Below are 144,179 nucleotides of genomic sequence, written 5' to 3'. Positions count from 1 at the left end.
GAAGAACACCAAAGGAAGACCAAAAAAAAGATGGAAGAAGAAGCGGGGAAAGAAGAAGACATTAATAAAGGTATTGTCAAAAACCGTCTATTGTCTCTTTTTAACATTTTTGACAGTTTTTTGTGAAATGGTAGGCCAATTCACATGGGGGGGCGGGATCTGGGGGTCCCCTTGTTAAAGGGGGCTTCCAGATTCTGATAAGCCCCCCGCCCGCAGACCCCCACAACTACCGGGCAAGGATTGTGGGGATGAGGCCCTTCTCCCCATCAACATGGGGACAAGGTGCTTTGGGGGCTACCCCAAAGCACCCTCCCAATATTGAGGGCATGGCACCTGGTACAGTTCAGGAGAGGGGCGCTCTCTCGTCCCCCCTCTTTTCCTGCGGCCTGCCAGGTTGCGTGCTCAGATAAGGGTCTGGTATGGATTTTTGGGGGGACCCCACGCCATCTTTTTTAAATTTTGGCGCTGGGTTCCCCTTAAAATCCATACCAGACCTGAAGGGTCTGGTATGGATTTTGTGGGGGACCCCCACACCATTTTTTTTTTATTTTGGTGCAGGGTTTCTCTTAATATCCATACCAGAACTGAAGGACCTGGTATGGAATTTGGGGGGACCCCCACACATTTTTTTTTTAAATTTTGGTTCAGGGTTCCCCTGTGGGGGAATCCCATGAAGTTTTTATCAATGAATTTTTATGTGTATTGCCGGACCGACAATTCATTATAGCCGCGAGTTGTTTTAAATGACTTTTTTCCTTTAGAAATGTTATTTTGCTGTCAGACTGTTCTAAACACGGGAAACATGCGCCACTTTACAGGGATACTATAGACACGCCCCACGTACGAAATTTAAAGGAATATTACACTTTTATTGTTTCACTTTAAGCATTATTAAAATCACTGCTCCCGAAAAAACTGCCGTTTTTAAAACTTTTGCTTGCATTGATACATGTTCCCTGGGGCAGGACCCAGGTCCTCAAACACTTTTTAAGACAATACCATGCATATAAGCCTTTAAAATTAGCACTTAGCTATGAACCTGTACCTGGTGGGGTGGAAAGGTGACCTTTTTTAAGAGAGGATCTACAGGAATTTTTGAGTAAAATATCAATATGGTAAAGATTTGGATGGGCTCCCTGGATGAATTGTTGAGTTTTTTTTATACATAAACCAAAAACCATAGCAGAAAGTCAAAATGTAAGACTAATTGCACGTTACTCTGGACAGCATAATCAAGTTTGAAAAATTATGAGCATATTTTGGTACATTTTAAAAGCAGATGATACCATTTCCAAATACATAAAACATTACCCGGAAATTACTTTCAGGAGATCAGAATCCCTAAGGGGCAAGTTGGCCCACAGTCATCACTCAAATCCAAGTAAAAAGGAATGCTCCAAAAGTGTGGGTACTGCCCCATGTAGGAGATGCAATTGTTGTCAATACATTTGGAAAGCATGACAAATCATGCTGCCCAATGGTAAGATGTATAAGCCCCATTTTTTTGCCAACTGCCAATCGATAGGTATTGTGTACTATATGGAATGTCAGTGTGGCATGTTTTATATTAGTAAGACCAAGAGGCAATTCTTCTATAGAATTAGGGACCATGCTAAACTGGTTAATGGAAAGAAATTTGAGAGCCCTATAAGTTGCCACATGGGGTTATAGCATATTCCTACAAATGAAAGGGGAGGTGATGTTGACAAACTGCTCCTACAACTGGAGAACAAATGGATATTCAACTTATCTGCTACCAAATATCCAGGGTTGAATGATGCTCTTAGTTTTAAGCCATTTCTTTGAGTTTTTCTGTATCCTATACTATAGTGCTCAATCTGGTTGGCCAATTACTCTGTTGAATTTCTATCCTAATGAGGGTTGTTCTCTGTAGATAATACCTGTGTTCCAAAAATGTACAAAAAATATTGTGAAGGTCTTCTGATGATTGGTACCTTACTCTGAATTATGTTTCATGACTTTATGTGGGCTTTTATGGTCACGTGGGTAGTTATTAGCAGAGTGGGTAGTCATACGGATGCCCAGGGCATCATTCTGGGTATGCAGTTTGAGTAACCAATTGGGGATCACTGCATGTTAGGTGGCGCCAAATTGTTTCCACTCTAACATTTTTTTTACCTCTCTGTTTGAATATGCTTTTAAAAAAAATGGGTTATGGATGATTAATCAACAGTGCTGTGTTGCAGATATTGAATACGCTTGATGTTAGAGCAACATCTATGGAAATTGGTTTTGTTCTTTGTTGGAGGGGTTCCCCTTTAATATGGATATATCTCTCTCTCAACCTGCCAGCGTCGATGGATTAAGAGAGTAATGGTGGTTTATCTACCTGGTAATATGCAGAGTGTTGTCTTTTGCCATATAATGTATGTTTTTTCTTCATAGAGTGAATTATATTTATTTATTTTTGTTCTAAGAGCACTGAGGGGGATTGTTAAATAGGTGATAAGAGATCATGAATCTTCTTTCCATATCTCCCCCATTCTTTAAGCCCTTTATTTGTTAGCATTAGAATGGGGAGTTTGTGTTATGACAGTGGCTATCTCGCGCATGGGAGGGGAGCTGCTCTGTATCTTTCAATTGGAAGTAAGAGTTTCCAAGATGGCCACGGTGGTTTTGCGTATGCGCGGAACACCGCTTGGCATTAGGTGAGATCATGTTTATCGTGATAGCTTATCCTCATTTCAGCTGGAAATTTATGGGGATGAGAGGAGACAACTAATATCCACATCCCTGCAGTGATGTCAGATGCCACGGGGATGGGGGGGTATTGAAGGACCCTCAGGGTGGTGGTGATTTGCTACGGCCACTCACCCTGTTGGACACCTGCATGATATAGTAATTTAAGCTTCAGGTAAGCGAATCCTCCACGATAATGAGACACCAATTGAACCTAGATGTTTAGCTTATCAGACAATAATGCAATTGTATTGTTGGTTGTAGTGGACTATCCCTTCCTTAAGGCATTACTTACCTGTTTGGATCTGCTTCGCCCTATCTGGACTGTACTGATGTATGGGAAAAGGAGAAATCCTTGTCTTGTCATTGAGTGATTGTCTACATTGGGGTAAGATGGCTACAATATAAACCTATATGGATTTACTAATGCTTGATCAATTGAGATATATTCTCATAGCTGTTTTGTATGTTTCTTCAGATTAAACAGCTTTTTCCTTCTATCAAGCTGTACATTAGTTTTGAAGCATTCATCCCCCTATTAGTGATAATAATGTTTGTTAAATGTTCCTATTTCCATGGCCATATGCTGGAACATGATAGGTATAATGGACTAGATAGGCAACATGTGCCTAATTCGACTTAATTATTTGTGTCCAAGTATATTTGGTTTTATGTTCGTGCTGGTTCAAATAAGGGGTTTACCCTCTCTATGACACACTGAGCTATCTGCTATCTGCTGAGCTATCTGTTTGGGGGTTTTGCTAGTCCTTTGGAGTTGTGCTTACATTTGGGGTGAGAGTCCTTTCATCAGCTGACCTATATATATATATATATATATATATATATATATATGTGATTATATTTTTTGTTATGTATATATAGTATCTCGCAAAAGTGAGACCTGTCAGAGAACTCACTCAGCAAGCACCCGTGCAGCAGTTGCCAATCCTCGTTCCGCTAATGCCAATGTGCATGCACAGAACCGTAGCCAGAGACAAATGAGATCCAGAGTGGGCATGCGCAATGGCACCCCCATGCGAATGCGCACGCGCTAACGCGCACCCGCGAGTGCCAAGGTGCTAATGTGCTAATGTGCATGCGCCAATGCGGTACGGTGCTAATGTGCTAATGCGCATGCGCCAATGCGCTAAGGTGCTAATTCGCATGCGCGCACGCACGCACGTATACTGGCACGAATCCTGGCACACAGCATCCTATACAAACAGAGAGTCTGCCTAGCATCAGTGCTGGATTGTCTTCAGCTTGTACCTGTGTTCCTGTTGTTACTCTGCCTGATTGACCTTGTTCCTGAAAACCCGCCTATCTTCTAACCATTCTCTTGGATCTTCCCTGCCTGCTGAACCTGCCTCTACCTGCAATACTGACCTTGGGTTGGACTTATGATTACGGCTCTGCCTTCTGATTCTGTACCCCGCTGCCCATCTGTTGCCAACCTCTGCCTGTTTCTGACTACGGTTTTGCCTTCTGATTCGGTACCCCGCTGCCAGCCTGTTGCCGACTCCTGCCTGTTCCTGATTCTGCAATTGATCCTGATCTGGCAACAAGTCTGGTGATCAGTTTCCACATCTCCTCAGCAGAGGTTGCTGTATCTCCAAGTTCCAGCCTCCTGCCTGCAGGCACCTGCACCCTTTCGTTGCCCTCGCACTCCCTGTACCCACCACCAGGGGTGCTTGGACTGGAACCGTGCAAGAGGTCACCCTCATCATTTCAGGCTCCGCTGCAAGGTATGTGACAACACCCCTCAAAATTTGGAAATATTTTATTATAACTTTTCATGAGACAACACTGAAGAAATGACACTTTGCTACAATGTAAAGTAGTGAGTGTACAGCTTGTATAACAATGTAAATTTGCTGTCTTCTCAAAATAACTCAACACACAGCCATTAATGTCTAAACAACAAAAGTGAGTACACCCCTAAGTGAAAATGTCCAAATTGGGCCCAAAGTGTCAATATTTTGTGTGGCCACCATTATTTTCCAGCACTGCCTTAACCCCCTTGGACATGGAGTTCACCAGAGCTTCACAGGTTGCCACTGGAGTCCTCTTCCACTCCTCCTTGATGACACCACAGTGCTGGTGGATGTTAGAGACCTTGCGCTCCTCCACCTTCCATTTGAGGATGCCCCACAGATGCTCAATAGGGTTTATGTCTGGAGACATGCTTGGTCAGTCCATCACCTTTACCCTCAGCTTCTTTAGCAAGGCAGTGGTCATCTTGGATGTGTGTTTGGGGTTGTTATCATGTTGGAATAATGCCCTGTGGCCCAGTCTTTGAAGAGAGGGGATCATGCTCCGCTTCAGTATGTCACAGTACATGTTGGCATTCATGGCTCCTTCAATGAACTGTAGCTCACCAATGCCGGCAGCACTCATGCAGCCCCAGACCATGACACTCCCACCACCATGCTTGACTCTAGTCAAGACACACTTGTCTTTGTACTCCTCACCTGGTTGCTGCCACACACACTTGACACCATCTGAGCCAAATACGTTTATCTTGGTCTCAGCAGACCACAGGACATGGTTCCAGTAATCCATGTCCTTAGTCTGCTTTTCTTCAACAAACTGTCTGAGGGCTTTCTTGTGCATCATCTTTAGAAGATGCTCCCTTCTGGGATGACAGTCATGCAGACCAATTTGATGCAGTGTGCGGCGTATGGTCTGAGCAGTGACAGGCAGACCCCCCCACCCCTTCAACCTCTGCAGCAATGCTGGCAGCACTCTTATGTCTATTTCCCAAAGACAACCTCTGGATATGACGCTGAGCACATGCACTCAACCTCTTTGGTCGACCATGACGGGGTCTGTTCTGAGTGGAATCTGTCCTGGTAAACCTCTGTATGGTCTTGGCCACCGTGCTGCAGTTCAGTTTCAAGGTCTTGGCAATCTTTTCATAGCCTAGGCCATCTTTATGTAGAGTAACAATTCTTTTTTTCAGATCCTCAGAGAGTTCTTTGCCATGAGGTGCCATGTTGAACTTCCAGTGACCGGTATGAGAGAGTGAGAGCGATAACACCAAATTTAACACAACTGCTCCCCATTCACACTGAGACCTTGTAACACTAACGAGTCACATGACACCGGGGAGGGAAAATGGCTAATTGGTCCCAATTTGGACATTTTCACTTAGGGGTGTACTCACTTTTGTTGCCAACGGTTTAGACATTAATGGGTGTGTGTTGAGTTATTTTGAGGGGACAGCAAATTTACACTGTTATACAAGCTGTACACTCACTACTTTACATTGTAGCAAAGTGTCATTTCTTCAGTGTTGTCACATGAAAAGATATAATAAAATATTTACAAAAATGTGAAGGGTGTACTCACTTTTGTGAGATACTGTATGTAAATTAAAGTGTTTGGTAAGTGTAAAATATTATTCACTGCCAGCCCCTCTATTAGAGGCTGACATACCATACTATTTAAGTCCTTTGTAAAAACAAGCGTTATAAATAGCTATTTAGAGCTGTCTTCAGACCGCTCACATGACTCGCGCCGCTTTACAGCTCCGAGACATTGCTTCTGCAGGTGGGGCCGTGAGTTGCCTATGACCTCAGCCAGGGAGATCACAAAACCTCCCGCAGAAGCAATGTATCGGAGCTGTAAAGCAGCAGCGAGTCATGTGACCGGTATGAAGACAACTCTAGATAGCTATTTATAATGCTCATTTTTACAAAGAACTTACATATTGTGGTATGCCAGCCTCTAACAGAGGGCTGGCAGTGGCAATTGTAGGTTTTTTATTTTTAATAGTAGCAGTGGGGGGCAGGGGGGTGCAGACGGAGACAGGGAGCTGACAGACAGGAAGGAGGGTGAAGGGGGAGAAAGGAGAGCAGATAGGACAGCTACGTATGATGGAGGGACGTACTTTTACCACGGTGGTCAGGGGGTGAGCAGCCCTGATTATCATGGTCAGTATAGAGAGAGCATACAGGAAGTGGCAGGTTCAGGGTGTTTTTTTTACAATTTGGAGGGGGGAAGATTACACAGCACAAGCACTATGCTGTGTAATCTGCTTTAAGGGACCAGAATCTGAATTTTTTTTTTTTTGGGTTAACAAACACTTTAAATATTCTGAGATTTTTAGATCATAATTGGTCTCTATGTGTATTATGAATTTATAGTTTATATTTCTTTGTTTACATATAGTGATACTGTACATAAAGTCTTGCCAAGACTCTGAGGAAGCCATGATCTTGGCAAAATATGTAGTCGATAAACTTTTGTACAACAACCGTATGAACCGTATGAATGTTGGTTTTAATATTCAATTTTAATGATGTTTATTAAATAAAATGTAGTATTCTTATTTTGTCTTCTATCTGATCAATATGCACCTTAAAACTCCCAATTTCTAATTCTTCCATTGCAATTTTCCTATTATGGGGAGGTAGTGGATGTAAATAAGACCTCGTATCCTTGATTAAACCTATTATACCATATTTTTTAGGTCTGATCAGGTTTATCCCTAAACTTGGTGGCTGATTGATTCTGTCTGTTTCTGGAAGTATGTTCCAGAAGTAGGATGGGAGGATCAATCCTGGGTTATGAATAGTTATTTGACACTAGCCAATCCCTGGAAGGCTGGCCCAGAAGGTGTGGCTGGGGAAAAAGATAAATATTTGGGAAGATCTGATCAGAGCAATCTTCCCCTGGGACCTCTCCCCTGGGAGGGGAGCATGTGTGCTGTGTTCCAGAGGGTTACTGCTACTAGGCCTCAGCATGTGCCATGTGCTGGACAGACACCTGAATGATGCTACTTCTAGAAGCTGGGCTGAAGAAAGGAAACCTTCATGTACAGTGTTGCTGGGGAGCTGGTTAGGAGATGCCTAGTCATTATGAATAGGACCCTTGCATATATCTCCAGGTACAGAACTGTTCACTGAGTAAGAGATGCCAGAGGTTGCTGCTTAAGGACTGTGACTGCTCGCATAAAGTCTCAGGTTAACTGGCTGTTCCCTCTTACTCAACATTATATTAGTGGCTGCTGCTATAGGGACTAATACTGCTGGAACAGGATTTTTTAGGATGCGGTCCTCAAATGTTTTGTGCCTTGAGTATCCTGTACCCTCAACCCATACTCCTTGCATTTGTTCAAGATTTGCAATAAATCTTCAAAGAACACCCATAGACTAAGCCTGATTTGTCAGTGTGCTTCTGGGATTGAACACAGGGCAGGTAGCCTCTGAAGTTGTAAGAGAGACCTGTATATTTCCAACTGCCTCTCCCAGGGTTATTGCTACATTTACTGGAATTACTTCTGAAAAATAACAATTTGCTTCCTGGTATGTGATTGTGTCTATTTATTCCTGTACCTACAGCCTCCTATCCATACATCCCAATAGCTGCAGAATCTAAGGGACTGTCCTGAGCCTTTAACAAATTGCCAGTGTACCATTGCCAACCAGGTGCTGGAATGCTCATTCCTGGCCTCGGCCCCTTACTGCTCTGTCAGGCGAAATTATCTCTGCCCGACATGAGCTCCAACAAAGTTTCAGCAGAGGCTGTTAACGGCATGGGATGCAGAGCATGGGCAGGCTCTATTTTTTCACATTCTTATGGCTGCAAATGCCATGGAAATCAAAATAACTTCTTCTCCTCATAAAAAATATATAAATGCATGCTGTGTATTTGTGCCAGTCTTCACCCCTTTACTTTATACACGGTCAACTCCTGGCATTTTTGGGCACACGTGATGACAGGCTAAAATACACAGTGGCTGTATGCTGTACTGAGCAGTACTTGTATTTAGGGTCATGTGTTCAGGCCAAACCACTGACAAGCCAGACCATGTGCATGAGTCCTAACACTGGGTAGTGTTGGCAGCCAGTCAGTTCTTCCCCCTAGTTACAAAACCAATACAGTACACTTCCACCTCCCTTTAACTCCTTACAGTGCACTGCTTGTTGTTATAGGAAAACACTGTATGGCTAGGTCAGGGTGTAACTAGAGATTTCAGGGCCCATACATTTTAGATACTTCTTTCTGTGGCACCTGACATTCTGCATTGGTAGCCATAACCCTCAATCTTCCACAGCCAGGCTCAATAACATTTGCGTGGGCTACTAATTTTTAGTAACAACCCTGGCCTGGCCACAAAAGCTAACAAGATAACTCACAGTTAAGAATTCAGTAACCCACCACAGAGACAGTGCCGACCTTTTATTAAGGGGTCTGGTGGTAGGGGTTTTATATAATTTAATAGTAAAGCGGTGAGGTGGATTGGCAAATGAATCAACAAAAAAAGCCTAAGCTTCTAGGCAAAAACAAACAGATTAACCTATTCGCCAGAAAATTAGCCCTCAAGAAGGAGTATAAGGACAAACAAAAAGATCAGCCTTCTATGATGTCCTCAAAGGAACTTGAAACATTGCGACTTTTTAAGTCTTTACAAGAGTAGGAGGTGAGAGTAGGTCAGTAGAGTGCTTGGCATTAGGGAGCAGCTAAGCCTGGCAGATACTCACTGCACTGTTCAGATAAGAGTCAAAGTCCCATATCTAGATTATATAAGTGATTTCCCTGTTGTCTGTGTTTCATAAGCCACTGAATGGGACACTGAAATGGCAAGTGAAATATAGGGGTGGATTTACTAAAGCCAAATAGACTGTGTACTTTGCAAAGTGCAGTTGCACTCTGCAAGTGCAGTTGCTCCAGAGCTTAGTAAATGAGCAGAAGGTCTTCTGACTTCTGTCATCCAAAGCAAAAATGCTGTTTTTTAAATTTTCCTGGCACATGATTGGGTATTCTTTGCAAAGTGAAGGCTTACCTCATTTACTAAGCTCTGAAGCAACTGCTCTTGCAGAGTGCAACTGCACTTTGCAAAGTGCACAATCTATTTGCCTTTAGTAAATCAACCCCATAGTGACCATTTGTTAGAGCCACATGTTTTGGAAGGGTGTTATTACATTGTTGATTAATTTATGCTGTTGGAATATTCCAGTCTCTAATTATGAGTTCACACATTTCATACTGCATACTGTTGGGAATAGTCTCTTTTAAATGCAAATCTCAGTAAAACGTAGTTTTTAGGCTTTTTTGGTGCATGTGGAAACATACTTTTGGGATTTTGCAGGTTTGGCAAATGACATGGGCTAGGTTACCCTGGAAATATTTTCACCCCAAAATCATAATAAACTTATTATACACTAATGTTTGATTAAAAGTTGGAAGCAAAATTACTAAGGAATGTTATAATTTTAAAATGTATTTTCACTTTTGCAGCCAAATAGTTATAATGCCTACTTTATATTTGTTGCATGTCCCTGTTCGCATAACATAACCAAAAAACATAATACAAAAAAAATTGCTGCTTACCTTTTAAAATGTTCTTCTTTGAAAACTCTTGCCATGCTTCTCCTTTAACTCTGTCTGTACTGTGCTGGCAGATATCATTATCTTGTGTAAACTAGATTTGAGCACTGTCTGTCCTAAAAAGTGTTAAAGCTGAACTCCAGGAAAATATAACAGATACAAATGAAAGCAGCAGTGTGTGTATTTCTTAATGTGTCAAAAAAGTATAACTAAAGACAGTATTTTTTTTTTTTTTAGTTTTGGAAAGTGTGCGGATGGATTAGAATACCTGTCAGGTTTTTATTGCTGTATTTGTCCCCGCTAAGAAGTAAAAAAAAATCCCACATTTTGGGTTGTCCCCAGAAAAGTAATAGAGGGGAAATCTTCCAACGGGGACACTGGGGGTCCCAATTGGCTATAGGACAGGAAGTGAACGTAAATCTCCCCAATAGGACACAGATGGCAAAAAAACCCAACAAGGGTTATAAACCTCCTTTACTCTATCCAAAAGAAAAAAAAAGGTATGCCTATAGTTCTACTGTAGCGCACCCCCCAAGGAACCGCAAGTAGACATGGATTCCCCACCCTGCATAGCCAAGCACACCAAATTTTAACAATCTTCCAGAGTCAGAAAACAGTCAATTTTTTGTTATTTATTGGAGGGATTAGAATTTAGGTGGGGATTAGGAACTATGGGATGCCCAGTTGACTTCAGAACAATTCCAGAGACAACTTTTCCTATATACAGTCTATATAGTCTCATCTGTTTCCTCCATCATTCTCTTGCTTGCAGTACCCCACTGTCACATTGATCATGGATCTGACACAGCACTCAGTCAGATTTTGAGCAATATTCTGTTATAGGCAGGAACCTGAGACTCCTTTGGTGTGTAGAGCAAAAGTCAGTGTCCAGCTTACATCCCTGTAGCTACTGATCTCAGCACCACCTCTTCAGGCACTGCCAGCCTGCCTGACTGCAGCTGCCTCTTTCACCAGCCCTCCTGGCTAACTTCTTCACAGTCATCCCAGACTGATACTCTCTCCACAGTCTTCCCAGACTGAACACTCACCATCCCATCCGGCTGACTTCTCAGGGAGATCTCACAGATGTGCTGACCTGCTCCTGCTGTCCTCTCCTTGCTCTTGTGCCTCCAGAAAGGGGTTCCTCCATGTGTGTGTGGGGAATCCTTCCAGCACCCGGGCCCCAGGCCCAAAGTCACCCCCCCAGACCAGGGTACACCCTCAAAGGGCCGGGGCCCTCATAAATACGTCAAGCAGCTCCTCCTACAACTGAAAGCTTCTCCAAGGTTCCAGAAACAGGGGGAGGCACCAGAAATGCTGCTTGCTGAGTCATCCAGCCTCCCCGAGTCACTCAACCCTGACCCAGATTCAACCCAGGCCTGGCTCTCAGACAAACCAATTTACCTACTCTAACATCTAACTATATACACATAGCACACTAGATAGAGGGTGCTACACTACCTTAAATGTCTTTTTTTTAATGCAAGCCATGTAAGTAATTGGATTTGACTTGGCATTGATTTCTTGCAGTCTTCTGTACAGTCTGTAAAGTAGAGCTCATGTGGGACTTCAATTATTCTTGATGGAGAAATCCTTTGATAGGAACAACAGCCCCCATACATGTATTTTGTCTGTGTATTTAGCTGTTTGTCTGGTTTCCAGCTTTAAAAGAGAAGTTTGCTGTTTTTTTTTTTCTTAAATCCTACTTACCTTGGCAGATGCAGCATCTGTCCCCCGCTGGATCTAAGACTGAGAACTGAGCAATCAAACACTGCTGATCGCTCAGTTCTCAGAGCTCCGTGAGCAGAGAGCTGGTGACTGTCAGTCACCACTGTCTGCTCTGACCACTCCACCGCGCTCATTGGAGTGCTGAGCTGTGGAGGGGGTGGGAGCAGCTGGCTCAGGCTCTCAGTGGCTCACTGAGAGTCTGAGCCAGGTGCTGGTTCAGGGTTCTGGGTGGATCCCCGCCATATGGTCGTGATCCTTCCCCAGCCTGGACCGGCTATGTGACGTCATTCAACAGCAGGATTCAGCTTGCTGTCAGCTGAAAAGGGTTCACAGGGGTGCAGAATGAACTGCACTCATGTGATCCACAGTAGAAGTACAGCATTTTTTGAGATTTAAATTAATCAATGCTGAGAACTCATAGAGAATGCCAAATATGAAACCAAAAACATTGCAAAACTTTTTTTTTTTAATTGTTTATTTATTAAGTATTTTTCAAGTATACATAAACAGAGTATACATTCACATAGAAACGTCATCAAAAGCAGTATAATCTTAATGAAGGAATATTTTTGTAGCATATTATGCATTTAGGAAAGTAACATAACTTGTCAAATGATTGTCAGACATTACATACACATCATGGTAAAGAATAAGAGGATTCATTAGTGAAACAATTGCAAAGTTGTGGTCATTGGCATTATTTTACTCATACAGTAGAGTAATCTGTCATTTCACCCCCTTAACTCAAGATCACCTGGGTATTCTCTATGTTATATTCAGAGGAGTCCCAGTTCCCCCATATAGCATCAAATCTAGGGAGAGAACCATCAATTATGGCTGTGATATGTTCCATCCTGCGAATATCTGCGATGGCTGATGAACATTGTGCGTAGTAATGCCCATTTCTATTTCAGACCATCTATTAGGGGCGTATCTAGACGTCCAAGAGGTGATGGCTCTTAGATGTGAAGCGTAGTAATACTTAATTATGTCAGGTGTCCCCAAACCCCCATCAGCTTGGGTTGCAAAAAGTACTGTGCTAGCTATCCTATGGGATTTATGATTCCATATAAAATTTAAGAAATTTCGTTGAATTAGCTTTAATTGGGGCATTGGAATCTTAACTGGAAGGGTCTCAAAGAGATAAAGGAGCTTAGGGAGCACCAATATTTTGAGGACATTTATCCTTCCAAGAAGGGATAAGGGAAGCTTTGTCCATGTCTTCAATAATTTGTTAATCTCTATAAACATGGGGGGGCAAAACTTTTAAAATAACAGGATCATCAAAGGTAGAAAATTAATTTTGATGGCATAAGAAAACTTAAAATCTGATCTCCAGGTGGGCAGCTTAATAAACAATAAATTCCATACACATATGAGAGCTGTTTTAACTGCCAAAGGATTTGTATTTCTGCCCATTCAATTCTGAGATGTTCACAGCCCCAAGATTTACCCAGACAGAAGAATGACACCTTGACCCTGTTTACATGCACTGGATTGTTTTTTAGGGGGCAATTTGTTAGTATGTGGGTTAGCGCCCCATCATGGCTGGAGGCCATATTACTATGATTCAAACAAAATTACTATAAAATGGTGGAATCGTGTAATTTGCTTCTATGAGGGTGTGAGTGTGTCAGCAGCTGAAAGTATTATAGTAGCTCACATGTCTTTATTATTCCTGGCCATATTACTGTGCTGGGTCCCCACAAACAGAAAGATAGCATCTTTTTCACTTCTCTTGCCAGTCAGTGACACCTGTGCTGGAACTGACTACTGAAACAATTTGGGAGTAGTAGCTTAGAGCACTGTCTTGCTCCAGCAGCTCCTGCAACACATAATGCTCACCATTTTCAGCCAGTAAGCTAGAAGGGGAGTCACTGCACACATTGTGAAGCCTCACACATCATGGTTCTAAGTCGAGTCGCTAGAACTGGTTCCGTTCCACAGCAGCGCCCTAGAATAAAGGGAATTGCTTGGAGGGGCACATGCTAAATACCGGACCACCCCACTTATGGGACCTCTGTCTTGCAACCACCACCACTACCAAGCTGGCTGCTTCCCCTTCTCATACCTGCACTCACTTTGTTCCCCAAAGTGTAAACCTGAGATACTCACCTAGAGCCCACATTACTTGTTACAAAAGATCAGGCCATATGAAGCAACTTAACCATGAAATGCTTTACTGATGATTCAAATGACAGTTCCATTACAATTCTTCATCACATTTGCAGATGAAGTGATTTAACATCTTCAGAAATAACAGCATCAAAACATTTTTAATACTTCCTGACTAAATGCTGTGGTGTGTGTACCTTCCCTGGTAAGACAGCCCTCAAGACAGCCCGCAAGGGTCCCACTAAGTGGTAGCTCTGACGATAGTTCAGCGATCACATCTCTCAGTGTATGGTTGCCAACCCCCAAATCCAAAAAACCTTGAGACCTGTTCCTCTCCTGAAGTTAAGTGGTTAGCACTTCCACCTGGCAGCACTAGGGTTGTCGGTCTGAATCCAAACCACGGCACTACCTGCCTGAAGTTTGCATGTTCTCCCTCTGCCCGTGTGAGTTTCCTTTGGGTACTCTGGTTTCCTTCCACACTCCAAAGACATTCTGGTAGGTTGGTTGGCTCCAGTCTAAATTGGCCCTAGTAAGTGTATGTACCTGTATGAATGCGAGTTAGGGACTTTAGACTGTAAGCTCCTTGAGGGAAGGGACTGATGTAAAAGTACAATATAAATGTAAAGCGTTGCACAAGTTGACTGCGCTATATAAGTACCTGTAATAAATAAATAGATACAGGAGGTGGCACACCACAGTTTTTTCTTTTACTCTTTAGGCTCCTGCCTACAAGATGAGAGATGGTTTGGAGGCGACATGGCTGTTTCAACCATTGAAACTCTGTCCGCACTGCAACTGTCTAATGCACATAATTTCAATGCAAGCAGACACAGTCCCATTCATACCATTCATTCACCTGCCAAGCGCAACTGATGTTTTACTTAGCTAGCACTTTTTCCATCCACCATGTTGGGTTAATGCGGGCAGTCAGGAGAACAGTAAAATTGCAGATCAACCACCTATTTTTACAATCTTCAACTACCAATGTAATATAGGACTTCATTCACATGGCCAATTTTGGCCGTATACCACCAAAAATCAACCTCTCTGCAGCAGATGTTCACATGGGTTTGCAATCACTTTAGAGCAGAACATTTACAGCCAGGGCAGCTCATCTGTCATGTATCAAAAGAAGGGAGGGACCTCTGTGCCCCGTGATGTACTCCAAGAAAAGGATTTTACAGGTAAGCTGTTATAAAAATCCTTGTAGCGCTGGCAGATTTTTATCTACCGCTGATAGGTAAATCTAGTGGGTCACTTATTATAGGAAGTTATATTTGCCTCTTTTCCACTGTGCCGGTGGGTATCGTTGTCACCATGGGCCAGTGTTGGAAAAGCAATGTGTTGAAGCGCATGAGTGCTCCTCTGTCCTGGAGATAACTCGGTGGAGGTGGTCCTCCGAGTTGCATTCTGGGAGAGGGTATTTATGGGACAGACACCATCTTTAGGGGTTCGTTTTCAGCCACCTGCTGGCCCTCCTGGCCGACAGGTATGCGTTAAGAGTACCACCTCGTGGTCCTCCGTTCCGGAGGCTCACATTGCTGCGGCGTGTGGGTGGGCCCAGAAGCCTGTCTGGGGCCTACCACAGCAGCAGAGGAACAGTCCTGAGCTGTCTATCCTGAGTGAAGAAGCTGGACAACCGAGGAGATCCCAGGGGAGGACCCGTCATGGAAGGATCATGCAGAGTGCTGGTCTGGAGAGGAGCCTGGTGACTCGGTTGGAGGACGTATCCTAAAGTAGTTGTACCGCATAGTACTGCCGGGTTGGCTTAAAGGTTCAAGTACTGTGTCTGACATTCATCGCAAACCAATACATCCTGTGGCAGAGGATAGTACAGGTTTTATTCCAAACAAGTCCGTGGCAGAGACTTTTGTTCGTGCTACGTACTGGCTGCTAGACAAGTGAGAGAGGTCTATCCAGGCTGGCAAAGATTGAATCCCACAAGGGGAGCGCATTCAACTACAAGTGTTCAATTACTAAGAATGTTCTGGAGAATACTAAGGAAAGGTATTTGAGCTTCCCTGCAGCTTTCCTTCTGCCTCTTTCCTGCTACTTCCTTTATTTGTTCATTAAAGCATTGGAAAACCTACTCAAGTGTTTGGTGCTTATATCGTCCAGAGGTAACCTCAACGGAACCCTAGACCCGGTACCGGTGAAACAGAGGTATCGAGAGTGAAGGTAACAAGACCGCTTTAAACCAGCAGCTCCACCAAGAGTTATTGCTACATCCTATTTTCTTTATCGTATATCACGGGACATAGAGCCATAGTAGAGCCATAGTAGTTATGATGTGGGATGTCCCAGAGCAATGCTATCTGAGGGAAGGGAGACACAAACAAAAGTAGGGCACCATCAGACCTGAGGACCTATACTGCTGCCTGCAGCACACTGCGCCCAAAGACGATATCCTCATGCCTTTGTACATCCACCTGATAGAATCTGGTAAATGTATGAACTGAAGACCAAGTTGCGGCCTTGCAGATTTAAGCCATGGAGGCTTGGTGATGCACTGCCGATGAAGAACTAACAGGCGGAGTGTGCTTTGATTTGAAAAGGTGAAATCTTCCTTTTCAAACCATAAGTTTGAACAATGACTTGCCGAATCCACTTAGAAATAGTAGATTTTGATGCTGCCTCTCCTCTTTTAGGACCTTCAGACAACACAAACAAAACATCCGTTATTCGAATCTGAGCAGTCGCCTTCAAGTAGACTTTGACTGCTCTCACCACATCAAGAGAATGTAGCGACTTTTCTTCCGTAGAACAGGGTTCTGGAAAAAAAACAAAAAAAATCTTTATGATCTCTTTATACCAAGATCTTCTGGGCCACGCCAGCCCACAAGAATCACTGACTTCCCTTCCTGCTTGATCCTGCGAAGAAGTCGTGGAAGCAGAAGAATAGGAGGGAATGCATAAATCAAAAAACTGATCCCACGGGACCACCAAGGCATCTGTTCCGCATGCTAGCAGATCCCTTGTTCTTGACACAAAGTTGTCGATCTTTTTGCTGAACCTGGACGCAAACAGTTCTACGTCTGGGATCCCCCTTCTCCGGCATATTGCCAGGACGATATTGGGGTGAAGGGCCCATTCTCCCAGGAACAACTGCTGGCGACTCAAGTAGTCCACCTGCCAATTTTTTATTCCTGGAATGAAGACTGCCGATAGGCAAGGTACATGTTTTTATGCCCAAGTTAGGATATGATTCACCTATCTCTGGGCCGCACGACTTCTTGTGCCCCCTTGGTGATTGATATAGGCCACAGCTGTGGCTTTGATGGATTGGATCCTGACAGGACAATTCCACAACCTGAACGGGCCAACCGCGCTGCCCGAATCTCTAGAATATTGATGGGCAAGGTCCTTTCTGTTCTGGACCATTTTCCTTGGGCAGTTGCCTCTTCCAAGACTGCTCCCCAACCCAAAAGGCTGGCATCTGTTGTTACCACCTTCCAGGTAACTGGTAGGAAAGATTTTCTCTTCTGCAGATTTTTGGTTATTGACCCCCAACTGAGGCTCCGGCGCACCTTTGGAGACAGAGGCATCAGGAAATGTAGAGCTTGGACCTTCTTGTTCCAAACCGATAGGATATTGTTTTGCAGCAGTTTAGAATGAAATTGAGCGCAAGGAACGGCCTCGAATGAAGCCACCATATTTCCCAACAACCTCATGCAAAGCGGAATAGAAGGATTCTTCTTTGCTTTGATCACCTGAATCAGCTGCTTTATGGCGTTAATCTTTGCCTGGGGCAAAAATACCCTTTTCTGGGCTATATCTACCAAGTATTCTAACCTCCTTGATGGTTTTAAGGAAGATTTCTCTAGGTTCCAGGTAGTTGACTATGATGACCATACTTTGGTCTAAGCGGGCTACAGACTGGTCTATCAAGAGCAGATCATCTAGGTAAGCTATAATCGTTATACCTTGGGCCCTTAATCTGGCCAGAGGAGGGGGCAGGAGCTTTGTAAACACCCAAGGTGCAGTAGCTAGACTGAAAGGCAGAGCTACAAACTGAAAATGGAGATTTTCTACCTCAAAACGTAGATATTTCTGGTATGCGGGGAAAATAGGCACATGGAGGTATGCATCCTTGATGTTTATTGACGCCAGAAGCTCTCCTCCTTGTAGGATGGAGACAACTGATCGGATTAACTTCATGCGAAAAGAGCAGATATTCAGGAACTGGTTTAGATCCTTAAGATCTAGAATGGGTCTGACATCTCCATTTGGTTTTGGCACCGGGAAATTTTTTGAATAAAATCCCAACTCGTGCTCTTCCATGGGGACCACCATGATCACTTTTTGAGACAAAGGAGGTCCAATGCTTGAAAGAGAGGCTTCTTTTTCTCTGGATTCTTGGGAACATTTGATCTGAGAAAATGAGGAGACGGGAACTCTCGGAACTCTAGTTTGAAACCTAGAGCTATTGAGGAGATCACCCATTTGTCTCAAAACTCTTCCTGCCAGACCCTTGAGATCTGCAGAAGTCTTCCCCCCACTTGAGCAAGCGGGGGCGCCCCTTCATAAGGAGACTTTAGTATTTTGTTTTGTAGGTTTCCTTCCCCAGGACTTCTTTTGTCCCTGGGGTTGACCCTGAGGTTTACCTCTTGAACCTGATGGTGGAGGCTGTCATGACTGCCTGGAGGCCGATGCCCCTGGCACCGGAGAAGGAGCTTATTTTAATGAAAGACGTTTACTCCTTTTCTTAACTGGCAAATGGGTACTTTTTCCACTAGACATTTTTTGGATGTATTTATCCAAACTATCCCTAAACAGCCGTTCACTGAGGAAAGGAAAACTAGCAAGGAGTTTTTGCATGGCGCTTCGGCTGACCAATTTTTCAACCATAGGATTCTACGCATATGCACCAGCCCAAGCATAAGGCGTGAGGTCTGAAGGATAGAATCTCTCATAGCATCAATTGCAAAACATAAAGCCCCTGGTAGCTCGGCTAAATCCTGGGCCTGCTGATCAGGGATAACCTTGAACATCTGTTTTAACTAGTCTTTCAAGGACTGACATACACCAATTGCTGCCACCACAGGTTGAGTCACTGAACCTGCCAAAGAAAATGTGTTTTTTAACAGGAATTCCAATTTCTTATCAGTTGGATCCCTAAGCATTTCAGCATTGTCTACCACACAAGTCAAACTTTTATTCACAGAGGATATAGCAGCATGAATTGCTGGTATCTTCCACTTTTTAGTGATTTTTTTTCCTCCATGGGATAAAGTGGAGGAAAAAATGTTTATCTGGGTGATCCCACTCAGAATACATAAGCTGCTCCAGCAATGAATGGACAGGAAAGGCATGCAAAGCTTGAGGAGGCTTTAGCGAACCCAAACAAGAAGTGGGCTTACCAACCGACTCAGTTAAGGGTAACATAAATGTGGAGCGGACCATTTCAGTAAGAGATTGCACCAGCAATCTTTCAGATTGTGAAGCTGAAGGAGGTCCTACCACAATTGACCCCTCAGAAGAGGAGTCATCAGCCTCTTCACGGTCCCCTGAGGGGAATTCATCTTCTCTTGCCCCCAGTTCCTCTGTTTGAGGGTCCTGGGTAGTAGAAGGGGACCTGTTGTGTTTTTTTCCCACTCTGGGAAGATGCGATTAAAGCCGCTAACCTTTCTTCCAATCCCACCAAAGCTGAGGAAAAAAACCTCCTCAGTAATATAGACAGGGGCTGCGATGTTGGAAACAGTTGCAACACTTGACGGCCCCGATGGCTCACTCTGACCAGCCACCCCAGAACTCTCAGGGAAAGATGACATTGTAGAGATGAGACTAGGGTCCTTGGAGCCTGAGGGAGACACTTTTGGGCCTTTTTTTTAGGTGTTTCCACCTCCCTTCTGACCATAGTCCGATGCACAAATTCAGAGGTACTGCCAGAAGAAAAGAAACCCACTGCTTGAGCAAATAGTCCAGCAACTGCCGCTGCTATTAATGCTCAGCCTGATTCTCGGTAAATGTGACTACGGAATGCCTGTGTCACCACTTGCCCCCATCTGCTCTTGTGTCCCTCCGTCAGTCTGCAGTCTGCAAATGGAGCTTTTTATTATGCACCCGTGCTGTGGACGTTTGGCACTCCAAAGCCACGCTAAGCCACGCCCCCTCCATATTCCTACCACCCCCTCTCTTTTCAAAAAAGACTGTTTCCCCCATGTGAGTGGGGCTCCAATCTGACGGGATCGGCGTGTGTGGAGGGGGGTGGTGGAGAGGAGGAGAGGAGATGGAGAACCGCCATGTTGAGGTGGTGGAAGAGCGGAGCGGCATCCGCCAATCATTCTGTGCCCCCCTTGCCTATTCCGGGAGAGGGGAAGAGCTTCTGCCCAGGTGGAGGGTGTTTTTAGGGTGGAGGGTGGTGACTTTAGGCATGACAACATTTACTTTTAAAGGAGAAAATCCAGAAGAAAATGTAAAATTCCTTAGGAATCTCCACTTACCTTATCCCGCTGCAGGGATTCTGTGGTAAAACCAAACAGACCCAATCTTCACCCCTCACAGTAGGCTCCGTTAAAAAACTTTTAAGGACTGGGACCCATTTTTATCGGGGGTTCCACTCCCTTGGACCCATATAGCACCCTGCCAGGAAGCTTTATGGCTGAAAAAACCAAAGCACTGGATCCCGGGGTCCAGCTCTCAAAAAAGAGAAGCATTATGGGCTAAACCTTGTTTCTTCCACCACGAGGCCCGAAAAGACGCTTTGAATGGATCTGGCTGCATAGCTTGCCCCAGCAAAGAATTAGTCCAGTGGAGCTCAGCATAGCGCACCTTTACTCGTGACCAACACCTAAGACACTGGCGAAAATACTGAGGTACTCCCAGTAATGGGAGGGGTTATATAGGGAGTGAACTTCCTGTCTTAAGGTGCGCCAGTGTCCATCACCTAAAGGTGAACCTATATAACCCACATAGTAACTACTATGGCTCTGTGTCCCGTGATGTACGATAAAGAAACAGTTGTTTCATCTCCCCACACGTAGCTTTCTGACTGGGTAAATTTGTATCAGCACATCTGATTGGCTCCTAGTGCTGCCTCTCCCTCGTACTGTATGGAGCCTGCAAAAGGCTGAAAACAGGTCAAATCCAGGTAGTCCACTAGTTGCATTTAAATAATACAGAGCTGTATTCATTTTTGTCCTTTATATCTGCCTGGGCTTTATCTTTAATTAGTAAGTGCTGAATGAAAGAATTGAAAATCCACATTGAAAAAGAAATTGCAGACCTGAATAAATTTGTCCTTTGAAATTATCCACATCCATGTCAGATTTTAACATCATAAAATTCTGCGGCAAAACAGGTCAACACATACATCAAAAGATATAGACTTCTATTGTCCAAAAACAATAAATGATTGTACATAATGTTTGAAAATAACATTTGCCTAGTGCTTAGCCTAAATAACAGACCCATGGGCTCTGCTATTTGTTACCCCTGATGTTACATATGCATCAGTTTACAAACTGAAAGGCCTTTCTCAGCAGACATGACTGGATATCTCTACTTCCACGCTTCATAGAATCTCTGATTGCTACAACAAACCCAAATCAGCCAATATTTGCACATATCACGCAGTTCCACTCACCTGCACGGCCCTCTTTGGCTGCCTTTGTAAATCATTGCCTAGCAACAAGATGAAGCATCCACCCCCATGCACAAAAGCTTCACTTAGCTCATGATTTGGTCTGACAGCTGCATTGGTAACCCCTTCTGTGCAGCAGAAAGAGCGAACGGCTTGACTGTGCCTTTTAGATGGAGACAACATTGCCTAAGGTGAAACTCTGTTTTTTTTTATGAGAAATAAAATGCCTCCTAGGCCACCTGTGTGCATTGTAACAATTGTACTGTTCCTGATTGCATATGCATGAAATTGTTTTTTTAGATGCTGAAATAGCAGATCATGCTAAAAGTCATGCCATGAGACAGTACTTGCCAACATATTTATTTGAGTGCACAGGACACTGTCACCCCCACGTGGTCCTCACATATCATGTTCTCCTTCTGGGTAGTCCCACCCAGATCACATCCAATTTCTGGGTGGTTCTTCCCAGATCGTGCCTGCTTTCCAAGTGGTCTCACCCCTAATTATGGGGAAACTGACAACTCATCACTGTTAATGCCCTCAGCATTTAGCCTCAGCACTCTGAGTCAATCTATGTTTTAATGCTTTGAACAGTATTGTCAAAAATTGATTACATATTGGGAGTGCACAAAGATAACCCCTTCAGTTTTGTTCTTAATAGGGAGGAGATCAAGGTAAATTACAAACACAAGCTCAGACTGAGCTTTGGGCAGCCAAAGCTCAGACTGGGCTTTAGCTGTCCAGGTGTTTGTCTGAGCGATGACTTTTAGCCTGTTTTATGGGAGGTAAGCATCATATAATAACGATATTTCAAGCTAAACAATGCTATGCTGTGTTACAGCTTTTATGCCTGGGGGACAAGAGCCACACTAGGCAAGAAGTCCAGGCCCAGGCCAAGAGGTGGCTGAGTCCACACCATCTTCAGACAGGCAAAGTAATGTGTGACAATGGCCCCCTACACCCTTTTACCTGGGAAAAAAAATAACACATAATAACACATAATTTTATCACATGTACTCATACACCCATCTCTGGCAAATGTCCACCGTGGTGCAGAAATTCATTGTAAGGTACTCTGCATTCAGGAAGGTCCTTCAATCAGGTGAGAAGGGTTTGTTGCCACATTAGATGGTCATGCATGGCCATGACATGCCTGTAAGAAATGCAGTGCCAACATCTTCTGCCTCTTTTGTAAAACCCTCACATGAGGCACATAAATATCGGCCATGGTGAAGAGGCTGCGCCAGCAGAAGTGAGTTAATATTGAGTATTTGTGCAACTATATGATTAGAACAGGCTCTGGGGAGCTGGGATTCCTTTCACTACATTAATGGCCTACCATTCAAGATGCACACACCTTTTGAAGAGGTGACCAAAATAGTGATTGTCTTGGCACTGGAGGAACAGCAGTAGGGGGAAGAGGGGGGACTTGCTGCTGTCTCAGGGCCTCCAGAAAACGTTCCCTACTGTCTCGATCTCTGTGAGGCAAAGACAGCAGAAAGTACAGGAGAAATATGAAGAGAAAGAGGGCCTCATGTTTGGTTAATCAAAAACAAAGACCACCATTGGGTGTCTAGATTACCAAAACAAGGGAATACTGAGGGAGCCAAAAATGTGGCAATTTAAGGAGGTGCTGTGTAAGAACCACTTTTCTGATCCCCTAATGATACTGTTAATGTGCTTTTAATCTTCTTGGTCCCTGAGTTTGGAGTTTTGTCAAACCGTAGTGGCCAGGCCAGCAAACATTCTCATTTTTGCTGCAGGGTAAATCCTGTGTTATGCCTTAGATTTTTTGCCCTATCTCAGTACTCTGGCACTGTAAAGGTGTCATACAATGTTACAAAGCTTGTCCGCAACTACAGAATTTCTATGTTTTCCTGCATTACACCTCAGAGTTTGCACCCTATTATGTTGCTCTGGTACTATAAAGGGACCACACAATGTTTCTACAACTCAGTTAGAGCTGCTAAATTTCTAATATTTGCTGCAGGGTAATCTTGTGCTGCGCCTCAGATTTTGTGGGCTATTCCAGCACTGAAAACTATTTGTGGTTATTGTGTTTCAGATAATACACTCTAAAGTTAGCGTATTTCAAGATAAAACCTGTCTTGTCTCCATCTTAAAGTGCAGTTGTCACAGTCAGGGGTCAGGCTCAGAGATCAGTAGCTATAGCAGTAGAGGCTCCCACTGACCAGCAGGATAAGTACACAAATAGGTCACCCCGGGGGATGATTTGTGATCACTGGAGGTGCAGGGTCTAAGCACTAATTCACCAGAACTCCTGATGGTGGAGATGGGTTTTGCTGTGTGTTGATACCAGGTTACGATCCTCAGGATCACCCCACCAGGAGATGAGCAAGCCAGGGTCCAGGAGCAGATATAGCATGTAGAGATCAAGCAGAAGCATAGTCAGTAAACAAATCAAAGTTCGGTAACAAGTGGTTGCAGATTGAGATATAGCAGAACTGTAGCTGAAAAACAAGTAAAAGGTCGATAATGAATGGTTGCAAGTTGGGATCAAGCTGAAGCATAGTCAAGGAACAAGCCATAGGTTGGTATTAGGTGGTAGTAAAGATAAGGACAGCTGCAGGTACGCAAAGGAACAATATATCGGCAGCGCAGAGCACAATAATCTGGAAAACAGGAAGTACAGAGATATGGCTGAAATCAGGAAGTTTAGGCGAGAGTTCAAGTTTCACCAAAAAAAAAAAGAGACAAGGCAAGATTGCCCAAAGAGATCAGAGAGGGCACTGACCAGCATTTCAGGTGGCACAGCGAAAGGAGCTACAGGCAGACACCACTGAGGTTGCAGGTTCAGATCCAGACCCTGACAACAATTTAATCAAACTGCATACAAACTGCCCAACCACTGTACAATGTTTGTGGCTATTTTTTCTCAAATAATAGATTATAAAGGTTATTTCCAGGGCTTTTTTTCTCAGACAATAGGTGCAGGAACTCCCCTTTTCCGAGGCACCCCTTTTACCCGCCCCACCCACATTCGAGCAACATCCCTTGGTTCAATCCCCTACCCATATCCCAGTACCGCCCCTTTTAGACAATACAGAACCAAGTATTATTTTGTGGTGCTAAGTAATTTGTATGGAATTTGGTAATGATATCAAGAAAAGCAGTAAAATAGATCCCCTTCAGCCAGCAACAATAGATCTCCCTAAAAGCAATGTACCACCCTCAACAAAATCCCCCCCCAGCAACAATAGACTCCCGGCAGCATCAACAGATCTCCACACAGCCAGCATTAATAGACTCTCTGGCAGCCATCAACAATAGACCTCTCCCCCAGCAGTAGATATCCTTCAGCAAAAACTGACCCCCCAACAACATAAGACCCACCCCCAGCAACAATAAGTCTCCCACCAGCAACAATAGACCTCCTCAACAACAATAGACCCCCCTGCAGAATAGATCCCCCCGCAGTGAGCATCAATACCCTGCAGCACACCCCAGCACCCCTTGCCATTACATACAGTTAGTCCAGGAGGTGCCGGAACTGCGTTCCCCCACGTTCCCGCTGAAAAAAAGCCCTGGTTATTTCAAGATAAAATCCACCTCTCTCTATTTGCTGCCTGTTCAAGTGGTCAATGCAATGTACTGTCCTGATGCTTGCCAATTTCTACTAAACACATACAGTACCCGAAGTCTTTATATTTTGATTATTTGCGGAATAATTGGGGATACAGGGATTAGAGGGGGTTTGAAGAATGTTGGGTTTTGGTTTTGAAGTTATTTGTGCACACTGTGTTGACATTATTAAACGTTTATGCAGGGTACTGTGGGACAAGAATCTTACAAACCATACTATTAAACTGTTGTGCCACTGGGATTTAGCTTTAATTTTTTTAAGAGTAAACTTTCTTATAGCCTTTAATTCGATTTTTGTGGTTGCTACTTCCACTGCTCAATTCAGGCCCATTATCATTTGATAAAAAAATCTAGTGTCACAGCCTAAACTACCTAAAAAAGCCTTTTTTTACATTGAAATTAAGTTTGGGGTGCTTCTGCTGTATTTAAGCCAAGCTAAATTTAACAGTTAAAAAGTCAAATGCACATCCAAAATATGTGATGCCAGAAAATGATGTCATTGGTGCTGTCTGTGAAAATTGGAATATTCCATAACACCAGACACTGTAATTTAAAGGATTTGTATTTTTTCCATGTTGTCCTCATAGCTACATTAAAAGAACTCTCTCCCCACTGTATGGTGTTTTTAACAAAAAAATGTTGCTTTGTTAAATTGGTCATTCAGCTTCCCATGACATTGTTTGACAATAGTTTGCTTATTAGCCCAATTTTGCCTCCCAAAGAGCACAATCCCTGAATTTCTAACCAGATTTTTTGTACACTTGGTGACTCGAACCCAGGCATATTAACCCATCACTACTAAGCTCCTGTGTTACTAATGTAAAAAATATATAGTAAAAGAAAATGAAAGAAAGAATAGGTGAAAGTTTTGAAAGGTTTAATCATGGCTGAATGTAATCAAATTACCTTTTCTCTGTGTTTAGAGTGCTTAGTCTTTAGTAACCCCAGTTACATCCAGATATTTGGATGACTAATGGATTTAAAGGACTCTTTCCTTCAAACACAAATGCAATGTGGGATATATTGGGGTTGATTTACTGGAAAGTACAAAATCTAGTGCAGCTCTCATGTTTTCATGTTTTTTTTGTCAAAGCTTAATTGAACAAGCTGAAGTTAGAAGGTGATTGGCTATCATGCACAGCTTCACCAGATTTTGCACTCTCCACTTTTAGTAAATCAACACCTATAGAGTATTATATAGCCTTCATGCTCTAGAATTGTAAGACTCTTCTGGGTTATCAGTAGGTTTTGCCCTTAACCTAAAGTTAAGAAGTAAGGCTTGGGTAAAAAAAGATATTTTTAATAGTCACTTTATTTAACTAAATGTAATAAAACAGTGTGGAAAATTGCTAAAGCCTTTTCTTGCTTTTACCTGGGCGGGGGTATTGTGCCCCAGACGCCGCATTAAGAGGGGTGCCACAAGCAGCATTTACTATAACGGATCAGCTGTTTCAGCTGTATTTTCAGGATATGCTTTATAACTGAAGCATAGTAAACTGAGCACTGCTTTACAGACACTGCCCACTGCTCTACAGACACCGTCTACTCCCCTACTGACACCAACCTCTGCCCTACTGACATCGTCCAAAGAGTTTTTGTCCCAGTTGAAAGAATGTCTAGCTTCTCCACTGCCTGGAAATGTATTAGTCACACATAGTTGAATCAGCCCCTACCTTCCCATAGTACAGTAGTAGCCAAAAAGTTTTGAGAATGACACAAATTAATTTTTACAAAGTCTGCTGCCTCAGTGTTTATGATGGCTATTTGCATATACTCCAGATTGTTATGTAGAGCAATCAGATGAATTGCAATTAATTGCAAAGTCCCTCTTTGCCATGAAAATTAATTTAATGCCAAAAAAACATTTCCACTTCATTTGTGAAGAAGGCTTCAGGGCACCCAAGAAAGTCCAGCAATCGCCAGGACCATCTCCTACAGTTGATTCAGCTGCGGGATCAGGGCACCACCAGTGCAGAGCTTCCTTAGGAATAGCAGCAGGCAGGTGTGAGTGCATCTGCAGGCACAGTGAGACAAAGACTTTTCGAGGATGACCTGGTGTCAAGAAGGGCAGCAAAGAAGTCACTTCTCTCAAGGAAAAACATCAGGAACAGACTGATATTCTACAAAAGGTACAGGGTTTGGACTGCTGAGGACTGGGGTAAAGTAATTTTCCCAGATGAATCCCCTTCACTGCTTTGTCCCAGAGAGTCTCTGTACTCCCGTGCTCCAGACTTACCATTCTCCCAAGGTTGCTGGCCACCCTAGGAAGAATAAACTTGTTTGGGCCATTTCCCAACAATTCTGGTGGCCTAGTCTATGTGCTGATGTAACTGCCTTCGTAGCTGCCTGTTCCGTGTGTGCTCAGAGCAAGACTCCATGACACCTTCCAGTGGGCCTCCTACAACCCATACCCAATGGAAAGAGGTCCTGGACCCACCTGTCAATGGATTTCATTGTGGAGTTACCCAACTCCCAGGGCAACACAGTTATCCTTACGATGGTTGACCGGTTCTCAAAGATGTGTTATTGAATTCCAGTTAAGAAATTGCCCAGTTCGAAGGAACTGACTTCCATTTTTGCTTGGGAGATCTTTCACTTACATGGGTTACCCAAGTTTGTCTCGGGCAGGGGTAGTCAGTTTGTGTCCCGGTTCTGGCAAGCCTTTTGTGCACAGTTGGGAATTCAGCTTGCTTTCTCCTCTGCGTATCACCCGCAGTCTAATGGGGCCACAGAACGAGCCAATCAGTCTTTGGAGCAATTCCTACGTTGCTATATTTTTGACCATCATAACAACTGGTCAGAGCTATTACCATAGGCAGAGTTTGCTCACAACAGTACCTTGAATTCTGCTTCCCAATTGTCCCCATTTATGGCAGTTATGGTTTCTAACCGTCCATGTTGCCTGACTCGTTTGTTCCGCAGAGTATTCCTGCGTTAGATGAGCATCTCCGTGGTCTTCGTTGTACTTGGGCACAAGTCCAAGAGGCTTTGCGTCATGTTACCCCATGCTGACCACAGACGCCTGCCTGCACCTTCCTACCAGGTTGGGGACAGGGTCTGGCTGTCATCTCGCAACCTCCAACTTTGTGTTCCCTCACTGAAGTTCGCACCTCGGTTTATTGGCCCTTTCCGTATTCTTCGCAGGATTAACCCAGTGGCTTATGCATTAGACCTTCCTTCAAATATACATACCGTATTTATCGGCATATAACACGCACAGGCGTATAACACGCACATTCATTTTAAGAGGGAAGTTTTAGGAAAAAAACTTAAATTTTAAATAAGGAACTTTGAAGCAAAATAAGGGTCAGTGCCCATCTGCAGCCTCACCATTGCCATCAATGCAGCCTGATCAATGCCCATCTGCAGCCTTACAAGTGCCATCAATGCAGCCTCATCAGTCCACATCAATGCAGCCTCACCAGTCCACATCAATGCAGCAGCCTCACCGTTGCCATCAGTGCAGCCTGATCGATGCCCATCTGCAGCCTAGAGGGGACAGGGAGGGGGCGGGATGAGCGCCGACAGATTACAGTGAGAATCTCCTATGATAGACAGAACAGTGGTCCAATGGTGGCCCAGGAGACGGGACTTCCTATTACAGAGGCCACTAAGTAAACAGGAGTTTCTCACTGTATGTAATCTGATGGCGCTCGTCCCGCCTCCTTCCCTGTCCCCTCCGAGGCAGCTAAAATTGAAGTATTGGCGTATAACACGCACACGCTCTTTGCACCCAATTTTCATGGTGAAAAAGTGAGTGTTATACGCCAATAAATACAGTAATTCTAATGTATTTCATGTCTCCTTATTAAAACCTTTGGTCTGCAACCGCTTTACCACCTCGGTGCCACGTCCTCACCCTGTACAGGTTGAGAACCATGAGGAGTATGAAGTACAGTCCATTATTGACTCCCGTAGGTTCCGTGGGCGCATACAGTACCTGGTGCATTGGAAGGGGGTCCAGAGGAATGCTCTTGGGTCTCGTCCTAGGACGTACATGCCCCTGTCCTCCTCCATGATTTCCATAGATGTTTTCCCCTCAAGCCTGGTGGTCCTCTGAGGGGGAGGGGTCATTGAGGAGAGGGTACTGTCAGGGCTGGGCTCAGCCCTTCCTTCTCTGAGCTGGCTGCTCAGCTGTCGGCTAATTGCCAGCTCCCATCTCTCTCCACAGTTACTCAGCTGTTGTTGATATCCTGCTCGTCAGTCCTGACTACTTAAGCTGTCCATTCCAGAGGTTCTCTGGCTTTGCCTTGGTCAACAGCACAAGAAACATCTCCTGTGTTCCTGTTTAAAGACGGGCTTTGCTGACATTCCTTCTGGCTCCAGATCCTGCTTGCTGTTCCACTACATTGATCCCTGACTTCTGGCTTGGCTGACTATACGTTCCGGTTACTGAACTTTGGCTATGTTTTGACTATGTTTGTTCTTTTTACTTTTATTATTAAACAAGTGTGATTTTACTGTACTTCTGTCTCGGTCTGATTTCATGGTTTCTGACATACTGTTAGAAGATGCTGATGTCATCAACTCCAGCCACCTGTCTGTCTGTTGTCTGCTATAATGTAAATAAGTCTAGTATGGCTTCTAAGAGTTTTTCACGCATTGTTGTTTGTGATAATAAAACCTGCAATTGTATGAAGGAGTTCTGTGTTGAAATTTATGATAATGTGTATTGTATAGTCAGTGATCTAGAAGACGGCAAGTCTACCCTGAAAGGTCATATCTCTTAGTCACTAAGCCTGGGTAAATGATTAGATAACTAGCTCATGTTAATTAGGTTTCTGGTTACAGTTTGTATTGTCAGCCTGCTGTATATATTTGTGTGACATCTCAAATAAAACAGTCCATATTCAGCAACCAAAAGAGTATTGCCTTGTTTGCTGTTGTCAACGATTGGAATATCTGATATCTATATTCAGACTGGGAGGAAGCTGTATATGACGAAAGCACTCAAGCGGAGTGTGGGACATTTCGTTACATAGCGGAGGTGATGCTTGCAGAGCAGCCTTGCGAGTCGAGCTGGGGATGGAGCAGGCCAGCGGGGTGATGCTTGAAAGGTATCTAGAGTGCCAAGTTAGGGACCCAGCAGAGAAGCGGGGGTGACGCTTGAGGAAGATACCACCGTGAAGATTGGAGGAGCTCAAGGGATTCAGTGGCAGTGAATTAGCGGGTCTAGTGAGAGACCAGGAGCTCAGTGTGCTGAAGAACTACAAGGAGCGATTAGAGTGAAAGTGAAGGAACTTTTAAGCTTTGTGTTAGGAACTTTTAAAGGCTGTTGCCATAGGAGACTGCATTCCTGCACATGTAGATGTAGCTTCTTGCTGGATGTCTTTCCATGCATGGCTGTCCTCCTGTTGAAGTCTCATAGTCTGTCAATTAATCTTGAAGCTACCTAAGGGTGTCCTGGCACTAACCCTCTCTCCCCTAAAAAAGTTTGTTAAGAGAAATAAACTTGACTATTGCAACTCCCTTCTCATTGGCCTGCCTCTCCATAGGCTATCCCCTCTTCAGTTTATCATGAATGCTGCTGCCAGACTTATACACCTTACCAACCGCTCAGTGTCTGCCAACCTTCTCCTGCAATCCCTACACTGGCTCCCGATCACCCAGCAAATTAAATTCAAAATGCTAACCACAACATACAAAGCCATTCACAACTCTGCCCCGAGCTTCATCACCAATCTTGTCTCCAAATATCACCCAAATCGTCCTCTCCGCTCTTCTCAAGATCTCCTACTCTCAAAATCTCTCATCTTCTCCTCTCATGCTCATCTCCAGGATTTCTCCAGAGCTTCTCCCATCCTCTGGAACTCGCTGCCTCCACCTGTCCGGCTATCCCCTACTCTTGCTACCTCCAGGTGATCCCTGAATACTCATCTCTTCAGGAAAGCCTATCACGTCTCTAACTAATCTTTTACCACTTCCATCAGCTCATTCCCCACAGTTACAAACTTTTGTACCACCTGCCCCACCCTATTAGATTGTAAGCTCTTCTGAACAGGGCCCTCTTAATCCTCTTGTATTTTATTGTATTATAACTGTATTGTCTCCCTTTTATATTGTAAAGCGCTGCGTAAACTGTTGGCGCTATATAAATGCTGTATAATAATAATAATAATAATAATAATAAAAAACTTTCTTTTGCATTCAAGAAGTGTCTGGCGCCCAATAACTTTAACTACTCTGCACCCACCATGCCTCACAACCCACTACATACAGAAGGATGACAGCTATCCCTGGCCCTGGAGGATCTCAGTAAATCAAAGGAGGCCTGGGACCTTGCTACATTTGGAGCCCAATGTGGGGCTAAGGCGTTTTCTCTGCGGCAGTCGCCCCTAACAACAGGCCTCAGCTTCAACGGAATTCCATCTGGCTCCATGGGAAGGTGGCAAGTAACCTTTACACTTCTAATGGACTGTGTTGTCATGTGTACTACCAACGTGGGGAAGAACCATCAAGTCTCACTGCTCAGGGGAGAGGATCAGCCTGGTCTTTTGACACCTCCCGCCAGTGCTGCGAGAATTAATGCAGACTCCAAAATGGACTCCAGTACAGTTTTCGGCACGGCGCAGCATGAAGAAGGCGGGCACTACAGTTCCCAGAGAACAATTACACCAAGGGGGAGGAATTTCTGCTCTGCAGAGGAGCTTAAGGAAGTGCTGCCACATGCGTCTGATTGTGGGTTGGAGAGAAAGATGTCGCAGTTCGTGGGTGAGATAGTGGATTGGTGAAACCTGTCCTGACTGACACCGGAGTGCGGTATACAGCGTACACAACCTTGTCTTGTATACAACTGGAGGCTATGAGGCTCTGGGACTGATCTGTGGGAAGTTTTCTGGCCTGACTACGCAGTTGAGGCCTTGGATTATCTGTGGACTGTTTGAGGTTATCTACCCAACTCAGCCTAAAAGTGGGTTGGGACAGGAACATCACTATTCCAGCTGGGAGTGATATCCTGAGCCCACCAGTCATCACCGCAGTCGTGCCAGAGGCTGCTGCCCTTGTCTCGGTGACTGCCCCAGGACCCAGCACACCGATCGCTCCTCAAGGCCGGGGTCGGGCCCAACTGCTCGCTCTAAAGTCCGAACCGCCTGGGAGGAAATTACTGGAACCGGGTAAGCCAGTGGGAAGTAAGGGTGGTGTGCCTGTGGGGGAGGTGATGCCAGTGGCCATCAAGGGGGATGCCATAGTGATGCCAGTTAAGGTGCATACTAAGTGCAGCTATATCCCGGCCGAAGAGTGCTTTACCATTTCCGATTCAGACATTCTGTCTGACAGTCTATCGGAACTCTTTTCTGACACGTTGTCTTACACTGGAAAGTGGGGTGAGAGTGACGAAGAGCTAACAAGCAATGTGCAGGAGGATGAAACACTGCTACTACTACCGCTAGCGTGCACATTATGCTGTCAGCCAGTGTAGCTCCGCTGATTACCATTGCCAGGTCCATTGAGGAAGACCATGGGGCTCAACGGGTCCCCAAAGTCCGCCCTAGCATGCCCATGCCCAACGCTTAACCAGACCATAAGCCTGATGTGGTCGCTGGGTGCTCGGTCCAGCGTGCTCCAGATGCCCGGGTTCTACCCGGATACGGAGATCCCAAGACCCTGCCTCGGTAGTCCAAGATACAGAGGATAGTAATTATGAAAGTATCAGAAGACTATGGGTACTTATACCCCTATATTCCCCCTCATCTGGAAGAGGAGATCTCGACAAAGGAAATCCAATGGGTGGATGAAGCCGTGCATGGGTTCCTTCAGATCCCCCTCAAGACAGATTTTCTGAAGCTGTCACCTAGGATGTCCGCAAAGTACCTGTCAGTGTTGAATACTTGGGGTTATATCAGGAAGATCAACCTAGGTGGTGTAGTCATCCGCCAACAAAAGGGATCTCAATCGATTTGTCACCACGGTGAATAAGAAGGGAGAGTCTGTAATTCTACCCGACCTCCGGGTACTACTGGTGAAACATCATTGAAATGGTATCATTACCACTTGGATTAGAAATATGTGTTGTGTGATGTCAATGATGCTATGCTGACAGCAATTGAAACTTGTTTAATCACGTACAGTATGTATATATTGCACCATGTTACCTTATGATAGGATGCATTTGCATTGTAGTTTATTCTCTCTTTCAGGTGTTGCTCTGTTGGTGCATCTTCCTTGGCTAAGGAGAGACAGGGATCTAATCTGCCGTCAACACTAACCTATTTCCATATTATCACTGTACAGTACATATATTTTAGATAGATAGTGAGGAATTAAGGATGTTGCTTAGGCCTGCCTTTAAAATTGTACATAGATATTTTGATACTTTATTGTCCCATATGACTCATCATAGTCTTTTTTATATGACTATTTGATACCTGTGTTTATTCATGTGGTATGCACATATTTTTATATTTCTATATTTTGTTATATTGTTAACCCTTCCCTGTTTCCCTACCCATCCCATTTTTTTCCAGGACACTTGCTCTCAGGCTTGAGAGCTTTAAAAAAAATTATTTTTCCAAGACGTATTTTTCCAAGACGTATTTTTCCAAGAAGTATTTTTTCAAGACATATTTTTCCAAGACGTAGTTTTGTGGGCAGGGGGAGGATGTAACACCCTGGTGTTTAGGCAGGGTTGCTCCTCACAATTTTATTTGCCAGGAGTAGTTATCCTGGTTGATTGGTGGAGATCTATTGATTTCAGTGGCGTCTCCAGCTTTCATATTTAGGGAGGGCACATGGGGGGACAGGGACAAAAGTAGGGGGGCAAACTATAAAACGCAATTATATATATATCACTTTATATATCCTGACAATAGGTATAAAATGCATACAAATATACAATATTAAGCCCTGTACTCCTTCAACAATGCCCCAATACATACAGTAAAAAACAAAGGAGAAAGTTACCTGCGTACTATTCCAAATCCCTCTGCATATTTAAATAAATGGATATTATTTTAGTATCGCTCCAGTGGCCATTAAAGTGTAAGCTCACCTGCCCCTCTCGTCCTGTCCATCTTCCTCTGCGGCTTTGTGTCCACCATGCAGCCTTGTGCCCAGTGCCCACCAATGCAGCCTTGTGTCCACCATGCAGCCTTGTGCCCACCAATGCAGTCTTGTGTCCACAATGCAGCCTGTGTCCACTATGCAGCCTAGCTGTGCAGGGGAGGAGAGGAACAGGAGAGCCGCCCAGGTTTTCAGAGCATGGGGAACACAGTGATAACAGCTTTCATTTCAATTGCCGTGTTCCCGCCACGCAACGTTATATACAGCCCTGCCCCCTGGCTGGGGAACTTTGATTGACAGATCACCCGTCACTGGGATTGGACGGGTGATCTGTCTATCAAAGTCCCGGGAACAGGAAGAGAGGCTGTATCTGACAGAGAGCGGCGGGGAACACGGCAATTGAAATGATAGCTGTTATCGCTGTGTTCCCCGCGCTGTGCTCTGAACACCTGGGTGGTTCTCTTTCTCTCTTCCCCTCCGAGATCGCTGGGAGAAAGACCCCCATTCCACACAGGCTGCCGGCTCGCCCCCCGCTCCCAGGCAGCCCTTTCTCGACAGCCCTCAAAATCCACTCGCAAAATACAAGCAGGCAAGTGGATTTTTTGAGAACTGCTCTATAGTCTGGCGGCCGTGGCTGTGTGAGCACAGCTCGCATCATGCAGATTGCAGGGTGTCAGCGTGGATGGAGAGGGAGGGACTGAAGGGAGGGGGGATCTCCCACAGGAGTGACAGGACACTCTCCTTCTCAGGAGAGCCTGTGTTATTCTGATGGCGCCCCGAGCAAGATGCGGGCCACGGGGCACGTGTTGCAACAAAAGGCATTTTAACTGGGGGGGCACATGAGGGGTCACAGCATAATGTTGGGAGGGTCAGGGCCCCCTCTGGCCATGTGTTAGTGACGCCACTGATTGATTTCTCCCTAAGCTAGGCCTTGTTGTACTTTTCTCTTCTACCACTAGGTGGCCGGGTACTTGGTGGTACTAGATACGAAAAGGGCAATACAAGGTCAGGTTATGGGTATCTCAGCAAATGGGCAGGGGTTTTCTTTGATCCCTTGGCCTGCTGGGAGAGCCTATATATTCAAGTGTTGTCAGGTGATCTACTTTCTGTGCCACCTGGACGGCTGTCTGGGTGGACGTGTGTCGTATTGCCTAGGCTGCTAGGCCGGAGATGGGGCCTATCCCAGGCACATCTGGCTGCTAGGCTGTCTGAGGGCCTATCCAAAAGCAAGAGAGCAGAGCAAGATTGCAGAGCAGCCTTGTGAGTCAAGCTAGGGACCTAGCAGGCCAGCGGTGGGAAGCTTGAAAGGTATCTAAAGTGCCAAGCTAGGGACCCAGCAGAGAAGCGGGGGTGACGCTTAAGGAAAATACCACTCAAGGGATTCAATAGCAGTGAATTAGTGGGTCTAGTGAGAGACCGGGGAGCTCAGTGTGCTGAAGGACTACAAGGCGTGATTGTAGTGAAAGTGAAGGAACTGTTAAGCTTTGTGTTAGGAACTGGTAAAGACTGTTGCCATAGGAGACAGCATTCCTGCACATGAAGATGTGGCATCTTGCTGGATGCCTTTCCCTGAATGGCTGTCCTCCTGTTGAAGTCTGCCAATTAATCTTGCAACTACCTAAGGGTGTCCTGGCCCTAACCCTCTCTCCCCCAAAAAAGTTTGTTAAGAGAAATAAACTTTCTTTTGCATTCAAGAAGTGTCTGGCGCCCAATAACTTTAACTACTCTGCATCTACCATGCCTCACAACCCACTAACAGCACTGTCTTTAATATTGACTGGACCCTGGGCAAACATTTTCTTGGGCCTCCTCCTCCATGCAATTTTGCTCTCCACATGCTTTGAGTCATACAATAAATATCATCTAGGCTCAAAATCAGTTTACTGAATCAGATCAGGCAGCAATTGTGATTGGTTGCCAGAGGTTACAGTGTATCATTACCAGTTTACTGAATCAGATCAGGCAGCAATTGCGATTGGTTGCCAGAGGTTACAGTGTATCATTACCACTCACTGACTGTCTGCTAGATGCTACAGCACACATTATGGCTCACTGTTTATTTTCTAGAAGTTACAGCTCATGACTTCTGCTTGTTGATTGGTTGCTAGAAATTACTGTGCATCAATACTGCTCACTGATTGATTGCTAGAGGTTACTGGACATCTATACCACTCACTAGTTGGTTTCTAGATATTACTGCACATTATCACTGCTCACTGATTGGTTCCTAGAGGTTACTGCATATCCTTAGCGCTCAATGATTGGTTGCAAGAGGTTAATGCACAGCATTACTGCTCACTGATTGGTTGCTAAAGGTTACAGCACATCATCTCCTCGCTGCCTACACACCATGGACTGGGGAGGTGAGGGGACCCATTAATAGACAGAAAACTCCTAGGAATCCTAGGACTCCTGGGATCAGTAGCAATGCTGGGGGATGGGGGGGGTGATCAGTGGCAATGCTGGGGGTTGATGGGATCAGTGACAGTGGTGGGGGGGATGGGATTCGTTAGGAGGCAGTACACTGTGACAAATTCTGTATCATGTAGAGCAAAGCTGGAAATCTTTGGCAAGTATATAGTGGGGGATACTACCAATGTAATGGGGAATTTACAATGTGAGGGGGGATTTACACTGGCCATCAATGTGAGGGAAAATTTGCACTGACCACCATGTAATGGGGGATTTTAGCCCACCCACCAATAGAAAATAGGGATTTCTACAGTGACACCAATGTAATAAGAGCATTTACACCAACCACCAGTGTAAGGGGAATATACAATACAATGACCTCCATGTAAGGGGGAATCTACACTGACAACCTTTGTCGAGGAGATTTGTACTGACCACCAATGTAAGGTGACACTTCTACACCGACCACCAATGTAAAGGGGGATCTACATTGACCACCAGTGTAAGGGCAATTCTGCACTTACCACCAATGTAAATGGAAATGTACACTGATCACAAATGTTATGAAGAATTTACACTGACAACCAATGTAATGGGGGATTTTACATTAACAGCCATTAAAGGAGGATTTCCACACTAGCCACCAATGAAAGGGGGATTCAAACTCACCAAGAATTTAAAGGGGGCTTCTACATGGACCACCAATACAAGGAAGGATTTGAAACTGACCACAAATGCAAGTTTTTTTTTTAACGATTACCAATATAAAGGGCAGTTTCTACACTGGCCACCAATGTAATGGGGATTTACACTGACAACTAATGCAATAGGAGCATTCACAGTAACCGCCAATGTAAAGAGTGATTTACACTGACCACCAATGTAAGGGGGACCTTCACACTGACCACTAGTGTGAATGAAAGGATTGTACACCAAGCCCCAATGTAATGAAAAGATTTACACTGACCACCAATGTAACTGAGACATTTAGCCAGCGTATTCACATGCACCAAAATTCAGGGTGCTGTGGCACCATGTTCTTTTGAAGAAGGGTTCCACCTCCAATTTGCTTACCTTTGCAGAACAGGCTGATGTGAGGCTTTATGACTATAGTTGTAGACCTGAGGGGGACATGATATACATATGAATGCCGCCTCTATTTACATATCGAAGTTGTGGTCCATGACTATTTACATATTAATGTGGCCGCTATTTGCATATCAATGCAGGTTATTTACATGCAAACACAGGGTCTGCAGGTGAGTCATCTGTACATGGCAATAGGCCAGAGCTGGGCAGCAGCAACAGAACTTTACACTGATATATAGGGACACAGCACAGGACTAAAACTTCAAGGGATAAGGGAATTTAACCATTTGACAACTGGGCACTTAAACCCCCCTTGTGACCAATTTTCAGCTTTCAGTGCTCTCACACTTTGAATGACAATTACTCAGTCATGTAATACTGTACCCAAATGAATTTTTTGTCCATTTTTTCATACAAATAGAGCTTTCTTTTGGTGGTATTTGATCACCTCTGGGTTTTTTATTTTTTGCGCTATAAATGAAAAAAGACCATAAATTTAAAAAAAAAACACATTTTTCTTAGTTCCTGTGATAACATTTTGCAAATTATTAATTTTTCTTCATAAATTTTGGCCACAATTTATACTGCTACATTTCCTTGGTAAAATTAACCCAAATTAGTGGATATTATTTGGTCTTTGTGAAAGTTAGAGTCTACAAGCTGTGGTGCAAATCATAAAAAATTGATCACACCTGATGTACTAGCGGCCTATCTCATTTCTTGCGACCCGAACAAGCCAGGAAAGTACAAATACCCCCCAAATTACCCCTTTTTTGAAAGTAGACATTCCAAGGTATTTAGTAAGATGCATGGTGAGGTTTAGAGTATTACGATACCACATGTGTGGGACTTTTTTACAGCCTAGCCACTTAGAGAGGCCAAACATGCAGGGAGCACCATCACGTGTTCTAGGAGCATACATTACACATCTAACTTGTTGACTACCTATTACACTTTTGAAGGCCCTGGAGCACCAGGACAATGACACGTGACAGTGATGTGGCACTGATAACAGATGGCATTCATACGGGGCACTGATGGTACGTGACACTGATGTGGCACTGATGACAGATGGCACTAATATGTGGCACTGATGACACGTGACACTGATGTGGCACTGATGACAGATGGCACTAATATGTGGCACTGATGACACGTGGCACTGATGACAGATGGCATTAATACATGGCACTGATGACAGATGGCACTAATACATGGCACTGATGACAGGTGGCACTAATACGTAGCGCTGATGACAGATGGCACTAATATGTGGCACTGATGACATGTGACACTGATGACAGGTGGCACTGATATGTGGCACTGATGACACGTGACACTGGTAACAGATGGCAAGTGACACTGACAGGCGGCACTGATGACAGATGGCACTTATACGTGGCACTGATGACACGTGACACTGATGACAGATAGCACTAATACGTGGCACTGATGACAGATGGCGTTAAAAAGTGGCACTAATGACACATGACACTGATGTGGCACTGATAACAGATGGCACTGACAGGTGGCACTGGGGACAGATGGCACTGACAGGTGGCACTGTGGACAGATGGCAGTGACAGGTGGCACTGGGGACAGATGGCACTGACAGATGGCAGTGACAGGTACTTTTGGTACTGTATTTTCTTTTCTTTTTTTTTTTTTTACACTGACGCTGCAGCCTCCCGGCAATTGGAGTCCATGCTGTAGCTGTCTTTCGGACGCCTAGTGGTTAAACTGGGATAGTTGGCAAGTATGAGGCAGCTGCTTTGGGCCCCACAACAATGATGGGGCCCAGGGTAGCTCCCCCTTTTCCCCTGCCTTAAAAACAGTCCTGCCCACTACATATAGAAGGGTGTCAGCTATCCCTGGTTCTGGAGCTTCTCATTAACTCAAAGGAGGCCTGGGACCTCTTAAAAAAAATATATATATATATATAGACATATGTATATATAAATCTGTTTACCTTCTGGAAATATGAGATCTGATAATATGGACTCAGATTGTTACTTAAACTTCTGAAAACTATTAATAAAAAATAATAATTATGCAAAACTAGACAAAACATTTTTGCTGGGGTTCTTCCATTGGGCATCCATATGCCTATCTGAATAAAAATTATAACCATCAACATCAGATAAATTATGCTCTCTGTGTCATTTTACATGTAAAACAATTACGTTTGATGGGAGCACACCTCCGGCAATAAGAAGTAAGGTAATGACATCTCTATATGGCAGCAAATTGCCAGGTAATAAATGATTTCACAAATACTTTTGCTTAATCTTTAATTTAAGCACTGCCATAACTACATACGGCTGATTTTAGGATTTCCCAGTCTTTTTATATCACAGTATCTACATCATGGGAAGTTTAAGAGGTAATTAATTAAAAATGTAGTGAAAGGCTGATAAAATGAAGAGCCTTAACATTTCATTCTGTTACCAATTGACACCTTGGGGGCCCCCCAGCTCAACGAAGGTCGACCTTAAACCGCATGCTCCAGGCTTCCTGTGCTCTGAGCCAATACTCAGACAGGGCAGGCTCAGCCAAGCGTGAAAAGCGCAGTGATTCAACATGAAGTCAATTAGACCTCAGACAATAATGGTTTGTGTGAGAGAAAGAGGCCAGCAGCTGACTTGAATACTAAAATTAAGGTGCTTGCTGACCGTGGGAAAGGAAGAGGCGAAGTGCAGTGAGGCTATTAGAAATGGCACAGATTCTATCTGACTGATAATGTACTTGCTGATTGTCCTCTAGAGGGAGCATGTGAACTGAAAGGGAAAGTGTAGTGTTCTTTCAATAAGTACATATTTTTGAGTTGCAAAATTTTCCTTAAAGTGGATATAAACCCCATTCATGAAATTTGAACTAAACACATATATCTGTAGTGTTTACCTATCTCTCTCCAAAGCTCTAAGTGTCCTTTCACTCTGGTGTTTTGTTCCTCTATTATCAGCATGAGTCACTTCTGAGAAGTTCTCTGACACATGAGATAACATTAGCTAAAAATTTGTGTCATGGAGGGAGCTTAGAGGAAGATAATCAGGGAGCTTGTCTATTCATAATACAGCCCTGCATGTTCCTTTGTTCCTCTGTATATGGGGAGGGGGGCATGTCCCTTTCCTCTAATCAGCTCTCACTGAGTGTAAGTCCAGTCTCCCCACCCACCTCTATGTGCTGCTGAAAGATAAAGAAAGATTTTTAACATGATCTGCACTTTTAAAAGGGTGTAGAAAGGGGAAGACAGCAAATGTACAAGTACAACTTATGCAGGAGGAATTGTTTCATCTCTGGGCATCATATGAGGCTGGTCACTTCACTGGGTATATGTAAGGTTTACAACCACTTTAAAGTAACTACAGTATCAAGCCAAAACATTTTTTTTAAATTTTGAATGGAGCATGGATAGGTTTGAACTAGGGTTGATCCCTGGAACCATTTTTAGGAAAAATTGTCACACAACACTTGTGCACCTATGACTACTGGACTAGTTACCTTGCTACCCCATGGCTCCTTCCAAACTTAGAAATACCTTGTTGTCACTATCACAGTTTTTGCAATTAGTAACTCATGCTACTTGTGCACTTAGAGGTTGTGTGTATGTAGGGGTGGGTGGCGCTGCCCGTCACCTGAAGAGTGATCCTCTACAGTTAATCACTCCTCCCAGGTGAGTATGCAATAGGTGTTTTATAATTGCTACAGGTGGCTTTTGTCACCTGAAGAGTGATTCTCTCCAGTGAATCATTCCTCACTTCTCCCAGGTGAATATGCAATGAATGGGTGGTAGTTATTCTCATCACCTGAAGGGTGATTCCCTAATGGGTCACTCTTCTGAAATGGGTAGCGAGTGATTCCCCAATAGTGAGATAAAAGGCATAGGGAATGTGCTCACCTTGTGACCTATACCCAGTCCTAAAATAAATGTGCAAAGAGTGCAAAAAATAGTGGTGATCTGATCAGATCATCTAATACACCAAATTTCATCCTTTATAATTCATCCCAAACAGTATATGATGCTTAAATTAATGAAAAATTGATTATCATTAAAAAAAAAAAAAAGTAAATAAACAGTCCAGTGAAAAAAGTGTCAAAAAATGAAAAAGATGTAACAACTCTTTACCACGTGATCATTATCCAATCACGGCTGATCACAGTGTAAACAGGAAGAGCCGTTGATCGGCTTTTCCTCACTCACGTCTGTCAGACGCGAGTAGAGAAGAGCCGATCGGCTGCTCCTCTGACAGGGGGGGTCTGTGTTGATTGATTATCAGCACAGCCCCCCTGAGGATGCCCACACTGGACCACCAAGGATGCCACTAGGACCACCAGGGATGCCACCACCAGGTATGCAACCCTAGACCGCCAGGGTTGCCAATCAGTGCCCACAATGGATGCCAATCAGTGCCCACAATGGATGCTAATCAGTGCCCACAATGGGAATCACTGATTGGCAGGTATTATTGTTTGGCACTGATTGGCATCCATCCATGCCCTTAATTAGTGTACATCAGTGCCCATCCATGCCCATCCGTGCCACCTATCAGTGCCCATCTGTGCCTCTTATCAGTGCCCATCCATGCTGCCATTCAGTGCCCATCCGTGCCACCTATCAGTACCCATCAGTGCCACCTAAATTGAATAAACAGTCCAGTGAAAAAAGTGTCAAAAACTGGAAAAGATGTAAAAGATAAATAAGATCAACATTAAAGTTCAATCTCAAGTAGTGCAAAAATAGCAACATTTCAGGTGACTTGTGCTTGTCCAAAATGACTCGTCCCTGGGTTTAGCCGCAGGTGTGCAATCAATCAAGTGACTTCCGTGCTCCCCTTCAGTTCCCCACTCACTAGATTCTTGCACCTCTGCAGGGTAAAATGCCTGTAGTGAGTGTACTGGCTGTATCTGGAGCAAACACCTCCACCTTGGCTCAGCAAACACTGGGGTATCCGGAATCCCTCTGCCCCTCCTGGGGTGAATCACTTCCACTAGAAAAAGTTGCAATAGTCTGAAAAATTTAACCACTTGCCGGCCGCCATATAGCAAAATGACGGCGGCAACGTGGTTTCAACATCCTGATATCCTCATATGAAGTCACCAGGATATCAAGTCGATGCGCGCCCCCGGGGAAGCGCATCGCGGCGATTGTTGTTGCGGTTGTCAGTCTGAGGTGGCACTGAAATGCAGCAGTGCTGCATATCAGTGCCCATCATCAGTGTCCATCAGGGCCACCTCATCAGTTCCACCTCATTGGTGCATCCTCATCAGTGCCCATCAGTGCCGCTTTATCAGTGCCCATCAGTGCAGCCTCATCAGTGCCCATCAGTGAAGGAGAAAACACTCTTATTTACAAAGTTTTGTAACAGAAACAAAAAAAACATTTTTTTTTTCAAAATTTTCGGTCTTTTTTTTATTAGTTTAGCAGAAAATAATAATCCCAGAGGTGACCTAATACCATCAAAAGAAAGCTCTATTTCTGGGAACAAAAGCATAAAAATTTAGTTTGGGTACAGTGTAGCATGACCACGCAATTGTCATTCAAAGTATGACAGCGCTGAAAGCTAAAAATTGGTCTGGGCAGGAAGGTGTATTGAAGTGGTTAAAGTATTGGCAGGTGCATATCTAGTGACCTAAAAGCTAGCAAGTGAGGACTAGTAGTAATAGTAGTAGTTGAGGGATACTACCATCGTAGCACTATCAATAGTGGAATTTTCTATTTTTCTATTTTTTCTCTTTTTGATTTGTTTTATTCAGAGGTTTCTTCCATTGTTGTACATCTGTTACGGTCTCCTAGGTCAAGATCGGCAACTCTCAGTAAGGCGATAGGCCTTAAATATTAGTTATATGCATAAGATAAGCAATAGATTCCATATCTAGCACATGCGATCTATGACCCTAAAGCTGAATATTAAAAATAATACAATGACTATCACTAATATTACTGTATCCATGAGGAGAAACCATACTGTTTTATGGAACATTTCCTGTAAAGTACTTTTTTGTTAACTAAATTGTTGGTGTACTCGGCATTTTTGTGAATTTATATCCCTGTACCTGTTCAAAACTAATAAAAAAATTCAATGTTAAGAAAAAAAAAAAGTTGCAACAGTCACCTCTTCCATATCATCCTCCTCTGCTGCCACTTACAGTAATGTCTCCTCTCTACTTCCACCCGACTCATCTCTCACTAGGTGTGTCTATTGCACAGAGCAGGTAGGTATAACTCATTTATTTATTTTAATGTGAAAAAAATACTTTACAATCACTTTAAGGGTCACACTACTTTTTATCCTTTCAGTGCTTTTTTGGCTGCCACACCCCTAAAACCTAGGTGAATTCCTGTCTTTTGCAAAGAGGTTAACATGTAAGGGATTCCAGGGCCATTAGCTAGTATTATTTATTTCCAGAGAACGCGTCCACATTTTTTTCATTTACTTGTCCCCATAACCTCTTCCAGCAGGTTTCCAAAAGCTTTCCAAAACACAATCAATTAGATAATTAAACATAGAAAATACATTTTAAAAATATCGGCATTTAGAACAGGTCAGTATAACAAAGTTATATAACTGATACTGTACATAGTCACAGGAAATTAGTATGAAAAGCCTGGAGAGGAATAACCGCTAATTCATTCTATCCAAGTTGTTTTCTTTTGGAGAATGTATTTGTCCCATTCTCCACCCCTAGGATCCTTGGGGACGACGGCCAATGAGATAAAAGATACCAGAGACACATCAAATTTGTGATATAGATCTAAATGTCTGCTAATGACAGTGATCATTTTACCGCCTGTGGAATAATATATATGAACTTTGATTCTGGAACGAAAATGTCTGGCCGTCTTCCCCACATAAAAGGTGCCACGCTGGCATGACATGAGGTAGACTACCCCTTGGGTATCGCAATTTGCATGAAATTTAGGAACAAATAATGGAAGTACAAAGCTAGTACCTATATTAATCCAAGGACAGAAGGAACATTTGCCACATGGGGTCAGGATCACCCACTAATTCCCGCATTTCTGTCCAATTTTACTCTGTTGCAGATTATACTGTGTTCACTGTTTGTTGTAATATCATCAAGTCTTTGTCAGTACACATATTTACACTAGGGATGAGCCGAACACCCCCCGGTTCGGTTCGCACCAGAACCTGCGAACGGACCGAAAGTTCGCACGAACGTTAGAACCCCATTGACGTCTATGGGACTCGAACGTTTGAAATCAAAAGTGCTCATTTTAAAGGCTAATTTGCATGGTATTGTCCTAAAAAGGGTTTGGGGACCCGGGTTCTACCCCAGGGGACATGTATCAATGCAAAAAAAACTTTTAAAAACGGCCGTTTTTTCGGGAGCAGTGATTTTAATGATGCTTAAAGTAAAAAAAAAAAAAAGTGAAATATTCCTTTAAATATCGTACCTGAGGGGTGTCTATAGTATGCCTGTAAAGTGACGCGTGTTTCCCGTGTTTAGAACAGTCCCTGCACCAAATGTCATTTTTAAAGGAAAAAATCTCATTTAAAACTGCTTGCGGGTTTAATGTAATGTCGGGTCCTGGCAATATGGATGAAAATCAGTGAGACAAACGGCATGGGTACCCCCCAGTCCATTACCAGGCCCTTTGGGTCTTGTATGGATATTAAGGGGAACCCCGCACCCAAATTAAAATAAGGAAAGGTGTGGGGCCACCAGGCCCTATATACTCTGAACAGCAGTATACAGGCTGTAGGTTTGTTGTTAAGTAGAATCTCTTTGTAATTTTGAACGGGTACATTTTTAACGTGTTTAGCTCCAGCCAAAAAATCTTTTTTAAGCTTTTTGGAAAACATAGGGAAGGGTTATCACCCCTGTGACATTTGTTTTGCTGTCTTTCCTCCTCTTCAGAAGATTTCACCTCACTTTTTGTCCCAATGGATTGGAAAGCATCAGTGGAAAGGAGAAATGTTTTTCCCATATTAACTCTTACAGGAGAGAATTTCCCTTCCTAGGGGTAGATTTATTCTCACTTCCTGTTGTCTCCTTCCGTTTGCAAGTAGGAGTCGTTTGTAAGTTAGTTGTTTGAAAGTAGGGTCCTGCCCTATATACTCAGCAGAAATTTGGGCCTTAGGTGTTGCTGTGGCCACAACACTGTAAGCCCTCACAGGGCTCTGCTGTGAAATATTAGATCAAGAATTGTAATTACATGCCCCTGTTGAACAGGAGCTGAAAAATTAGGCCTTAGGCACTAGTGCTGGTGCCACAACACTGCAACCCCTCACAGACACTCTAGTTGGAATGCAGGAACGAGCCCTGCTGCAAAGTATTGCATCAAAAATTGTAATTACACGCCCCTGTTAAACAAGGGCTGAAAAATTGGGCCTTAGGCACTGGTGCTGGTGCCACAACACTGCAACCCCTCACAGACACTCTAGTTGGAATGCAGGAACGAGCCCTGCTGCAAAGTATTACATCAAAAATTGTAATTACACGCCCCTGTTAAACAGGGGCTGAAAAATTGTGCCTTAGGCACTGGTGGTGGCACCCAGAACCAAAAATGTTCTTACAAGCTATCAGCGTGATGATTGAGGAGGAAGAGGATAATTACTCAGGGATAGTCACTCAGCATCAGCATAGGCAGTCTTTGAAGGGATCTGAGATTTCAAAAAAAATTATTCGGTTACATCAGCATCAGGTGCTTGGTAGCTGGTGGTGATCCAAGACTCATTCATTTTTATGAAGGTCAGTCGATCGACCGAGTCAGTGGACAGACGCACCCTGTGATCGGTTACCACGCCTCCAGCAGCACTGAATGTGCGTTCCGAAAGAATGCTGGATGCAGGACAGGCCAGTAGCTCAATTGCATACTGTGCAAGCTCTGGCCAGTGATCCATCCTCAAGACCCAGGAACCCAGAGGATTTTCGGTGGGAAAGGTGTCCAAGTCTGATCTTGCCCCTAGGTATTCCTGCACCATGTAAAACAGACGCTGGCGATGGTTGCTGGAACCGATCATACCTTGGGGCTGCGGACCAAAAAATTGTCTGAACGCATCGGTCAGACGGCCACCGCTCCTTCTTTGACTGAGCGAAGCCTCAGCAACACGTTGTCCAGAAACAGGAGTTTGTAACCTCCCAGTCTCTGGGAACGCGTTGCACAGACCTTTCTGCAAGGCCTCCCGAAGATGTTTCATCCTCTGCTCCCTCTGCGATGGCAAGATAAGGTCCGCAACCTTACCCTTGTAACGTGGATCAAGGAGGGTTGCCAGCCAGTATTGGTCCTTCTCCTTGATACCACGAATACGAGGATCCTTACGCAGGCTTTGCAGGATCAGGGAGGCCATGCAGCGTAGGTTTGCTGAGGCATTCGGTCCGGAGTCCTCTGGGTCACTAAGGACGACATGGTCCGCAGCCACCTCCTCCCAGCCACGTACAAGTCCATGTGTTTCTTGGGACTGATCCCTTAAAGACTGCTGCTGATGCTGAGTGCCAGGCTCCACCTCCATACTGACACAATCTTCCTCCTCCTCCTCCTCCTCTTCCTCCTCGTCCTCTTCCTGTGTGATCGGCGGGCACGCAGGAACACTGTCTGGATAAAGGGGGCCTTGAGAGCTAAGGAAGTCCTCCTCTTCCTGCCTCTGTTCTGCCTCAAGTGCCCTGTCCATTATTCCACGCAGCGTGTGCTCCAACAGGTGGACAAGGGGGACAGTGTCACTGATGCATGCACTGTCACTGCTCACCATCCTCGTGGCCTCCTCAAATGGTGACAGGACAGTGCATGCATCCCTGATCATGGCCCACTGGCGTGGGGAAAAAAAACCAAGCTCCCCTGACCCTGTCCTGGTGCCATAGTCGCACAGGTACTCATTGATGGCCCTCTGCTGCATGTGCAGCCGCTGCAGCATGGCCAACGTTGAGTTCCACCTGGTGGGCATGTCACAGATTAGGCGGTTCTTGGGCAGGTTAAACTCCTTTTGGAGGTCCGTCAGCCGAGCACTGGCATTATATGACCGGCGGAAATGCACACAGACTTTCCTGGCCTGCCTCAGGACATCCTGTAAGCCCGGGTACCTGCCCAAGAACCCCTGCACCACGAAGTTAAGGACGTGAGCCAAACAGGGCACATGGGTCATTTGTCCCTGTCGGAGGGCAGAGAGGAGGTTGGTGCCATTGTCGCAAACCACCATTCCTGCCTTAAGTTGGCGTGGCGTCAACCACCTCTGAACCTGCCCCTGCAGAGCTGACAGAACCTCTGCCCCAGTGTGGCTCCTGTCCCCCAAGCACACCAGCTCAAGCACCGCATGGCATCTTTTGGCCTGCGTACTTGCGTAGCCCCTTGAACGACTACGGAGCACCGCTGGTTCCGAGGAAGAGGCCATGGAGGAAGAAGAAGAGGAGGGGGTGGAGGAGAGAGGTGTGTCACAATCATTAGCATTTTGGAGGCGTGGTGGCGGAACAACCTCCAACACTACTGCACCTTGTCCTGCATCCTTCCCAGCTGCCAGAGTCACCCAATGCGCCGTGAAACTTAGGTAACGTCCCTGTCCATGCCTGCTGGACCATGAGTCAGCGGTAATATGCACCTTACCGCTGACCGCCCTGTCCAGCGAGGCATGGACATTGCCTTCCACATGCTGGTAGAGAGCCGGAATCGCCTTCCGTGAGGAAAAAGTGGCGTTTGGGTACCTGCCACTGAGGAACCGCACATTCCACAAACTCACGGAAGGGGGCAGAGTCTACCAACTGAAAAGGCAGCAGTTGAAGTGCTAGCAATTTTGCCAAGCTAGCATTCAACCGTTGGGCATGTGGATGGCTGGGAGCAAACTTCTTTCAGCGGTGCAGCAGCTGGGGCAGGGAAATTTGCCTGGTACAATCTGACGTCGGTGTACCAAAATCAGATTGCCCACAAGTACGTGGCTGTGACACACCTAATTCTACACCTTCATTCCTCTCAGTGCAGGTCTCAGAGAGGACTGAAGGTCTAGTGGGGTTGGAAATCTCAGCTGATGAGGAGCAAGCAGAGGTCCTCTTTGTTCTTTGGTGTGGGTCTTTTAGATACGCTTGCCAACGAACTGCATGGCAGGTCAACATATGTCTGGTCAAGCATGTGGTACCCAAGCGGGAGATTTTTTGGCCACGCGAGATACGCTTGAGACATATGTTGCAGATAGCAGCGGTGCGATCTGATGCACTCGTCTCAAAAAAGGCCCACACCAAAGAACTTTTTGAATAACGCGCAGAGACTGCAGCGCCCTGCACATGTAGAGCTTTGGGGTGTGATGCAGTCAATGTGCTGCCCTTAGGCTGGCCCCTGGAGGGCATCCTGCCTCGTTGGTGATGTGCCGCCTCCTCCTCCTCTCTCCTATCAGGCACCCATGTTGAGTCAGTGACCTCATCATCCCCTCCCTCCTCATCACTGGAGCAAACCTGGCAGTATGCTGCAGCAGTGGGAGCATGACTGCCAGATTGCTGTCCTTCTTGGGCACCCCCTCTGTCCGTGTTCGTGTTACTGCCTTCATCGAGCTCAGTATCATCATCAGAGCCTTCCAAACGCTGGGCATCCTCCTGGAGCATGTACCCAACACTGTGGTCAAACAGTACGAGAGACTCCTCAGGAGGACATGGGGGGGCTAGGGAAGGAGTCACTGATGACATTGAGCCGAGGGAAGAGGCCGCTGCTTTGCCAGACAAAGTACCCTGGGCATGGGTGAGAGAGGATGAGGAGGATGAGGACGGCTTGGTCATCCACTCGACCAAGTCTTCCGCATGTTGCGGCTCAACATGGCCAGCTGCCGAAAAAAAGGCCAAGCGTGTCCCATGGCCACGTGCTGATGAGGATGCACCGTCTCCACGACCAGCACTAGACACAGAGCCTGCTTGCCCTCTCTTATTGGCTTGTGACTGTCTGCCTCTCCTTCTTGGCCTTCCAGACATACTAATGGCCTGTAGCTGCACTAAGCTGGGATATATATATATATATATATATATATATATATATATATATATATATATGTACTGATACTGCAGCTAGCAAAATCAACTGCCTGCCTGTAGTATGAGAACACCACCAACCTTCTACAGGTAGCTTTAGCTGAACACTGTGAGGTGGACGCACCCCACTAACTTGTAGGTTTAGCAGAACACTGTGAGCAGGACGCACTGCACTAACTGTAAATAGTCTAGCTGCCTGACTGTGGTACTAATAGGATCAAAAGAACATCAGTAATTTTCTTTAAAATACTGTAACAAGACAAGCCTGCCTGTCAGTAAGAAGATAACAGAAACGGATCTAGCTGAACACTGTGAGCAGGACGCACCCCACTAGCTTGTAGGTTTAGCTGAACACTGTGAGGTGGACGCACCCCACTAACTTGTAGGTTTAGCTGAACACTGTGAGCAGGACGCACCCCACTAACTTGTAGGTTTAGCAGAACACTGTGAGCAGGACGCACTGCACTAACTGTAAATAGTCTAGCTGCCTGACTGTGGTACTAATAGGATCAAAAGAACATCAGTAATTTTCTTTAAAATACTGTAACAAGACAAGCCTGCCTGTCAGTAAGAAGATAACAGGAACGGATCTAGCTGAACACTGTGAGCAGGACGCACCCCACTAGCTTGTAGGTTTAGCTGAACACTGTGAGGTGGACGCACCCCACTAACTTGTAGGTTTAGCTGAACACTGTGAGCAGGACGCACCCCACTAACTTGTAGGTTTAGCAGAACACTGTGAGCAGGACGCACTGCACTAACTGTAAATAGTCTAGCTGCCTGACTGTGGTACTAATAGGATCAAAAGAACACCAGCAATTTTCTTCAGGTAGCTGTATTTACTGTAACAAGACAAGCCTGCCTGTCAGTAAGAAGATAACAGAAACGGATCTAGCTGAACACTGTGAGCAGGACGCACCCCACTAGCTTGTAGGTTTAGCTGAACACTGTGAGGTGGACGCACCCCACTAACTTGTAGGTTTAGCTGAACACTGTGAGCAGGACGCACCCCACTAACTTGTAGGTTTAGCAGAACACTGTGAGCAGGAAGCACTGCACTAACTGTAAATAGTCTAGCTGCCTGACTGTGGTACTAATAGGATCAAAAGAACACCAGCAATTTTCTTCAGGTAGCTGTATTTACTGTAACAAGACAAGCCTGCCTGTCAGTAAGAAGATAACAGAAACGGATCTAGCTGAACACTGTGAGCAGGACGCACCCCACTAGCTTGTAGGTTTAGCTGAACACTGTGAGGTGGACGCACCCCACTAACTTGTAGGTTTAGCTGAACACTGTGAGCAGGACGCACCCCACTAACTTGTAGGTTTAGCAGAACACTGTGAGCAGGACGCACTGCACTAACTGTAAATAGTCTAGCTGCCTGACTGTGGTACTAATAGGATCAAAAGAACATCAGTAATTTTCTTTAAAATACTGTAACAAGACAAGCCTGCCTGTCAGTAAGAAGATAACAGGAACAGATCTAGCTGAACACTGTGAGCAGGACGCACCCCACTAGCTTGTAGGTTTAGCTGAACACTGTGAGGTGGACGCACCCCACTAACTTGTAGGTTTAGCTGAACACTGTGAGCAGGACGCACCCCACTAACTTGTAGGTTTAGCAGAACACTGTGAGCAGGACGCACTGCACTAACTGTAAATAGTCTAGCTGCCTGACTGTGGTACTAATAGGATCAAAAGAACACCAGCAATTTTCTTCAGGTAGCTGTATTTACTGTAACAAGACAAGCCTGCCTGTCAGTAAGAAGATAACAGGAACGGATCTAGCTGAACACTGTGAGCAGGACGCACCCCACTAGCTTGTAGGTTTAGCTGAACACTGTGAGGTGGACGCACCCCACTAACTTGTAGGTTTAGCTGAACACTGTGAGCAGGACGCACCCCACTAACTTGTAGGTTTAGCAGAACACTGTGAGCAGGACGCACTGCACTAACTGTAAATAGTCTAGCTGCCTGACTGTGGTACTAATAGGATCAAAAGAACACCAACAATTTTCTTCAGGTAGCTGTATTTACTGTAACAAGACAAGCCTGCCTGTCAGTAAGAAGATAACAGAAACGGATCTAGCTGAACACTGTGAGCAGGACGCACCCCACTAGCTTGTAGGTTTAGCTGAACACTGTGAGGTGGACGCACCCCACTAACTTGTAGGTTTAGCTGAACACTGTGAGCAGGACGCACCCCACTAACTTGTAGGTTTAGCAGAACACTGTGAGCAGGACGCACTGCACTAACTGTAAATAGTCTAGCTTCCTGACTGTCGTACTAATAGGATCAAAAGAACACCAGCAATTTTCTTCAGGTAGCTGTATTTACTGTAACAAGACAAGCCTGCCTGTTAGTAAGAAGATAACAGAAACGGATCTAGCTGAACACTGTGAGCAGGACGCACCCCACTAGCTTGTAGGTTTAGCTGAACACTGTGAGGTGGACGCACCCCACTAACTTGTAGGTTTAGCTGAACACTGTGAGCAGGACGCACCCCACTTACTTGTAGGTTTAGCAGAACACTGTGGGCAGGACGCACTGCACTAACTGTAAATAGTCTAGCTGCCTGACTGTGGTACTAATAGGATCAAAAGAACACCAGTAATTTTCTTTAAAATACTGTAACAAGACAAGCCTGCCTGTCAGTAAGAAGATAACAGGAACGGATCTAGCTGAACACTGTGAGCAGGACGCACTGCACTAAATGTAAATAGTCTAGCTGCCTGACTGTGGTACTAATAGGATCAAAAGAACACCAGTAATTTTCTTCAAAATACTGTAACAAGACAAGCCTGCCTGTCAGTAGGAATATAACAGGAACGGATCTAGCTGAACACTGTGAGCAGGACGCACTGCACTAAATGTAAATAGTCTAGAAGATAACAGGAACGGATCTAGCTAAACTGAATACAGTGTATATATATATATATATGCAACACCTGGGATGCATATATATACACAATACACTTTAAGTGCAGCTAACTGACTGACTGTCCTGCCTAATCTAGCTAACTCAAATGAAATGACACTGTCTCTCTCTCTCTCTAAGCACACCGGAACACACTGCACAGGGCCGCCGTGCAGGCGGCCTTATATAGTGTGGGGCGTGTACTAAATCCCCTGAGCCATAATTGGCCAAAGCCTCCTTGGCTTTGGCCAATTATGGCTCTCTGTTAAGGCGGCGCTGTGATTGGCCAAGCATGCGGGTCATAGTGCATGCTTGGCCAATCATCAGCAAGCAATGCACTGCGATGCCGCAGTGAATTATGGGCCGTGACGCGCCACACGAATTTGGCGCGAACGGCCCATATCGTTCGCAATTCGGCGAACGATCGAACAGCCGATGTTCGAGTCGAACATGGGTTCGACTCGAACACGAAGCTCATCCCTAATTTACACTATTGCCCTTATGTGTGGTCAGTAGCTAAATTCATTTGTGTAATACATACACTTTTGGTTGTTAGCTGTGTTATTCACTAGTAATAGGTTTAATTTTTTAATTTTTGTTTTTCACTCGCCACTCCCTCCCCTCGTCTTACCCCCCCCCCGCCCTTCCCCCTTTCTTCTATTTTTTTTTTTTCAATTTTTCTCCCTCTCCTTTATCCCCCTCCCCTTCCTTCCTCCCCCCCCTTTTTTTGCCCTTCCTTTCCTCGGTTCCTTTTTCATCTCTTCTCAACGTTTTCTGTTCTTCATAAAGGTGCTGCCACACATCTCAAATTCCCTTAAAAATATATGTCCATTACACATGTGGACTATCCCAGTTTTTCATGTTACATACGCCCCCATAGTTTACTGGTATATTTTTGGTGCCTTTTGCATGTAACCGGTCAGCTTTCTTCGCTAGGGTATTCCACAAGCACAGTGCTACATTGACAGTGATATTTTAATGTTGACCTGATGTTCATTGTATTTTTGTCTATTTGATGTCATTGTATGTATCTTGTTTTTATTTAGTAAGTCTTTTGATGCTCCTGAAGAAGTACAAGGCGCGTAACATGTAGAGCCCAAGATACCATTACCATCATAATCTGTTACATAGTCTACCTCGGGATTTCTGAATTTGACTTTGGAATGAGTGGTTATTCACCTCCAAGCTTTTCATGCTAATTTCCTATAACTATGTACAGTATCAAATATATCACTTTTTTATACTGACTTGTTCTAATTGCTGATCTTTTTTTAAATGTGTTTTCTATGTTTAATAAACTATTTTTTTTTTATGTATTGATTATCTAGTTGATTGTGCCTAAAAAGTCCAAGCCCTCTATTTCAATCTCTTTGTTCCAAATTATAGGACTTGCACCGAATATTTTACAAGTATCCACAGGACCACTCTGGTTGATACTAAAAATTCTGTTCATTTGCTACTCTTTGGTACACACTTTATGGAGCCTGGTTGCAAATCCTACTTTATATACAGTTTGGAAATTCTGAACTTCTGAGGCTCACGAGTTTTTAAAAAGTTCAGCTTAACAATTTTTTTTTAGAAATACACCCTCTGTAGTTAAGGCTTCTTATTGCTGTCTATATCATTACCAGGAGATTCAATCTCTCTGTCTGTCTGATCACACCTGTGATCCCCGCCACAGCTGTATGCCAGTTCTTGGAAGTGTGCAGCTTTAATTGGCCATGAGAAGGAGGCCTAATGTCTAGTACACACGATGAGAAAATTGGATGAAAAATACCGCTTATGAAGCAGTTATATGTTAATATGATCATTAATACACAGATTTCAAGAGCTGATCATGACAGTCCATGCAAAATTATTTGAAGGGATGAACATGAAAAATGTTCTCATACAATACCAGACGAACGATTTTCGTTTAACCATTTATCGACCAGCCTCCGTCATTATACTGTGGCAGGTTGGCACGATCCCACGAACCGTTGTAGCTATACGTCGGTCCTTTAAAGTGGGATAGAGGCAGAACAGGGACGTGTGTGTAAACACACACATCCCAGTTCTGTGAGGAGAGGAGAGAGAGATCATGAGATCCTATGAGCTGGGAACCACGATCTCTCATCTCCTATAGTCAGTCCCATCCCCCACAGTTAGTGACATTTATATAGTAATCAGTGCATTTTTATAGCACTGATCACTGTATAAATGTCAATCGATCCAAAAATGTGTCAAAAGTGTCCGATGTGTCCACCATAATGTCGCAGTCTCGATAAAAATCGCAGACCACCACCATTACTAGTAAAAAAATAATAATAATAAAAATGCCATAAATCTATCCCCTATTTTGTAGACGCTATAACTTTTGCGCAAACTAATCAATATACGCTTTTTGTGATTTTTATTACCAAAAATATGTAGAAAAATGCACATCGGCATAAACTGAGGAAAAAAATAGCTTTTTTTTTGTTGCTCTTTTTTTGTTTATAGCGCAAAAAATAAAAACCGCAGGGATGATCAAATACCACCAACCGAAAGCTCTATTTGTGGGAAAAAAAAGGACGTCAATTTTGTTTGGTTACAGCGTCGCATGACAACGCAATTGTCAGTTAAACGATGCAGTGCCGTATTGCAAAAAATGGTCTGGTCATTGAGCAGCCAATTCTTCCGGGGCTGAAGTGATTAATCAGTACAGTATTCAAACGAGAGAAATCGGAAGACCAAGACCATGCGTGTTAGGAAATTAAAGAATATATACAATACAACACATTACTTAATTTCCAAAGTTGTATTCTGTTGTACAAGAATTTTTGTACCTCTAATAACCTATTGGTTTTTGATATGAGACTAGCATGTGAAAAAAATATGGACGAACATTTATCTGATATTTTTGTGTGTGTGAGGCTTAAGGCCACGTTCACACTGTGGTGCTGCGGCTTGTGTACCTCTGGTTTTCTTGGGGGTTACCCGTGGTTTTCCATAGACTTTCTATTATGTCCCGCATTTTTGGTGCATTTTCTGAAAGTGCACCAAAGGGTCAGCTTACAGTACAATACTTTTGGTGCACTTTCAGAAAATGTGCCAAAAATGCGGGACGTAATAGATGGGAAACCGCAGGTAACCCACATGAAAATTCTAGGTACACTGTGCTGCACCCAAGCTGTGGCCAATCTGCAGTGTGGCAGTGCAACAGCGGCCTAATTGAGTTTCCACCAGATGCTTATGCTCACCTTCCCTGCTCTCCCTTGCTGCTCGTTCAGCTGCCAGAAAAATATCCAGTACTTCAAGGTATAAAAAAATGTGATTCACTCTCCTTCTTCCCATGTGACAGCACCAGCTCTTGGTAATTGCCATTTAGACACCCAGTTCTGTCACATGAGGGTGGAGAGAGACAAGTCGTACAAGTGTGAATGGGGTCTTAGTGTCAGATTGCTGGCTGCACTATCACCATCCCACTAAAGTCACTGATCACCCCCATTAGTACTATAAAAAAATAAATAAAAATCCCAGTCTCTACTGTATACCATAGCTTGTAGGTGCTATAACATTCATGCAAACCAATGACCAATTCACAAAGCAGAATACATTTTGGCCAAAATTTATAAAGAAATTTGATTTTTTACATTTTTTTTTATTGGATATGTTTTATAGCAGAAATATTGGGAGTTTTTTTTCAAAATTGTGGTTCTTTTTTCGTTTATATCCCAAAACAATAAAAACCCAGTGGTGATCGAATATCACTAAAAGAAAGCTCTATTTGTGTGAAATTTTTTTTAATTTAGGTACAGCATTGCATGACCGTGTAATTACCAGTTAAAGTAATGCATTGATAAATAGCAAAAAAAGGCCTGGTCATGAAGGGGGTAAACGCTTCCTGAGCTAAAGTGGTTAAAGGGGACTTCTAGGACCTAAATATGGCCGAAGCCATCATTGGCCTATTTATTTAACTTAAAACTCAAGGGCTGTCATCCTTATTCTTTCTTCACTACACAGAGAGTCACTAGCCCAGAACAAATGTGTGCCTATCAAGCATCCTATCACTTCACTGGCTCCACACTGGTTGCTCACCAGCGATATACTAAATAGTAAAGGAAGGATCACCATGGTAGCCAAGGGACATTCACTTCCAGAACAATTAATCAGTGTATGTTTAAATATTTATTTTCTGACAGGTACCTTTTAAATTTAGCTTTCTTATTTTTTATATTGCCATTTATAATTTAGATAGGGTGATCTTATCCCCTAATCACCTCTTCCCATAAGTGAATGAATTTAGGTCAATTAGTCTCCTCTGAACCAAGGTCCCCTGTGTCCATAATTAATTCAGTTGGCCTTCTCTGCACTCTTTTAAGTAAGACATTCTTTTTTCTATCTGGTACACAAAACTGAGCTGAATATTCAAGATGATTCCATATTAATGCAGAAGGGCAAAACTGAAGTATATCTAAACCTAAAAACAAAAATGTCATATCTCATTCGTTCATTGACAGACACAGCCTTCTTTATTGAGAACGGTAGGGATATATCATCTCCGCAGGAGTAGGACTAGGCAGAACAAAAAAACAACCCCTGGCTACGCCCACCTTCCTGCTCTAGGTATCCAGTTTTTTTCTGCCTAGTCAGGAGTAAGGACCTAGTTCCCTGCTGGGATCTCTAGTCCTGGGAATTTTTTCGTTGTTTGTTATTTTCTCTTTTTCCTGGATTTCTTCCAGTGAGATCTACAATCAACTGCCGGGCTGGGCGATGGGCTGGACGCTTGATCCAGTGGTCACCCCAATCTGGCCAGCGCGTGCGCGCAGACCACAGCTACGTGCTAGGTCGGTCGTGACATAACCCCACTGGACGGTGGCTGGCCCTGCAAGTTAAACGTCTCGCGAAGTCGCTTATGACTGGGTCTCGGCCTGTGTCGCAGCATTCCTTATTGCTGACATCCCCCCCCTTCGGGAGCGAGAAGAATAAGAATATGTCTGGGAGCGCTTTTCGCTGGAGAGGTAAGTAAGGGGTCCCCTCCTCTCTTTCCCCAGAGTGGTGTGGGGCGCGGGTACTCCCTGGGGTGGTCGGTCCCTCCGGGGTTCTCCTCCACCCCCTTCCCCCTTCCTTCCCCCGTTCCTCTCCCCTATCTCGGGTAAGGCCCAGGCTCCCGGCCTAGGGGCTTTGGGACATGGTTCCTCTTTTCCACCTTTGGGTTGTTACTGGGGGGGGTATCTAGGGTTGGGCCTGGGAGGTGAGTGGCTGCAGTAATTTAGGCCACGGCTTTGCGGCCTTCCAGCTGGGGGGCTGCTCTCGCAGCCGGTGGCTGAAAATTTAGGCCGCGGCTTTGTAGCCTACTGCACTCGTGGGCAAAAATTTAGGGCGCGGCTTTATGGCCTGCCGCACTCGCAGCCAGTGGCCAAAAATTTAGGCTGTGGCTTTTTGGCCAACCGGCTTGGAGGTCCAAAAGTTTAGGCTGCGGTCTACCAACTGGCTGTCCATGGGCCGCGCGCTCGCAGCCAAACTTTAGCCTACAGCTTTTGTGGCCTACTGGGCTGCGTTTTTGTACCTATTGGGCCGTGGATTCTGTGGCCTCCTGGATCGGCGCCCCTGTGAGGGGCCCCGGTCTGTGCCCCCTGTAAGGGGCCCTGGTATGTGTCCCCTGTGAGAGGCCCCGGTGTGTGCCCCTGTGAAAGGCCCCGGTCTGTGCCCCCCTGTGGGGCCCCGGTATGTGCCCCCTGTGAGGGGCCCGGTATGTGTCCCCTGTGAGGGGCCCCAGTCTGTGCCCCCGTGTGGGGCTCCGGTATTTGCCCCCTGTGAGGGTCCCCGGTATTTGCCCCTGGTGAGGGCCCTCGGTATTTGCCCCCTGTAAGGGCCTCCGGTATTTGCCCCCTGTGAGGGGCCCTGGTATTTTCCCCCTGTGAGGGGCCCTGGTTTTCGCCCCCTGTGAGGGGCCCCGGTTTGCTCCTCTGTGAGGGTCCTTGGTTTGCGCCCCCTGTGAGGGGCCCTGGTTTTTGCCCCCTGTGTGGGGCCCCCGGTCTGCGCCCCCTGTGAGGGGCTTCGGTATTTGCCCCCCTGTGAGGGGCTCCCGGTCTGCGCCCCCTGTTAGGGGCTCTGTTTTGTGCCCCCTGTAAAGGGGCCTTGGTCTGTGCTCCCTGTGAGGGGCCTTGGTCGACATCCCATATGTGAACCTTGGGCGGAGGGGTTCCAGTTGGTGCTCCCCCTGTGTTTTTTGGGGTAGCGCTTAGGCATATAGCCTAGTATATCACAACCCTGTCCTCCCCTCCCCCTCTGTCTCCTATCTGGCTCTGAGGACGTGGCCAACCTTGCGGGGTGGTGGCCACCCTCCCTATCTTGTCAGGGAGTGAGGATGACTGCAGTAGGGCACGAAAAAGCATTGGCTATCGCACTTACTACATCTGTGCAGGAACCTTTAAAGATGGGGGATGCAGCGGTGGCTGCGGAGGAGAGCCGATACCTCATAAGCCATCTTGCGCAGCAAAAGTGCTCCCTTTTCCCTCTTATCTTGACAATATTGTTCTTGAAGATTGGGAGGGTCTAGAATGCATTTGTGTTTCTAAAAAAAAAAAATCGCTTCCTGTGAGGTACCCATTTGGGAATTCCCCTGCCTTTGCTGCATTGCCGCACCTATGGTCTAGGCACTGCAGTATGTCAGCTACGCCTCTTGGCCATAGTTCCCCTGGTTTCTGAGCTTCTAAGGTCTCCTCAGTAGCGCTTGGACAGGTATTTTGGGGGCTACCCTGGATGTCAATACTTACAATGGGTGTCTACTGCCGGACCGCTTGCTGTTCTCCATGGGGGGATGTGCAAGCTCCGTTGCTGCAGAGTGTGGTTGTCACGGTTCCCGTGTCAGGAACAGTTTAAGGCCCTGACCTGCCTTGTGTGGGGACAAAAGGTCAGGATGGAGTCTGTTAGTATGGCGGTAGCATCCCTTCATTACAGGGACCTTCTGGTTTCTATCGACATCACGAATGCTTGTTTACGCATTCTGTTATGTGCCCGACTCCAGCACTTCCCCCATTTTGCTGTGGGTGCGGCGCATGATCAGCACATAGTCTGGCCACCACTCCTCAGGTATTCACGAGGTGTTGGCCCTGGATCAGGCGTGGTTGCATCTGTGGGGGTTTGCGGTCCTGGCTGCCTGGACAATCTTCTTCTGCCACTCCTTGGCTACCCTGAGGGTCAATGTAGTTTCTATACAGACCTTGACTGATTTCAGTAGGCATCTATGCTATCTGAAGTCTGCTTGGGCCCTTCCAGAACGTCGGATTATCTAAGTCCAAGCTTCAGCTCTGGCCAGCGTGTTTTCTTCTCTCGGACAAACTCCAGAAGTTGCATGCTGCATTTTTTATTTTTCTGTCCGGCAGATAGGCCCTCTGTGGACCTGTGTATAGGTGTTGGGTCTGAGAGTTTCTACCTTTTTGAAATGATTCCATTTGCGCAGTTCCATACAATCTCCCTTCGGGGATATCCTGGCATGAGACAAATGCCCGAGGTCTCGAGACTATCGGATTCAGCTGAGTTAGGAAACCAGGGTTCCCTGGTCTGGTGGCTTGCTCTCCGGTTCTTTGGTGGGATAAATCCTTTCTCCCCTTGTATTAAACAGGGTGACCACCAATGCCAGTCGGTCCGGGTAGGATGTCTTGGGACTGAGCTCTGCTCAGGGTCATTGTACGCTGGTGGAATCCGGACTACCAGGTAATATCCTGGAACTTCGAGCGATCAAGTCTGGATCATGGACAGATCGACTTCGGGGGGCTCCCGGTATGGTTCTAGTTGGACAAGGCAACCACATTGGCTTATGCCCTTCGCCAGGGCGGGTAAAATAGGCTGTGACGGCCCTGGCTGTTGCCAGCATTCCTCGGTGGACAGAAGGTTTCATCCGGCCCTTTTCCAGTGTATGCATTCCAGGAGTGGAATGCTGACAGACAGGTACCTCAGTTGGCGAGGGTTGGACCACAGATTGGCCCTTCACCGGGCCGTGTTTCTTCAGGTTTGTTCCCATTGGGAAACTCATGAGGTAGTTCTCTTGGTGTCCTGGTTCAACTGGACGGTACCAAGAAAAAAAGAGGGGCAAGTGGGACTTTAAATGAAGCATGTCAATTGAAAGTATAATAATGAATACATGTGAGTAGGTAAAATGATTGGATTTAATTTGTAGTCAATAACCCCTAAGGGTAGTCCATGATTTTGATGCATAGAGTACCAATAAAGTAGTATAGATATATATATAGAAGACATAGTCGCATGAATTAATATAGAAGCATGTTTGGCAGTAACAATCATTAAAAACTCAGTAGTGCAAACAAATCAATGGACATACATAAATGCAGTTCATAACAGAAATACATGAATTAAAATTGCCAATCAAAATCACAAAATCACATGAAATGAGAAAAAACTCAATAAAAAAATTAATGAATATCAGGAATAAAATTAGGCTTGATAGGGCATCCTTAGTTTGAGAACCCAATGCGTTTCTTGGCTTCTTGCCAGTCATCAAGGGTGGGATGCATAATTTAACTGAGAAAAACAAAGAAATATCATAAATATTGATACATGTGGAACCTCAGGCTAATAGAGAAAATTATATCAAAATTGTCCAAATTGTCTACTTAAAATAGAAAAGCTACTTACAAAATAGCCCAAAAATCAAGGAAAGTTACCAGCAATGGGATCTGTTAGGGTGTGAGATATAACCGTCGGTTACCAAGGTTTCTGGTAAGGTCACAGGTTTCTCTGGCAGCTCTGGTGGCCCATGGGGCCAGTGACATTTCCCTATGCCTTTCCTCCTCTCCAGCTTCTGTTGTGGCTTTTACACAGGATCACGGCTGCAGGGGTTCATTCTATTATCCCCGGATGGTCCAGTTGGTCTGGGTACACCGACTGGGTGCGCCTGGTCGCCGGTGTTCCTTGTCGACTGCCTCTCAGGAAGGATCTATGGTCCCCAGGGCCATTCCTCCATCCTGCCTTAGAGTCGCCGGTTTTAACGGCCTGGCTGTGGTGAGCCAGGTGCGGCAGTTCCGACACTGTTGATAGCTAGGGAGTCCATCTTTTAGGAGGTTTTAACCTCTGGGTGTGAAGAGCGCATATATCCTGGTGTGAAGCACTGGGCATTCATCCTTGTTCTTTCTAGGTGGCTCCAATTCCAACCATTTACGGGGGGGGTTTAGCAGGAATGCGCCTCGAGTACTATTGAGGACCAGGTCTCCGCCTTGGTGGTCGTCATCAGCATCCCCTGGTCTCGTGCTCCCTGGTGCGTATCTTTATTCAAGGGGTTAGACGTCTGTTTTCACTGGTGCATTTTTTTTCTACCGCCGTGGGATCTGAACTTGGTGTTTTCGGTTCTCCAGGAGCCACTCTCTCTCTCAAAATATCAGGAGAGTCCACTGTTTACTCTGTCTCGGAAGGTGGCCTCTTGGTGGCTTTCACCTCTGCTCACAGGGTTTCGAAATGGGTGGCGTTATCTTCTTGTTCACCTTACCCAGGTTTTCTATAGTTCCATCCCTGGGTTTCCATTTGAACAAGGACATTGTGCTTCCTTTCTTGTGTCCCTGGCAACACATCCCAAGGAATTTGACTTATCTGCCAGGGATGTGGTTTGGGGGATTCAGTTGTATTTGCCAGCCACTAAGTCTTTTGGAGGTCAGGCTCTCTGTACTCACGGACAGGCCAAGAAAGGGGCTGTCTGCTTCTTCTGCGACCTTCTTCTGGATGAATCAGACAGATGATGACTCTGGGCTATTCTGTCAGGAATTGGGTTCCTTCCCTTCACTTCTCAGGCGCCTAGTGCATTTTGGGCCTTCTGTCGTCAGGCGTTGGTGGCGCATTTTTTCACAAGTTCTACGAAGTGGATAGGTTGGCATCTGCGGGTGCCTTTTTTGGCCACAAGCTTTTTGCAGGCTGCTGTCAAGGGGGTCTAATCCCTCTTGAAGGGGTATCATTCAGGTTGGGTTCCAGCTTGTCCTGTATGAAGCTCCTGTTACCTGGTTGGCTTTTGTGTTAGCCTTGGGATTTTTCGCTGTCCCACCCCTCATGTTCAGCATTGCTTTGGGACGTCCCTACCGTTCTGAACAAAGAAGGCTGTGTCTGTCAATGAATGAATATGAAAATAAGATTTTTTACTTACCATAAAATCAGTTTCTCTGAGTTCATTGACAGACACAACACCCACCCCTCTGTGGAGTTTTTTGATACTTCTATTACTGCTCGCTACTAAACTGAATACCTAGAGCAGGGAGGGGGTTATATACTGACGGAGGACAGCCCATGGGTATAGCCAGGGGTTGTTTTTTTGTTCTGCCTAGTCCTACTCCTGCAGAGATGATATAACTCTACCGTTCTGAATAAAGAAGGCTGTGTCTGTCAATGAACTCAGAGAAACTGATTTTACGGTAAGTAAAAAATCCTATTATATTATACTATATTATAGATGCGAAGCTTTTGTCATCTGCAAACAAAAAAGTACTTCCCCAAATCTTGATGAAACAAGAGAAGAGACTAATAATAGTTCCTTTTACTCTACTACATTATCAGTAGTGGAAACCAATAATTTCCAGCACAATGACTCAGATGCATTGAGTAACATGACACAATAATAAACATTGCCCATAATACAGTACTGGCAGTGTTCTAACTATAGATCAGTTATGGCTTGCATGAGCTGTCTATGATCTTCTTTTGTCAGGGGATTGTGCAATGCCCTTAAGGTGGCTCTCAATTTAAGGGGAAAAAAAGTGGCTTTTAGGTAAAAAGTACAGAATTATAAAAAAATAAGCTATTCCATTCTTTTTCTACTACACTTGAATGCAAGGCTATTCTCATTGGGCCAAGCTCTTTCGATTGTTCACCCAATTTTGCCCTCCACACATTTCTGTTGGTCTGCGGGGAAGCCTATGATAGTGATGGTCCAATGAGAGTGTTTGGGTGGGAGCAGAAAAAGTTCATCCAAGCAAGGTCAAAGCTTTACCCAATCAGAACAGCTCAGCATTTAGTTATAGAGGAGGGAGCTGCAGGATGTTGCAAGTATGTGTAGGCACTGGTGGGTATTGTAATTTTTTTATGTCACATGGTATTTGTGCAATTTTTTTTGGACAGAATACCGTTTTTGAATTTTAATGCACAAAAAAAAAAAACAATACATAACCTATTTTTTTTAGTAAAATATAAAAGATGATGTTATGCCGAGTAAATAGATACCAAACATGTCACGGTTTAAAATTGCGCAAGCCCATGCAAGAGTGACAAACAATGTAAATTCTACTACCCATAGGTGACATTTTAAAGGCCTTTACAGGTTACCACTTTAGATTTACACAGGAGGTCTGGTGCTAGAATTACTGCCCATGATCTGACGTTCACGGTGATAACTCACAAGTGTGGGACAATCGCTGTTTACACGCGTGCGGAACCAACGCATGCATTTCCCTTTGCACACGAGTCACGGGAGACAGAGGCACCTACATTTTTAAAAAATGTTATCTTATATTTTTACGCTGTCCTTTTTTAAAAAAATTTTTATCACTTTTATTGATGTCACAAGGAATGTAAACATATCTTACACTGGTACTCTTTATGGAGAAATCTGGGGTCCCTCATCTGCCCTTAAAAGCATCAGTGTGATCAAATGTTTTTCATTTCTGGTCTTTATTTGCCTCTCTGATCAGCAGCCTGAGTGGTCGATCGGGTGTCCTGGGGCGGGGACAGCCCAATAAAGCTGTGAAAGGCGATGGAAAGGGGGGGGGAGTCCCCTTCTGCTGCTTGAAAAAGCAATACCACGGCTAGTTAGCTGCTAGGATTGCTCTTACAAGAGGACTGCGGTCGGCTGTGGGCATCATCCCGGAATAACCACTTGAAGTCCAGTGACCTACTGGTCGCCGCTGGTCGTCAAAAGGTTAAAGGACAGGGTCACCTTAAAGTTTATGTCAGGGAAAGATTATAAGGAATGATATTCAGTACATCTCTGCAATGCATGCACATTTCTCCAAATTTGTATCCATCTAAAGACTTTGCAAGTGCAAATAAAATTCCTGTTGATATGCTAGAAATGCATTCATCTCCTTTTCTTCTCTAGGCTGACAACACAAAACATTTTGTCCGTTGTCATTGCTAAACTACTGAAATCTTCCCCCTATCCAATTCTCCACAACATAAAGGACGGTTTTTGTGTAATCCTGAAATGAGAACTAGGAGCTCTGAATTTCTGACAAAATCATCAGTTTTTTTTATACTTATTGAACAAATATAAAAGTGAAATATATATATTTAACAAAAAAAAAGCAAATAAGAGAAGTTCATTGTTATGGGTTGTTGTCTCCCTGTGCTTGTAAGATACATGCTCACCTGTTCTCCACTAGGCTGTTGAAAACAACAAAAAAGTGCCAACCAATCATTTTAAGAGTTCATTATCATTTATTGCCGATAAAATGAAGACAACAGGGGGGCGTGGCCTGTACAGAGACTAAGATGGCAGCTTAGCCCACTAGCTCCTGCTACCCAGGGAAAGAGATTAGCCTAGTGGGAAGCCGACGCTGCCAAAACCCTCACAAAATACCATGAACAGGACCACCCGGAGCTCCTCCACCTCCCGGGCTGCTGCGGACTACACAGCTCAGCAGAAACATACTGGAGATTTTCCGGACCCAGCGCATGTCTGCACATGCGGCCCTGCAGGCCCAGACACCGCACTCACCCACCACCGATCCCGGTGCCCTGGCGGCGGGGGAAGCCATGCCCAGCGCGGACCACTCACAACCTCCAAGCCTATTCGACCTGGAGAAGGTTGCCTCTGATATTAAGAACAATTTCACGGCCGCCATCGCTGATCTTAGATCGGACATACAAGCAGCAGTGCATCGGATTGGAGAAGTGGAAAAGACAACTCAGGCCCATGCTGCAGCTATTCGTCAGGTACAAAATACTTATGATTCCCAGCTACCCCACCTTCTTGACCTACACAGACATATCGAGGACCTCGACAACCGAGGTCAAAGGCACAATGTCAGAGTGCGGGGTATCCCTGAGAATGGCGACCCGGGCAATCTTCAGCAAACTCTCTGTACAATCTTTAATGACCTGATTGCTCGCCCTGCTGACTCTCCTATAGAGATGGAAAGAGCTCATCGTGCCTTGCGCCCTCCACCCCGAGACAATGAACCACCGAGAGATGTGATTTGAAATCCTCCGTAAAGCAAGAGAAAGAGGATGCATCCTCTACAATGGCGCGAAGATAAAACTTTTTCAGGATCTATCACAGATCACGCTGCAGAACAGGAGAGCCCTGCGCCCTCTGTTAGAGGCACTGCGCACACGAAACATACAGTACCGCTGGAAATTCCCTTTTGCCTTGTCGGCATCCACCAGAGGGCTCTCTGCAATTCTTCGTACGCCAGAAGACCTCCAGATGTTCTGCGAACAACTCGATCTCCCACGCGTAGAACTTCCCGACTGGTACGCCTTCTATTTTCCCCTAGAACCATGGCTCCCTGTCTCACTGAACCCATCACCGAAAGCTCAACGCCAGAGATCCCGCAAGCAAAGAGCAGATCAGCCCTCACCGAACGCCCGCTCATCCCGCTGGGATCTCTATCAGCGCAGCCCGGGATCTCCCCCGTCCCCATCCACGAAGAGAGACCACCTTGCTGCATAAAGAAATATCTCTCCATTCAGCTATGGATTAACACATGCCTGTAAGAGCAGCTTATTAACCACCTATCCCACCCTCTCCTGCTTTCTTGTCCCCCTCCCTCCTTTTTTTTTTTTTTTTTTTTGCCTTGTCTTACTCTGCTACATAGGGCTGGACGCTCCTCCAAGATCGCGCCTAGTAGACGTACCCCCGTCCTACCTCCACCCGTTACATCTGAAGGATTGGGAATTGAGGAACCTACAAAACCAGGTGGATGAGACATCTCTTCTAGATTCCTCCTGCCCGTACCGGTGCCCTGGACATCTGGACAGCCGACACTTAAACAAACCTTGATGCTTTGATCTCCAATACACTCTGCTCCACTGCGACAGACTTTATGAGGTACTCCGACCCATTAAGTAAATTCACCTGAATCATAAACGCTATCCTGATATTCTCCTGAGACATTGTCCAGCTTAATAGCACCACGCTGCCCCTCACTCACAGCTCATCCACGGCACGAATCATCTCGACTTGTCTTTTACCCCCTTACCACAAGTTGCTCCCCCACAACGGATGCAGTATACTTGACTTTTGCTGGTGACATTTCTCTTCTATGTTGCCTTCTTAACGTAAGCCTAATCAATATTTGAGCAACAACCAACATAGGCAGTAAGAGACGCTGATCTTAAATGATTTTTATGCATTCTCTTCGTTTGTATAGCACGTGTTCAATATGCACCACGGGTCGGTATACATGACGATAGGCTACTTGCTGAAGATAGAATTGGTCGGGTACAATCCCCCTTCAAACATTACGTGTTTCCAGCTTTTTACAATGTAACATACATACCTACGAGGATTTGACAGATGCTAGGAATGGGTGGCGTCCCGCGAGCCCGGAGGGTTTTGTTGAATGGCGCCTGATCAAACACCGCCATCTAATTAAATACCCCCAACTGCTAATACCCAATTTCCACTGCAAACCTGACCACACAATTATGCAGATAACTGCAGGTTAGTCTTTGCCCTTGAGGCATCCACATTTTTTCATGCAATTACACCGGCGCCAATGTGACCCACCTGGCTCCCAAGATACCATTACTATTTTTATTGTCTTTGGGGTCCACGGGAGGTCAGGTGTACGTACAGTGTGTTCTTGGCCTCTGGAGGACCCTATCCTGCATGTCCCTCCTGGAAAGCAAGTAAAACAGGAGCTAATTACTGCATTAGCGCTTCATGTTGTTCTGGGCCTTGCCTCTTCCGCCTGCCTCTTCCGTATCCCCTATTCAATGTCCTCTCTCCTCTCCCCACCTTTGCCCCCCCACCCCCCCTTTTTTCCCCCTCCCGCTCCTCCCCACCCCTCCCCCTCCTGCTCCTCCCCACCTCTCCCCCTCCTCCCCAATTTATTTCTTTATTTAATTAATTTCTTTTTTTTTTTCTTTTTTTTTTTTTTTTTTTGTTTATATAGTTGTATTCTTTATTTATTTTAATTTATTTATTTATTTATTTTTTCTTATGTTTATGTTATTCTGCTTAGCTTTATGACGTACAAAAGTGCATTTTTGTCTGCTTTATGGGTACCAAACCTTTTGCCTCATCAGAATAATCACAAATCAAGGCTGTATTCTGACAAGGCAAAGATATCCGATGGCTGAATGATTGTTAAAGTTACTGTTTCTGCGTTCTACAACTTGCTTAATAATTGGTTATTTGTTACTCTGTTCAGACGGCTTCCCACTACATCACTGCCTACTCTCACCCGCTCTTCAATTCTCGCTCCCCGGCTGGCGGAGATCCCGTGATCTTCGTGCCTCCTTTCGTCCCCCTACAGCGGTCCCCTTGGACTTTTGCTGACACTCCCAGCTTTTCCCTCTATCGTCTACTGCCACCTCTGGTATTGTTTCCCTATCTTCCCCCTTTTACCCCACCCTCATTACCCTCCACTGCTCTTTATTTCCTTACACCACCTAGGATCGTACCCCTTCCTCCCAATCCATCTTTAGCAAACCCTCTATACGCCTCCCCATATAGCTTCCTATACCGACTGCCTTCTTCTCATGTGGCTCCGCCTCCAGGCAATTGTCCCTCCCCCCCATATCCAGGCCACCTCTCTCTCAGATACCTAATCACCTACTTTTGGACACAGCATCCATACTTCATCATGCAAAATAACTCACTCGCCTCGCACCCCCTGACCCTGAAATGTATATCACTAAATACAAAAGGCCTTAATCTCCCAGAAAAGAGAACTAAGAACTGGGAGACTAAGGCCTTTTGTATTTAGTTGTCATCCCTCACGAAACATAAGGCCCATTTCATTTATTTACAAGAAACACATTTCCGTTTGGATTCTATTCCTAAATTATCCAATCATATCTATAATTCGGTCTTTCATGCTACTAACCCTGAGTCCAAGACCAAAGGAGTTTCTATCCTGGTATCTAAACACGCAGACTTTCACCTTTCCAACTCCCTCATTGACCCTGACGGTAGGTTCATCTTTCTTAAGGGCACTTACGCTTCAAAACCAATTACATTGGCCAATATCTACTGCCCCAATGAACACCATGTTACGTTCTTTAGAAAGACCTGCGAACTCCTATCGTCTTTCCAGAGAGGAATAGTAATCCTCGGAGGGGACTTCAATGTCCCCCTGAACCCTGTTCTGGATTCTTCCACAGGCACATCTAACCTACCCTATAAAGCCCTCTGCCAAATTAAATTCGAACTCCAGAAACTTACCTTGCATGACGCCTGGCGCACTTTATCCCCTTCTGTCAAAGACTACACTTTTTTCTCAGCCCCCCACCAGAAATATTCCAGGATTGACTATTTTTTCCTTTCCCAAACAGACCTATCTTGCTTACAACAATCCACAATAGAACCTATGTTTCTTTCCGATCATCACCCGATCACAATCACCCTTTCCTTCCCTGAGACCTCCACTAGAACAAAAATTTGGCGTTTCAACCCCTCTCTCTTAAAAGACCCTGCGATTGTCGATCGCATACGTGACCGCAACCACCTATATTTCGCAGAAAATAGTAGCCCAGATGTGTCCCCTATATCTCTCTGGGAAGCACACAAGTGTGTGATGCGAGGCGAACTATTAGCCTTGGCTGCAAAATCCAAAAAAGAGTCCCAAGCAAAGATAAACACCTTAACAAAGACTATCAAATCGCTAGAATCAACACACAAACAGACACATGCACAGTAGACTCTTCGGGAATTAATCCAAGCCCGTGCCTCACTCCTGGAGGAATTAGGCACACTCACCAAGCGGCGGTACATTCTCGGCCAGAGGATCTTTTACGAATATGGAAATAAATGCGGGCGCTTACTTGCCCGTTCGGTCCAAGCTTCCAAACTCTCCTCTGTAATTCACCACGTTCGCGACCCGCAGGGAACACTTCTGGCCAAGAATGAAGACATCGCTGGTGAATTCGAGAAATTCTACTCAAAGCTCTATAATCTACGCCCCAATCACACAATCCAGATCCCCACTGAAACTCGCACCAAAGAGATCAGAGAATTCCTGTTCCAATATAGCCCTAAAGCATTACCTCCCCAGTAGGTCCAGGAGATGGAAAACCCTCTCTCGGGAGAAGAATTGGAGATTGCCATTAAGCAAATGAAACTGGGCAAGATCCCAGGACCGGATGGTTTCACCCTCCAGTACTACAAATTGTTCGCTGATGTTCTTTCTCCAAAACTTCTCTCTACCTTTAACGCACTAGCAGATCCCCTTATGCTCCCAGGTAGAATGCTGTCGGCCCATATATCTGTTATCCTGAAGGAAGGGAAAGATCCCGCCCAAGTAGCCAGCTATAGACCAATCTCCCTACTAAACGTGGACATCAAGCTTTACGCGAAGATTCTTGCTAATAGGCTACTTCCCCTATTACCTAGCCTTATTTCCACAGACCAAGTGGGGTTTGTTCCTGGTAGGGAGGCCAAGGATAACACCATACGCACCTTAAATATTCATCACTGGCTGACATCCTCAAAATCACAAGGCTTTCTTCTCTCCTTGGATGCGAAGACGTTCGACAGGGTGGCCTGGGACTACATGCGTGAAGTACTCTCGGCCCTGGGCCTGGAGACTCCTAGCATGCTAGCTCACATAATGTCCCTGTATTCCAGTCCCACTGCAGCCGTAAAGGTCAATGGCCGCCTGTCGGACGTCTTCTCCATCTCCAATGGTACACGCCAGGGCTGCCCCCTGTCCCCCCTAATATATATACTAACTCTTGAACCCTTCCTCAATAGGCTACGGAACAATCCCAACATACAGGGCGTGATTGTGCAAGATAGGGAATACAAGGTTTCAGCTTTTGCTGACGATATCCTGCTTTCACTAACTTCCCCCCGTACCTCGCTTCCCAATCTCCTTAAGGATATTGAAACCTTCGGTAATCTGTCCAATCTCAAGATCAATCATTCGAAATCACAGGCCTTAAACATATCCCTTCCTCCACAAGAATTAACCCACTGTCAAGACTCTTTCGCCTTTAAGTGGGAGAAGGAAGCGATCACATACCTCGGAATTCAAATCCCATCCTGTCTGTCAGACCTTTACACAAAAAATTTCCACACTGCTCTTCTCGCAGCGCAAAAACACCTGTAGGATTGGATGTGATTGTAGTCTCCTGGTTTGGCTGTTCAGCTCTAATCAAAATGATAATCCTCCCATGCATTCTGCACTTAATTCAGTCTGTACCTATTCATCTACCACCAAAATTCTTTGCGAGCTATCAGAAAGCCTGTTCTGCCTTCATATGGAAAAACTCCTGACCGCGTATTAAATATTCCCGCTTAACACTCCACAAAACCAAAGGGGGTATTGGATTACCAGATTTATATAAGTATTACACGGCATGCCACCTTACCAGAATAGCTGACTGGAACATACACGCATGTAAAAAGAAATGGGTAAATCTTGAAAAGTCTTTCACATCCACTTCTCTCCACTTGCTCCCCTGGATTCCCTCCAATCACTGGCCATCAAACATCTCATCACATCCACTTATTTACCCCTCTCTCTCAACCTTTAAACATGCTTCACAATCTGGGACACTTGCACCCATCCTGGGACCCCTAACTACTCTAAGAGGTAACCCTGCTTTTCCTCCAGGTGATTCCCAGCATTTCCTTTGCCAAGAATGGCCCTATGAAGATGTTCTAGCTTCCCAATTTTTCTCGGGTGGGAGGCCTATCCCCCTAGAGAAAATAAACGCCTTGTCTAAGACCACTACTTTCCCCTTTTGGTCATACAGGCAAATATGGCACTTCCTCATGACCCACGCCCACCAAACAGCCTGGATGAGACAACTCACACCCTTCAAAGACCTTTGCCACCGCAAAACACCACAGAGACACCTTATATCCCTCCTATATACCCTTCTCAACGAGGAGACCAAACATGAACCACACCCTTCACAAATAGCGTGGAATGGAGATCTACAAGCACCTTTAACCAAAGAGCAATGGAACACTTTGTATGAATACAGCCACAAAGGCTCAGTGAATGTTGCCATTCAAGAAAATTGTTACAATATTACCAGATGGTATACGACTCCATCCCGCCTCCACAAATTTTCCCCCACCATCCCTAACATATATTGGCGATGTGAGAAAGCGGTAGGCACCATGCTCCACATTTGGTGGGATTGCGAGAAATTACAACCCTTCTGGAGAGAGGTCCATAGGCTTATAGCCCATGTTACTACATTCAACCTGGATTACTCTCCTGCACAGTTCCTCCTTCATCACACATCTTTAGCGAAAAAAGACTACTACAAATCGTTAGCCATGCATATGGTAAATGCAGCTTTGCATACCGAATCATTGGCGTTCTAAAAACGCCCCAGCGATTAGGGAATGGCTGTCAAGGGTCTCCCATATAAAAAACACGGAAGAACTAATTCATATCACTCAGGACAGATTACACAAATTCACATTTACTTGGGCATGTTGGAATCATTTTAAATCTGACCAATACCGCCAATACTTTACATAGAATAGGCTTGTAAAAGCAATCCTGAGCCCCCTTAGTTTATTGGAAGTAAGGGGAGGAGCTGGGCGGCGAGAAGGATCTACCAACTACATCTGCATTTGCTCCCTCCCCCCCCCTTTTCTCCCTGACCTTACCCTTCCTACCTTCTCCTTCCCTGCTCCTTCTTGCGCCCCCCCTCCTCTCTTACTCTCCCATTCTCTTCATGCTCCTCACCTTCATCCCCTCTACACACTATTTCGACATATTCCCTTCTCTCCCTTGAGGTCGAGTGTCCTGAATTCGACTGACACCTATAGAATATCCCCCATACCCTCCCTCCCTGTGCTCATCCTGTTGTAACTCCATACGCCGTCTTAGGTTACACTAGGTCTAAATCAATGATCTGGAGCAAACCCCTATGCTACCTCCTATCCTTGGTTGCCCCGAGGGGGGGGGTGAAAGTGAAAAAGAGATCCTCCACCTAACGACGCTCTGGGTATTACACATGTTTGTTCCTGGTTGACTCATCCCAGGCTGTTCAACTAAATGATTTCCTAAGACTGTAAACCCATTTTGATGTCATTGTTGTGACTTTATCAAGTTACTGTAATGCTTTCTTTGTATACCCTTTCTTTACTGACTTAAATAAATTACACCAACCCTTCCATACTATGCAGCCAGCAAATATGGACATTATACAAACAAGACAGCTATGATTCTTATAACAATTTAATCCAATCTGCATCCCCATGCCTTACACACTCACCCTTGTAGGTTACAGTTGGAAAAAAGCATAACTCTGTTTTTGGCAAGCTTAAAGCAGATCTAAATGCAAACTGGATGACATTTGGTTTTCTAAATCATTTTATTTATTAAAATACTCTTTTTTTATCATTTACATTTTAGTGTTGTTGATCTCCTCCAGCCTCCAGCAGTTGCACATCATTGCTCAGCACCACATTCCAGATGGGGACAATGATGGACTGTACTTGTGCAATGTGTCATGGCACAGCCCCTTTTGGTCTCTACCATGGGTTCATGTGATAGGATGACACTGCAGGAGCACAGTTAGGGGACAGTTACCACCTCATAACAGGATGTGCCTGCTCAATGTGCTTCATGGTAGGATCACCAGATATTATTTTATGGAAATCCTGCATATTTAAAAAAGATTAAATACAACTTTGGAAAAAACATAACATGATAAAGCTTATGTGAGTTTTTGATGACTGGGTCTAAATCTATTTGTGGGCAAATAATTAATAATTTTTCCAAATAATAATTTTGCCTTTCTTGTTTCTTATGAGCTATATATGCATTAAATGCTGCATATACAGTATGTTTAAAATATTAATTGTGCAAACAGTAATAATTTTATCAACCAAAAAAACAATATCAGCATACATTGGTACATCCCATATTATCTAGACACAATTCTTAGGAATAAAATTATTTCATATGTAGCATTTGAAACTTTAAATGGCTTTGTACTAGAGGTAATGACATACTTTCTACAGGTAAAAGACAATATTTTATTACAATATGGATAAATTAAAATTGTTTGTGTGCACAATCACCACCATCAACAGACGTGCAGCAGAACATAAAAACATAAAGGATAATGTAAAGGAGAATGTAACATTGCATGCTTGAGTATTCACAGTACCTGTAGTTCAACATGTTTTGCAGTAACACTCTTCTTCTTCAGGGACTCCACAGGAACATCGACAAAGATGGAGACTATCATACTATATATAGTAAGCTTAACTGTATATCCTAATAATTGATATGACTGTTATCCAGCTTACCACACCAGATTTATATGATGGACCTGAATAAATCCCATATCCTTCTGGCTGGCAGGCGGTCGCCACCCAAGGCACTGTACAAACCTAACCCCTCACCACAAAGGCAGTGGAAGGGAGGTGGCAACATAGGCACTGGACCACACAAGGGGAAGGATGAGGACCCCACCCACAAACTTCTGCTGCAAAAAAAAGGAGATGTAATGACCATACACTGGTATAAACAAATAAATAAATACCGCGCTAAAGAAATACATCATTTAAGAACCAAAGCTGCAACAAAAACCATCAAATATCCCTATGGTGCAAATAAAGTAATAAAATAAGATGCACTAGAAATGAACAATTACAATTAAAGTGACACAAAGTGCAAATAACAAATACTACTTTGGTGACCACTCAGAAAATGTTCATATGCACAAATCAATAAGTAAAACACAAATTAATATTGAATACAAAAAAATTAATGAATATATGGAGAGATGAATAAAGATGAACAGCTAAGTCCAGTTAGGTTATGAATTCCAATGTCCGTCAGCCTTCACTAAAGGGAAGGGATAGGAAAAGGAGAGAAGGATCTCAGTCTGAAGAGAAGGAGCTCTGTAAATGGGAACCCTTACCAGGACAGGTGGACCCCCTCAAGAGCGGGGTCTTAAGTGCAGGCAGATTAAGCCCTCTGCAAGGACTGATGAATCTCCAGTACCTCTGATACCTTCACCGTCTTCCAGTAATGAGCGGGGATCAGACAGACAGACACCTTGATCTAAAAGATACACTGGGACTCAAAACTACGAGTGTAGAGAGACAAAGGGACTCCAATCGTGAAGTAACGTTTAAAAGAAGGAGAGCCTTTAATGCTTATAAAACGAGCGATAACAACCACAGTGTAACAAATACAAATACAAGTAAAACAGCCAGCAAGCTAAAAACAAGCAAACACCCGTGTTCTGGGGTCACAAGTGGTGTGATGGCGTCAGCACCTGGCACCGCCCTACATGTTTTGTAATACCTTACGTCTTCCTGGGGCACGGGCGATGCGCTGATCCATTGCTTATATATCATACAACTACACCCAAGCCTCAGTTTCATCCAGGCGCCATGTTGTGACTCACAAATCGAATGCAACGCAAGAATGAAAAAACCTCAATCTGATGTTCATAGCGATCACATGACAGCAATAAGAAGAAGGGAAAAATAGATAAACGTGGCTGATCCACAACGTGTAATGCGATATAATCGCACATACACCTATAATGCACTGTTTAAGTAAAAATGTAATATTTACTTCAAATGTGGAATAAAAAAAGGACTAAAAAGACCAAATACTAGTATTTAAATGTCAGTAAACATCACATCGAGATCAGGTTCTCCCTAAGATGCATGTACAAAGTAGAATCGCCAAATGTCATAGTTAATAACATAAAAATAAAAGCAATAACATTCACACTGATAACATTCAGGCAATACACAATTTCGTCATAGCTCAAGCATTGTCAATAAAAGCATTGATCTCTATATCAACGTTTAGGCCAGAGGGCCCAAGACATCTAGTTTTATAGATCCAGCTCATTTCCAACTTGGAAATGGCATGCCTCTTTGGCCCGCCTCTCCAAGGTAGTCTGAGCTTGTCTATCCCTATCATCAAAGTTCCCTTCGGGTTTTGTTTGTGTACCTCTAGGTAGTGTCTGGAGACGGGGCGACCCTTAAAGCCTCTCCTAATATTCCCTATGTGTTTGTTCAGTCTGACCCGTAATGGGCCTACAGTGCGGCCCACATACTGAAGCCCGCATGGGCAGGTCAGAAGGTAAATGACACCAGGAGTGGAGAAGGTTATAAATGTTTCGATAGAAAAAACATTATTCGTTTTGGAATAAATAAAATGAGTAGTTTTCCTGTCCCTAATAGCATTAATAGAACAGACAGCACAATTATTGCATCTGTATTAGCCCACTAAATTCTGAAAGAACATTGGCTTATTAGTAGGCAGATCACAAACACTAGGAGCCACAAGCTGTTTTATTAAGGGGACCCTCCTGAACACTACCTGTGGCTTCTCTGGATGAAGTGTTGGGTTCCATTCTTCAAGAGAAGCCACAAGTAATGTTCAGGGGGGTCCCCTCAATAAAACATCTTGTGGCTCCTAGTGTTTGTGATCCGGCCATTAATAAGCCAATGTTCTTTCAGAATTTAGTGGGCTATTAGACATGCAATAATTGTGCTGTCTGTTCTATTAATGCTATTAGGGACAGGAAAACTACTCATTTTATTTCTTCAAACTCAAATCATGTTTTTTCTATCAAATCATTTATAACCTGCTCCACTCCCGTTGTCGTTTACCTTCTGACCTGCCCATGCAGGCTTCAGTATGTGGGCCGCACTGTACGCCCATTACAGGTCAGACTGAACAAACACATAGGGAATATTAGGAGAGGCTTTAAGGGTCACCCCGTCTCCAGACACTACCTAGACGTACACAAACAAAACCCTAAGGGAACTTCGATGATAGGGATAGACAAGCTCAGACTACCTTGGAGAGGTGGGCCGAAGAGCCGTGCCATTTCCAAGTTGGAAATGTGCTGGATCTATAAAATTAGATTTCTTAGGCCCTCTGGCCTAAACGTCGATATAGAGATCAATGCTTTTATTGACAATGCTTGCGCTATGACGAAATTATGTATTGCCTGAATGTTATCAGTGTGAATGTTATTGCTTTTATTTTTATGTTATTAACTATGACATTTGGCGATTCTACTTTGTACATGCATCCTAGGGAGAACCTGATCTAGATGTGATGTTTGCTGACATTTAAATTCTAGTATTTGGTCTTTTTAGTCCTTTTTTTATTCCACATTTGAAGTAAATATTACATTTTTACTTTAACAGTGCATTATAGGTGTGTATGCGATTATATCACATTACACGTTGTGGATCAGCCATGTTTATCTATTTTTCCCTTCTTATTGCTGTCATGTGATCGCTATGAACATCGGATCGAGATCTGGTTCATTCTTGTGAGTCACAACATGGCGCCCAGATGAAACTGAGGCTTGGGTGTAGTTGTGTGATATATAAGCGATGGATCAGTGCATCGCCCGTGCCTCAGAAAGACGCAAGGTATTATGAAACATGTAGGGCGGTGCCATGTGCTGACGTCATCACGCCACATGTGACCCCGGAACACGGGTGTTTGCTTGTTTTTAGCTTGCCAGCTGTTTTACTTGTATTTGTATTTGTTACATTGCGGTTGTTATAGCTCGTTTTATAAGCATTAAAGGCTCTCCTTCTTTTAAACTTTTAAAATACTTATGATTGGAGTCCCCATGTCTCTCTACGCTCGCGGCTTTGAGTCCGAGTGTATCTTTTAGATCAAGGTGTCTGTCTGTCGGGTTTTTTACCGTACCCTGCTGAAGTGATCTCCGCTCATTACTGGAAGACGCTGGAGATATCGGAGGTACTGGAGATTCATCAGTTCTTGCAGAGGGCTTAATCTGCCTGCGCTTAAGACCCCGCTCTTGAGGGGGTCCACCTGTGCTGGTAAGTGTTCCCATTTACAGAGCTCCTTCTCTTCAGACTGAGATCCATCTCTCCTTTTCCTATCCCTTCCTTTTAGTGAAGGCTGAGGGACATTGGAATTCAAAACCTAATAGGACTTAGCTGTTCATCTTTATTCATCTCTCCATATATTCATTATTTTTTTTGTATTCAATATTAATTTGTGTTTTACTTATTGATTTGTGCATATGGACATTTTCTGAGTGATCACCATTGTAGTATTTGTTATTTGCACTTTGTGTCACTTTAATTGTGATTGTTCATTTCTAGCGCAACTTATTTTATTACATACACTGGTATAGACCTAAGGATGTGATAGAAAACCAAATCATAATGAGCAATGTTCAAGAATTTGCCTATCAAACAATGCTAGAAACACTACATAGATAGAATCCTACATAGATTAGCCATCATACCTATATGCAGACCAATTAAATCAATCCACATCAAGGAAGCAACAATTCCACATCTATAACCTGAAAGACACACACACTTACTGGCATACACATATAAACATATAACCTAATAACACATTTATACTACCAGCATCCACCATCAATTACTTTAGGACATACAACACACAAAAGAGTATCTATCCACCTCCCCACTATCTACTCACTCATCTCATCTGCTTCACATTGACCCCATCTACTGGACCATCCATCCCTATAATCTATAGAATATCCCCCAAAAATACACACAAAACACAACAGTACCTATGACCGGAGTAAGACCATTACATTTAAGGTAACATCAACAAGTCAATAAGCTATCCCATCGCAATTGCATCATGTATTTATAACAGTTCAAAATAACCAATTCCCAAAGCAAATAAAAGGGGGTAGTGATCCATAAGGTAATGTGCCTTACCTGTCGTCTGTGTGCTTCAAAGCACAACATTTTTCAATGCGGCACTCACACAACCACCATACCCACCTATATACGCAGTCCTGCCAGGCAAAACACCAATATGTTGGACTACAGCTACAGAAAATACACAAGCATCCGATTTTATATTCTTGCGTTATCCTTTATCTTTTTATGTTCTACTGTATGCACATCTGTTGATGGTGGTGATTGTGTACATGAACGCTTTTAATTGTTTGTAATAAAATGTTGTCTTGTCCTGGATACTACATATGGAATCATTTTAATTCTAAGAATTGTGTCTATTGATTGTGCAAAGTAGGAAATGTTTTAGATGTGCTTGCCTTCATTGCGAAACTTTAAATACAGCCAAATGCCTAATTTATTTTGTGGTTTGTAGATTGGCAAACTTATAGTACATTGTATAAAGGACAATGTAAATATGTGACTCCAGGGCAACAGCAGAGTTAGAGACTTTGGAAGTCTGAGATCAATGATGTACCACAACTTTCGGTCACAGTTTGATAGACGCCAAGCCACACTAATATATGAAATACTTCAATTGACACAGAACTTCATTGTGTCTACAATCACTCCATGGAAACCAGCACTGTTAAACACTTCTTATTCTGAACAAGAGACTCAGTTAAAAAATACTATTTGTTAAACTATTTCCTGTCCTATTTTAGGGCAAAATTCAGACAGTGTCACTTATCAAAATAATTTTTGTTCTGCTCAGCCAGTCTAGCAATTTGCATATTTTGTTGCACTACATAACACACTGGCTTTATCACACTGTTGATAACCAAGGAAAGTAGAAATAGGAGTGTCATCTGCCTGAAAACACTGTACAGTAGAGATGTGTGAATTACAAGACTAGCTGGGCATAATTAGAAATCAGCTGTTTAAGAGTATGTAAAGCCATTTACATCAGTCCCAAATCTCCTACTTGAACTCACAATATAGTGTTCCTACCACAATTTTGGAAGAAGGCACTTAATCTGACAGTTATTTAAGACAACACCACCTCCAGTGTGAGTTTTCAAACTCAAAAATATTAAGAAGTCATTGCTGGAGTTTCGGTACTGCAGTATTGCTTAACAATTACTAGACCAATATAAACTACCACAGCTGCAGGCTATTCACAAACCTCTAATGCCCAGTACACACGATCGGACATTACGACAACGAAATCCTGGGATTTATTTCCGACGGATGTTGGCCCAAACTTGTCCTGCATACACACGGTCGCACAAATGTTGTCGGAAATTCTGAATATCAAGAATGTCCTAACATACAACACGTACGACGGCACTATAAAGAGGAATTTCAATAGTCAGTGCGCCACCCTTTAGGCTCCTTCTGCTAATCTCGTGTTAGTAGAAGTTTGGTGAGAGACGATTCGCGATTTTCAGCCTCGTGCTTTTCAGATCATTACTGCTCTTCAGTTTGTGCTTGTGGGTTTGTATCTGGTTTTCAGTGCATGTAGTCAGTTTGCATCTTTTTTTCAGTGCGTATTTTTATAGTACGTATTTGAGACTCAGTGCGTTCTTGTCCACTCGTTTCTGATTTTCAGCTCACTCTTCTCAGGCCTTTCTGATTTTCAGTGCGTTCCGTTCGTTCTGACCAGCCGACCCTTTTGAAGCCATGTTGTGGGTACGTACTCATCGTAGAGTTCGTGCTGTGCAGGGGCTTGGTGTTGGGGTTCTTACTTTGACCCAAGCCCAGTCCATGAACAGGGCGGGGTGGAGTTCATGGACGAAGAATTGGTTGCTTCAGCGTGACCAATTCTCTCACATGCCTTTGTTGCGGGAGATCCGTGAGAATAATCCTGATGATTTCAGGAATTATCTCCGGATGACGGACTTCGTTTTTCTTTGTTTGTTGGCTTTGCTGTCCTCTTATATTACGAAGCAGGACACCTGCATTCGGCAAGTCATCACTCCTGAACAGAGGTTAGTCGCCACCTTGCGGTACTTGGCGATGGGGAGAAGTCTGCAGGACATCAAGTTCTTGACTGGCATCTCCCCCCAAGCTCTAGGGATCATTATTCCAGAGACCTGTTCTGCCATCATACAGGTCCTACAGAAGGACTATATTAAGGTAGGATTTCTCCTTTAACATCACATTATATGTATGTAATGTTTGCTAATGTATTGTATTTCTTTCATCATTCCCTAATTACCATGATTGTAATATGCTGTGAATGTCCTCTTTATCCTCATGCATGCTGGAATTCTTTAAAGTTCCTTTTTTGTCCTTCATGCATATTTGTCTTCACTAACCTCCCCAGCATGCTGTCCTGGGCCCATACACAGCTAGCCTAGTCACTTAACAATGTATTTTGTCAGCTCCATAGTAGTGCTTACCCTAAACACCCCCTAAAATGTGTACAAATGTTATTTGTGTGCTTAAATTCAGGCAGAGTGCCAGAGGCATTTTTTGGGGTCCCAAACTCATTTGGAACCCTCCCTCCCCCCAACTGCTGACTTTGCCAAACCCATGCACACTATACCTACCTCTTTTGTGGTCAGATTTATGGATGAATTCACCAAAGCATGTAGTGAAAGGGCCTGTCTGAATACTTTCATATGCTACTGTTTAAAGTTTTGTTCTCCTATTATCTTGATAGGTAATTGCAGAATGTAAAAATGTGCTTCAATTTGTACAGTGTGTATTCATATTTTTGGATTATGACACTTCTTATCTGTCCAGTGGGCTGCCAATAGTGTAAGTAAGGAGGGGCTGGCCAAAGTAACGCACATTATTTATGCATTCAGCTCTCAATGAAGTGGAGAGGGTTACCTGTCCAAAACATCCCCCCCCCTAAAAATTTTTCCATGGGCCATCGGGGGGGTGAGGAATCTGATAAGTGAACCTTATATTTTTGTCTTTAAATACTCCTTCAAATCAATGTTATACTGATGTTGGCCAAGAATGTTTGTGTCTAATCTGCTTGCAATGTTATGTGCAAAAGTACTAATTTATTTTTTTCTTGTTTCGCTCCACAGTTTCCTTCAACGCCACAGGAATGGCAGACTGTGGCTTCCCAATTTGCCCAGCGGTGGGACTTTCCCAACTGCAGAGGGGCAATAGATGGGAAACATGTCCACATAGTCTCACCCCCCAACTCGGGGTCATACTATTACAACTATAAGGGGTTTAATAGTATAGTGATGTTGGCGGTGGTGTTGGCGACATATGAGTTTCTCTATGTGGACGTGGGGAAGAATGGCTGGATGTCGGATGGTGGAGTCATTGCCCAGACCGAGTTCTACGGACGGCTCCAGAGTGGTGGCTTGGGATTGCCACCTCTAGAAGACAAAGTGGCTGGTCTGCTGTTCGTCTTTGTCGCTGATGAAGCATTTGGGCTGGGTGATCACCTGATGCGGCCATTCCCGATGAGGACCCTCACCCCGAACCAGAGGATTTTTAACTACCAGCTGGCCAGAGCCAGAAGAGTGGTGGAGAATGCTTTCGGGATAATGGCCAGCCGGTTCCGCCTATTCCTTACACCAATCAACATGGCGGAATATAAACTTAACCATATAATCCTTGCATGCTGTATTCTCCACAACTTTTTAAGGAGAAATTCTATGAACTATGTGGCCTCAGTTGGGCCTGAGGCTGGATTTCAAGACCAAACCCTGACGGTGCTTGAAGCTGGCCGTCCTGGCTTGCCCCCCAAAGCGCCCGCTAGGTCCATCTAAAATATATGGAGTTCTTTGCGGGTAGGAGGGCCATTGCTATGCCAAAAAATGTTTAAGAAACATTTTTAAAATACAGTTTATATTTTAAACTGAAATAATATTTCCTATGATTTACTGCTTGTGTTTATTTTAGCTGTCTCCTAGGTTATCCAATGGACTTTTCTTTTTGGCCATTTTCGTCAATAGTGCAAATGTATTTTCTTTAAAACATGAGGTGACAATCTCTTCTTCAGCTAACTATTATGTTGTGGGTCTGCTGCACACACACCTTGTTTTTGTTGTTAATGTATGTAATGCATTACTGATAAAAATATTCATCATCTTCAACACCATGAATTAATTTTTTGGAGTGACGAAAATGGCCTGATTATTGCAAATTATAAAGCACTGTGGGTGTTATTTACTAAAGGAAAATCCACTTTGCACTACAGGTGCACTTGAAAATGCACCGAAACTGCACTGAAAGTGCACTTGTAGTGCAAAGTGGATTTACCCCCATTGTCACTGTAAACACCAACTTACTCAAAAAACTGCTATTGAGCATTGAAATAAGAAGCCACACATTATTCAGTAGAAGATGTTTTACTCTGTGCACATTCACAAAGGGTTTTTGAACAAACCAACATATTTTTGGAATTAATTTTTTTTTGGACCATAGAAATATCCTTTTTTGTGGTAAACAGGCATCTTTTTAAAGCCATTAAACAATACACAGCTCAGGAACTTACAAAGTTCAACTTTGATAAATTGAAGGCAATATCAGACATTAGTATGTCCAAACTGTGTCGATATTGCCTTCATCAGATGGGGTGATGTCACCCCTGTGAAAGCCAAATTTTGAAGATGCACACAAATTGAGAGTCAAAATGGGGATTTCCCTCCTGATCCCATGCCTAAGGTCAACATGTGCTAACTCCCATCAGGAGGGATCAATAGACGTGTTTCGGGGGTACAACCCCATCCGCTCATCTACTTTAGTTGCGAGAAAGGGGTTGCACCCACAAAATGCGTACATTGATATCCTATGATGGCAGATAGCACGTTGACACACTGTGTGCATCTTCAAAATTTGGCTTTTAAATTTTTTGAGAAAAGTTAAAAAAATAAAAACAATTTGAAAAATTTTGGTGTGTTTTATAGTCTGCCTAAAACATCAATTATGTTTTTGAGTCTTTTTTCCACATCATTGATGTCTTCCTTGATCTTCTGTAAATTCCTATTGCACACCATGATCTCCCCGATGAGGATCTGGGTACTTGCACTTGTGAAAAGTGTTTCTTCTTCCACAACATCCACATCACCTAAAATAAAAAAAATATACCATGTGTTATAAACATGCAGGCATCCATCTATTACCTGAAGCTGTGGTCTCAGACACTCACCTGTTGTGGATACTTTTTCGCCCACTTCATAAACCTCTTCTTCCTCCACATCCTGTGGTTGTGGTGTGGGGATTTCCCCTTCTTTAGGAGGTGGGGGGTCCCTAGTGTCCTCTGATGTCCGAAGTCTTTTCTCCCCTATGTGAATAAAAAAAAGGTATACTTAGCACACAGACATTTGAGGTCAGAAATAGGAATATGAAACATTGCTTGGAAGTGTCATACAATTGTCTGTTTTGGCAGAGTTCCAAGCTGAAGACATGATTTTTTTCCCTTTCTTCAAGCTGGAATGCTTACCTTTTTGGTCAAGTTTCACACATGGAGACACCCCTAGTATCCACTGGAGCACCTATGTGGGACACCCTAAAAAGTTTGTTCTGGTGCCCCACACTAGTGCTCCTGCGTCCACAGCTGCTGAGTCCTCTCCTTACATTAAATCAAGTTTGCATTTCATTCTAGTTACAAACCCATCTAGACAACAATGTACTAAACTTCTTTGAATACAAATAGGCCTGAACAAATGTAGTTAACCTGTATCTGCCAAAAACATTGTTTTAGTGGGCGAACTAATGATGTTTACTACGAACGATTACTGTGCCCATGAACCTGAAAGTTGCCATTTTAAACTGTACAACAGTAAAGAAAAGCACATGGAGCAGCACTAAAGTAATAATAATAGGAACACACAACAACTACTTACTTTTTAGAAGCAGTTTCCTGATCTTTCTGTACTGATTATGCTCCCTCAATTTCAGGTCTGACCAGCATTTCCTCAATTGCTCCTTGGATCATCGTACCCCAAAATTTCTGTGCAGACTTCTCACAATTTTAATCATGATCTTGGCCTTTCTCACATTTGGGTTTGGGTACAGTCCATACTTCCCATAATAGTCGGCCCTCTTCAAGATGTCCACCATCTCCACCATCTCTACAAAGGACATATTTGAGGCCTTAAATCTCCTCCTGGATCGGGGCGTTCATGGCTCTGGGCTTTCGTCGTTGCTGTTGTCTTCATGCACTTGTTCTTTCTCCGCCATGTGCTCTCCCACTGCACCGAAAGAGAAGGGGCGGGGAATATATTGTATAGAAGGTCAGGGGCGGGCAGAGTTTCATGCATGCGCAGTGTATATAAAGCGTAACACGTGTGCGTCGTACATTTGATCTGTGAGCGGAGGAAAGAAGTAGTGGAATCGCCGATCATGATAACAAAGGAACAATTTTAACTTGGGCCTATACTGCTTATAGATTGAGGCCCATATCGGGACAAGATTAGGAGAGTTTAGCCTGACATTAGGGTTTTTGTTTTGTGTTGTATCTCACTAGGGATGAGCCGAACCCCCCCCCCGGTTCGGTTCGCACCAGAACCTGCAAATGGACCGAAAATTCGCACGAACGTTAGAACCCCATTGACGTCTATGGGACTCGAACGTTCAAAATCAAAAGTGCTCATTTTAAAGGTTAATTTGCATGGTATTTTCCTAAAAAGGGTTTGGGGACCCGGGTCCTGCCCCAGGGGACATGTATCAATGCAAAAAAAAACTTTTAAAAATGGCCGTTTTTTCGGGAGCAGTGATTTTAATGATGCTTAAAGTAAAAAAAAAAAAAGTGAAATATTCCTTTAAATATCATACCTGGGGGGTGTCTATAGTATGCCTGTAAAGTGGCACGTGTTTCCCGTGCTTAGAACAGTCCCTGCACAAAATGTCATTTTTAAAGGAAAAAAAGTCATTTAAAACTGTTTGCGGCTTTAATGTAATGTCGGGTCCTGGCAATATGGATGAAAATCAGTGAGACAAAACGACACGGGTACCCCCCAGTCCATTGCCAGGCCCTTTGGGTCTTGTATGGATATTAAGGGGAACCCCGCACCCAAATTAAAAAAGGAAACAGCAGTATACAGGTTCTGTACTCTGAACAGCAGTATACAGGCGGTGCAAACAAGACAGGAACTGTAGGTTTGTTGTTAAGTAGAATCTGTTTGTAATTTTGAACTGCTACATTTTAAACATGTTTAGCTCCAGCCAAAAAATCTATTTTAAGCTTTTTGGAAAACATAGGGAAGGGTTATCACCCCTGTGACATTTGTTTTGCTGTCTGTGCTCCTCTTCAGAAGATTTCACCTCACTTTTTTGTCCCAATGACAAAAGTTTTTTGAAAATTTGGTTTTTTTTGTGAAACAAGGATTGGTGATAAAGCATCAATGGAAAGGAGAAATGTTTTTCCCATATTAACTCTTACAGGAGAGAATTTCCCTTCCTAGTGGTAGATTTCATCTCACTTCCTGTTGTCTCCTTCCGTTTGCAAGTAGGAGTAGTAGTTGGATGTTTGAAAGTAGGGGCCTGCCCTATATACTCAGCAGAAATTTGGGCCTTAGGTGTTGTTGTGGCCACAACACTGTAAGCCCTCTCAGGGCCCTGCTGTGAAATATTAGATCAAGAATTGTAATTACATGCCCCTGTTGAACAGGGGCTGAAAAATTGGGCCTTAGGCACTGGTGCCACAACACTGCAACCCCTCACAGATACTCTAGTTGGAACGCAGGAACGAGCCCTGCTGCAAAGTATTGCATCAAAAATTGTAATTACACGCCCCTGTTAAACAGGTGCAGAAAAATTGGGCCTTAGGCACTGGTACTGGTGACACAACACTGCAACCCCTCACAGATACTCTAGTTGGAATGCAGGAACTAGCCCTGCTGCAAAGTATTGCATCAAAAATTGTAATTACATGCCCCTGTTAAACAGGGGCAGAAAAATTGGGCCTTAGGCACTGGTGCTGGTGCCACAACAGTGCAACCCCTCACAGATACTCTACTTGGAACGCAGAAACGAGCCCTGCTGCAAAGTATTGCATCAAAAATTGTAATTACACGCCCCTGTTAAACAGGGGCTGAAAAATTGGGCCTTAGGCACTGGTGCTGGTGCCACAACACTGCAACCCCTCACAGATACTCTAGTTGGAACGCAGAAACGAGCCCTGCTGCAAAGTATTGCATCAAAAATTGTAATTACACACCCCTGTTAAACAGGGGCTGAAAAATTGGGCCTTAGGCACTGGTGGCGGCGCCCAGAACCAAAAATGTTCTTACAAGCTATCAGCGTGATCATTGAGGAGGAAGAGGATAATTACTCAGGATAATCACTCAGCATCAGCATAGGCAGTCTTTGAAGAATCTGAGATTTCAAAGAAAATTATTCGGTTACATCAGCATCAGGTGCTTGGTAATTGGGTGATCCAAAACTGATTCATTTTTATGAAGGTCAGTCGATCAACCGAGTCAGTGGACAGACGCGCCCTGTGATCGGTTACCAAGCCTTCAGCAGCACTGAATGTGCGTTCCGAAAGAACGCTGGATACAGGACAGGCCGGTAGCTCAATTGCATACTGTGCAAGCTCTGGCCAGTGATCCTCAAGACCCAGTGACCCAGAGGATTTTCGGTGGGAAAGGTGTCCAAGTCAGATCTTGCCCCTAGGTATTCCCGCACCATGTAAAACAGACGCTGGTGATGGTTGCTGGAACCAATCATACCTTGGGGCTGCAGACTAAAAAATTGTCTCAACGCATCGGTGAGACGGCCACCTTCTCCACCGCTCCTTCTTTGACTGACCGAAGCCTCAGCAACACGTTGTCCAGAAACAGGAGTTTGTAACCTCCCAGTCTCTGGGAACGCGTTGCACAGACCTTTCTGCAAGGCCTCCCGAAGATGTTTCATCCTCTGCTCCCTCTGTGACGGCAAAATAAGGTCCGCAACATTACCCTTGTAACGTGGATCAAGGAGGGTTGCCAGCCAGTATTGGTCCTTCTCTTTGATACCACGAATACGAGGATCCTTAAGCAGGCTTTGCATTATCAGGGAGGCCATGCAGCGTAGGTTTCCTGAGGTATTCCGTCCGGAGTCCTCTGGGTCACTAAGGACGACATGGTCTGCAGCCACCTCCTCCCAGCCACGTACAAGTCCATGTGTTTCTTGGGACTGATCCCTTAAAGACTGCTGCTGATGCTGAGTGCCAGGCCCCACCCTCATACTGACACAATCCTCCTCCTCCTCGTCCTCTTCCTGTGTGACTGGTGGGCACGCAGGAACACTGTCTGGATAAAGGGGGCCTTGAGAGCTAAGGAAGTCCTCCTCTTCCTGCCTCTGTTCTGCCTCAAGTGCCCCGTCCATTATTCCACGCAGCGTGTGCTCCAACAGATGGACAAGGGGGACAGTGTCACTGATGCATGCACTGTCACTGCTCACCATCCTCGTGGCCTCCTCAAATGGTGACGGGACAGTGCATGCATCCCTTATCATGGCCCACTGGCGTGGGGAAAAAACCAAGCTCCCTTGACCCTGTCCTGGTGCCATAGTCGCACAGGTACTCATTGATGGCCCTCTGCTGCATGTGCAGCCGCTGCAGCATGGCCAACGTTGAGTTCCACCTAGTGGGCATGTCACAGATTAGGCGGTTCTTGGGCAGGTTAAATTCCTTTTGGAGGTCTGCCAGCCGAGCACTGGCATTATATGACCGGCGGAAATGCACACAGACTTTCCTGGCCTGCCTCAGACTTTCCGGGCTTACAGGATATCCTGTAAGCCTGGGTACCTACCCAAGAACCGCTGCACCACCAAGTTAAGGACGTGAGCCAAACAGGGCACATGGGTCATTTGTCCCTGTCGGAGGGCAAAGAGGAGGTTGGTGCCATTGTCGCAAACCACCATTCCTGGCTTAAGTTGGCGTGGCGTCAAACACCTCTGAACCTGCCCCTGCAGAGCTAACAGAACCTCTGCCCCAGTGTGGCTCCTGTCCCCCAAGCACACCAGCTCAAGCACCGCATGGCATCTTTTGGCCTGCATACATGCGTAGCCCCTTGAACGGCTACGGAGCACCGCTGGTTCCGAGGACCAAGCACAGGAAGAGGCCATGGAGGAAGAAGAAGAGGAGGGGGTGGAGGAGAGAGGTGTGTCACAATCATTAGTAGTAGCATTTTGGAGGCTTGGTGGCGGAACAACCTCCAACACTACTGCACCTTGTCCTGCATCCTTCCCAGCTGCCAGCAGAGTCACCCAATGCGCGGTGAAACTTAGGTAACGTCCCTGTCCATGCCTGCTGGACCATGAGTCAGCGGTAATATGCACCTTACCGTTTACCGCCCTGTCCAGCGAGGCATTGACATTGCCTTCCACATGCCGGTAGAGAGCTGGAATGGCCTTCCGTGAGAAAAAGTGGCATTTGGGTACCTGCCACTGAGGAACTGCACATTCCACAAACTCTCGGAAGGGGGCATAGTCTACCAACTGAAAAGGCAGCAGTTGAAGTGCTAGCAATTTTGCCAAGCTAGCATTCAACCACTGGGCATGTGGATGGCTGGGAGCGAACTTCTTTCGGTGGTGCAGCAGCTGGGGTAGGGAAATTTGCCTGGTACAATCTGACGTCGGTGTACCGAAAGCAGATTGCCCACAAGTACTTGGCTGTGACACACCTAATTCTACACCTTCATTCCTCTCAGTGCAGGTCTCAGAGAGGACTGAATGTATAGTGGGGTTGGAGATCTCAGCTGATGAGGAGCAAGGAGAGGTCCTCTTTGTTCTTTGGTGTGGGTCTTTTAGATAAGCTTGCCAACGAACTGCATGGCAGGTCAACATATGTCTGGTCAAGCATGTGGTGCCCAAGCGGGAGATGTTTTGGCCACATGAGATACGCTTGAGACATATGTTGCAAATAGCAGTGGTGCGATCCGATGCACTCGTCTCAAAAAAGGCCCACACCAAAGAACTTTTGGAATAATGCACAGAGACAGCAGCGCCCTGCACATGCGGAGCTTTGGGGTGTGATGCAGTCAGTGTGCTGCCCTTAGGCTGGCCCCTGGAGGGCATCCTGCCTCATTGGTGATGTGCCTCCTCCTCCTCCTCTCTCCTATCAGGCACCCACGTTGAGTCAGTGACCTCATCATCCCCTTCCTCCTCTTCACTGGAGCAAACCTGGCAGTATGCTGCAGCAGGGGGAGCATGACTGCCAGATTGCTGTCCTTCTTGGGCACCCACTCTGTCCGTGCTCACATTACTGTCTTCATCTAGCTCAGTATCATCATCAGAGCCTTCTAAACGCTGGGCATCCTCCTGGAGCATGTACCCAACACTGTGGTCAAACAGTTCGAGGGACTCCTCAGGAGGACATGGTGGGGCTAGGGAAGGAGTCACTGATGCCATTGAGCCGAGGGAAGAGGCCGCGTTGGCAGCTGCTTTGCCAGACAAAGTCCCCTAAGCATTAGTGAGAGAGGATGAGGAGGATGAGGACGGCTTGGTCATCCATTCGACCAAGTCTTCCGCATGTTGCGGCTCAACATGGCCAGCTGCCGAAAAAAAGGCCAAGCGTGTCCCACGGCCACGTGCTGATGAGGATGCACTGTCTCCACGACCAGCACTGTTGCCTTTAGACACAGAGCCTGCTTGCCCTCTTTTATTGGCTTGTGACTGTCTGCCTCTCCTTGTTGGCCTTCCAGACATACTAATGGCCTGTAGCTGCACTAATCTGGGATATATATATATATATATATATATATATATATATATATATATATATATACTGATACTGCAGCTAGCAAAATCAACTGCCTGCCTGTATGAGAACACCACCAACCTTCTACAGGTAGCTTTAAGTAGCTCGCAAAAAACTAACTTGTAGCTTATTTAGCTGCCTGCGGTAGTGATAGGATCAGGAAAACACCAACAACCTTCTACAGGTAGCTTTAGCTGAACACTGTGCAGAGGTCGCACTACACTAACTTGTAGTTTTAGCTGAACACTGTGAGGAGGACGCACTACCTTAACTTGTAGCTTTAGCTGAACACTGTTCAGAGGATGCACTACATTAACTTGTAGCTTTAGCTGAACATTGTGCAGAGGTCGCACTACACTAACTTGTAGTTTTAGCTGAACACTGTGAGGAGGACACACTACCCTAACTTGTAGCTTTGGCTGAACACTGTGCACTACACTAACTTGTAGTTTTAGCTGAACACTGTGAGGAGGACGCACTACACTAACCTGTAGCTTATTTAGCTGCCTGCAGTAGTGATAGGATCAGGAAAACACCACCAACCTTCTACAGGTAGCTTTAGGTAAACACTGTGCTGATCTTGTAATAACTTGTAGCTTATTTAGCTGCCTGCGGTAGTGATAAGATCAGGAAAACATCACCAACCTTCTACAGGTAGCTTTAGCTGAACACTGTGCAGAGCTCGCAAAAAACTAACTTGTAGCTTATTTAGCTGCCTGCGGTAGTGATAGGATCAGGAAAACACCACCAACCTTCTACAGGTAGCTTTAGCTGAACACTGTGCAGAGGTCGCACTACACTAACTTGTAGTTTTAGCTGAACACTGTGAGGAGGATGCACTACACTAACTTGTAGCTTTAGCTGAACGCTGTTCAGAGGATGCACTACACTAACTTATAGCTTTAGCTGAACACTGTGCAGAGGTCGCACTACACTAACTTGTAGTTTTAGCTGAACACTGTGAGGAGGACGCACTACCCTAACTTGTAGCTTTAGCTGAACACTGTGCACTACACTAACTTGTAGTTTTAGCTTAACACTGTGAGGAGGACGCACTACACTAACTTGTAGCTTATTTAGCTGCCTGCGGTAGTGATAGGATCAGGAAAACACCACCAACCTTCTAGAGGTAGCTTTAGGTGAACACTGTACAGAGCTTGCAAAAAAATAACTTGTAGCTTATTTAGCTGCCTGCGGTAGTGATAGGATCAGGAAAAAACCACCAACCTTCTACGGGTAGCTTTAGGTGAACACTGTGCAGAGCTCACAAAAAACTAACTTGTAGCTTATTTAGCTGCCTGCGGTAGTGATAGGATCAGGAAAACACCAACAACCTTCTACAGGTAGCTTTAGCTGAACACTGTGCAGACGTCGCACTACACTAACTTGTAGTTTTAGCTGAACACTGTTCAGAGGACGCACTACACTAACTTGTAGCTTTAGCTGAACACTGTGCAGAGGTCGCACTACACTAACTTGTAGTTTTAGCTGAACGCTGTGAGGAGGACACACTACACTAACTTGTAGCTTTAGCTGAACACTGTGCAGAGGTCGCACTACACTAACTTGTAGTTTTAGCTGAACACTGTTCAGAGGATGCACTACACTAACTTGTAGCTTTAGCTGAACACTGTGCAGAGGTCGCACTACACTAACTTGTAGTTTTAGCTGAACACTGTGAGGAGGACGCACTACCCTAACTTGTAGCTTTAGCTGAACACTGTGCACTACACTAACTTGTAGTTTTAGCTGAACACTGTGAGAAGGACGCACTACACTAACTTGTAGCTTATTTAGCTGCCTGCGGTAGTGATAGGATCAGGAAAACACCACCAACCTTCTACAGGTAGCTTTAAGTGAACACTGTGCAGAGCTCGCAAAAAATAACTTGTAGCTTATTTAGCTACCTGCGGTAGTGATAGGATCAGGAAAACACCACCAACCTTCTGCAGGTAGCTTTAGGTAAACACTGTGCAGAGCTTGCAAAAAAAAACTTGTAGCTTATTTAGCTGCCTGCGGTAGTGATAGGATCAGGAAAACACCACCAACCTTCTACAGGTAGCTTTAGGTGAACACTGTGCAGAGCTCGCAAAAAACTAACTTGTAGCTTATTTAGCTGCCTGCGGTAGTGATAGGATCAGGAAAACACCACCAACCTTCTACAGGTAGCTTTATCTGAACACTGTGCAGAGCTCGCAAAAAACTAACTTGTAGTTTTAGCTGAACACTGTGAGGAGGACGCACTACACTAACTTGTAGCATTAGCTGAACACTGTGAGGAGGACGCACTACCCTAACTTGTAGCTTTAACTGAACACTGTGAGGAGGACGCACTACACTAACTGTAAATAGTCTAGCTGCCTGACTGTGGTATTAATAGGATCAAAAGAACACCAGCAATTTTCTTCAGGTAGCTGTAAATACTGTAACAAGACAAGCCTGCCTGTCAGTAGGAAGATAACAGGAATGGATCTAGCTAAACTGAATACAGTGTGTATATATATATATATATATATATATATATATACAACACCTGGGATGCATATATATATACACAATACATTGTAAGTGCAGCTAACTCACTGACTGTCCTGCCTAATCTATCTAACTTAAATCAAATGACACTGTCTCTCTGTCTATCTCTTTCAACGCCAGAACACACACTACACAGGGCCGCTGTTCAGGCGGCCTTATATAGTGTGGGGCGTGTACTAAATCCCCTGAGCCATAATTCGCCAAAGCCTCCTTGGCTTTGGCCAATTACGGCTCTCTGTTCAGACGGCGCTGTGATTGGCCAAGCATGCGGGTCATAGTGCATGCTTGGCCAATCATCAGCCAACAATGCACTGCGATGCCGCAGTGAATTATGGGCCGTGATGCGCCACACGAACTGCCCATATCGTTCGGAATTCGGCGAACAGGCAAACAGATGATATTCAAGTCGAACATGGGTTCGACTCAAACACGAAGCTCATCCCTATATCTCATAGAGAAAATGGATCTATTGAATGATCAGGACTTTATCCCCATATTCATTGATATGTACAGGGAGCTGCCTGTGTGTGGCAAGTAAACCACCCCTTTTATACCAATCAAAGAAAGAGAAAGGCAGCGCTGGATCAATTGCTGGAATTAGTGAAGCTGCAGATCCCCACGGCAACCATCAACTATTTGAAGGCCACAATTGGTGGTATGAGGAGCACTTATAATAGGGAGCGCAAGAAGGTCCAGGATTCCCAGAGATCAGGAGCAGCAGCAGATGACATTTATGTCCCCAGGCTGTGGTACTATGACAGACTGCATTTTCTGGCAGACCAGAGGGAACCCAGGCCAGCACTCTCCAGTCTTCCTTCAACACTTCCTTCCACCCCAGCTGAAGCTTCCGACATCCAACCTGGGCCTTCCAGCCAAGAAGATGTGGAGGAGCCCAGCTTGAGCCAGCTATAGCATTGTTCAACATATTTCTTGTCAAAAATGAATGATGTTAACTAGATGTTATTATTGATCACTCATTTCTGATTTAACAAAGTGTTTTACATATCAATAGACAGTAGTGGCCAAAATTGATTGGGACAAGAATGAAAAATGCTGGGGTCAGAATGATAGTCTTTTCTATTTATTAACATTCAATTAGCAACAGTCATGAGCTGAAAATTGTGTGTGATTGATGAACCAAAAACGAAAACGATGTCCCTTTTTCATACACAGGAAAGCCTCAGCCAGGAGGAGGCTGTGGAAAGTGGCAGCCAGGAGGGGGTGGGGGTAAGTGGCAGCCAGGAGGTGGCCGGGCCCAGTAGCCTAACCAAATCCCAGGTCCCTCCCCTCTGCCTTAAGAAAAAGGCCCAGGAAGGGGAGGAACCTGGAGGAAGCAGCACTTGGGCTATTTTGGCAGGCTACTTCGGCCCTCAGAGCCAACACCTCTTCTGTGAGGAAGTTATCTTACAATCCCTTAATAAGGGGTTGAGGGGCGAACTCACAATCCAAAGCCAGGTTTGTGAGTTCGACCATCATCCTCCTCCTCCTCCTCCACCTCCTGCCACAGCTTGGAAGCAAGCATGGAAGGAAGACAAGAAAGTGATGGCCTGGGTTTAGTCTGGTCTGACAAAACACGCAGGCTGTTGTAAGACCACAGTCTGGGGACATATATGTCATACGCTGCTGTTCCTGATCTCTTGGAGTCCTGGACCAGATTGTGCTCACTATTATATGGACTCCTCATGCTACCAATTTTGGCTGCAAAATAGTTGATGTGTGCCCTGGGGTACAAAGGTATCACCAATTTTACCAGTGTATCCAGCGTTGCCTTCCTCTTTATTTTGTTAACTTATGACCCCTAATAAATGGCTTTTTTTTTTCCACAAATACTTGCCTATGTGTTTTACTTCAAAAAGGACAGTTTGTTTGTGAGTAGGCAGGTACATTTCAAAAATACAATGTCAAATTAACAAGGAACACCAACACCAAACAACCTCCTTGAGGTTAAAAAATACAAATTAATAATGGTGTTGTGGTAACTTGACACACAAAATGACAAAAAATATTATGGAGATCAGTAGAAACAAATATAAAAAAAAAAACAGGAGATCTTCATAAAAAACAAAAAAATAAAAAAATGGAGATCTTGATAAAAAAATAAATAAAAAAAGATCACTATAAAAATAAATTCTAAACATTATTATCAAGATCTGATGAAAAAATAACAAATATTTTTCAGGAGATCACGAGAAATAATAAAGAAATCAGAACTCTGTGTGAATAACAGCAGCAAAACAACTTCATTATTCTAGCATTATAAAGAAGAAGAGAATGAGCTGCATTAAAAGATTATTAAATTTGCAGCATGATGAATGTGCTATCTCCATTATGAACGCTAGTTTTACCAGACCTAGTGCTTCCGTCTCATACTTGATTCAGAGCATGCATGGAATTTGGTGTGTCGGAATTGTGTACACAAGCTCGGAATTTCCGACAACGGACTTTGTTGTCGGAAAATTTGAGAACCAACTCTCAAATTTTTGTTGTTGGAAATTCCGACAAAAAATGTCGGATGGAGCCTACACCCGGTCGTAATTTCTGACAACAAGCTCCCATCGAACATTTGTTGTCGGAAATTCCGATCGTGTGTACGCGGCATAACAATGCGGGTTGTACGTAAAATCTTTATTCACCTCTCCCTTTTAAAACCACATGCATCTTTGTACAGTCTCATGTTGCATAACTACAAATCTCAAATGTCTATTGGGTTCACTACCAAACCTTGAAGATATCTCTATACAAATTTTCTGTATATAAATCATTTACCCAAGTGTGTCATAGGCTATTACAGTTCATTATCTACACATGCTTATTATGCTTATGTACATAAAGCAACTTTTTAACTCCAAAGAAAAGGTGAAAACTCCCAGACTTTATTAACTCTATCAAGGGCAATGGTAGTCCTCCAAATATACCTGGTCTAATTGAAATAGAGGGTGTGTATGTTCCAAGTGACCGAAGAAAGTGTCAAAGGCTCACATCTGAAGAAATACTGCATACTAGGATGTCACACGTATGTATTTAATAAAAGGAAAGTGGTGTATTTTAGTGTGAAAGGCTTTGCTCTTACTGGCTGTCAATTAAAGAGAAATAATAATAGCATCCTGATGTGCTATATCCCTTTCCATGTAAGCCTGTAAATCAAACTGGGGGTAAGAAAAAAACAGTCGGGGCATGCTGCGGAATGTGGAGTATAATTTTACCTGGAATGGTGCTTACAAAAAATGGAGAAAATGTTTTATTTCCAAATCCTGATAATGCATAACAGTCTACATGGCAGTCTGTCTATAGGACTGGAATCTTCCTAGTGGTCCTTTATTACAGCCTTTTTCAAACGGGGTGCACAGTGTTCCTTCAGGTGCCGTCAGGGATGCCTTGACAAAATACCTAGAAATTGGCCAAAAACTGTATACAAGCCAGCGGGTGCCTTTTAGTTACAAAAAAGCTACAGGTTTTCATTGTGCACCATTACAGCCTTCCAGCCGACAGTGTCCTAACAACCAGACAACCAATGATGTCATCGGTTGATAATGAGGACATCAGGCACCTGCCCCTCTCCTTCAGCACCAGGGTCACATTAGCTAAATGAGGGAGAGAAACTGAGGGAGAAGAGAAACATTGGAATAATAATCAGTACCAGTGTGCAAATATGTATTTGCTTTGGAAGAATAAATCACTGCTAATGTTGGGTGCCCTACGCATGTGGATGTTGCTACATTAAGCAAAACTATTACAGTACCTGACCGCAAGATTGTGTTTCCAGCGCAATCCCATGGCGCTGGTTCTCGGCGACAGGGTACTGTCATGTCGCGCTGGCTCACTCATCGGGAAAGGAAAACTTTTTTTCCTTTCGCGATGAGCGTCAGGCAGTGCTGAAAGCTGTCTGGTATGAATCCTGAGGGGGAACGCAGCGCCAAATTTTAAATGAAAAAAACGGCGTGGGTTTCCTCCAGGGGCATACCAGGCCCTTAGGTCTGGTATGGATTGTAAGTGGGTACCCCCTACATGGTACCCCTACCCATTCACCTAGGAAAAAAAAGTGTTAATAAAAAAACACCACACAGGTTTTACAAGAAATTTATTAGGCAGCTCCGGGGGGGGTCTCTTCCGACTTTGGGGGTCTTCTTCTGACTTCTTCTCCTGGTGTTCCGCCTCTTCTCCCTGACGCTCAAAAGACGTTTTCCTTTCCTGATGAGTGAGCCATCTCGGCACTGGCTCCCACGACGGGGCTCGTAGGTGTCAAATCTCGCCGAAAAAAGTGGCGAGATTGACACAATATCGCGGTCACCTACTGTAGTTTTGTTTTTTTTTATTTTAGAATGGGGTGCCTCAAGATTGCGTGGAATTTTAAAGGGCACCTTGACTGAAAAAAGTTTGAGAAACTTTGCTTTATTACATCAATCAACAACATATACTACATGGCAGGCATTCAAATTTTTACATCCATAATATCTCTCCAAAAGTAATGAGGTAAGAAGGGGTCTGCCAGATGAATAAGGTGAACTGGCATAAAAGTACATATAATGCAAATTGTATTCCCAGGATATTGTTAGAGAAACAGATGCCACACGTGTCTATATTTCACGTGGAATCTGCTAAATGTGCTCTTATATTCTTTTGCTTTGACAAAGTCTTTTTACATCATGGCAGACATTCTACTTCCTTTATCCAATGTGTCTCTAAAATAGAACAAGAGTCTGCTCCATGTATAGAATCAACTTGTATTGAAATAATGGTATGGGAATAAATGCAAGTCTCTCTTTAAAACTGATCTCCATGTTTTTTTGGAGTTAGTTCAATAGTTCGTTTGGATGAAGCTGGTCCAGATGTACTCTTTCCTTCACTAAAATGCAGCGGCAGTGTTGTATGAACTGTATTCCTGCAGTGGGATGGGAACTTTCCGTCCCACTCTGGGAACAAAATCAACTCGAACTGAGCGCTGCTATGAATGAATAAAAAAAGCTTCCTTTGATTGGCTGAGGTGAGCGAGTAGATGATGTCACAAATCTACATGTCAGCCAGTCATAGAATACAAAGCTGACTCAATTTTTTTCTGGAAGTGGAACGGGAAATTCTTATCCTGCTGCTGGAACACAGAGCTGCATATTGTATGTAGCTGAAGATACATACAGTTTATATAGCGCACGCAGCTTCTGAATCTGTTAGTAAATTAAATAGTTATTTGGACCAGCTTGACCCAAGCAAACTATTTGAACTTCACTAAAATATGTAAATCAGCTTTAAAAAGAGACTTGCATTTATTTCCATTACATTATCTCAATACAAGTCAATTCTAAACATGGAGCAGACTCTTGTTCTATTTTAGAGACACTATGGATAAAAAGAGGTAGAATGTCTGTCGTAATGTTAAAAGACTATCTCAAAGAAAGATAATATAGAGCACATTTATCAGATTCCACAGGAAATATAGACAAGTGTGGCACCTGTATATCTAACAATTTCCTGGCAATACAATTTGCATTATATGTGCTTTTATGTTAGTTCACCCTATGCACCTGGTAGACCCCTTCTTATTTTGTCATACCTTAAATACTCAAATCAATTGCACTTATATTTAAAACTGATTTCCAATCATTACACAGTGTATAGCGTGGTACTCTCCTAAAACAGGACTCTGATTATGATTGCCAGTCCCTCAAAACAAGTTCCTGCTTGTAGGGAGCTGCAGCATGGTGCTCTGGCAGTAAACACTCAGAGTCCAGTTACAGTAACAGAACTGTATTGTAATTGAAGTTCAGTAAACCACAACTACCCAGCGGTAAGACAACCCAAGCAGGCACACTCACAGAATATTGCAGAGTATAACGGCAGGTCTCAGGTGCACAAACAGCGTCAGTCTTAAGGGATGGAATGTGACCTGGCCAGTCCGCACAAAAATGGGGAGGCTTCCAGGAAGGATGGTGTGTCCCTGTTATTTCCCTACTCGTCTGGGACCTCTCCCTGCTGCTAATTACTGTCCCTGACAGTCGGGTGACCTCAGGGCCAGTGCTAGACTAGTTTGCGCCCTAGGCAAGACCAGCAACTTCTACCCCCGAGCCCCCCCCCCCAAAAAAAAAACAATAAAACTTCAACATTTTTAAAAACAGTAGAAATTTTAAAACAAAAAAACATGAAACTGCTAAATTTCTCCAGCTAACATCATCCAATCCTGAAGCGTGCAGCGGTATGTGGAACGTTGGTGCAGTGGAAAGCAGGCCTGGACTGGGACCAAAAATAGGCCTGGGCATTTTAAACTGAGCATCTCATTATTATATTTTTAAACCAATTTATAAATTATGATAACTACTGGTTTCTCTATGTCTTTTAGTTAGATTTAGCCTGCTGCACTTTATTGGTGTCAGTAGTTTTTTTGTTTTTCAATTTTTTTTTCAATTTTATTTATTTATTTATTTATTTACTTACAATTTCATTTTTTAGTTGTTTTTTAGGATCCCCGTGGGGGGGGGGGAGGGGGCTTTGGTGAGATATCAGGGGTCTAAACAAACCTCTTTTGTTTCACCTTTGAGACAGAGAAAGGAGATTGAGGACACAGCCCTCAGCAGCACAGAATGAATGAACAGGAATAACTCTGTACAGAGGCTTCCTGTTCATTCATAAACTGAGACATAGTAAGCCAGCTTCCCTCCTCTCCTGCCAGCTGCTGTGGGGGATGTGTCATGATGGAGAGTGGGGAAGAGGCAGGTAAATGTGCCATTTACTGGCCCCTTCCTTCTATGAAATGACAGTTCATTACCAATCACTGACTTTTTTTTTCATTTATAACTGAGGTATAGTAAACTGTGGAGATGTAGAGGGGCCAGGAGAGATCAATGCGGGGCCATGAGAGAGGAAATGGTGGGGCGGGGAGAGATGAAACAGCGGGGCCAGGAAAGAGGAAACAGCGGGGCTAGGAGAGAGAAAACAGAGGGGCTGGGAGAGAGGAAACAGAGTGGAAGGGAGAGAGGAAACAGCAGGGCATGGGAGAGAGAAAACAGGGGGGCCAGGAGAGAGGAAACAGCGGGCTGTGAGAGAGAAAACAGCAGGGCCGTGGCTGAACCCTAGGCGGAAGTGCACCCTAAGAAGCTGCCCAGTTTGCCTAGTGGTAGCACCGACCCTGGGTGACCTGTCACTACACTGCCAACACACACAATGCGTGCCAAGCCCAGGAGCCAGGGTCTTAAATAGACTCTACCTGACATAAGATGGCCACCAGAGTCACATGGAGCAGCAGCATCCAATCGGATAGCTCCCCAGTGACCCATGTTCCATGTTTCTATTGACTTTCCCTCCATCTGCGGCTGCGGTTGAGTGCCCCCTGCAGTGGAGAAAGTAGAATGCACCTGTCTACATGATGGCTACATCAGGGAATGGCATCAGACATAACCTGTTTAATGTGTTCTTGCCATACATAAATGCCAATTGTTCTGTGCCATATGTATTTCACTTAACATGGTGCCCAGTGATAACCTAACCTACCAGTTAGTTAATGAATTTTAGTAAGAAAAATCCACAGGATCACCTACTAAAAAAGAGGAACATGAAAACTCCATGCAGTTAGCATCCCACTCATGTAGGGCCTGGAGCCGTCAGACAAAAGTACTAATCATTTAGCCACTATGCTGCTTTCCAAATAAAACAATGCCTCCATAATTCTGTTGTTATATATCATTTTCTGTCTGTTAAATGCCAATACATATCATTATGCTCTCTGTACTTTGCCATGTGTTTCTCTTTCCTTGCTATTAAAATACATATCACATCTCAATGCAACATACTGTATGAAGTCACATGACATCACTCAGCGCACATTTATGTGTTTAACTGACCCAAGGTGTTTAATCTGCGCAGAGATACGTAAGTAAAATGACTGTATGCTGGGAAAGACCAAGGCTCAGTTATTAGATAAGAATACCTCGTTTTCTCAAGTAATAGCTTTTATATTTTTTTCAGAAACCTCATAAACTCAAAAATGTAAAGTGAGCTCCTCCAGCAGGATGTGTAGGGAAAAGCAATCCACAGCTTGCAAGTGAGGAAATTCATGATTTTGATTTATAACTGTTAGAGGAAAAAAATGTCTGTGACCGTTAAGGCTGCAACAGCATCATCGTCATGGTCATACTGTAATACAATTGCAGTCTATCAGCAGAAATGTCTTGTAATGTCAAGGAGATGGTGACTAAACATGATGTCAATCCCTTTCAAGGCAGCCAAGTACAACCACCTTGTTATCAAACACATACTACAGATACACTAAAGATTTGTGTGAACTATTTTAATAAATTTGTTATCAGGATGACATCAAGGCACAAGATGCATACATCAAAGGACACTGCCCATGCACAATTTATTTTGTGCATGTGATTTTATTTTATTTGCTTCCTTTTGGTCCGTTTAATACACTATTGGAAGCATTTTGTTACATCGGTTTGATGAGCAAAAAAAAAAAAAAAAGCCTGTTGATCTTGTCAGAAATTCAGAGCTGCCCTGTTTCTGTACACTTCCTGTGTTATGTCAAAGAGCCCCCGTAATTCTCATCTTAGACTACCAGAATAAATAGCCATTACAGTAAAACCTTGCATTACGAGTAATTTGATCTAAGAGTGTTTTGCACGACAAGAATTTTTTTTTATAAACTTTGACTTGATAAATGAGCGATGTCTTGATATACAAGTAGCGTCACGTCAACTGAGTATAAAAGAGAAGAGAGGCGCCTCTTTGTGTAGCAATATGGTTACCTTTAATGAAGGTACAACATTTAGCAACTCACATGGTTGAGGATTAAAACAGGCACATCTAGTATGAAGGCATCCAGGGTACAGTTGTCCACATAGACTGTCCTCCGCTCTGCCATCAATGTCATCCCTTCCACGCTGCGCTCCACGAGCGCTTCAAGCCTCGCTTTCAGATCGCTCTACTGCAGAGTAGTCTTCCGGGTCACGATTGCAGACTGACAGCGGTGAGAGCCGGCGGTGCGGAGGATGGTCTATTTAGCAACTCACATGGTTAATGATTAAAACAGGCACATGTAAGTATGCAGGCATCCGGGGTAAAGCTGTCCATATAGACCATCATCACACCACCGGCTCTCACCACTGTCAGTCTCCAATCATGACCAGGAAGACTACCCTTCAGTAGAGCGATCTGAAAGCGAGGCTTGAACTGCTCATGGAGCCCATCGTGGAAAGGATGACGTCGATGGCGATCTGGAGGATTGTCTATGTGGACAGCTTTACCCCGGATTCCTGCATACTTAGATGTGCTTCTTTTAATCATCAACCATGTGAGTTGGCAAATGTTGTACCTTTATTAAATGTAACCATATTGCTACACTTAGAGGCACCTCTCTTCTCTTTTATACTCTGTAGCTCCTGCTGGATTTTGCTTCTAATCCCCTTGTGGAGGCTGCCATTTGTGGATGGACATTTTATGGTTACAAAAATCACATTGCTATAATCTTTTATATGGACTATAGACTGAAGGACTTCTGAATAAATGGTTTTGGAATTAATCATCTGAGTTTCCATTATTTCTTATGGGGAAAATCAATATACGAGTGCTTTGGATTGCAAGCATGTTTCCGGAATGAATTGTGCTTGCAATCCAAGGTTTTTCTGTATGTTGAGATCTGAGACTAGGAGTGGTTGAGTAGTTTAGCATATAACATTGGGGCAGGGCTGATACCACTCATTTTATAAAAAAGCTATGTCTTATCAGCCCACATTTCAGCCCGCATTTCTGGGAGATCAAATTGTGTTTTTCTGTACTTGCATAAGGGAAAATAAAGGAAATGTGCATGTATTATAAAGGTATACAGTAGTTTTTTTTTATATTTTGCCTTGACATATACCTTTTATGTTGAAACTATAATGGCTTTGTGTCCATTTTATTTATTTATTTTTTTAATTTATTGTAAACCGTTGTTTTATATATTTTTTAAACTAGAGATATACATAATGTTTTTTATTTTACAAATAATACATTCCCAGAGCACCATGGGTTAGCTAAAGGGACAGTATATACTGCTTGATTTAAAACTGGCTAGAATGGAGAGGAAGTGTAACATCTGTCAGGTGTCATGGTTATGCAATAGAGTTTCTCTGTCAGCTTACCTGTCTCCATGTGTTCATCTCTAAAGACCAGCTGCCTCTCACCTGACTGGTTTTATAACCTCTCCTCTAAGCATGGCTCCACCCCAGGCCCTATCAGGGAACCCTATATTAACCTGTGCACTGCAAGCCAGCAGTGCTGATCAACCATTGTGTGTTAGCTTTCGTGTGTACTTGCTGTGTTTCCTACGTCTGATTCCAGTTACCGACTTTGGCCTGTTCTTAACTATTCCTGTCTGACCCTGACCTTTGGCGTGTCCCCGACCATCCCTGTTTGCCTGTGACCCTGAACCTTGGCGTGAACTCTGTTGTCCTTGTCTGCTTGTGGCCCCGACCTTGGCTTGTCCCTTACTTTCCTTGTTGTTCCAGCCTGCTGCCTCCTTCCTCTTCTCCAGTAGTCTACCGTGAGCATGAGCTGTGAGACCCTGGGGGCGGCAATCTGGAGCTAGACTGCAGCGCAGTCCATCCTCACCACTAGAGGCTCTGGTGAACACCTGCTGGCTCTTAGACTCCGTGCCCTGGGGAATCTATGCTCTAGCTCCCAGTGGGATCTGTGTCAGTGATCCAGTAGATCTGCTTCCTGAACCTCCCAGGGTTCAATCCGCAGCAGTCAGTCCTAGGGTCCACTACCTAGCGGTGCACTTCTGACTTCTACAGAGTGCATCTGTCACCTAGCCTCAAGGTGACCTGACATCAGGTTTGTATTGCTGTCTGTGCCCCTATTAGGGAGATTCGCCCTCTCATGTCCGGTTTCCCATTATCACCAACAATGAAAGCCAGTTTTCTCTTAATTCCTGTTATGGCTATGGGACAGAAAGTAAAGAGAATTCTCCCCAATGAGATACCGATGGAAAAAAATGTCAGAGTTAAAAACATTTTTTCTCAAATAAACATTTGATTTATTTATTGAATTTTTAGTTATTACAGGTACTTATAGTGCCATCAATTTATGCATCGCTTTACACATAAAGTATATTGTGCATCACATCAGTCCCTGCCCTCAAGGAGCTTACAATCTAAAGTACCTAACTCACATTCATACATATACTAGGGCCAATTAAGACAGGAGCCAATTAAATTACCAGTGTGTCTTTTGAGTGTGGGAGGAAACTGAAATACCTGGAGGAAGCCCACACAGGCACAGGGAGAACATGCAAACTCAGTGTAGGTAGTGCTATGCTTGGGATTCAGACCAACAACTCTAGTGCTAGTAGGCAGAAGTGCCTAGCAACATCACTTACTCCATCCAAAAGGACCAAAAAATAAAAAAAAAGTCTATAGTTTTATATACTTCATTAAGGGTATGTTTGTATGATTGAAACTTTAGATTGAGCCAGGAGATTAGTTATATTTTCCACTTCCATTACCGGGAAACAATGCTGTTTGTTCTGCAGTGAATTCAGTCAGCAGTGTTTTGGACAGGGTAGTCTTGGATTTGTTAGTTATTAGGATTAGTACTAGGATTAGTTTTATTGAACTTTAAAGAGACAATTGTCCCTTTTCCTATTCATGGCAAAATTAAAGTATTTGTAAAAAGGCTCCCCCGTCCCAGTCCACCTATTATTACCTCCTTCCAGTGAGCAATGGGTATTTTGGTAACATTGGTTATATAACAAATTCTACATTAAAAAAACAAAAACAAATGCTGATAACATTTTTTACATCAATCTGATACATTTTTCACTCTTTATTTGCAAAAATCTGCACATTTATATATGACCTGAAGTATTTATAGAGGAATATTTATAAAGGAATGAATGTCACATTTACCAGACATTTACAAACCCCTTAACCGTCTGGAGTCTAAAGTGACTTTACATTAAAAAAAAATAAAAAAAAACAAAAACAAAGTAGGACACCATTACTAGATTTAATCCATCATTTTTCATATAGTGCTACATCAATAACATACTGTATATCCCAACCGTCCCCCATTTGGAGCCAAATCTCTCTGTCTCTCTTTTTAGTCTGATGTACAGATATCTATGAAAATGAATTATTCATCTACCAAAAGTATTATAATCTGCCCTAATCCTTCATACTATCTCTTAATTATCTTGTTTGCTATGTTGAAAAGTCAGTATAAAGGAAAAGCAATGGTAGAAAAAATAATCAATAATTTTTGGCTTATACATTCTTAATGGTCTTATACATTCTTAAGGGCAAGGCAAGGATGTTTCATTTGTGCATGTGAATCAATCTGCGCTCACCCAACCACTCTTACAAAAATACCTAAAATAAAAAGGTGAAAATACTGTTTATATGACCAAACACTTATAAACATAAATAAATGCTGCTTTCTCCTAAAAAATTAAATACTTAATTTTAACATAGATTTTAAACACAAAGGAGATGTGCAAATAATGTAATCACGATGTGTAAAAATTGATATACCATAAATATATATGTACAATAAATAAATTGGTGCAATAAGTGAAACCAAAATAGGAAAATCACTAAAAAGTGATTAAATGAGAATAAACATCCCAAATAAATTCTAGAAAGATTGTGGAAAAAAAGTGTTCACAAAAAAAGACATTCACCAAAAATATTTGTGTATAAGTATCAAAAAAATGTTCAAACTGCAACAAAGTGACAGAGTAAATAAATAGCAGAACAAATGTAACAAATAGTGATGCCGCCTTTCACACTCAGGAAAGCTTGATTGAATACTTCAAATCAGAAAGACAGATCAGATGGACCCCAAATTATAAGGGTCAAGATTGCCTTATGTTAGCCATATACTTTGAAGATTTCCAGCTGATCTGCTCCAAACCATCACTCATCAGCTCTCCCACAATAGAGACACCAAGGGGGATAATCATTCAGCATGCCCCGGCACCGACAGCGATCACCTGTAATGTTTCTGCACCAGAACTTCTTAACCGCTTGCCGACCGGCTCACGCCAATATACGTTTGCAGAAGGGCACGTACAGGCATATTAACGTACTTGTACGTTGCCCTTTAACAAGCGGCTTGTGGGAGCGCGCGCGCTTGCCACGAGCTCCGTGAGTGTGATTGCGGGTCCCGCGGACTCGATGTCCGCAGGGATACCCGTGATAGTCTCACGGAGAGGAAGAATGGGAAAGTGCTGATGTAAACAAGCATTTCCCCCGTTCTGCCTAGTGACAAGGACACTGATCACAGCTCCCTGTAATCGGGAGCAGTGATCAGTGTCGTGTCACATATAGCCCACCCCCCACAGTTAGAATCACTCCCTAGGACACTTAACCCCTACAGCGCCACCTAGTGGTTAACCCCTTCACTGCCAGTTACATTTACACAGTAATCAATGCATTTTTAATCGCACTGATTGCTGTATAAATGCGAATGGTCCCAAAATAGCGCCAAAAGTGTCCAACCTGTCCGCCATAATGTTGCATTACTAGTAAAAAAAAATTATTAATAAAAATGCCATAAAACTATCCCCTATTTTGTAGACGCTATAACTTTTGTGCAAACCAATCAATAAACGCTTACTGCGATTTTTTTTTACCAAAAATGTAGAAGAATACGTACTGGCCTAAACTGAGGAAATTTTTTTTTTTTTATATATATTTTTGGGGGGTATTTATTGTAGCAAAAAGTAAAAAATAATGTGATCAAATACCACCAAAAGAAAGCTCTATTTGTGGGGAAAAAAGGACGTCATTTTTGTTTGGGAGCCACATTGCACGACTGTGCAATTGTCAGCTAAAGCGACGCAGTGTCGAATCGCAAAAAGTGCTCTGGTCTTTTGCCAGCCAAATGGTCCACGGCTGAAGTGGTTAATGGGAATGACGGCTCTCCTCCTTAGCAAGTAGCAAGGTAAACTTTAAGGTATATAACACTTGCCCTCAAATAAAATCTCCTCCAATCGTTGTTTTCAAATAGTTTGTTTGAAAAGAAAGATAAAAAACTTCATGGTGCAGAAAACCAAGGCATTTATTCCGCGAATTTTTTTCTTGCACAGCACAGAAATATAAAAAAACAGCACACAGCACTTTGAGCTCTCAGGCTACTAGCTGGTGTGTGGTGATGTCACGGGGTTCTCTCCAACCGATGTGTTTCCCTGTAATAAGCATCAACTGGGAAAGGAGATATCTGGGACGTCAGACAGGATGTTTCATTTGCAGAAATACATGTGCTAAAAGGTGTCCCTCTTTCCTATTTCAGAAAGTTGGTAAGTAAGTCAATAATACTAACTATTAGGGATGAGCCGAACACCCCCCTGTTCGGTTCGCACCAGAACATGCGAACAGGAAAAAAATTCGTTCGAACACGCGAACACCGTTAAAGTCTATGGGACACGAACATGAATAATCAAAAGTGCTAATTTTAAAGGCTAATATGCAAGTTATTGTCAATAAAAGTGTTTGGGGACCTGGGTCCTGCCCCAGGGGACATGAATCAATGCAAAAAAAAGTTTTAAAAACGGCCGTTTTTTCAGGAGCAGTGATTTTAATAATGCTTAAAGTCAAACAATAAAAGTGTAATATCCCTTTAAATTTCATACCTGGGGGGTGTCTATAGTATGCCTGTAAAGGGGCGCATGTTTCCCGTGTTTAGAACAGTCTGACAGCAAAATGACATTTTGAAGGAAAAAACACATTTAAAACTACCGCGGCTATTGCATTGCCGACAATACACATAGAAGTTCATTGATAAAAACGGCATGGGAATTCCCCACAGGGCAACCCCGAACCAAAATTAAAAAAAAAAAAATGATGTGGGAGTCCCCCTAAATTCCATACAAGGCCCTTCAGGTCTGGTATGGATATTAAGGGGAACCCCAGCCAAAATTAAAAAAAAAAATTGACGTGGGGTTCCCCCTAAATTCCATACCAGACCCTTCAGGTCTGGTATGGATTTTAAGGGGAACCCCGCGCCAAAAAAAAAAAAAAAACGGCGTGGGGTCCCCCTAAAAATCCATACCAGACCCTTATCCGAGCACGCAACCTGGCAGGCCGCAGGAAAAGAGGGGGGGACGAGAGTGCGGCCCCCCCCCTCCTGAACCGTACCAGGCCACATGCCCTCAACATTGGGAGGGTGCTTTGGGGTAGCCCCCCAAAACACCTTGTCCCCATGTTGATGAGGACAAGGGCCTCATCCTCACAACCGTGGCCGGTGGTTGTGGGGGTCTGCGGGCGGGGGGCTTATCGGAATCTGGAAGCCCCCTTTAACAAGGGGACCCCCAGATCCCGGCCCCCCCCCTGTGTGAAATGGTAAGGGGGTACTTACCCCTACCATTTCACTAAAAAACTGTCAAAAATGTTAAAAATGACAAGAGACAGTTTTTGACAATTCCTTTATTTAAATGCTTCTTCTTTCTTCCTTCATCTTCTTCTTCTTCTGGTTCTTCTGGCTCTTCTGGTTCTTCCTCCGGCGTTCTCGTCCAGCATCTTCTCCGCGGCGTCTTCTATCTTCTTCTCCTCGGGCCGCTCCGCACCCATGGCATGAGGGGAGGCTCCCGCTCTTCTCTTCATCTTCTTCTCTTCTTCATCTTCTTCTTCATCTTCTTCTTCATCTTCTTCTTCTTCTTCTCTTCTTCATGTCTTCTCCGGGCCGCTCCGCAGCCATGCTGTGGCATGGAGGGAGGCTCCCGCTGTGTGACGGCGTCTCTTCGTCTGACGGTTCTTAAATAACGGGGGGCGGGGCCATCCGGTGACCCCGCCCCCCTCTGACGCACGGTGACTTGACGGGACTTCCCTGTGACGTCACGGGGAATGCCACAGGGAAGTCCCGTCATGTCACCGTGCGTCAGAGGGGGGCGGGGTCACCGGGTGGCCCCGCCCCCCGTTATTTAAGAACCGTCAGACGAAGAGACGCCGTCACACAGCGGGAGCCTCCCTCCATGCCACAGCATGGCTGCGGAGCGGCCCGGAGAAGACATGAAGAAGAGAAGAAGAAGAAGAAGATGAAGAAGAAGATGAAGAAGAAGATGAAGAAGAGAAGAAGATGAAGAGAAGAGCGGGAGCCTCCCCTCATGCCATGGGTGCGGAGCGGCCCGAGGAGAAGAAGATAGAAGACGCCGCGGAGAAGATGCTGGACGAGAACGCCGGAGGAAGAACCAGAAGAGCCAGAAGAACCAGAAGAAGAAGAAGATGAAGGAAGAAAGAAGAAGCATTTAAATAAAGGAATTGTCAAAAACTGTCTCTTGTCATTTTTAACATTTTTGACAGTTTTTTAGTGAAATGGTAGGGGTAAGTACCCCCTTACCATTTCACACAGGGGGGGGGGCCGGGATCTGGGGGTCCCCTTGTTAAAGGGGGCTTCCAGATTCCGATAAGCCCCCCGCCCGCAGACCCCCACAACCACCGGCCACGGTTGTGAGGATGAGGCCCTTGTCCTCATCAACATGGGGACAAGGTGTTTTGGGGGGCTACCCCAAAGCACCCTCCCAATGTTGAGGGCATGTGGCCTGGTACGGTTCAGGAGGGGGGGGGCCGCACTCTCGTCCCCCCCTCTTTTCCTGCGGCCTGCCAGGTTGCGTGCTCGGATAAGGGTCTGGTATGGATTTTTAGGGGGACCCCACGCCGTTTTTTTTTTTTTTTTGGCGCGGGGTTCCCCTTAAAATCCATACCAGACCTGAAGGGTCTGGTATGGAATTTAGGGGGAACCCCACGTCAATTTTTTTTTTAAATTTTGGCTGGGGTTCCCCTTAATATCCATACCAGACCTGAAGGGCCTTGTATGGAATTTAGGGGGACCCCCACATCATTTTTTTTTTTTTTATTTTGGTTCGGGGTTTCCCTGGGGGGAATTCCCATGCCGTTTTTATCAATGAACTTCTATGTGTATTGTCGGCAATGCAATAGCCGCGGGTAGTTTTAAATGAGTTTTTTCCTTCCAAATGTCATTTTGCTGTCAGACTGTTCTAAACACAGGAAACATGCGCCCCTTTACAGGCATACTATAGACACCCCCCAGGTACGAAATTTAAAGGGATATTACACTTTTATTGTTTGACTTTAAGCATTAATAAAATCACTGCTCCTGAAAAAACGCCCGTTTTTAAAACTTTTTTTTGCATTGATCCATGTCCCCTGGGGCAGGACCCGGGTCCCCAAACACTTTTTATGACAATAACTTGCATATAAGCCTTTAAAATTAGCACTTTTGATTTCTCCCATAGACTTTTAAAGGGTGTTCCGCGGCATTCGAATTTGCCGCGAACACCCCAAATTGTTCGCTGTTCGGTGAACTTGCGAACAGCCAATGTTCGAGTAGAACATGAGTTCGACTCGAACTCGAAGCTCATCCCTACTAACTATCAACTATAACAACTATAACCATTATAAGATCAATTACTGTACAAAAAGTACATAAACTACTAAGGTATACCATCCACCATTAAAAATCCCACTCATCTGCTTTTTTTGCCTTGGTGATTAAATCACTCAGTGCACTTTTGACCCCAGATACCCCTGCTGGAGTAGGTTTCCAACTATACAATTTCCTCAATGAAAGCCAGAGGCTGGTACAATTTCATAGAACTCTGAAACCGTTTGAGGACTTATGCTTGAATGATCCGGCCTATCCATGTATTATTTCTTAAAGTGGAGTTCCACCCACTTTTACAACTCTTCAGCATCCCTCACTAAACTGTGCACTGTAAACGAATTGGATATTTTTTTTTCTCAGCACCTACTGTATATCTGCTGTATTAATTTTTCACTTCCTCCTCCCTGGCCGTGGCCCATCGCATCATTTCCTGTTTGCAATGCCTTCTGGGAAGGGGCGGCAACTTCCTCTGACACTGCCTTTGCTATGTAAACCTGACCTGAAACCTATTACACTGCTTGTGCTGCACTGAGCATGTGCGAGATCTGCAAGGATGAGATCTAGGAAGAAATACAGTCTGGCTTCAGATGCCCACACTTAAGATGACCACGGCCTGCTGTAAGTTTATAAAATAACAACCTACTGCTATAAACTAACAAAACAGACCTTCGTTTACAGACTAACTTTACTAGAATACATTAAGCTTGTGTATTATAGGGGTATTTTTATTTAAAAAGTATCATTTCGGTTGGAACACCACTTTAACTATACAACATGCTCCTCTTTGGTGCATTCCCCCAGCGTCCATTTTACACTCAAGATTGTGAAAGAGAACTGGGCCATGGCATCCCAGACTCTGATTGGGATAAAGTTTTATTCGCACTTTCAAATCTAGCATCTCCTTTCATACTCAAGAGACTTGTGGTAAGCATGCCCTCGTATTTGACCACTCTGACGCTTCGTCTTTTAGCTCTGCCATCTCATTACTGGCTATGTCTGCTCAAAAACCCCTGAGGTTGCCCATTTATCTATCATTTTGGGATCAATCGCACAGATAAAAAAGAATATATTACGTTTTCTTTTGTCTGCAACCTGGACGCTGATATCCTGACACTGGAAATCACCATATCTCCCTACCTACAATACAATACATTCAAGAGAATGGGTGGCAGAGCTGAACGTGAGATTAGAAGATTTGACTGCCTGCCAGGTACATAAAGGTTCTTCTTGTAATCTATGTAGTGACTCTGTATTACACTGTAATGCCCGTACACACAGTCGGATTATCCGACGGAAAATGTGCGATCGGAGCTTGTTGTCAGAAATTCCGACTGTGTGTGGGCTCCATCTGACTTTTTCAATTTCCGAAACACAAAGTTTGAGAGCAGGCTATAAAATTTTCTGACAACAAAATCCGATCGCATCAATTCCGACTGTGTGTGGCCAATTCCAATGCACAAAGTGCCACGCATGCTCAGAATAAATTCAGAGACAGGACTGCTTGGTCTGGTAAAATTAGTGTTCGTAATGGATATGGCACTTTGGTCACGCTGCAATGTTTTAAATTGTTTAATGCAGCGCACTCTCTTCTTCTTTATAATGCTAGAAGAATTAAGTAGTTTTGCTGCTCATATTCACAGAGAGTTCTCACAAACTTCTTTCTTTATTATTTAATATTTTTATTTGTCACATCTACCGAAAAAAAATTTTGTTTTTGATGTTTTTAGAAAAAACATTTTTTTGTTTTTTTTAAATCCTGATCTTGTGTTTTTTTTTTTTTTTAACTCCATAATAGTTTTGGGTGTGTTTTGTATGTCAAGTTACCACAACACCATTATTATCTTGTATTATTTAATCTCAAGGAGATTGCTTGGTGTTGGTGTCTCTTGTTAATTTCACATTGTATTTTTGAAATGTACCTGCCTCCTCACAAACAAACTGTCCTTTTTGAAGGAAAACACACATAGGCGAGTATAATAAAACAAAGCAAAAATTTATTAAGGGGTCCTAACTAGAGATGAGCCGAACACCCCCCGGTTCGGTTTGCACCAGAACCTGCGAATGGACCAAAAATTTCCACGAGCGTTAGAACCCCATTGACGTCTATGGGACTCGAACGTTCAAAATCAAAAGTGCTAATTTTAAAGGCTAATTTGCATGGTACTGTCCTAAAAAGGGTTTGGGGACCCGGGTCCTGCCCCAGGGGACATGTATCAATGCAAAAAAAAGTTTTCGGGAGCAGTGATTTTAACGAAGCTTAAAGTAAAAAAAAAGTAAAATATTCCTTTAAATATCATACCTGGGGGATGTCTATAGTACGCCTATAGTATGCCTGTAAAGTGGCGCATGTTTCCCGTGCTTAGAACAGTCCCTGCACAAAATGACATTTTTAAAGGAAAAAAAGTCATTTAAAACTGCTTGCGGCTTTAATGTAATGTTGGGTCCTGGCAATATGGATGAAAATCAGTTTGACAAACGGCATGGGTACCCCCCAGTCCATTACCAGGCCCTTTGGGTCTTGTATGGATATTAAGGGGAACCCCACACCCAAATTAAAAAAAGGAAAGGCGTGGGGCCACCAGGCCCTATATGCTCTGAACAGCAGTATACAGGCGGTGCAAACAAGAGAGGGACTGTAGGTTTTTTGTTAAGTAGAATCTGTTTGTAATTTTGAACTGGTACATTTTTAACGTGTTTAGCTGCAGCCAAAAAATCTATTTTAAGCTTTTTGGAAAACATAGGGAAGGGTTATCACCCCTGTGACATTTGTTTTGCTGTCTGTGCTCCTCTTCAGAAGATTTCACCTCACTTTCTGTCCCAATGACAAATGTTTTTAGGAAATTTGGGGTTTTTAGCGAAACAAGGATTGGTGATAAAGCATCAGTGGAAAGGAGAAACGTTTTTCCCATATTAACTCTTACAGGGGTAGATTTCATCTCACTTCCTGTTATCTCCTTCCGTTTGCAAGTAGGAGTGGTTTGTAAGTTGGATGTTTGAAAGTAGGGGCCTGCCCTATATACTCTGCAGAAATTTGGGCCTTAGATGTTGGTGTTGCCACAACACTGTAAGCTTTCACAGGGCCCTGCTGTGAAATATTAGATCAAGAATTGTAATTACATGCCCCTGTTGAACAGGGGCAGAAAAATTGGGCCTTTGGTGATGGTGGTGGTGCCACAACACTGTAAGTCCTCACAGTTACTCTTGGTGGGCACTGGAACGGGCCCTGCTGTGAAATATTAGATCAAGATTTGTAATTACATGCACCTGTTGAACAAGGGCAGAAAAATTGGGCCTTTGGTGGTGGTGGTGCTGGTGCCACAACACTGTAAGTCCTCACAGTTACTCTTGGTGGGCGCAGAAATGGGCCCTGCTGTGAAATATTAGATCAAGAATTGTAATTACATGTCCCTGTTGAACAGGGGCAGAAAAATTGGGCCTTAGGCACTGGTGCTGGTGCCACAACACTGCAACCCATCACAGATACTCTAGTTGGAGCGCAGGAATGAGCCCTGCTGCAAAGTATTGCATCAAAAATTGTAATTACACTCCCCTGTTAAACAGGGGCTGCAAAATTGGGCCTTAGGCACTGGTGCAACAACACTGCAACCCCTCACAGATACTCTAGTTGGAGCTCAGAAATGAGCCCTGCTGCAAAGTATTGCATCAAAAATTGTAATTACACTCCCCTGTTAAATAGGGGCTGAAAAATTGGGCCTTAGGCACTGGTGCTGGTACCACAACACTGCAACCCCCCACACCATACTCTAGTTGGAGCGCAGGAACAAGCCCTGCTGCAAAGTATTGCATCAAAAATTGTAATTACATGCCCCTGTTAAACAGGGGCTGAAAAATTGGGCCTTAGGCACTGGTGCTGGTGCCACAACACTGCAACCCCTCACAGATACTCTAGTTGAGCGCAGCAACGAACCCTCCTGCAAAATATTGCATCAAAAATTGTAATTACACGTCCCTGTTAAACAGGGGCTGAAAAATTGGGCCTTAGCCACTGGTGGCAGCGCCCAGGACCAAAAATGTTCTTACAAGAACAAGCTAAGAAAAATGTTCTTACAAGCTATCAGCATGATCATTGAGGAGGAAGAGGATAGTCACTCAGCATAACAGGATAGTCACTCAGCATCAGCATAGGCAGTCTTGAAGGGATCTGACATTTCAAAAAAAATTATTCAGTTACATCAGCATCAGGTGCTTGGTAGCTGGTGGTGATCCAAGACTAATTCATTTTTATGAAGGTCAGTTGATCGACCAAGTCGGTGGACAGGCGCACCCTATGATCGGTTACAAAGCCTCCAGCAGCACAGAGTGTGCGTTCTGAAAGATGCAGGACAGGACAGGCCAGTAGCTCAATTGCATACTGTGCAAGCTCTGGCCAGTGATCCATCCTCAAGACCCAGTAACCCAGAGGATTTTCAGTGGGAAAGGTGTCCAAGTCAGATCTTGCCCCTAGGTATTCCTGTAAAACAAACGCTGGCGATGGTTGCTGGAACTGATCGTACCTTGGGGCTGCGGACTAAAAAATTGTCTGAACGCATGAGTCAGACGGCCACCTTCTCCACCGCTCCTTCTTTGACTGACCGAAGCCTCAGCAACACGTTGTCCAGGAACGGGAGTTTGTAACCTCCCAGTCTCTGGGAACGTGTTGCACAGACCTTTCTGCAAGGCCTCCCGAAGATGTTTCATCCTCTGCTCCCTCTGCGACGGAAAGATAAGGTCTGCAACCTTACCCTTGTAACGTGGATCAAGGAGGGTTGCCAGCCAGTATTGATCCCTCTCCTTGATACCACGAATACGAGGATCCTTCCGCAGGCTTTGCAGGATCAGGGAGGCCATGCAGCGTAGGTTTGCTGAGGCATTCGGTCCAGAGTCCTCTGGGTCACTAAGGACGACATGATCCGCAGGCACCTCCTCCCAGCCACGTCCATGGGTTTCTTGGGACTGTAAATGATCCCTTAAAGACTGCTGCTGATGCTGAGTGCCAGGCTCCACCTCCATGCTGACACAATCCTCCTCCTCCTCTTCCTGTGTGATCCACATGCAGGAACACTGTCTGGATAAAGGGGGCCTTGAGAGCTAAGGAAGTCCTCCTCTTTCTGCCTCTGTTCTGCCTCAAGTGCCTTGTTCATTATTCCACGCAGCGTGTGCTCCAACAGGTGGACAAGGAGGACAGTGTCACTGATGCATGCACTGTCACTGCTCACCATCCTTGTGGCCTCCTCAAATTGTGACAGGACAGTGCATGCATCCCTGATCATGGTCCACTGGCGTGGGGAAAAAAAACAAGCTCCCCTGACCCTGTCCTGGTGCCATAGTCGCACAGGTACTCACTGATGGCCCTCTGCTGCATGTGCAGCATGGCCAACGTTGAGTTCCACCTGGTGGGCATGTCACAGATTTGTCGGTTCCTGGGCAGGTTAAACTCCTTTTGGAGGTCTGCCAGCCGAGCACTGGCATTATATGACTGGCGGAAATGCACACAGACTTTCCTGGCCTGCCTCAGGACATCCTGTAAGCCCGGGTACCTGCCCAAGAACCGCTGCACCACCAAGTTCAGGACGTGAGCCAAACAGGGCACATGGGTCAGTTGTCCCTGTCGGAGGGTGGAGAGGAGGTTGGTGCCATTGTCGCAAACCACCATTCCTGCCTTAAATTGGTGTGGCGTCAACCACCTCTGAACCTGCCCCTGCAGAGCTGACAGAATCTCTTCCCCAGTGTGGCTCCTGTCCCCCAAGCACACCAGCTCAAGCACCGCATGGCATCTTTTGGCCTTCGTACTTGAGCCCCTTGAACGCCTACGGAGCACCACTGGTTCCGAGGACACAGGAAGAGGCCATGGAGGAAGAAGAAGAGGAGGGGGTGGAGGAGAGAGGTGTGTCACAATCATTAGTAGTGGCATTTTGGAGGCTTGGTGGCAGAACAACCTCCAACACTACTGCACCTTGTCCTGCATCCTTTCCAGCTGCAGAGTCACCCAATGCACCATGAAACTTAGGTAACGTTCCTGTCCATGCCTGCTGGACCATGAGTCAGCAGTAATATGCACCTTACCGCTGACGGCCCTGTCCAGCGAGGCCAAGACATTGCTTTCCACATGCCGGTAGAAAGCCGGATTCGCCTTCCGTGAGAAAATGCATTTGGGAACCTGAGGAACCACACATTCCACAAACTCACGGAAGGGGGCAGGGTCTACCAACTGAAAAGGTAGCAGTTGAAGTGCTAGCAATTTTGCCAAGCTAGCATTCAACCTCTGGGCATGTGGATGGCTCGGAGCGAACTTCTTTCTGCGGTGCAGCAGCTGGGGCAGGGAAATTTGCCTGGTACAATCTGGCGTTGGTGTACCAATAGTAGATTGCCCACGAGTACTTGGCTGTGACACACCTATTTCTACACCTTCATTCCTCTCGGTGCAGGTCTCAGAGAGGACTGAAGTGGGGTTGGAGATCCCAGCTGATGAGGAGCAAGGAGAGGTTCTCTTTGTTCTTTGGTGTGGGTCTTTTAGGTACGCTTGCCAATGAACTGCATGGCAGGTCAACATATGTCTGGTCAAGCATGTGGTGCCCAAGCGGGAGATGTTTTGGCTACGCAAGATACGCTTGAGACATATGTTGCAAATAGCACCGGTGCAATCTGATGCACTCGTCATCAAGTGATCAATAATAACATCTAATAAACATCATTTATTTATTGACCAGAAATCTGTAGAATAATGCTATACCTGGCTCAAGCTGGGCTCCTCCACTTCTTCCTGGCTGGAAGTTCTAGGTTGGACATCGGAAGCCTCAGCTGGGGTGAAAGATAGGGTGGCAGGAAGAGTGGAAGGCAGGGTTGAGAGGGATTTCCTGACTTCAGTCTGGTCTGACAGAAATCGCAGTCTCTCCTAGTACCACAGCCTGGGGACATAAACATCATCTACTGCAGCTCCTGATCTCTGGGAATCCTGGACCTTCTTGCGCTCTCTAATATAAGTGCTGCTCAGGCCACCAATTTTGACTTTTAAATAGGGGATGGTTGCCATGGGGACCACCGACTTCACCAACTGCAGCAGTTTCTCCAGCGCTGCCTGCCTCTTTTGTTTATGATTATAATGCGGGTGTTTGACCTACCATAGACAGGGCAGCTCCCTGTACTTGTCTATGAACAGGGAGAGGAATTTGTCATCATTGAAGCCATCCATTTTATCTGCAATACACAAGACAAACCCTAATGTCAGGCTAAAGTCTCCTAATCTTGTCCCAATATAGGCCTCAAACTCTAAGCAGTATAGGCCCAAGTTTAAATGTTACCTTTGTTATCACGATCGGCGCTTCCTATGCTCCTTCCTCCGCTCACAGATCGTACGTACTACGCACGCGTGTTACACTTTATATACACTGTGCATGCGTGAAAGTCCGCCTGCCCCTGAAGTTCTTTCTAGTCTATTCCCCACCCCTTCTCGTTCGGCGCAGTGGGGAAGAGCACATGGCGGAGACAAAACAGGTGCGTGCTAATTACAGCAACAAGGAGGAGGAGGAAAGCCCGGAGCCAGAAACGTCACGATCCCGCAGGAGATGATTTAAGGCCTCAAATATGGCCTTTGTTGAGATGGTGGAGATGGTCGACGTACTGAAGAAGGCCAACTATGATGGGAAGTATGGACCTTACCCAAACCCAAATGTGAGAAATGCCAAGATCATGGCGAAAGTTGTGAAGAGTCTGCACTGCAATTTTGGGGTACATCGATCCAAGGATCAACTCAGGAAACGGTGGTCGGGCCTCAAAATCAGGGAGCACAATCAGTATAGAAGGATCTGGAGAGTGCTGCAAAAAAGTAAGTAGTTGTCCTGTGTTCCTATTCTTTCTTTTTATTACGTTCGTGCTGCTCCATGTGCTTTTCTTTACAGTTGTACAGTTTAAAATAGCAACTTTCATGTTCATGGACACATTATTCGTTCATAGGAAACATTGTTCCTTCGGCCAATAAAACAGCATGTTTTGTCCAGATGCATTTCAATACATTTTTTCTGGGATACCGCAAAATACTTGAGTATAAGTCAACCTGAATATAAGCCGAGGCACCTAATTTTACCACAAAAAACTGGGAAAACGTATTGACTCAAGTATAAGCCTAGGGTGAGAAATGCACAGCTACTGTAAGTGGAAAAGAGGGTCAACAATGCCCATTTGCAGCCTCACTGTGCCCATTTGCAGCCATAGAGCCCCCGAACTTCAAACTCGGTAGTTAGGGTTCCTAGATGCACCCTAGCTGCAGCCAAAATTTGGGGTCTCTGGAACCAAAGGGTCCCGAAATGGCATTGCTGCAGATGGACACAGTTGACCGACATTGGGGCCCTGTATCTCGGGGCCACATTCGCCAATTTGTGTAACCCCAGATTTGGTGTGCAAACCCAGTGTAACTAGCACCACAATATACCCATAGCTGGGGTTCCTAGCACCAAGTGGCCCCGAAATACAGGGCCGCCAATTCGGTTCAGAAAATGTCAAGCACTTTTCTGCAGCACAGAATGACATTTTCCGAACCGACTTTGGGGCCCTGTATCTCGAGGCCACTTAGTGCTAGGAACCCCACTGGGTTTGCACACCAAATTTGGGGTTCCTAGCACCAAGTGCCCCAGAGATACGGGGCCCCAAAATCGGTTCGGAAAATGACATTTTTTGCTGCAGAAAAGTACTTGACTCGAGTATAAGCCAAGGGGGGCACTTTCAGCACAAGAAATGTGCTGAAAAACTCGGCTTATACGTGAGTATATACGGTACTTCTCTTAAAATAATTTTGTGGTCTAGATGGGTTTGTAAATAGAATGAAATGCAAACTAGATTCTGTGTAAGGAGAGGACACTCAGCAGCTGTTTACACATCTGGATGCTGGAGCACTAGTGTGGGACACAAGAACGCCCTTTTTATTAGGGGGCCCACACAGGTGCTCCAGTGTATACTATAGGGGTGACTCCATCTGTGAAGCTTGTACAAAACAGATAAGTATTCAAGCTTGACAAAGGAAAAAAATATTTTTTCATCTTGTAACTCTGCCAAAATAGACAAATGTACACCACTTCCAAGCAATGTTTCATATTCCTATGTCTGCCATCAAATATCTGTGTGCTAAGTATACCTATTTTTTGTTTACTTAGGGGTGAAAAAACTCGGAGGACACCAATCATCAGAGAAGACAACAGACCCCCCACCTCAGGAAGAAGTGGAAATCCCACAAACACAACAGGAGGGAGACGTTATAGAAATTGTCACCACAACAGGTGAGTGTCTGCGATCACAGGCTCAGGTAAGAGATGGATGCCGGCATATTTATAATGATGGCAGCTAGCACATGTTGACATTCGCCAATTTGTGTGCATCTTCAAAATTTGGCTTTTCCAGGGGTGACTTTACCCCATCTGCCGAACGCAATATCAAACACAGTTTATAAATACTCATGTCTGATCTTGCCTTCAATTTCTACAAAAGTTGAACTTTGTAAGTTCCAGAGTTGTGTATTTCTTGTTGGTTTGAAACATGCCTGTTTTACCTTAAAAGGAAATTTGTACTTTTGATGTCACCTAAAAAATTGTTATACAACAAACATGTTTTTTTAAAAAAAACCTTTTATATAATGCACATGTGATTGTGCTTTGATTAAAAAGATTGAGAATCAACAATGTGTGGATTCTTCTTTCAATGCTCAAAAACATTTTTTTGTTGTAAAGTTGGTGTTTTCAGTGACAATGGGGGTTATTCACTAAAGGCAAATCCACTTTGCACTACAAGTGCAGTTTCAGTGCAGTCTGAAACTGCACTTGTAGTGCAAAGTGTATTTTCCTTTAGTAAATAACACCCAACAGTGCTTTCTAATTTTACACAATCACGCCATTTTCAGGACTCCCCAAATTTCAGTCAGGGTCAGCGAAAAGAAAGCCAAGCAGTAAATCTAAGTAAATATTTGTTCAGTTTAAAATATTTTTTTATTTAAAAAATGTCTCAGACAATGTCTCTGGCATATTGATGGCCCCCCTACCCGCAAAGTATTCCATGTATCTTAGACGGACCTCGCGGGCACTCTGGGGGGCCAAGCCAGGATGGCTAGCTTCAAGTGTTAACAGGGTTGGTTCATTTAAATTAATTCCGGCTTCAGGCCCAACTGAGCCAGCATAGTTCACAGAATTCCTCCCTAAAAAGTTGTGGAGAACACACCAAGCCAGGATGATGTGATTGAGTTTATATTCCACCATGTGTATTGGTGTAAGAAATAGGCGGAACCAGCTGGCCGTTATTCCAAACGTGTTCTCCACCATTCTTCTGGCTCTGGCCAGCCGGTAATTAAAAACCCTCTGGTCCAGGGTGAGGGTCCTCATAGGGAATGGCCGTATAAGATGGTCCCCCAGCGCAAACGCTTCATCCGCAACAAAGATGAATGGGAGTCCTTCCGCATTGTCTTCTGGAGGTGGCAAGCCCAAGCTGCTATTCTGGAGATGCCTGTAGAACTCCGTGTGGGCGATGACTCCACCATCTGACATCCGGCCATTCTTCCCCACGTCCACATACAGGAACTCGTAAGTAGCCGACACCACCGCCAACATCACAATACTATTGAACCCCTTGTAGTAATAGTATGACCCCGAGTTGGGTGGTGGGACGATGTGGACGTGTTTCCCATCAATTTCCCCTCCGCAGTTAGGAAAGTCCCACTGCTGGGCAAAGTGGGAGGCCACAGTCTGCCATTCCTGTGGGATGGAAGGAAACTGTGGAGTCAAACAAGAAAAATAAATTAATCTTTTTGCACATAAACATGGAAAGCAGGTTAGACACAAACATTCTTGGCCAACATCAGTATAACATTTATTTTAGGGAGTATTTAAAGACAAAGGTATAAGGTTCACCTATCAGATTCCTCCCCCCCCTCATGGGCCATTTTATAAATTTTAGGGGGGGTGTTTTGGCCAGGTAACCCTCTCCACTTCATTGAGAGATGAATGCCTAAAATAATGTTTATTACTTTGGCCAGCCCCTCCTTACTTACACTATTGGCAGCCCACTGGACAGGTAAGAAGTGTCATAATACAAAGATATAAATACACACTGTACACATTTTAGCACATTTTTACATTCTGATATTACCTATCAAGATAATAATAGGATACAAAAACTTTGAACATTACCATTTGAAAGTATTCAGGCAGGTCCTTGCACTACATGCTTTGGGGAATTCATCCATAAATATGGTGGGTATAGTGTATATGGGTTTGGCAAAGTCAGCAGATAGAGGATTGAGGATAGATAGAGGATTGGTATCAGCTGAGTTAGCAGTTGGGGGGAGGGAGGGTTCCAAATGATTTTGGGACCCAAAAAAACCCCTCTGGCACTCTGCCAGAATTTCAAGCACAAATCACAGTTTTACACATTTTAGAGGGTTTTTAGGGTAAAGCACTACTATGGAGCTGACAAAATACATTGTTAGTTGAGTAGACGAGGTGGATATAGGCCCAGGAGAGCATGCTGGGGAGGTAAGTGAAGGCAAATATGTATGAAGGACCAAAAAAAAATCCAAAAAAATCCAGCATGTATGAGGACAAAGGGGACATTCACAGCATATTAGGGAACATGTTAACAAACATTAAATACAATAACATGTGATGTTAAAGGATAAAAATCTTACCTTAATATACTCCTTCTGCAGGACCTGGATAATGGCAGAACAGATCTCTGGAATAATGATCCCCAGAGCCTGGGGGGAGATGCCTGTCATGAACTTGAGGTCCTACAGGCTTCTCCCCGTCGCCAAGTACCGCAGGGTGGCGACTAGCCTCTGCTCCGGAGTGATGGCTTGCCTCATGCAGGCATCCTGCCTGCTGATATAAGGGGTCAGCAAAGCCAACAAACGGTGAAATACGGGGTCCGTCATCCAGAGAAAGTTCCTGAAATCGTCAGGATTATTCTCACGGATCTCACGGAGCAAAGGCATGTGATAGAATTGATCACGCTGGAGCAACCAATTCTTGGTCCATGAACTCCTCCTCGCCTTGTTCATGGACTGGGCTTATGTCAAAGTAAGGACCCCAATACCAAGCCCCCGCACAGCACAAACTCTACAATGAGTATGTACAGTACCTGACCGCGAGATTGTGTTTCCAGCGAGATCCCATCGCGCTGGTTCTCGGCGACTGGGTACTGTGCATGTCGCGCTGGCTTACTCATCGGGAAAGGAAAACGTTTTTTAAAAACGTTTAAAAAAAAACAGTGTGGGTTCCCCCCCCAGGGGCATAACAGGCCCTTAGGTCTGGTATGGATTGTAAGGGGAACCCCCTACGCTGAAAAATCAGCATGGGGCCCCCCCAAAATCCATACCAGCCCCTTATCCGAGCACACAGCCCGGCCGGTCAGGAAGAGGGGTGGGGACGAGCGAGCTCCCCCCTCCTGAGCCGTACCAGGCTGCATGCCCTCAACATGGGGGGGTGGGTGCCTTGGGGGAGAGGGGTGCCCTGTGGGCCCCCATCCCAAAGCACCTTGTCCCCATGTTGATGAGGACAAGGGCCCTTTCCCGACAACCCTGGCCGTTGGTTGATGGGGGTCTGCGGGCGGAGGGCTTATCGGAATCCTGGAGCCCCCTTTAATAAGGGGGCCCCCAGATCCTGGCCCCCCACCCTATGTGGATGAGTATGGGGTACATTGTACCCCTACCCATTCACCTAGGGAAAAAAGTGTCAATAAAAAAAAAAACACAGTACACGGGTTTTAAGAGTAATTTATTAGGCAGCTCTGGGGTCTTCTTCCGACTTCGGGGGTCTTCTTCAGACTTCGGGGTCTTCTTCCGACTTCTCCCGGTGTGTCCGCCTCTTCTCCCGGGCCCCTCCGCTATCTTCTTCCAGCTCTTTTGCCAGCGGGGGCCCGGTCTGCTGCCGCTGTCTCGCTGCTGTCTCATCACTTCTTCTCTTCTTCTGATGTTGACACAACGCTCTCTCCGGCTGGAATGCTGTGTGCGAGCTGCGGATCCATTTATATAGGCGGTGACCCCGCCCCCTTGTGACATCACGGTCCCAGCATGCGTAGGGACTCTGGGGTCACGCCCCCTTATGATGCCAGAGTCCCTGCGCATGCTGGGACGTGATGTCACAAGGGGGCGGGGTCACCGCCTATATAAATGGCTCCGCAGCTCGCACACAGCATTCCAGCTGGAGAGAGCATCGTGTCAACATCGGAAGAAGAGAAGAAGCGGCGAGACAGTGGCGACAAGACAGCGGCAGCAGACCGGGCCCCCGCTGGCAAAAGAGCTGGAAGAAGATAGTGGAGGGGCCCGGGAGAAGAGGTGGAACACGGGAGAAGTCGGAAAAAGACCCCAAAGTCAGAAGAAGACCCCCCGAAGTCGGAAGAAGACCCCGGAGCTGCCTAATAAATTACTCTTAAAACCCGTGTACTGTGTTTTTTTTTTTATTGACACTTTTTTCCCTAGGTGAATGGGTAGGGGTACAATGTACCCCATACTCATTCACATAGGGTGGGAGGCCAGGATCTGGGGGCCCCCTTATTAAAGGGGGCTCTAGGATTCCGATAAGCCCTCCACCCGCAGACCCCGACAACCCTGGTTGTCGGGAAGAGGCCCTTGTCCTCATCAACATGGGGACAAGGTGCTTTGGGGTGGAGGGGCCCGCAGGACGCCCCCCTCCCCCAAGGCACCCACCCTCCTATATTGGGCATGGGGCCTGGTACGGCTCAGGAGGGGGGAGCGCTCGCTCGTCCCCACCCCCCTTCCTGACTGGCCAGGCTGCATGCTCAAATAAGGGGCTTGTATGGATCTTGGGGGGACCCCCACACCAATTTTTCAGCGTAGGGGGTTCCCCTTACAATCCATACCAGACCTAAGGGCCTGGTATGCCCCTGGGGGGGAACCCACACCGTTTTTTTTATTTAAAATTTGGCGTGGCGTTCCCCCTCAGGATTCATACCAGACAGCTGTCAGCACTGCCTGTCGCTCATCGCGAAAGGAAAAAAAAGTTTTCCTTTCCTGATGAGTGAGCCATCTCGGTGCTGGCTCCTGCGACAGGGCTCGCAGGTGTCAAATCTCGCCGATAACTGCGACGAGATTGACACAATATCGCGGTCACCTACTGTACACGCAACATGGCTAGAAAACGGTCGGCTGCTCAGAACGAAGTAACAGAACACACTGAAGAACAGCAAGGTCTGTGAAGAGTGACCTGAAAATCAGTAACGAACGGACAAGAACACAATGATAAATCAATGGTACTCGCTGCACGCACTGAAGACCAGATACAAACCCACAAGCACAAACTAAACAGCAGAAATACGATCTGAAAACCACGAGTCTGAAAAAGCGCGAATCATCTCTCACCAAACTTTTACTAACACGATATTAGCAAAAGGAGCCCAAAGGGTGCCGTGCTTGGTACTGAACTGCCCTTTTATAGTCTTGTCGTACGTGATGTACGTCACCGCCTTCTTGGTGTTTGGAAATTCTTGCCGTTTGGAAATTCCAACAACTTTGTACGACCGTGTGTATGCAAGACAAGTTTCAGCCAACATCCGTCAGAAAAAATCCATGGATTTTGTTGTCGGAATGTCCGATCAATTCCCGACCGTGTGTACAGGGCATAAGATAATGCAATTGGTTTTCCAGCCAGGTGGCCCCTCCTTCCTCTTCTTCCCTTTTCCCCTCTCAGTTCTCATTGACCCCATCTCAGGGATCTTCTGTTCTTACTGTTTTACGTTTCCCACAGTACACCCCCACTAGTTTGTTTGCTGTTGGATGCACTCACTGTATCAGATGGAGAAGGTAGGCTTCCATCGCCAGCCTAGACTCAGACTGGTTGGCGGATTCCTCCATAGAACAAAATTCTGCGTTACACACTCCATTGTCCTGGCTTTGTTTGTACTCACTGATACATTAGTGCTGGGGAGTGGCTAATGTATTATTATGTGAAGTGCTTAGAAATTCGCACTGTGATTGTTTGTGCAGTTTTTGAGAATATGTAAGCACACTGTGATTCTGTTACTTAATTTCTGAAAATTCAATAAAACTTTACTTTTTTTTAAATCCCACCCACCAGATCACCCACTATGGATGAGAGCTCTCCTATATATAATTTTTTACAGTACTGTTGATCTAACTTCCCTAGACAGTAAATATTACTATCCAGGAGGAAGAGGCATGAGAACAAAAGAGAGAGCAAGTACAATCAAAAATGCACATGCATCCTGACACCATGGAACAAGAGAACAGACAATATATTCATGCAAGTATAATTTACACATCAGAATGACACCTCCATTTAGGTATAACATTGAAAAATCATGTCGAATGATGCCAAAAATGAAAATCAATAATTATGCACCACCAAACAAAGGCAGTCAATTGTCTCTATGGATGCAGCATAGTTATGCACAGTACTGTATCAAACTCTCCCATTTGACTCATTAACACATGGGATATAAAGTCCTCCCAATAGTGATGCATAGAAGAAATAAAATGATAATGGTCATTAAATGGCGGTCAAGATAATGACATAGATAAACAAAGAGGATGTGAGACCAATGCCACCAAATGTTTCCACACATTATATTGTGGGCAATATTTTGATACTCAGCAGGGAAATCCCCAAAATCTTCTCTGCTATATTAGGGATATCTACAGATACACACACCAGGAAGTGAATATTTGGATAAGGTCACTTTTATTGAATATGCCCCTAAATAGCGTTGTTTTCTTTTTATGCTTCAGTCTTCAGATGACAGTTTGCTGTCACAGATATACTCTGATACAATTACAAAACCATACAAATAGATTATCTGAGAACACTTGCTTTTGTGCCTTAGGCTTTACTAACTATATTTAGCAGGTAATCAGTATCCTAAATCTCAGGGTAGAAGTCAATAAATAGTCCAAGATGTTGGATCACTCAGTAGAGTACTGCATCTCTTTAGGACTGTTGCAAGAAACTCAGTACAGTAGCTTATGTTGTTGCAACATACTTAAGTATATTTACTGTATGTCTAAGGCAGCCTTTCCCAATCAGAAATCCACAAAACCCTAGGGTTCCTCTTGAGGATGCTAATGGATTCTAGAGCACTGAACAATTCTTGCTTCTAAGATAAGTGCAAAACTATTTAAAAAATCCACAATATGGCAATGTTATGGTTAACTGGTTAAACAGCTAACACCCAAATTTGTGATACCAAACCTAAAAATGAAAGAAACAAATGTATAACACTTAAACCCTTAAAATAAACTCAATAAGTTATATCATCGACCTGAAAAATATAACTATGCATACAATCAATCTGATCAAAACACAAAAAAATGCAATTGTAAACTATAAAGATGTATCGTTGCCCACACACTATACAATCAAAATTTCTCATTAGTCAATCACAGATAAAGTGCAAATAAATAAAGTGCAATAAACAAAATGTGTAAACACAGTAATAAATCAAATGATAGTGCATACACTATACAATAAAAATCAATCTCGAATTAAAATGCATGCGTTTAAATAATAAAGTACATATAAATCATATGCAAAATTCATGTGGGATTAAAAACAAATTAAACAGTTCATAAAAAATTCCATAAAGTGTTAAAATGCCACAGTGCCTTTAAAGTGTATCTCCATTTAGACTGTGCCAAGAAAACCAAACACTATCCTCTTGCCAAAAGCATTTGACCATTAAATAAAAAAAGGTCAAACAACGCTCTATTTGAATTCACAACACCACTTCACATAACAGTGCCACTCTGCTGGGTAAGCCCATTCAACCATGTCTGAGTAAAACAACAAGTCTCTTACCAGAAGGTGTCGACCATTAAGAAGAAAATGGTCAAAATAGCTCTCTGTAAAGATGTTATTCCCACTGGCCAGCAGGAGTCAGTTTCTCCTCTCAATAACCAATGCTCCCAATAAACCAAAACAAAAAGTAAGAGTAGCAAACCATAATGCAGTATTTTATAAAAAAAAATGCTTTTATTTGAAAAAAAGTGTGCAGGCAGACTTGCTGACTCCTAACCAATCACCAATACCATGCATAATGAGATCACATTGTAGGCCATGCCTAACACATTTTGTCAGAGATTAAATCATCTTGAGGACTGACTAGATGGTGCTCATCATGCAAACTCACATATAAAGCCAAAAAGCCAAGTGCTTCCTCAGAAATGGACACGACTACATAGCAACCAATTGTCAGAAACCATGAAATCAGATGGAGACAGAAGTACAGTTAAATCACTCTTGTTTAATAATAAGAATAAATAGAACAAACGTAGTCAAAACATAGCCAAAGTTCGGTAACCGGAATGGATAGTCAGACAAGCCAAACGTCAGGGAGCCGGAGATGAGCGTAGTAAAACAGCAAGCAGGATCTGGAGTCAGAAGTGATGTCAACCAAGCAAGTCTTTAACAGGAATGCAAGAGATAGTCTCTGTGATGTTGACCAAGGCGAAGGCAGAGATCCTCTGGGCGGCTTAAGTAGGCAGGATCAACAAGCAGGATATCATCAACAGCTGAGTAACTGTGGAAAGATAGGAGCTGGCAATTAGCTGACAGCTGACTGGCCAGCTCAGAGAAGGTAGGGCTGAGCCCAGCACTGACACCAATACCGAGCACCATATGATGGTCAAGATAGATCACCACATGCCTGTTTATAGCCTGTCTGCCTTTTTGGAAAAAATAAAGTTAAAATACAGAAACAAAAACATAAAAAGACACAAATAAAATTCAAAATACATAAATAAAATCAAAATACACATATTTCCATTATACCAGTACTCAAATTGAGACATATAGAAATAGCAAACAATACAATAGCGGCTCATGATCACTATATAATTTGTAATTAATATTAATAAAAATTAATAAAAAAGGGGGGGAATAGGTCACTCTCTAGATTATTTTTAAAAACATACACCCCATTTAACTATTATTAAACTATTAACATTCTATTCACAAACTATAAATGTATATATTTTTAAAGTATATTTTCATTTGGTCTCAAGACAGGAAATCGCCCTCTTCATGAAGCTTCCACTCCAGTGTAAGGAGACTTTCTCTATATCCATAATAAGTATAGCCTCTGGATCTTTACTGTGAAATTTAGCATAGTGTTTAGGTACACTGTAATTCAAAAAAATTTATCTTATATTCGCAGTGTGTTTCTTTAATTGTGTATGCAACTAGCGGTTAGTCTTTCACAGATATTGAAAACTGCAGGGGCACAGTATCATGTGTGACGGGAGTCAGGGGGGGTCATGGAACCCAGCTTACCTTAGAGAGCTCTAGAAACTCTTTGTCCAGCTCCCCCGGGCCCTCCTATGTGTATTAGGGGCATAGAGTGACCGAGAACCCCAGCTGGGTCTGCACTAACCAGATTCCCAATACAACCACACCGGACTCAGGATTTCATTTTACCCCTGTTACCCAGGTATCTATATGTGTGGTTTGTGATGAAAGAATGAAGGGGCTCTTTCACTTGGGTCAGTAATATTTCTGAACAATATCTCTCAAGAAATACATGAAGATAAAAAATTCCACATTTCAGACTGGTATAATATTGTGTCTCATATACTGTTGTAGACTTTTTACTAGATCATTTGAGGTGTGGCTGTATCCCATAGTTCTATTGTCTCTGTCTGCCTTGGGAGCAAAGTATTATGGGATGTATATGTGTTTCTAACATGTAGACCGGGGGCACGGTGGAGGGAGGGGGGAATTTCTCCAACAGCCCTCCCTGCTGATAAGACGGTCTACTGATGGGAAAGTTGAATGTACCTGTGCATCTCTTGTTACTTAATGCAGTTTACCCGCCCTGTGTCATTATGCAAAGAAGGGGGGATTGTCCCCTGAGTGTACATCTCTTTGTACCTGTGTTTGAATAAACAGTCTTATGCTTCTTCACCCTACACTGATGTCTCGACAAGTGACTGGCTGGGCTAAGGGGTCTTGGATCGTGTTGGTACCAGGCAAGGAAGCTTATATGGCAGATGTACTCCTGTTGAGTACGGGGGTCTGTCACATCATGTAAACTACATTTTTACTACTACACGTAATAAAAGACTGTATATCATAAACTCTAAAACCTCTAAATTCATTAGGGGACATTGAGGCACAAACTTGCAGCACAGATAGAAATCTTTCATATCTTGGAAAAATAAAGGTCTATCCAGGGGATTTATTACATTGGGGGCTACCCTGTTTCTGAGAGATGGAGCTCCCCTATAAACAATCACCAGATTATCAGGTAAAAGGGGTTCAAGTACTCTATCATTTTTTTAAATGGGCCAATGTTGTTTAGTCCCTTCACGCCTAAGGGTAAAACAAATCTTAATGCCTAAGCACAATTTTGCTACTTTGACATGAGTTAGTAAAACCGTACATATCATCACAACTACTTTGTGCCTCCAGGTGGATTATACTTTTTTTTCAGGACAAATTGGGCTTTCATTTGGTAGTAAATATATTTTTTTTCTTAATGTTTAAATGTAGCTGTATATTTTTTGTTACTACCATACCAAAGAACAACCCAAATTACATTTTCCAGCTCCTGACGATCGCATTAATACCACATATGTGCATGTTATTTGTTGTTTGTACCTGTAGTACTGCCAATAAGCAATAGTGTGCATTTTGCTTTTTTTTTTTGTCCTACCTAAAACACACAAATACTAACTGACATTGATGTTAATTTAATAGAAAAAATATTTAAAATATACTGACCCTGACCTTTGAACCTGACCTTGACACAAACACTAACCCTGGCACTAACCTAAATCAAACTTTTATCTAGGTTTTTTTTTTTTTCTAATTTATTTATTTATTTTACACACACACATTTTTTCCCTCTCTCTCACATTAACTCAGAGGCTGCCACAGCGATCAGCTGACCTGGAATCGAGAGTTCCAGGTCCTGATTGTTAGTATGGGGCCCAGGGCTCTCGTGAGACCCCAGGCTTTGTGCTGGGAGCACACTGTCCAGTGCGCTCCCAGCACAAAAGGAAATATGCATAGTTGCGGCCTTATGGAAAAAAAGTGGAGTCCAGTGGGGCCGCATATATGTTTTACGCCAGCAGGAAGGGGTTAAAAATCTGCTTTATGACATGGAGTTGAATGGAACAAATGGTAACAAATGACCAGCTTATAATTTTATCATATCCTTGTCCACAAAATGTTTTTTTCATGCCCTGTGCCTGTGTAAAATATTCATCTTTTCTAAAGCAATTCCATTTAAGCTTTAAGAACTGGCTCTTGGTACAGACCTGAGCCTAGTGGAGTGATGACAGCAGCCAAACCTTGATCATGTGAAATCATTGTATACAAGGATGTGACATCTGCTGTGGCAGATTAATAACATCAATACAAATGTTACTAAATATAAATCGTAACTAACATAATTGGTTATAAATAAGTGATCAATATCACAGTGTTAGTGAATAACAATGTGAATACGTTTTTTACATTTTTTTTTAACATTTTCTACTTTTTTTATATATATATATATATATAAATATATATATATATTCCTCTGTTTTCGTTATTTTTTATTTTTATTTTTTCATATTTTTTCATTTTTTACTTTTTAAAACTTTTTTAATCTTATTTTTCTATAAATTTTTTTCATATATTCTAATATATTTTTTAATAATAACATTTTTTTTAATATTTTTTTTTCATAATTTTTATTTATTTGCCCAACCAACCTTTATACTCCATTTTTCTCACCTATCCCAAATAATTTTTTCCATTCTCATCATTACTTTCCCCCTTCACCTCTTCAGTCCCCCCCCCCTTTTTTCCACCCAGTCATACAATCCGCTTTTACACTCCTTTGCGAGCCACATGATCATTCCATTTTTCTACTTCATTACAACTCCCTTTGCCTTATTACGATTGTTCCAGCCTGCGTGTGTCCGACACACACACCAACGCAGATTAATCCAACTCTGCACACCGCCCCTCCCCTTCTCCCTATATAACCAGGACTTGTCATGGCCGTTACACACGCCTGATGAAGAAGCATGCATGCTCCGAACGCGTGCGCTACGGCAACACGCCCCCCGGCTCTCCAGCATCTGACATCTCCACCCATGAACCAGCTAAAGTACTGACTGACAGAACCACATACCTCGGAGCTTTGGACGCCACCGGAAGCGGCCAGGGAATGATTCCTCCACAGCCCAGCGGTCCACCGGATGTGATCTCATGAATTTAAAAGTAACACTACATGCCTGTTTTTATCTGCCTAAATGTGAGTGCATATTTTAAACACTATTAAAGCCTTTTTATACATTCTACTACCCTTAGAGTGGCGCTGCTCTTTCTTTCTGCTCAACATGAATACGTGACTTTAAGAATACAGGATAAAATGAATTGTCAGAAGTCTAAAAAAAGGAAGCTTTGAACATTCAGTCATGATTTGCAGCCCCACATGCCGTGATGAAAGTTGGAAATCATAAGATAGCCAAGGTGTCACTATCCAATCTCATGCTAGGCTTACCAGAATGTATGTGACCTCCTAATAAGAGTGGTCCATATACGCTTTGTTTACAACAATAAGGCCGGCATCCCAGGTTATGCAATAATCCTCACAGGATATCTCCAAGCATCAACGTCACAGGAATAATACCCACAGCTTCCTTAGTGGTTAGCAATGACACCACTATACTTCAGACTCCCAAACAGGGTCAAGATACACAATGGAGAACCTAATCGAGCACTCCTTTGGGAAACCTTCTATTATATCTTGGTTTCTGAGTCTTAAGGAAGGGTCTATTGCATGTTGGTAAACACAAAACTGGTTAGCCTTTGTTTTATGCATAATAACGGTGTATTTAAAGTGTGGTCCTCTCCTAACCCATTTTTTTATCTCTCTGTGGAGATCTATAGCAGACCTTTATAAGTTTATATAGTTATATATAGTTTCTCCTTAAAGGAGTTTATCCCCTCATCAAGTTTACTCATCTTACTTTTCTTTCTTTCTACAAGACATTGGAGGAATTTTAAGCCAGCTTTGTTAAAATATTGAAAGCAGTCTTCCAAATCTGCTTCTTCTTTTTGTGGCATACTTCCCACCTCAAGCTGTGAGGGACCATTTTTTTGGATATATATTTTTCTAAAAAGTCTGTATAACAACTGGTATGTATTACTAAGATCAATGACAAAATGTGTTGAGTGTGACCTACGATGTGAGATCATTACTCATTGTATTGGTGACTGGACCGGAGTCGACAAGTCTGGCTGGTTGGAAGTTATGTGGCGTTTTAATTCTTTTTTCTGAGATCAATGACCAAACACATTGGGCGATGCCTGTGTTGTGACATCATCATGCACAGTATCGATGATTGGACTGGAGTTGGCAAGTCTGGCTGGTTGGAAGTTATTTAGAATTAAATTTTTTTTTTTCAAATAAAAGCAGTGTAATATAAAATACTACACTATGGTTTGCTACGTTTACTTTTTACTTTGGTTTATTGGGAGCATTGATTATTGAGGAGAAACTGCCTTTTACTAGCCAGTGGGGATAACGCCTTTATAGAGCACCATTTTGATCATTTTATTCTTAGTGGTCAACACCCTCTGGTAAGAGACTTGATGTTTTTTTCAGGCATGCTTGGAAGGGCTCACCCAGTGGGGGGCACTGTTACGTGAAGAGCTGTTGTGAATTCAAATAGGATGCTGTTTGACCATTTTTTATTTAGTGGTCAAATGCTTCTGGTAAAAGGGTAGTGTTTGCTTTCTAAGCACGGTCTAATTGGATGTTCACTATAAAGGCACTGCAGCACATTTCAACTTTATGGACTTTTTAATTAACTGTTTAATTTATTTTGTAATCACACATGAATTTTTTATATGGCTTATATGCACTTTAATTGGAGATCGATTTTGATTGTATAGTGTATGCACAAGTATATGATTTATTGCTGTGTTTAATGCACTTTATTTATATGTAAATAAAATAATATAAAGATCTAGGCTAGGGTATTTTCATCCGCCAGGATAAAGCAGATATGTAATTGTGATACCAATAGCCAATATAGGAAATGTCATAAAGCAGTGCTGAATCCAAAAAGGCATTATTTCCCCACAGTACCAGAACCTGCAATTTTTTGCAGATCTATCGCAGTACACCCTCCAAAAAAGAATGAACCTCACTACAATTACAAAACCCCTCAGGAATCATAGGATCAACTACAGACGGGGATTCCCCACAAATCATTGTCACCAAAGAAGGTCACACCTTCATCATAGATTCACTGGAAAAAGAGCTATCCCTGTTCAAAGAATGGCAGAGCCTACCAGAGCCTGACAGCAGACCCAGTTCCCCCAGGAGAATCCCTCATGCAAACCCTGAATGGCAAAAGGTCACAGCAAAGAATGCTAAAAAACACTGATCATCTGGAAAGCAGACACGTTTTATCTACAGTTCTATGGGGAGAGTAGCCTCTCTCAAATCACCAACTCACCCCTCTGAGACCACCTGAGCAGCAAAGTGCTGCATTCAGGTACAAGTTACCCTTGTTTGGCTCAAAATGTTTACTTACTATACTTAAATCTCTTGTTCACAGTTCAAGTTTTTTTTGTCCATTCTCAGTTTTATTTTCCTTTTTGTTCTTTCCTCTCAATACAGTCAGACATTACAGATTTCTTTACAGCTTTTAGATGAAGTTACAGTTATCTCCTTCAGAATAACAACTCCATGGAGACTTCACCAGAACAGCCTGGTGGAAAACCGCAACAGAACAGCAACCGAACTTCATAATGTGAGTACTACACATCTATGGTCCTCACTTGAGTTTCACGTCATAGATCATTCTGAACTTGACCACATGAGGGAGCTCCCCACCCACAAAAGGATTTATAAGGGCACAGAATGTCACACCAACAAACTTTTCCTGACCACATGGGGGTGACATTGCTCTCCATTAATGCAAAAGGACCATTCTGTCAAACTCAAATCAATGTGGAAAGAAGGCCAACAATTCCACTGTGATGTACTATGCGTTCAGGAAACACATTTTAGCAGTATTGCACCCCCAAATTGCACAAACAAGCAGTTCCCCTAGATCTTCACTGAAAACACAGACTCCAAAAAAGGGGGAGTTCTCACTGCAATCAGGGACACTGCCTCATTTCTACTCCATGAAGTGTTTGCAGACCCCCAAGGATGGTACATAATATTGACTTGCGATATCAACTCCTCAACGTATACTATTGTCAATCTATATGCCCCAAATTCCAACCAGATATGCTTTCTCAACAAAACCTTTCGGAAAATCTGTGCCCACCAAAAAGGTGCTCTGGTTGTCTGTGGGGACTTCAACCTTATCCCAGATTCAAACCTTGACTCCACCTCCACACCCACCAGGACAAGCCAGACACTCCAAAATGCTATCCATCAACATAAATTGTTTGATGTTTGGAGGTGCCTTCAAGCAGGGGAAAGGGACTTCACTGGTCCTACTCATGTATAGATCTCTTCCTAGTAGATCAACTGATCCTGACAAGAACTACCTCTGCATCAATCAATGGCATTACATGGTCAGACCATGCATCTGTGGTACTGACAATCAAAGACTCATTTTCTTCAAACCCAGTTCCAATTTGGAGAGCTAACCCACTTCTCTTGCAGGAAAAAGATTCCAAAAACACATTGGAACAACAATTATTGCAGTACTTTAATGACAATGAAAATTCTGTAGATAATACGTTTACGCTATAGAATGCTCACAAGGCGTTCATGAGGGGCATTTTTATTAAACTGGGGGCAAAGAGGAAGAGGCAGCACCAACAGCATTTATATGATCTCACAAACAAAATCCACAATTTAGAAATTAGAAATAAACAAACACCCACAACCTCAATCTCTAAACACCTGACCCAACTCCACTATGACCTACGATTGCTATTACTGGGGAATTTTGAAAAATCCTCTAGACGTTTAAAAATGAATTATTATGCTAATGGCAACAGAGCGGGGAAAATTTTGACGCAGCACCTACGGGGCTGGAGGTACAAAACCAAAATACCGTTCATCACACACCCACTTACTAATGACAAGCATTACCACCCTCAAAATATAGCTGACACCTTTAGTCACTATTATGGATCATTGTATAATTTAGAAGACGATCCACTTACCCTACAAGCAACCTCTGAAGCTATAAATGACTTTCTAAGAAAAGTATCTCTCCCCCAATTGACTCCAGCACAACTACTACATCTTAACTCACCCTTTACATCCCAAGAAGTGTCTCACGCTATCGATACACTACCACTGAACAAATCTCAGGCCCTGATGGATACATAGGGGACTACTACAAGACATTAAAGCATATACTCTCACCCCACTTAACCACCATATTATAGGCTAGGTTCACACTGCTGCGAATTCTATTGCGAATTTGAGCCGTTGCGATCGCTCAAATTCGCAAGTCATTTAAATTACATAGATTAACATTAGTGCCGTTCACATCGACGCGTTGCGAATATAACCTGCGTGAAAAAAAGGTCCTGTGCGAGTTTACTGCGTTGCGTTGCGAATTTAGTCTCCATAGACATCAATGTAAATCGTTCTTGAATCGCATTGATGGTTCACATATGTGCGAATTCCACCACACTACTCTCCACAAAAACCAGGAAGTACACAGGAAGTTAAGACCCTTTTTTTTTTTACATTATGATTCCATTGGCTAGACTATCAATCGCAGCTATATCCAACTCCTGAAATTCGCGGTAAAATCGCGGTAAATTCGCACTGCAGCAGTGTGAACCTAGCCTAACACTGCAGCTGCCGCCTCCTTCTTTCCATAAGAAATGTTGAAAGCGTTTATAATCACCTTTTCCCAAGCCAGGGAAGGAGCCATCTCTCCCACAGAATTTCAGGCCTATACCACTTCTTCTTACTTCTTATATACAGTAGTTGGATTATTATGAAGGAGGCATAGGAGTCTCTATCGTATAAAAGCTTATTCATCTCCTCAACATAGAAGCTTTATCATTTGCACTTTATCTGTACTTGATTGATGACAGATTTTGATTGTATAGTGTTTGAGGGCATCCATACATCTGTATTGTTCTCAGTTGCAATTTTTTGTGTTTTTATTAAACTGTAGGTCTATGAAATAACCTATTGAATTTATATTAAATGTTCGGTGCTACACATTTGTTTCTTTCTAAGATAAGTACCAACTGACATAAATTACCTTTTTACCTCTCTGTAACGGGGAACAAACCATGCAAACATCACCAAAGCAAGGGGCTTTCTTTCCACCAAACCACGACTGTAACGGGAACCTTCTCCCACCAGATAAAGTGCACTTAAAATTGCACTGAAAGTGCACTTGGAAGTGCAGTCGCTGTAGATCCGAGGGGGACATGCAAGGAGGGTAAAAAACAGCATTTAAGCTCGCACATGATTGGATAATAAAATCAGCAGAGCTTCCCTTCATTTCAGATCTACCCTTTCGTAAATAACCCCCAAAGTTTGTTGTTATATATAGCATACGCATTCTGAAAATATGAAACAGCAAGGATTTAAAAACAGGGGGGTTAACTCAATAATTACATTCTGTAATTAATATAGAAACTCTAGCTATGCACTTGCCGAACAAAAATGCAAAATATTTATTTTTAAAAGATGTCAGTTTTTAAATTTTGTTTTAAGTTTAATTTCTTAGTGCTTCAGATACTGTCCTCCAACAAGGGACACATGCACTTGTCCTCTCTGTGCCAAGATCTTTGTTTGACACCATTTGAACTTATTTTAAATCTATAGTGTGTGGTCCTGCTCCTGCTATCAAAATCTCCATTCAACATTTCACACTTTACTAGAACGAGAAAGTGGTAAAGGAAATGCTTTTTGATTGGCTGTTATGATTCCCCCCCCCCCCCCCATCTCATTACTTTAAGTGAGTAACCCAAGACAAATATGCAAGACTTTGACTTTCTTATTCTGTATATTTGTTTCAGGTCATTTTCTCAAAAATAGAGATGAACAAATCTGCCCGGGATAGGTTTTGCAAATGCTCAAGTTCACAAACTTTACGATGAACCTCACTAAAGTCAAAGGAAGGTGGTGAATCTTGTTGTGTTTTTCTGCCTGTTTCTAGGACTTATAAGCAAGCTATTGAAAAACAAAAAAATATGAATAGCTGGGCACTGCCATGGGGTGCATATATCAATGGCAAAATTTTTTAAAAAAGTAAATAAAAATATAGTATTTCCCACTACACATAATTGGTTGTTCTCCTTAAAAGCTCCACCACACATTGACAATATACATTGTAGCTGCTATGAACCCACCACTTATGCAATGAAAATGGGGATGGGTTATCTATTCTCTCTTTAAGCATTGACTCTTATGACTCAACTGACCAGGGGCAAAGGCTATATACTGCAATAAGTTGCCCCTAGTTTCTGTCAGCAAACCTGCAAAGTTTATGGGCAAAGGTCCATGATTCCTGAGCTTTGTGAATCTCAGTTGCAGCGAACCCAAACCGTATCCCTACTCAGAAAGTTTTAAAGCCAGAGGGCCATAAAAATAGCCAGGCAACAGAAGGAGGTTAAGAGATAATGGTTATTTAAATGCTAACTATGTAGTTGGCTGGTTAAACCTAAGAGTTCTGTTTGTCTTTAAATATGCCATTGAAAGTGATTTGTTATAAAAGATCACCATTTGATCATGCCAGACATCTTGTTATATTTATATATTTAGGTCTCTTGCACATGTGCACCTTTGGCTGTTCAACATATGAGCATATTTATCAGCCAAGGAGCCACAGGTGCTGCATACAGCCTCCTGTAGAAATCAATGGCTATATGCGGCTGTACACAGGTATACACCAGTTCTTGTGCATGTGTACTGATGTCTGAATGTCTAGATTTAGGATCGTAAGTCCATCGGGATGTGCATGTTAATGCAAGTATTTACCCACACACTGCCATTGATTTTTCTAGGCAACTACGGCTCTCAGCCAGAGAAATATGTCTAAATGTGTTGGTGGTGGTGGGGGGAAATCGGGGGGGAGGGGGGGGTGGAATATAAACTCCACTGAGTTGAAAACCTCCATATACAGAAGCCAATGCCCACAGTGGATAGAGGGGAAGTCTAAAAACCTTTAGTCCAGTTTGCTCATACAAGGGAAGAACATTTTCTTCAGCAGTCCAATATTCCCTGGATCAACAATCCTTGGCATCATTAGCTATAAATGTTAATAGCCAACTATTGTTTGTACATTTAAAAATGCATCCAGCTTAAAAAAAAAAGACAGCTGATCTGGGTAGAACTAGTCCTTGAGGTAGCCTAAACCCTATTTTCACTGCTGTTACTGTGAAGAAGCCTTTCCATGTGCAGAAACCTGATAGCTTCCTGTGATCTCTGCCTTTCCATCCTAAACTGACAACACTGCTGTTCCATAGATACAGCATGGGGAGTGAGTCTTGTCAGTCAGGGGCACTATATTGCATTTTTGTTCTTGGGTTTGGATACACTTTGAAAAGTCCTTTTAAAACCTTTACCAATTTTTGAAAGTGAGAAAATGCATCAACATGACTTTACAGTAACTCATTCTAACCAAGTTATGTAGGAATATGGGGCTAACTAAGTTATATGAACATTAATATGTTATTCCTATATACACACAGGTGCGCAAAAATACTTTTATGATTAATATGTTATTACCAGCGAATGTATCAGTGTGATATAAACCTGCCTGGCAGATACCAATAATCAGAATTTATGATAAATAGCAATCTAACATACATTTTCCTTTAGTAAGGAGAAGCAACATGAATTGCCTTTCACAGTCGCTTGTACACATGCATTTTTAAATGACATAGGAGTACAAGTAATGCATTTTTAATATAACATTTTGATATTTCCTTCGATGAATTTGCTGACTCTGGAGAGTGAGCTAAACAGAATAAAATGTACTTTGTGTACTGTCACTAGACAGTGCTGCTGCTGTTTATTTGATGTGAAGATGCTGCTCTCTAGTGGAAAATACACTGTTTGCAATTCCATTTTGTTATTTTTTTTTTTTTTAAGAAAACTTTTATTTTATGAAATTTATACATAAATTGCTGGAAAATAATAATTCATCATTTATTTTATTTACAACTTTACTGATGCAAAATCAAGAAACAAAAACTCAAGTCTGTCCGCAGAGACCTAGTTATTCCCTTACTGGGTGCCACCTTCTTGTCTGTATATAGTATAAAGAAGGTAAAGCCAGAGTGTTAATCACAGCCCATATGTAAAAGAAACCTCTGCTCTTCTTGTGTGCCTCTGCTCCATGCATACATCAGCGGCTTAGGGGAATGGCTAAAGATGGAGGTGGGGGCTTAGCTATCAACTTTTAATAAAAATATACATTTTCATATTATCTGCTGTGCTGATTAGACTGCTTAGTTTGCACATATAGGGGAACAAGTGTGTTTGTTACAGATAATGTAGAACAATGTTTACATATTTGGGGAATGGAAAAGTTCACTCGACTGAGGGATTCATCAAAATAGCTGCCCTACTTTTACTCCACCAAACATTTAACAATTGAAGAAACTAAAGTAGGTGACATTGAGTTGAACTGACCACAGTAGCCATTTTATTAAACAAATAATAAAATCATTGTAAACTAGTACAAATAACATAACAACTAGAATTGCATAGTAATGTAGCAGTCTCCCTGACTTCCAAGGGCCTGATGGTGACCCCCAGAGCCAGAGAGAACTGATATTCCTCCTTAGGGTGCAGGTTATTAGACATAGTGGGTGTGGTGCAAGGTGAAAAGATTGGATGCCAGTCACTTTTTGTAAAAATGAACAAAGAGAGAGTTTTATTTCTCTTAACAGGAACGTTGGGGAGTGAGGGTTTAAGGCACAGGACACCCTTAGGCAAATGCAATAGCAATTAAGGCAAACTCTGCAGACAAAAATAGAACAAGGCAGCAATACAGAATGAGGGCCTTTAAGCTGAATGCAGCAATCTGTATCTTGTAGTACTGCTGTCTCCTATGGCAACAAATTCCCTCACAATATCCTATGTTAGATCTTCCAGTTTAACTCACAGTAACCCACTGTAGATCTTTAAGCTCAGCTCGCCGTCTTTCACTAAACTTCTTGGACTCTCAGCCACCCGCTGGATTCCCGAGCTTCACCCACAGCTAACCGCTGTACTTTATCTTCAAGCTTTACTTACACCTACCTGTACTCCTTCAAGCTTTACTCACAGATACCCGCTGCCTTCCTGGGTGAGTCTCTACTAAAGCGAGTGAAGTGAAGCTAGTGAATTGCGGCTAGTGAAGAGTCTGCTCTGGTACTCCTTCAGAACTTCATCCTTTCCAAGCTTGCCTCCAGTAACAGGAGTGGTCATCCCTTTGTGCAACTACTTTTCCTTTAGCTCTGACAACGAACAGGCTCCCTTCAGGCCAAGCCTTTAACACATGCGGTTCCGCCCTAAGCTTCGGGCGTAACCTTGGCTGCTTCCCCTTTGTGGAACCCTGAACTACTGGATAGCAGATAAGTAGACCTAGCAGCCAGCATGCCTCATGGATAGGTCTCAGGCTTCAGGCCTAGCAATCAGGAGCTTCTCAACACACGCCCACCCAGGTTGCAGCCTTGGGCAGGAAGAACCCCGATCACCTGACTCCTCCCAAATAAATAGCCTATCACAGCACACGCAGTGGTTAAAGAAACTCCTGCTGATTGGCTGAGACAACCTAATTACCCATTACCTGAATTTATGGTAATCCATCATTCTAATGCCAATAGCAACAGTGCCACTTATTGACAGAAGAGAGAGACTACCTCAAACCCAGATTTAGGACAGGAATCAGTGGATCAACCTACCAATTAGCCAGGCTAGTTACCACCTAGCACAACTATTTATTTGCAGCCCTATTTAGGACCAGGATGCTACAGTAATTAAGCAGGAGGGTGTTTGTTGGTCCAAAATCAGGCTGCAGCCACACTGCATCAGCTCAAAGACCTCCTACTGAAAAACCCCACCAATCCACTGGGCATTGAGCTTTTAAGGGGACCATAACAACCACCAACACCTGAGGGCACCATACTATCTGATGTGCTACTTTTACTAATACCACCCTGCTGATTTTCCAATTGCCAAAGACTCACTACCCATCTATCTGCTATAAAAATGATCCACCTCAAGTGAGTAATCCAAATTGAGTGTGTAGGGCAGGTGAGACAGCTTCACACCTTTGCAGAATCCTCTTGAATCGCACTCTAGCTATACCCATTACAATATACCCTAAGGACCACCCCTACCCAGCTGACTGCATTTATTTAAAGAATATCTAAAGCCAAAATATTTTTTTCATTTTGCATAACGTGGAAACAATTAAAAACAATGTAATTTTTTGGCACCAGTCACTCATTAGCAAGATTTCCCTCTATAATTAAATATAGGGAATAGGGAATATAATTAAATAGTGTGTTATGTTTTATGGTATGAATATTTAAAAGCGTGATTATATATGTATCTGCTGGACTTCAAACTCATGAGACCAGCAAAATGTGACGTCACTGTGCAAACTCCACCCGACGTGCACTTCGCATTAGGTGTATTTTGCACAGTGATGCCATGCCGCCGGAGGACCGATCAACAGAGATCGATCTAGGTGTCAGCGGTTCAATTTTCTCTGTTTTTATGTGTTTAAATGGATTTTAGATGCTACACCCTTGCTATTGTCCCTCATTAACGTAATTACTACACTATATGGCACGTTATTTATTGCCTATGATGCATAACAACAAGCGGAGGGCTGCCCCCTGGAGGATGTAAATAAGATATTGGAGAGATATTGGAGAGTTTCTCAGATTGATGTCTGCATTTACTACCACAATTTAAGCTATTTAAGCTGCACATTGATTAGGCATCAATAATGGCGGTGAGTGTGCATTGCATGCGGGTGAAGGCTGGTGTTTGGAGTACTTTTTTGCACAGAATGGCACTTTATTCACGTGGCTATTTTGATGTGGATATCATTTAATAATATTACACTATATGTTATTTTCCTGAGTTCCAGCTTCTAAGAATTAATTTTGATTATGTGACTGGGTTGAATCGGCAGAAGCTATCTCCATTGTTAACATCTTACATGCGTTTATGCTGCACGTAAGTGAGCATCCTGTTTTTCTGGTGAGTGAGCATTTCAGCTATACTGGAACATAGAAGATTGTTTCACTTGGACATTCACTTTATGAACTTTTTTGGATTGTTTACTTATTTATCACATTTCATTGGTCTGATCAGTTTGAAATCCAGCAGATACATACATAATCACTGTTTTGAATATTCATATAATTGAACCATAACACACCATTTAATTATATTCACTGTATTTAATCATATATAATCTATGGTATTTAGAGAGCTGCATTTTGTACAGTTTTCCAAGATTAAGGGAGAGTATATTGCCTTTATTCGCTAGCGGGTCCTTTTAAGACAAGGTAACATGCGGCTGCATAATACAGTCCCTATTAGACTCTAAAACAACAGAGTCAGGTTGAGAATTACTACTTCAGTAAAGCATTACAGAATACAAACAGCTACTTGTAATTATTCTCATAAACAGCTTCCCTCTCAAGACAAGGGTAGCTCTGGCAACACAAGAGAACCCCTGAAAGAAGCCAAGGCTTAAGGACAGAGGGCCTTCCTATTGGAACTGGAGTACTTGAGTAAGAATCAGGGAGAGGCTCACCATGGTAGCTGGATCTTCCACAGAAGCTGTGTGCTTTCTTCCTTAGGTGTGTCCATGAGCCCAGGAAGTTATGGGAGAAGTAGTTAACCACTTGACCTCTGGAAGACTTTCCCCCCTTCATGGCCAGGCCATTTTTTGCAATATGGCACTGCATTACTTTAACTAACAATAGCGTCAATGGACCCCAAAAAAGTGTCAGGTGTCCAATTTGTCTGCTGCAATATCGCAGTCTGGCTTTAAGTCACTGATCGCCCCCATTACCAGTAAAAAAAAAAAATCTCATAGTTTGTAGACGCTATAACTTTGGCGAAAACCAATCAATATATGCTTATTGGGATTTTTTTTACCAAAAATATGTAGCAGAATACGTATTGGCCTAAATTGATGAAGAAATTGGATTTGTTATTGGATATGTTTTAAAGCAGAAAGTAAAAAAATATATATTTTTTTTTTTTCACAATTGTCAGTCGTTGTTTGTTTATAATCAAAAAATGAAAAACACAGAGGTGATCAAATACCACCAAAAGAAATGTCTATTTGTGGGAAAAAAAAGGACATAAATTTTGTTTGGATACAACATCGCACGACCCCACAATTGTCAGTTAAAGTAACTCAGTGCCGTATCGCAAAAAATGGCCTGGTCAGGAAGGGGTGTAAACCTTCTGGAAGTGAAGTGGTTAAAGGGGCTACATACCCACTTTGTGAAACAAGGCGAAGTGATCCTAAGAGAGACTCCTGTGGACAGGTGGCGAAAGTGGTCCTAATCTGAAGAATGGGGATACTATGGTGTCCAAGTAGTATATGCTCAACTTACATTGATTGGAGGTGAGAAGTCTGGGAGCCTAAGACCCCTTTCACACTGAGGCAGTTTTCAGGAGTTTTAGCGCTAAAAATAGTGCCTGTAAAGTGCCTGAAAACTGCCTCTCAAGCAACCCCAGTGTGAAAGCCCGAGTACTTTTACACTTAGACGGTGCGCTTGCAGGATGGAAAAAGTCCTGCAACAGCATCTTTGGGGAAGTGTGGGAGCGGTGTATACACCGCTCCCACACCACCCCTGCCCATTGGATTGAGTGGGCACTGCTTCCAAAGTGCATTACAGGCGCTTTTAACCCCTTCTTGGGGGTTAAAAGCACCTCGCTACTGCCCAAAAACATCGGTAAAGAGACGCTAAACTGAGCAGCGCTTTACCTCTAACGCCGACGCCGCCCCAGTGTGAAAGTAGCCTTAACGAAGCACACGGTGTTGTTACCAAGGTCGTTTAAAACTATTGTTTAATGGTGAAGGGTCTACCACAGAATTAAAAGCACTTGTAAAGTCTGGATGTGGAATGGTTATAAGTATTACAGGCATACCCCACTTTTAAGTACACAATGGGGTTTATTTACTAAAACTGGAAAGTGCAAAATCAGGCTCACTTCTGCATAGAAACCAATGAGCTTCTAACCCCAGATTGTTCAATCAAGCTTTGGTAATAAAACCTGGAAGCTCATTGGTTTCTATGCAGAAGTGAGCCTGATTTTGCACTTTCCAGCTTTAGTAAATAAACCCCGTTGTGTACTTAAAAGTGGGGTATGCCTGTATATGGACTCTATTCACTTGAAGAAACACTTTATTGAGTTACACTTTGATATAGGGATGTTTAATTGATGCA

Source organism: Aquarana catesbeiana, linkage group LG03 (genome assembly GCF_042186555.1).
Source record: "Aquarana catesbeiana isolate 2022-GZ linkage group LG03, ASM4218655v1, whole genome shotgun sequence".
Taxonomy (NCBI): domain Eukaryota; kingdom Metazoa; phylum Chordata; class Amphibia; order Anura; family Ranidae; genus Aquarana; species Aquarana catesbeiana.
Note: the sequence above shows the minus strand (reverse complement) of the source record.